Genomic DNA, 143,010 nt, shown 5'->3' on the forward strand with positions numbered 1-143,010 from the left:
GCTGAAAAGTCTCCTTGTGATTAATACGCATGCCCGTATATTTTGTCAAATTCCGGCCAGTCTGAAACATCCCCATCCATGCGTCAACACGTGCCATTCGGCAACTTGTTGCCATGTGTTCATGTTCGCTACGGACATCTCAGAAAGATGAACACAGCGAACGTACATATATGTGTTTATCTTTTTGTCAACTTTTGTTTTAAGGTTGGGTTATAACATATGTTAGCTCCCTCTATGTAGAAGAAGGGGAACTATGAGACCGGGGGATTTCCCAGTAAGCGTCTGCTCCGTACCCAGAGTTCCCATGCGCATTAATCACAAGGAGACTTTTCAGCACGGGGGAGCGCTCAGACCGTCGCACCGGCAACAGGACATTCCTAATTGGATCTTGTTGCAGTTCATGTTAGAGTCGCTCAACTCGGTGTTGACCACACACATAAGGATTTGTGATCGTAAACGGTGAACAGGTTTAACATTTTTTGGCCTGTCCGTTTTTCGATCATATCAGGGAACCCCAAAAATAAGTACCCTAAGTAAATAAATAAATCACTCTTAACACACCTAGACCACAGGTTAATGAGTCAGGATAATCTTCAAACTATCAGGCTATTTCTGACTTTGATAGGAACTTGAGGGAAATACCTAAATTTGGCAAGATTATCAGTATCAGTCTACGCTGCAAAGAAAAAACAAAAAAAAGGAACACAACTGACGTACGACTGAGCAACCGAGTTTACGTTTTTACGCAATACCCACTGCAATTTGTTTTTCTTCCCTTTTCAGCTGTGCTCATTCTGTCTCTTCTCATCCTCTGTATTCTTTCCCCCGGCAGGATCTTGGGGTTCAGGCGGGTACCTCCGGTGGTTGGGAGGCAAGTGGATGTGGTCAAGGAGATTAAAGACATCACGACAGATCGCAAACTGGCCCGGACATTTTTTAACTCACCCGGTAGTCGTCAATTTTCACTTTAACGCTACATGTATGTAATTGGGTAGTTTTAGACCTTTTTTACAAGCATTATTGTACTTCTAATTCTTCTCCATGTTCTGTGCTCTTCTGGCTCCCCCTAGTGGGCAATGTGTGCTTCTATGGCCGGTGCTCCTACTACTGCTCCACAGAGCACGCAGTGTGCGGCAGGCCCACCAACCTCGAGGCCTCCTTGGCCCTCATGCTCCCCGACCTTTCCCTGGCCACCCGGAGGAGCTGGCGATCGCCATGGAGACGCTCCTACAGCCGGAGCAAGCTGGCAAGGTGAGCAGATATTCGGCAAACAATGTTGTGATCTGTGACTAAAGGGGTGTCAGGTGGCCAAAATGTGGAAGCGTGTTTCAGATGGGAGACGGAGTCGGACTACTGCGCGACCATCAAGAAGACGGCACCCTACGACAAAGGCACAAGGCTGGTGGACTTCGTTGACATGGTCATACTGGATTTCCTGATGAGTACGTTGATGCACATCATACACATCTAGAGCTCGTGCACCTACGTCATCAAATCACGTCACTGGCCGGAAGTGTCGGTCAGACAAAGCATTCTTCAATGCTAACTCGACCGGAGATGACGCGAAAATACATCTTATTGCACGACGGCCAGAGTTTTGTCCGATACCGTTAAACATTTAGAAGGTGATAATAAACGAAGGTACGTGGAAAAATGAGAGACACTTGGCACAGAGAACCCATATTTAATGCCCAAGTCGATGTATTCGCCGATAAGAAACTGGACTATTACCCCGCTTCCGCTTGTCTTGGGCAACTGCATCTACACATGGCTCTGGTGAGTAAGTCGTCGAGATTTACACGGAAGAGTTCGAAAACGTAGAAAAGTCTGGACGCGTACAAATACTTCCTTGCTGGATCTGTTCTCAATCAGGAATAAATCCCACGTAGCCATGGAGCCACTCAGATTTCTTTTCAATACAAATACCAATATTTAAATAAATGACCCCTGGTTTTACACAAACTCCCATTCATTAACTATGATTGGCTCCTCTGTACATGAAGCGCGTTTTTTTTTTTTTTTTTAATATGCATTGTTCTCATTTGAGTCCAATGCGTATTTAAAGAAACAAAAATAAACCGCTGGGATAGTACGAAGCATGTTGCGGCCACATGTTAACCTTCGTAAACCTCTGTGTGACCCGCGGTTTATTTTATTTTTTTTTAGATACACATTGGACTCATTTGAGAACAACGCATATTAGAAAAAAAAAAAAAGTCTGTCGGGGAGAGGTTTACCGCAGATTAACGTGTGGCCGCAACACGCTTCGTGTATGTTGGAGACGTTTTTTTTTTTTTTTTCTTTTTCTTAAACACATTGTTCTCAAGTGAGCCAACTTGGCATTATAAATACTTCTTGGGAATTTGAGATTGAGATGAACAATTCCTACCTGAAGTGAAGGTATCGCTACACAGTCATGTATATTTTTGTCGGGCACCATCCATCACATTTAATGGCCGAAATCCATCGATCTTCTCTGGTCTTTTCAGATGGTATTCCATAGAATGATCTCTTTGAATATCTGTCTCGTCTGTTGTGACAACCAACAGCACAACAAGTCTCCGGCATTGTTTATATTCTGCACCGGTTCAATTTCCCCCACACCGTCGAGCAGCTCTTTTTGACCGGCAATATGGCGCCGTGAAAATGGTGACGTCACGTGCACGAGCTCTATACAATAAACAAGGACAGGTAAAGCAGGGAACACGCATGCTGAAAATGGGAACAAATTGCATTTTTACAAATCGCGGTCAGAGTAAATTTGGGGTTTAGTTTTTCTCCACTTACTTTCTGATTTCCTACACTTTGATTCAGAGTGCTTGACCATCATCGCGCTCTTCCACAGTGTCCCAGGTCGCCTCAAGATGGTCTTAGTTTTAACAGGAGCGACCGCATTCATGACATTTGAGATTTTCCAGGTGAAATTGTCCAAACGCTTATCAACTTTCTCAGGATTCACAGTTTGTGGCACAGCTACCGTCTCCATAAACTTCGTGGCAGAGTTGTCTGAACTTTTGGATGACTCTGAAATTAAAAAAATGCACCAAAATGGTCAGAAATAGCCATATCTTTCACGTCAATTTATAGAATTTCAACAACCTTAAAGATGACCAGGTCTAAGATGTGACCTTGACTGTGAGTTGGATTTTTGATATGAGAGAAGACAAATGTTCCTTAGATTTTTTTTTTTTTTTTTTTTTGTGTCCATGATATCAATATGAATGTTAAAGTCTCCCATTATGACAAAATAGTTGTAGTCGGTACAAATAACAGACAGGATTTCTGGAAAACCCTCCATAAATTTTCTATTGTATCTTAGAGGTCTATAAATGATCAAAACAATAACCATAGGGTTATGAAAAAAAAACCACAGCTATTCAAAAAGAGCTAAAATCACACAGTATAATTTCTTTACACTGAAATAATGACTTAAAAATAACAGCAATATTTCCCCCTCTATTCGACACTTGTTCATAAAATTAATATTTGCCGCTGTTGCCTCATTTAGTATTCCAGCAACTTTCTGTTAACCAACAAGTCCAGATCATAGGTTGTAATGATGTCATTTATGAACATGAATTTATTACTTAGTGACCTGATATTGAAAACTGCTCGTCTCTCAGAGATAACTGGAGACAATGGTTGATGTTTTCTCCTCACTAGGTTTGTAGTTCTATTTTATTTTTTTTTTGGGGGGGGGGGTGCCATATTTCTTATAATTTCAGGGATGAAAAATATCTGATCTCCATATGCGTCTCACTGATTCTAGAAAAGACCCTCAGATATCAGTTTTTAGGGAATGATGTCGAATTAATATAATGACTTACTTTGATTTTTGTCTCACTGACGGTCTTTTCATCGGAACAAAGAAGAAATTCCAGTTATTAAGTTGACTAGCAAAGCTAAACGTCGTCACGCGTCACCGCGCGGTGACGTTCAAAGTTGTGAGAAAAAGTTCCGGGATTCAGTCTTGTGCGTGTTGCCATGGCAACCCCCGGAGCAGGTGAAAAGGAAGCTTCACGTTGCACTGTGCGGCGGACCAAAATCGCGACGTTATCAAACGCAGAAACAAACGAATTTGTTCCATGACGCGCCCAACGTGGTTGTCACCGGCATAAAAGAACGGCAATTTTTTTGTTTTTTAAAGGGTGGCGAAAGTGTAAGTTCTGCTTTTAATTTACGACAATAACTAGTTTCATCAGGTAAATGACGTCAGAGGTTTTGCTAGCTTGTCGAGCTAGCGAACAAATTTCAGCTAGTTTTATTTTAACTTTAAGCCTTTAAAAGTAATGATTTATAAACAATTTCATTCTATCCATTTCCTTTGTCACTTATACAACTTATAAATCACTCGGTGTAAGTGAACTATTGCCTTATACATTAGTTTAAAATGTTACAGTTGGCAACCTTTACAAGTTTACAATTAAGTGAATTAAGTCATACATTCCCTCAAAGGTAGGTATCAGCGACCAAAAATTGTACTCAAGTAAGAGTATGCCACCGTTACTTTAGAATATGATTTGAAGTATTTTGTGAAAAAAAAAAGACAAAAAATACAAAAATACTCTTCACTGGTGAACAAGCTCTCGTTTATTATTTTTTAAATGACCATGATTGCCAAAAAGCCCCCCACCCCGCCCTAAAAAAACAAACAGATATTGCATATACCTTACTTAAATTAAAACAATTATACATGTAAAGTAACATCACAATTTCACCCACAAGAAATCAGAATCAGTGTTCATGGCCGAGTATGTAACAACACACCAGGTGCCACCCTCTTATGACATTCATGTTGTATTTGGAAAAAGATGACACGCTGTGGCGACCCCTAACAGGATAAGCCGAAAGAAGAAGTTGTATTTGGGCCCTTATTACTTAGAATTATAAAGTGTTATAAAGAGCCATTGTTTTAATATTGGAGTTCATTATTAAAGAAATAATATTATAGTTGAATGTTATCTCTATTTTTAATGTTTTTATTGTTAGTAGCTAGTAGTAAGTAGCTGCTAAGGTGGTTAAACAAGATATCGAAAAATTTCTTTTTTAGTGCTTTCTAAATTCTCGCAAAATAATCTTTCGTATATTGTGTTGCAATGATGATAAATGAGACTCATACTACTCATTAATCACTGTTTTTTCTTCACAAGATGTGGAATAAAAATGTACAAAGACAGTTTGTGAGCTTTGCTGACAATATCGGCGCAGCATGTTAGCTGCGACTTCACAGGGAAGGGTCCCACCATGAAACCTCTCAGGCGGTCAACACACTCCGGAAAGATGAACTCCAAACCAAAGAAAAAAGAGCCCTCTGAAGTCGTCGACAGTCAAGCAACTTTGCCCTCATTATGGCCCGTGCCATATTCTCCGTCAGCATCCTCGCTGCGCAAGAACCTTTTTGATCCCTCCGCCATTGTTGCTGTTACAGTCTCCTCTGTCACTCCCAGTCCTGCGGCACCAGCCGGGTCAGTAAAAATCCTTACAGAGTCAAAATGGACAGAAAGACTGCTATCAGGGGGATCATCAATGTTACACACTGACACTTCTGGTCACGCATCAAAGAGGTACTATATCATGTGGCAATTGAAATAATATCAATTCCCAAGTAATTTTCATCATTCATTCAGTTTGACAGATAAAGATGAGTTCAAAGTCACTATAAGGGATTTATTCAGTCTTCCTGCCATCGTTCCGAGCGTCACCCCAGAAAGTCCTTGTTCTGCGCTTCGACTGCCATCACCAGAGTCAAAATGGACAGAAAAAACTCCACTGAAGGCCTCTGCATCCCTTACTGTGACCCCTGTGAAGACCGCTGATGAAGCAGCACAGAGGTACGTTATAATAACTTATATGAATTCATGGTCTTTATCTCCAAACATTGTCCAGATTTATTTGATGAGATACCATCAGGAAATTGTTTAATTTCACGTAATTGTTCCAAACATTTGTACATGTTTCCCAAAATAATTTGTAAAAAATGTAATTTGTTCATCTGGACTGCTGTGGAAAAAGTATTGGACCCCTTCTCAAATGCTTATATTTTTGCATAGTTTAAGATCAAAAAAATAATCCCGAGTGAACTTTGTGACGCTTTTGTTCGGTGTTGTGCTTTAAGATTTTTGTAATGCCAATTGTGTGCTCAGGCCTGATAAAAGTTATGAAATATTGCTTCACATTGTCATAATAAGTATTGTTTCAGTTTGACAGAGAAAGTGTCATCAAAGGTTACAAGAAGGGACTTGTTCAATCTCCCCGCTATTGGTCCGAGCGTTTCCTCCACAAGTCCCCATCTTGCAGGATCACGGAAAGCTACCGCAGAGATAAAATGGACAGAAAAACCTAGACAGAAGGCTGTGGTGTCCTCCACTGACATCCCGACCACCAAGACTGATGAAGCAGCAGCACAGAGGTACTTTACCCAGGTGATTTGATTAGACTATTAGCCATGTCTTATCCTTCCCCATATACAGCTTGGCCAAGGGGAAATCCTATTTCTGTTGCCATGTTGACCAGGAGCAGAGCCCAAATGTTCCTAGCATAGAAATAGTACACAGATGCCGCATTGATTGCTTTATTATATGTTCCAGTTTCTGCCATTTTAAGGTAGTCATTAGTCTAGACCCCCCCATTACGGTCCTGCTTTGGCTCACTCAAACGCTCAAACAATCAATAACAGTTTGCGTAGCGCAACAGATGTTGACAGATAATATAACTGTACTCACAGCCGTGTATTCTTTATCCTCTACAAAAACTGATCAATATTGCATGATCGCACTGAGTCACTTTCAGTAGCATTAGAAGCGGTACTATTCTTTGTTTGCATGACTGTATTTTACCGCCTCCAGCAGCCAAGGTGGGCACACCAGAACGAGCATCAGATTTAATTGATTTGCAGCATTAAACAATGATACACAAACAATTTAATTCTTGACATTGTGTTTAACTGTTATGAACCCATGTTTTATAAAGTACAATATAGTGCTATTTATCTTTTATTTAAAAAAAATTTTGGTCAGAGCCTGGAACGGATTATTGGTATTCCTATTCATTTCAATGGGGAAATATAATTTGAGATTTGAACTCATATCTTAAGACGCCATTGTATTTGTATGAAAGTAATGGAAAAAGTCATTTTTTAATATCTCCTTTTATGCAGCCTTTAATAAAGTATATACGCCGTGTGTACTGTATGTAAAATTCACAATTCTTATTCACACTTGATGATCTAAGAATAATTGCTTCAGTTTTACACAGATAGATGAATCAATAACCACATGCAGGATGAAAAGGCCAAACCCGGTTGAAAAGATTCCCACCACTGGCATGGAGATAGTTCAGTTGTTCGTCAAGAACAAAGACGTGGGAGAACTTAAGGTGTTTTTCTTAAAGGAACAGGAGAGTGGCTTGTACAGGTACGGATTGGTTTCGCTGTACAAACGAGTCGTGTATAAACATGCAGCGTTCAATGTGTATGTTGTCTTTTCCACTCAAGACCCTATGACCTGCGAGTGGTCCCAGACAGCGAGGCTGGTTCCGAGCACTATGTCTTCACTCCCAGTACAGTTTTGCACGTCACACAAAAGGGTTATGGAGGGTTGGTCACTTTGGAAGAGTGGCACAGGGAGTCGGTGCTGTGGACGGCTTTGCAGGGGATCCCCTTTTTTAGGGAATTCATTCTGCGAAACGCTGTCGCCCTGTAAGTGCACGGATATACTTTAAAACAACACATTACTATTTATTAGGTACACCTGCATTCTCTATCCATCCATTTAGATTTGGATCATGGGCAAGCTGGACTCTATTCCAGTTGAGCTTTTTAGACATGTGGTATACAACCTCGATTGTTTCCCAATCTTTTACAGACAACAAGCATTTACGCTCAGATTTACATCGGTGAGCAATACAGTTTTCAGTGAAACCGACATGCATTTGTTTAAAAGTGGGTGGAATCTCGAGTACCTGGGGGAAAAGAAGTACATCCAACAACAACATGCAAAAAGAAAAAAAAGCCTGACATTTGAACTCATAACTTCTTGACTGCACCTCTTCTGTTTTTCTTTTTTGTGCTAGGTGGTATAAAAATGTACGTGCGACCATTTACAAGCGAAGGTTTGAGGAAGTTCAGGCCCTGCTGCTTCCGAACATCCCGCAGTACAGAAGTGGCCTCCTTCTATTATCCAGGTCAGTCTGTCTTTTTTTCCAGGTAACTTTAAGTCTTAAAGCATTCCTTCTTTGGATTTACAATGGAACACTTCAAATTCATACGATTTGACCATCAACCACAATGCTCCGGGGTCTTAAATGTAATGTAGCTGAAATCATTGTCAAGTGATATCATGCAAGATGTCAGGAAATCTCATATGGGACTTCAGCTGTGCATCTGAACTTGAGTTACTCCGTGTTTTTTCTCATTTTGTGTGCATATGTGTTTGTGATGTCACCACAGAGGGTGCAAGTGATGGAAAAATGTGCTGATAGCTGTTCACCTATCCATTTTCTATCACGCGTTGTGTGTTTAAAGTGGCACTTTTTTGGTTGTGTCGTTCTTCATGAATGCTCTTGAAATCAAATGAACTACCAATATTAGTAATGATAATGATATACTTTTCTACAGACTCATAGAAGACCTGAAAGTGGCACACTTGCTGCCATTAGACGAGTCAAAAACGTACACATTGTTGGAATTTCAGAAAGTTCTGGCAACTTGTGGGCAAAATGTTCTGAACAGTCTAAGGCAACTATCACAACTTCGCATCTGCATCCTTAGTAAGGTAGTGTGTGTGTGTGGTGTGTGTGTGTGTGTGTGTGTGTGTGTGTGTGTGTGTGTGTGTGTGTGTGTGTGTGTGTATCTATGTACTATGATTTCTGGCCAACAAAGCGCACCTGATTATAAGCCTCAGCAAGTACATTTCTAAAGGAAATACCGTTTGGTAAATACATAAGCCGGACCTGTGTAAAAGCCACAAGTGCCCACATCGACACACGAGATATTTACAAAGAAAGACTGTACACAGAGAGTTTTAAACATTTTAACACCTTAGGTTAGCTTAACATAGCAACAACATGGTAGCACAAACAGGGTTGGTAAAACAAACAAACAAAAAAAACTTACCAATTAAAAAAAAAAAAAAAAAAAAAGCCCAGCACTAAGAAGGCTAATTGAAAAAAAAAAAAAAACACAGCCCTAAATCAATGAGACGCAGCAGTACCACAGCAGCAACAAGGCCAGTAAAAACAAACATACCGGTAAAAGTCACTTCCTTGGCACATATATTCCACCGGTCTTACCTTTTCTGCTCCAGTGCCCCCTTGCGGATGTTAGGAAAAAATGCACAAATTAGCCGCATCACCCCATAAGCCACAGGGTTGAAAGCGTGTGAAAAAAGTCGCAGTTTATAGGCCGGGAATTACGGTATGTATGCATGTATTGTTTTAAAAGCTAATTTTAAGCATGCATAAAGTGTATTGGAAATGTAAAATTAGCTTTTTGTAAATCCTCCCCTCCAGGCCAAAGAAGAGAGTTACAAGGTCCTCAAAGAGCTTCAGGAGCACCTCGACTATGCCGACATGCCAAATCATTGTTGCAAGCCCATCCACCTGCACCAGGGCCACCTGAGCGATCTGCAGAGGGACTTTGCGCACGCCGAGAGTGTCCTGCAGAAGCTGGGCAACTTTGCCTCCCTCGTCAATCAGATCATCATGCACAATCTTGTGACCGTTGTCCAGAGAAATGTCACTTTGTTCTTCAACAATGTTGTGAAGGTGACGTTAATTTTTCAAATCAAAATTAAATCATCCTAAAACAAGATAGATAACCATTTTCAAACCGGTCAAGTTCAATGGTATAATTTCTCGCAGCACAGCTGTTGGTTTCTCAGACTGGATGGGAATCACAATCTAAAGTTTTTTTTCTTCGTTTTTCAGAGAGAAAATTCTCACAGCGGCTGCCTCTTCCAAACTGACCTGTGTCTCGGTGCTGGTCAGCTGACTCTCGAACCGCCTTTGCATCTCTTCCGAGAAACACTCACTCGGGCACTTCTGACTGTCGGTGATTCCATAAGCCAGGTGACCTCTGCTTCCAAAAATGTGATACGACTCTAACTTCAAGTTCAAAATCATCTTTTGTGACCTCTCTCTGGTAGATGTGTGACACTTGTGGATTTTTCCTGGAGGTCAGCAGCGCCCTTGATCTTCAGGACGAAATATCTGATGTCAGCTGTATTCCCGTTACTGCAGACACTCAAGGTACTTTTTTTTTTCTGTCCTCCATAATATGCTGCTTGTGTGCTGAGAGTCACTCAGGCAATTAATGTCATTATGCAACAAAAATATTATATTTCCCAGTGGATTTAGATCCTGTGAAAAGGCTACCTTATTGTATCAGACTTAAAAATTAAATATAACTGAACTTCACTAAAAAAATGCCCCGTACTTGAAAAGCAAAAAATGTACTGTATATGAAAAATTACATTGAAAAATTTACTTTATTGGATGAAAAAAAATAAACACAGAGTATGTATTGCTGCAAGCTTAGATCTAGTATACTTGATTCCATGTCATGTTTTACATTTTTTTTTTTCTTATTTTATTCAATGATTCTTCTGTGTACCACCTCATAGAGCCTGTGTATCACTAGTGGTACCTGCACCCCATTTCCAGAATCACTATACTATAAAATATTGCCAAAATTCCATATCTAATGGTGGGACTTAGTCACAGTACTCTATTTATAGTTCATAGTTTGTAATACATGGGGGGCCCTGCTCTGTGACAGAGTTCCATTCAGAAGGCGGCAACATAACCTGAATTTGTTGATGGCTCGTTTGTTAAACTGATATATATATATATATTCGGTATACTCAGTGATTAATATCATTTTAAATGGATCACTTGAATAATTGAAACGAAATGATAAATATAATGGAGTCAGGCAAATTTAATATTTATAAGCTCATTGTCTAATTTCAGCCCTTGCTGTAGGAACACTAAAGAAGTTATCTGCATTTCTCAGGCTGTATCTTGTGTCTCGGTATTGTTTTAAGTATTGACTGCTTGGCGAATCCAAGTTTCTTCAGTTTCCGACTGCATCTCACGCTCTAAGGTCAGCTAAAGGACGACGATGGAATGCCTAGTCTCACACATTATAGCTGCTGTCAGTGGATCAGAGAACAGCGCCCCGGTTGGAAGTTGATGATGACTGTTCAGGGTCACAGAATGCCTGGCTCATACTATCCTCTATCCAAAGAACAACTTGTGTGGTATATCACCATCAATGATGTGTCAACCGCGATAAACAAAGAGCAGTCGATGCTGATCCAGGCAAGCATTCTATTCTGAAAAAATACTGCCTCAATTTCAATATCAAACACTTTATTTTATTTTAAAGTAATTTATTTTCCTTTATACTGTTTGGACAGACAGCAGAGTTTGAGATCCATCAGCTGTTGGAGAGATACGCGTGGTTGCTAGACGTGCGTATATTCATCAACCAGTGGGGTCCAGCCTCTTTGGAAAGCTTCAAGGGTCAACCTGCTTTACTTTATCATGAACTAATTAAGATGCTGCGCCAGTGGATTGAACAAATCCATGCCATCCCGTCGTTTATCTGCTCCTCCAATCACCTATTTATTATCCACTGCACCCACATGAAGGAGTATGTAGGTATGCAGAATGACTTCAATATATTCAGTTACATTGGTATAAGCGTGTGCTCCAAATGTACTACATGTACCCAAACAGAATGATCACTTGGCTTTCCATATCGTTAACCAAATGATAGGTCATATTTGAACGTTTTCATAAAACAAGAAATAAAATATGTGATCATTTATTTAGTAATAGTAAGTTATAATGACTTGGGCAATTCTGTTATTAGGCTAACAATGTAATTCTTTTCAACAGACCCAACAGGGTCAAACTAGACCGAACGTCGGCCACCCTGTTGGCACCTGCCAATTCTCTGTTTTGGCTCACATTTTCTTTTTTTTACTAAGGAGGCATGAGACACCAATGAAAAAAGTTTACATTTCTATTCACCACACCTTACCGTTGGAAAGGGGGAAAAAGTTACCACATTTTGATCCGAAGTTTGTGTGCTGTGGTTAAGACATCAACACTAATTCTTCAATAGTTGTACCAGTTAAATTAAAGGTAGTTACAGCGACCTACTGTAATTGAAGCTGTTACTCGAGGTATCTACGTCAAAGGCGATGTTTATTTGTTTAAGTCGGCACACTTTAACAGATGCCGTGCTTCAGCTAATCCCCACAAGCATATCTGGTGATTAGTTGTGACACAGCAGCTATTAAAGCTGAAGTCTCAATTTGAGGAAATGTGATTACTTGTGTTTTTATTCCATTTTTTTACTGTCTGTTCTCCAGGGCAAGAGTTAAATTCAGTTGAAAATGAAGTGCTCGAGGAGTTGATGAAGCAAATGACAGTGCTTTCTGAAAGCTTTTTGCTTGATTTGGATAAACCTCTTTCTGATCTCCGGATTCAACCCAAAGACTTGCATGACTTGCCAAAATACATCGATGTGGTGCGTACACATTATTTTCTTCCTTTTTCTTATACCTAAATTACCTTTCATTTCTGGGGTGATAGCAATTCCATAATTCACATTGTCAGGCTCACCAAAATAAATGAAACATACTGTAGTTCCGTTTTATATTTGTTTTGTTGAAAAATGAAAGGTAATTAATAGTCAAATGTGTCCTCAGGTATGGAAGTCTGTGAACATGTTGTCAGATATGCAGAAACGCTTGGAATACATTCACACTCTCCAGGACAGTATTTGTACTTATTACAGAGAGATGACCATCCAGGAGTTGAGTTTGGAGAAAAAGGTCCCCTCGGAAAAAACAAAACAACATATAATAATCTTTTTATATGTTTATCATCTGAGTTGTTTACACACTGTGATTTGTTGACATGTGTTATTTTACATTTAGATTTTGGACATGTGGGATTGCTATTATTTCCACTTGAAACAAGCAGCTTCCACCCTGCGTTACCGTCTTCCCACAGTGGCTACCGCTCTGTACACAATGTCCCCAATGATGGCTTCTGACTTAAGAAGTATGGTCTCTAATGCTACCTGTGGGCCATTCCTTGATCCGAGGCAAAATGCTGAACAGTTGGCCTCCGAATTAAATTATAGGCATCTCCGTGTGGAGACCGCCACATCTAATCTCGAAAAGCTTTTCAGGACTGGTGAAATGTTCCGAGGTCAGATAAAATGAATCATTATTTTCAGTATGATTGCCTAACATTCTAAAATTATATGTCAAATAAAAGTAATTGCATGCTAATAATTGTGTAATTTCCCATTAGAAAATCCAGTGGACTTGACCGATCTGACTGACATTCCTAAGCTCACTGCCCGTAAGGAGCTTTGGGAGCTCACAGCTCGTTACAGGCAATGTTTACAGAAATGGAACAAGTTCCTATTCACCGAGGTAAATTTTGAAACCAAATCACAATTTGTAGAAGCTGTAATTGAGCCCGACTGGTAAAAGATAACTTGAAATGTTATCCTTCTTCCAGCTAGCATTTTCACAAGCTCATGAGCAAATCGCCCACTGGCAACAACAAGTTGCAAACCTATCAAGCATCATACCAGCCGACGATGCAGTGCTACACGAGACTTCAGAAAACATTAATGATTTAAGCTATCGTCTTAAAATCTTGGCCAGGTTTCGGAACCATACAATCAAACCGAAGCACAGAAGAATTTTTTTCAAAGGCCAGTATCTGAATTGCGTTGTTGATTGCACTGTGACACATGATCTATATACTGTACTGTTAAAAGCTAATAATATATATTCCATGTGATAGGTATTGGATTGTGGCGGGCCTCTGATAAGAATGCAACGCTTGCGCAACTTATTTGTCAGCCGTTTGACCTTCACCAGGAACTCATCAACAAGGTGGGAGAACGGCTGTTGAAGATACAGTGCATAAATAAATACATTGCGAGTGAAAGCATATAAAATCAAACAGCAGACTTGCTATGAATTCATCTGACATTTGTTCTCACTTTAATTCGTCGACAGATCTCAAACTTACACTCAGTCAATTCTGTCTTTCAGATATGTAGTGATGCGCAAAAAGACAATTCCATGGAACAGAGATTCAAAAAAATTCAACAGAGATGGACGGATCGTATTTTTCAGCTGCATACCCGTCCATGTTGTCATCTTGCTGAACCACACATAGTGACAAAGAATTCCACTTCCGATGCCTCAAATGATACCAAAATTATCATTGGTAAGACTATACATTTAATAATGCAGCGTGTAACTATCAACAAAACGGGCTTACGTCTTCATGTTGTTCAATTGTTTTTCTTTCCCACATTGAGGCCTGGAATTCCTTTTCGCTGAAATAGAAAATGATTTGATGAATATGACAAACATGCATAGGTCACGGCACAGCGTAGATTTTAGGTTGGAAGTTGAAGAATGGATGCACCTCCTACAGGAGCTTGGTAAACATGCCATTCTGTAGCTTTAGCTATAGCAATACATCATCATAACTAAAAATGCTTTCCATTCTATCCATATAGATAAATTGTTGCATTTCGTGGAAATCTATCAACAAAAATTGATCTTCCTGAACAAAATGTTTCAAGAAACAACCTTGGTTGTTCTTAGATGGGATTTGGTATGTGGCAACATGATTACGAGATGGTCTTTTATTCATGTTTCTCTCTGAATCCAAATATTTTCAGTTCAATTTAAACATTTCTGTTTTTTTCATAGCTGCCACAATTTCAATCAGTTGATGAGAGATTCAAGACCATGATGCATTCTAACTTGACAAATGCCAGTGTATTGGATCTTGTTCATCCCTTAACAGGGAACGAAAATTCTCATGGGGCAAAGCTCTGCCAAACTCTCCTTAACGACCTGTCAACGTTGAACACCATTACTGACCAGATGTCCAATCGTCTAAATTCACTCTGCAAGTCGTTTCCAAGACTCTACTTCTTAAGTGAGACGGAAATAATAGAACTGGTCTCTTTGCAACCGACGCCTACCTCTCTGTTACCCTTTGTACGAAAATTCTTTAAAGGGGTACAGTTACTGGAAGTGGAAGACACATCTGTAACAGTGGATCTACAGAATTCATGCGACACACAGAATAGGGTACTTGGGGTTTTTGGCAACCTCCATGAGCACATTACCTTTCTTTCTCCATTGGAACCGCATCACAACCCTTTGATTTGGCTGAGTAGGTTCCAGGAACAACTCAAGTCAACCGTGAAACAGATCATGAGGAAATGTGCTGATGAACGAAAACAACAGGCACCATCAAATCAAGGCTCTGCACATTATCGCACCCGTGCACATGTATTAAATGTGCTAGATATGACTTCTAAGTATCCTCTTCAGTGTCTTCTCGTAGCAGAGGAAACAATCTGGTGCAGTGATCTTCATCAAGCTTTGGAGGACTCAAGCAGAGTTAGGATGAGTAGGATTCACAGATTAAATAGCGCACAACTGGAAAACCTTTGCCAGTACTTAAGGGATGCCGTTGTAAGGTCTAAAGGAGATGAACAACTCTCAAAATACGCAATGACATGTTTACGTACTTTGGTGCTCCTTAGAATGAAACATGCAGAGCAACTAACTAAACTTATGCAAGTGCAAAGTCAGCCAGCGTTGTCTTTCGAGTGGCTGAGTTCTTTCAAGTATTGTATAACCTCAGAAGGTCAGGATCTGAAAGAAGCTGATGGTGGTACATGTTATGTGGACATATTGGGCCATAGACTCCCATACAGTTACGAGTATTTTGGTCCAGAAGATTGGGGAATGGTGCATTCACCCTGCACAGATCAAATGAGAATGGGGATTATTCTTGCTGTGACAACTTTTCGGTGTGGATTTGTAAATGGACCTTGTTCTTCAGGAAAGACAAATACTGTGGTCTGTTTGGGAAAAGCATTGGGGAGACATGTTGTGCTGCTACACTGCTGTCCGAACATGTCTTCTGATATTTTTCAAAAGATGCTACTTGGTGCTCTTTTGACAGGCGCATGGTTTGTGATAGACTCTGTGGATTCGCTGCCTCGAGGTGTCCAAACATCACTGGCACAACATCTTGAGGACATTTACCAATCTTTCTCTGGGTTGTCAAGAAAGAAGGAAGCCCAGGAAAAACCTGCATCAGGTTGCCAAAGCGTGTTTGATCCAGAATACTTTATGGTATTTTCAGGGTTAACCATTCCTGCTAGTCCTAGCTATGGATGTGTTCTCATATCATCAAAGGGATGCACCGGCAACATTTCTCAAAGTCTGCGATTTTCAACCAGACCTGTGTCATTAACTCAACCGGATTACAGGATTATCGTGGAGATAATGCTGACTTCTTTTGGTTTTAAAGAGGCAAATTGTTTAGGTCAACGCCTGGTGTCCCTCGTCAGTCTCACCAAGGACTCTCTCTGTCTGCCAGTCTTCACTGCACAAAACCAGAGTAGCTACCTTATCATTTTACAAAATATTACACTTGCATCTAAAAAAATATTCAAACAAATTGTCCAGGATGAGAAATTTATTGGTAAGGCAAGACAATCTTTTGTAATTCAAACTATTCTTAAATCACCAGAAAATGAAAAGGCAGATATTAATGAGGATCAAGAACAAGCAATTTTCCCAGGATTATTGGAGGAAATAGCTGTTGTCAAAGCAATTCATTTAGTATTGTCACCAATGATTTATGTGCCTCAGAAGGTCTCAGTGTTTAGCTCTATTTTCAAAGACATGTTTCCTATTGCTTGCCAGCTTCCCTTTATTCAACAATATTCTCAGGATGAACCAAACTTCATACTTCAAGAAGCAGTATCAGAAGAATTAGATCAACTCCTGTTGCACTCTGACAACGAAATTGTTTGCCAAGCTCTTACACTGTACCAGACCATGAGTTTCTCTCATGCAGTTATACTTCTTGGACCCACCGGGAGTGGAAAAACAACTTGTTATAATGCTCTGGCAGGGGCCCTCAGTCGACTTGCAAACAAATCAAGTGAAACTATATCTGATGAAAAAATGTTGCAAGTGGATACTCCTCAGGCAAAACTGCCAAACTCTCCTTCAAATTGGAGCTCTGTCAACACTGTGGTCATATTTCCAAATGCCATGTCCCGTGAGGAGTTATTTGGTGGATTCTGTGATGAAATTGGGTGGCAAGACGGAGCTGTGACCAAGGCATTAAGAGATTCAAAAAGACACACGACTGGAAAATTAGAAAAGTGCAAGAAAAAGAAGCCTTGTCATGGGATCAATGAGGTGAAATGGCTGATAATGGATGGAGAGCCACTGGGGAAACCTGGGTGGCTAGATCACTTAAGCACACTGTGTCATCTTGAGGATCCATTTTTAAGCGTATCATCAGGTGAAACGCTCATGTCACCCCGATCACACTTCAAGTTACTTGTGGAGACCACCGACTTAAGCGACGCAAGCCCCTCTGCGGTGACTCGCTGCAGCCATATTTATTTTAACGGCACTGATGTGTGGAACTTTGTGTGGAAGAGTGAAATCGATTCTCTCCGCCGTGGTTTCACTCTGGATAAAGAGACCCTGGACATGTGGACTCAGCTCTCAGAAGACCTTTTCTCCAGCACTCTCAGTTTGCTGAAGAAGAATGAGATTTATAATAGAGGTCAAAACTCAACGTACGGCCTGACAGAAATCATGTCGTTCATTCGAATTCTGCGTGCCCTCCTGCAACATTTTGCCAGGATTCTCAAATGCAACGAAGCCACAGGACAGAGAGATGACACAGGTATAATTACTTGCAAGCTTATAATCATGAACAGTTGTTTTTTTACACTTTTTTTTTCATCATTGACGCTGATATGCCTCCAGGCAGAGATTCCAATATAAGAGAAGACGTTTTTCTGTTGGCTTATGTTTGGGGATTTGGCGGACATCTCCATCCTCGGTAGATAACGATTTTATGTTCTTTATTGACTCACATTTTTCAACTATGTGAATGCTCTTGACATAGATCAGAATATTTTCTAAGGAATATAAGTAACTCGTTTGATTTTACAGTACATATTTTGTCCGTCTTGTTTCAACAGACTTTGGCCACAGTTTGACATTGTTGCCCGCCAAGTACTGTATGACAGTCGTTCTAAAATTGTGGTTCCGCACGAAGGGACAGTGTTTGAGTTCTTCTTTGATATTGACAACAAGATATACTCAGAGAACACATTGTTGACAAAGTCCATCACACCCAAGGTTCGTTCTCATTTTTGTTGTAGGAAAAACAAATGTTTTTTTGAACTAAAATAACATTGTTTTTACACAGTATTGGAAGTACACCTGTCTGCTCTCCGTCATGTTGGAGGCGATCCAACCTGTGTTGCTTACAGGAGAGCCAGGTTCAGGAAAATCTACCGTGTGTAACGCCCTGCTGTGTTTTGACAAGCCCCACATTAAAATACCCGCTAGTTCTATACGGGGTCCCGCAGACCTGCGGCATTTACTGTGTGGAATTAGCTACCAGAAGAGCTGTCTAAAAACCAAGGGTGTTTTGACAAAACAGCCAGGCCTAATGCTTTGTGTGGATGACTTGCATGAGACACCATGTGGTAAGAAACAGTTCCGTTCAAAATGGTTTTAACGGTACAATATTATTCATTGTAATCCTCCTTTTCCAATTTTTATTTTAATAGATGGGACTGGGAAGACTTCAAAAATCTTAGAGACACTGCGACAAAGTATTTCAAAAGGGGGGGTTCTTGCATTGGATTCTGACCATTTCAAGGTGCTCAGTCCCGGAATCATCGCCTACCTTGCTACCTGTTGTGTCTTTGAACTTGACAATCCCCACTTTAGCATAATATCTTCCAGGCTATCTCGTCTGTTCTCCATTTTTGCACTTCCAAGCTTAACTACAGAGTTAATATTTTCTATTCATTCGCCTCCGCTTAAGCTCTGGCTCAGGGATGTGCCATTTATCCCGAAGGCGGTGGACATGGTACATTGTATTATCAACGCGACAAAGAATTTGTATGAAGATGTTTGCAATAATTTCCAGCCTACTAAACAAAGGCCCCGTTTTTTATTCTGCCATCAAGACATGAGGAAGGTGTTTCAGGGGATGTGCATATGGCAGCCTGTCCTTCCAAAAACAGAGGTGCTAGACCCAAAGTTAAAATCCAAATCTTCCCCGCTTTCTCAAGAGCCGTTAGCCATGGAGCTCAACATTGTGCATCTCTGGATACATGAGTGCATGCGTACCTTTGGTGATCGGATGACCTCAGAGGATGAAATTACTGAACTGCAATTACTCATTGCCAGGGCAGGAAAAGTACATTTTAGATCGCAATTGCGAGATGACTCCAACCTTGATGCCCTTTTTGCTCCCGGCTCCATCAGTTTCATTGCACAGTTCGGCCCAACAGACACCTGCACGCCCAGGAGTCAACAACAAGAACCAAAATCACCTGCATCAACAGAGCAATTCGATGTCCCAAGACGACCAGTACAAGAAAAGTTTCTTGACCACTTGCAAGAAGTTGTGACCAAGCTTACGTATGGTCCTGAGCTCCTTGGGAATCATTTTCCCAAAATCAAATGTAGCTCTTATCAGCCACAAGATCTCGATTTACTCATACAGAACCTCAATGCACACATTGACATGAAAGACAATGAGAAACAAGACATTGATAGCCACTTCGCATTCAAATACATTTTGCACAGACAAAGGATGTGCCAGATGTTGCATATTTTCAGGGCTTTGTTAATACCTGGAGGCCATGCATTGCTAATGGCCTCAGGTAGCGGGACAGGACGTAAAACCACCGTACGTTTAGCAGCCCATGTCTCGGGCTCCCACCTGATGGAGGTACACTCTGGTAACGAATGTGAGTTGCTTAAAATTTTAGAAGAAGCCGGGAATCACACTCGGGTTTATGAAACGAATACCATCATACTGGTTCATGATAATATAAGCTCCTCTGTCAGAGAAGAGCTGTTGGTGGCCCTGAAGTCCTACCCAGGGCTCTACACAGACCAGGAGCTGGCCAAACTTGTTTCTAGGGTGACTGCTGTGTATAAAACAAAAAGATTCCTCTTGGACAGCTGGATTTTTGACAAGTAAGGAAAAAGTATTGCATCACTCTGTTAAATTATATTTACTTCTACACTACCCAAAAAATGGTTGTATTGTCAGCACTGTGACAATGAAGGCTTTTTTTTTTTTAACATAGGTACTTGTGCCAAAACCTCAGAGACGTGCACGTATTTTTGTTGATGCCTGCAGTTGTGTCAACCAACAGTGGAAACTATCACGACAAGGTTTTTGGATTGCTTCAACGTGTCATCGTATCATTTCACGTCACATACATGTTTTATGAAAATACGTATCGTAGGCACAGATATGTATACAATTCGCTGCTTTCCTGTATTTTGCTTGCACTATTAAGATATTGCAAGTTTTAATTAATGCTGCCTAACGGTATAGACATCACTTTGTCTCGTAGGAACAAATAAACAAGGCTCTTGGCCTCTGCTGTGTGGAAATGTACCAACCTTGGTCCAGTCACTCTTTGACAGAAATTGCTACTCGCTACCTGAAAAATATTTTTCAAAACTGTAAGTCACATTACTTTTAATCTGTTCTGTTCACTGCCGATGACCGTAAGATAACTGTAGTTTTCCCCCATTAATTCAGTGAAAATCCAAGGCTCACAAGTTGGCCTGGCTGTAGCAATGGCAGGAATCCACCGGTCTGCGTATCAATACGCTTCTGTCCTTCTAATGGCACAGCCTTTCAGTCCTTACACATACATGGCATTTATTTCTCACTTTAGTTACCTCTACAAAATTATGATCAAAGAATTGGAGTATCAATCCAACAGGTATTTGTTTTCCTCATTTTACCTTTACAAATACAGTATTCAGCATTTCTGTGTGATCTAATATTGATTCTATATGAACTTTGATAAGTCCTTAGCATGGTTCACTCAGATTTTTTTCATCTTTTCTGCTCTCTAGAATATTATCTGATCTTTGATAACTATTTCATTTGTGTAGACTTAACAGTTGTCTGTCTCATTTGGATGCCCTGGACAACACAGCCATGAAGTACAAACAAGATTTAATTAGAATGCAGGGAATTGTTGCTGAAATACAGCAGGTGAAGTATACAAAGTCCAACCTTAACTGGGTACAATTTATCAAGTCCATTGCAAAGGTTAAATATTTTGCATGACTGTGTTCAACCCATGCATTATCTCTAATATTTTTTTATATATTAAATTACAGTTAGTCTTGATTATTTGTGCCATAGTACATGATAAATACTGTATTGATCTTCACTGTTCACTTCTGCTCTTCTACTTCCCTCTTCCATTTTTTTTAGCGTGTGGATGAGCTCCTCGGGGCCATAGACGACCAGAAAAGTTTGCTTCAGAAAGCTGAAAAACAATGTGCTAAACAGAATAGAAAGATACAAATCCTGGAGGATCGGATCGCTGAATCTGAGAATGAGGTGAACACATGAAATATCTCTTTATGAGCACTCACTGATGACATATTGGCAGTTCAGAAACTGGTTTGGAAATAGTTTTAATATTCACTCTTTCTTCTTAGCTTAGACCGTTTTTTCAAGCAGCACTCGATGTGCTCCATAGTCTGGATCCATTAGACCTTGAGGAGGTGCGCCACTACAGAGATCCACCTGATGGGGTGGTGCTTGTCATGGATGCTGTTCTTTTGCTTTTTGACCGGCCTCCTGGATGGGACAGTACAAAAAGACTGTTCGGACAATGTAATGTGTACAAGGTAACTTTTGAAAGCATTCAGAACTGATAGATTCTATGAATTTGCCAGATTTGACAGGTGATGAATAAAATACATTTTAATGATGCTACAGTGGTACCTCAAAAGTTGAACACATAGATATGGACATTATCCCACAGAAAAAAAATTAAATATTCAATAAATAAATTGAATTATCTATGAATTCAATGAATCAGTTCCAGGGTCAGAATAATCCATCACAAAACATGGCGATATTTTGACATCCCAGTGTATAAATAGTGATAAAATTCAAATATTCTCAGCTGCTATGGCGTTTGTTCTCATTATGGTCGCAGTCAAACGGGAGCCTATCCCACCACTTTGGAGGAGGGTACAAGAGGCACGCTACACCTTTAGATTGGTTGCCAGTCAATCACTGGGCACCCATAGACAAATATCTTTTACACTCATATACATGCCTATGGGCAATTTAGAGTCTTCAGTGAACCTGCCATGCATGTTTTTGGAATGTGAGAAGAACCTGAGAAACTCAACACAGGAAGGCCAGAGGGTAGATTTGAACCCTTCTCTCAAAACTATGAGGCAGACGTAGTAATCAATACACCGGTTTGGTTGTGGTAAAGAAAGAGTGAAGTCCGAAGGTAAAGTTCTCAATTGACCCTTAACTATGGTCACGAGCTGTGGGTCATGACCGACAGAACAAGATCCTGGATACAAGCAGCCGAAATGAGTTTCCTCCACAGAGCGGAACTGTTCCTTAGAGATAGGGCGAGAATCTTGGTCATTGGAGGGTGGGGGGCTCAGAGAAGAGCTGCTGCTCCTCCACATTGAGAAGAGCTGGATGACGTGGCTTGGAGCATCTGATTCGGATCCCTCCTGGACACCTACGTGGTGAGGTGTCCCGGGTTTGTCTCACCCAAAGGAGACCTCATATATGACCCAGGACACGCTGGAGAGATTACATCTTTCGGCTGCCTTGGGAACGCCTCAGGATCCCCTGGAAGAGCTGGATGAAGTGGCTGGGGAAAGCGAAGTCTGAGTATCCCTGCTAAAGCTACTTCCCCTGCGACCCGACCTCTGATAAGCGGTAGACGGTGGATGGATTGATGACATTTCCTATAGCAGCTAGCCAGATAAAAGTACGCTAGTAGATAGCAGGTAATATCTTTGGCTTGCATGATACATGACATATCCAGTAACACTGCTGCTGCTCTGGATTTGACTCTCCTCATTTCATGTAACCTCTGGTATATAGAGTATATTCTTAGTACATTTTCAGAAGGGTCACCAAAAATCTTTAAAAAAAAACGTGCCTTTGACGGCTGTTAAACTGAGGTCTAATGAGAAATGTTGACATGCATGCATTGACAGCATTTGAAACCGAAGAAGACTCGAAGCCTCAAAGTTGTGGTCTTAACTAACAATTGTACAAACTTATTCGCAGTTGACTTTAGAGGTGCCACTGAATTTTAATTGCAAATGATCTTTCTTTTGCTCCACACTTGCCAGTGTTTTTGTTCTTTTTTTTTTTTTTTTTTAATCCCAGTGCCTGGAATTATTTGACTTCTACAGCCTCACGGATATTCAGATGCTCCAACTTGGCGAGTTAATTAAAAACCCCATGTTTGTGCCAGAGTGTATCCGCGAGGTAAGCAAGGCCTGTGAGACTCTGTGCCGCTGGATCCTGGCTGTCAACAATTGCAGTTGTAAACGATATCAGCTGATGGTCAGAAAACAGCTGGACTTAATGCTTATAAGGGCTCAAGAGCAACTCGAGCAGATCAAAGATTACATGGAGGAAATAAATCGTTGCCTCGCGGAGCTCGATGTCCAGCTGCACCCTGTGCAGACGTTGCTGGATGAGCAACTGCTACTACTACATAAAGCTGAGTGCCTGGAGAGAAATGCTGCTAATGCTGTGGAATTGTTGTTGAAACACACACGAGTGTGGAGGGCTGAAGCTCAGGTAACAACCAACATACACAAACATATTTCATTGGAAGAGCGTTCTCGCTCATAAGGCCATTCAGGCCAATGCTCAGAGCACGCATTCAAAATAAATGTACATTAAAAAAAAAAAAAGCTTTTTTTTTAAGCACATCTAAATCACCTTTGTGGGGTGCCCCATTTAAAGTCTCATCAAGGCACCGCATTGGCTGTGTATTTGCCATAATAATTACAGTAATCTCCGGGAGCTAGCCTGACCTTAAAAATTGAAAAACTAATTGACGCACCACCACAAATACTTAGATTTTCTTATATCAAATAGTTGAAACCATAAAAACCACAAAGTATGATCCTAAAACATTTTAATGTCATTTGTTTGGATTTATTTTTTTTAAAACGCAGCTCCAGTGCATGTGTACATGCACGAGTTGAAGACTTGTCATCACATACCCACAACACAGAACAAACTCCTCCCTGACATTTAAAGCTTGTCTCTCAGTCACAATGTATCACTTCAACAAAGACTACTTCCATGACATCATTTGCCATTTTGACATTGCGTTAGTGGCGTCTTTGGATGTTTTAGAAAGAGCCAAAAAGGTGAATAATTGAATTTTTTAGCCTATAATGGGAGAGAGGTTCCACAGAAAAAAAATTACTGTGAAAAGTTGACCATACGTATGAGGGGATTACTGTAATCGGTTGACAATTGACCAGCAGAGGCACACCATAATACCACAATTGCAGTTAAAAACAACACCCAACTTGTGCAATGATGGTTAGATAATATTGCACATTTTCAAGATGCCAAACCTTTTAGAATCGAAATCAGCCTGAAGTTGGCTTGAAGCAGTTCCCTCCAAATTTTATATGCAGGAAAAACCCTGCAACTATTTTTCTGGCTACAGAAGTCAGCACATAGTCAGCTTTGATTAACTGTGCTACATCCTCAAAGACCTCTATTGCTGCACATCACTTCTGGGCTGTATTAATGAATATGATGAAAACGACACTGGGATAAAAGAGAGCAAGTGAATCCCTACAGATAGAGAATTTCATCTTTGATGAGTTGTGTGTTCATTTTTCCGATAACTGATCAAGAAAATGTCAGTGCCAACTGTTTGCTCAGTAAACTGGGTGTTTGTATGTGGGTAGTAATCTTTTTGCTTCCCTTCCTTCAGGTTGCAAATTTGCAGGGACAATGCTTACCAGGAGACGCCATGGTCCTGGCTGCGATCATCTCATATTTAGGCCCCTTTCCAGCTGATATACGCACCAAATTGCTGAGCAAGTGGAGGGCTTTGTGTCGGACAGGAAATATCGACGTAAACCCTGAAGACCACAGAGATTCCCTGTTCGCTTCCACTGACACGGAACCTCCTCAGCCAATTTCGGGTTTTCCAGTCCCTCTCTCCGAGTCACTGCAGCCTCTTCTGTGTCAGGTGTTGGGTGTGACACAGTGGCCGTCACACAAGACGGCACTCACCAGATTAGTCCTGAAACTGCTGCTGTGGGGCTGCAGGAGGAGTTGGGTTAAATACTGGCCTCTACTGGCTGACACTCAGCATCATCTGGAGCTCAACTCTAAAAATGGGGTCATTACAGGTGCCTATTGGTAACAGTGTCGTAGCGGGCTCGTGTTGATTGTCTGTGCTTATTCGAGACAAATTGCAGGTCGGGATGGGATCACAATCTGAAATACTACTGAAGAAACAGCATGTCTATGTTTATTCTACAGGGGAAATAGGAGACGATCTCAGTCTCGGGCAAGAGCTTGAGTGCGACATTGTGGTTTGTGCTGATGATCCAAAGCTAATGTGCCAGTTGGACCTGGCTGCTGAGAAAGGTAACTGCAACTGATAATTGGAATCAAGATACAGTGTGACCTTTACATTTGAAAGACCATGAAGTTGAATTTTTTTCTTAATTGGGAATTCAACTTGATTTCTGAAAGTCCAAATGTCAGAAGTCGAACTGGGGTCATGCATGACATCAGGAATGGAACTTGCGTTGTGTAAAAGTGCCACTACACATCCCTGTCCTGGGTGCTCAGTACAATTTGGCTGCATTGATCTTAGGCAGGGCAAGTTTATACCTATGTTTACATAAAACATATATAAAACAAACATTGGAGTTTGACCAGCATCCTGGAATGGAATGTATTCGACCTCAGACGTTGCACTATATTTAAGATGATTGACTCAATTGATTTGGAGTTGGTATACACAACAAGTGCATCGCAATGAATTTGAATATCAGAGATAGTCCATCTTTTTCCAGTGTGTAAATTTAAAAAATAAAAGTCACGTTTTCATGTTTTTAATTATATAATTATGGTTATATCAAGATAATCTCAAAATTCACCATCTCAAGAAATTTGAATATTACTTACAAAAAACAATTATTTTAAATGTAGAAATTAGTTGGGAATTTATCGTATGAAAAATATTTTCCCATTATGACTGAATGTGTATGATTGTTACTTTTTAATTAAGATACGAATAGTGAATGAAATTAACCTTTGTACGATTCTCAAATTTCTTTTGAAGCACCTGTTTATCATGTTTTTTATTGCAGGCTTGAAAGTCCTGGTGACTCATATCGAACGAGTAACGGTCACTCCAAAGTTTCTCGCTGCTCTGGCCCGTCCTGCCGCGAGCTGCCCCCCGGGGTGTAGACGGACTGCTGACCAGAACCACCCTGACTTCTGCCTCTTGCTTAGCACCCACTATCCTGTCCGACTCCTCAGCACTGGTAGGAAACAACTCCAATTTCCTTCCTGACAAGAAAGCTTGGATTTTCATGCGATGCCTATTTGTGGTTTCTTCCTGCTCAGACATCCATCCCTCCATATTGGCTCAGGTGGACGTGGTTGACCTCTCACCAAGCTCGGCTCAGATCCAGGAGCTCATGCTGACTCAGCTGCTGCATTCGGAGTGCAAAGTCCTGCTTATTCAAGACCTTCAAATACAGAATGACAAACAGCTGCTGCAGAGGAAATTGGTCACAGAGGAGGTGAGCCAGACAAGCATTTACCTTACAACAATATTCTGTCAAAGCTTAAAATCATTGTCAATTGTTAGATTGCCACCAGTTGCCATGTTTGTACGCCTGATAACATTCAGACATTTGGCAGATAAAAGCACAAGGAAATTTGCAGTATTCCCAATTTTCTAGTTAAGACTGGCAGTTATCCCGAAAACACAAAAGAAAACAAATGATTCTACTTTGGGAAACAGAAGACAGTTTTCCCCAACTTTAATTCATCCATCCATTTTCTGCACTGCTTTTCCTCAGTAGAGTATTCTGGAGCTTATCCCAGCTATCTTTGGGCAAGGGACGGGGCGCACCCTGAAGTGGTCGCTAGTCATCCATACCGACGGGGAATTTGAAGTCTTCAAATAATGAATTACCATGTATGTTTTGGAATGTGGAGGAAAGTAGTGTAGCTGGAGAAAACACACACGCATGGGAAGAACATGCAAACTTACACTTAGGGTAGCCCAGATTTGAACCAAGGTCATCAGAACCATGAGGCAGATGTGCTAACCAGTCGACTAGCATTTCACCCACTATAATTGGATCAGTAAATTATATGCAGTTTTAAAAATTCATAGATTTTGTTTTCACCTCTAATCCAAGCAGGCTTCATATCACTTCAGGCAACAAGGCATAGTTAGGGCACACTAGCCAGTGTTTTGTGTGTGTGTGTGTGTGTGTGTGTGTGTGTGTGTGTGTGTGTGTGTGTAAAACTCAACAATTCATGCTTCAACTTTAGGCCACTTTATAATGCAACAGCCGCATGGCTGAACACGCCCACATTGCCCCACGCAACACCTCTACGTAACTTGTGCGTAACGTGCCCCGAACATGTCCAAAAAAAGTTGGTGAACAGGGATAAACTGTGATGCTCATGTGATGATTGGTCTGTTTTAGTCACATGCTGTGATGACATACTCACCGTTGGTCCCGGCTTCACATGCCATGTATGGCACCGCCTTCTCAATCCATTTTGCAGCGTAATAAACGTATCATCTGGTCATTTGCGTCCTTTTGTTCTTGGAGACACTTCTCAACAGTCGCCATAGTTGTTGCTGTGTCCATGTTATGGTAAGGAAAGTAAAAACGGCTACCGGAAATGACCAAATTGCGCTGAGGAAACGCCACAGTGAGATGTCCTTGCCAATAGCAGCTTTAATGACACTTAGATGAGAACTGCAGCACATTTTCAAAATTGCATGCGTGGGTTGTGCTGGAGTTTAAAGGCAAACTACGTGCGGGAGAGTCACAGTGACGTCAGCACAGTCGCCACAAACACGAGGATAAAGAAGCTTTTAAAGGCATGCCTTAAAACGACATATTCTTTTGGAATCCAAAAAGAGAAGACACCCTCATTAATATTTCATTAAGTCACAAAGTGATTGTGGAGTTGCCTAACGGTCTATATAATAAAGATGTTTGTTGGACACTATTTTTGTCAAAGTAGAAGATAACTGCCTCTCCATGTTTATATATATGAATGCTCTTAATAAAAACATGGAGAGACTTGCTCGCGTCCACCAGCCTTGTTTTGTATTTGAACCATTCCCCGTGTGAGTGAAATATACACAGCTCCACACAAGTAATTGCCTAAAATCTATGCCAAACAGATCAAAAATGTACATGTTTAACTGACTGTCCTCAATCTTATTGTAGGACTCTGTGATGGACTTCGTCCTGGAGTCCGACACCACACGAATGCAAGCACCCAAGTTCCTCACCCAAGTGGCTGAGGTCCAAGAATCAATGACTTATGCGCAGACTGAGTTGCAGCTGGTCAATGAGAGGCAGGAGTACCACAAGCCCATGCTGGCTGCCCCCCAGAAGCTTATATATTTGGCTTGGCTCTTCTACCGGGCTCTGCAGGAGGTCTCCCGCCTTTCCCCTACCTATTACTTTTCATTATCTGGCTTCATTGCAGTGATGCAGGAAGCCTTCTCAGAGAAGGTTAGCAGGCTTTTATCATATGCCACTGGGAAGGTGATAGGGGGAGTCATACCAGAGATAAGGAACAAGATGGTGGCAAAATTGATGTTCTACTATAGGCCATGTCTCTTTAGACGCCACAGGGCGGTTTTCAAGCTGTTGGTAACTTTGGCTGTGATGCAGAGTAACCAGCTCTGCTCTCCACCGGAGAGGACGGCTTTCCTCATGGGATTCAAAGATGTTTTTGTTGCTCAAGCTGCACATACCCCAAAGGGTAATTGGATATACCCACAGGTTGACTCTGAACTTACATTTTTAGAGAAGATTCCAGCTTTTAAAGGGCTGACTGACTCACTGACCTCTTCACACAAGGAGTGGCAAGAGTTCCTGGACTCGCCTTCGTCTGTTGTGGCAGGGCCAGTTCCCTGCGGATCTCACTCCCATCTGTCCTTGATGCAGCGGGCTCTCCTTTCGAAGACACTGCACCCGGATTCTACAGTGGAGCTAGCTGAGGCCATGGCAGCCTCCCAGTTTCGCCCACCTCGCCACACGTCACTGCCTCACTGTGGGAATCCGGGGGGTCTGCACAGATTTCTTATGGAACACGAGGGACCTATCATCCTAACATGGCCTTGTCCATCAAAAGATAAGTGGACGAGTATTCAGCCTCTCCACTTAGTGAAGTTCTTGGCCTCCCTGGGTAGTGATACAAAGGAGGTGAGGATAACTGCTTTAATGAAATATATACTTTTTCTTCTCTTCTTAATTGATTAATGTATATTTACTGTACAGGTGAAAGTCATTTCAGTTGGAGGACTTTGTGATAGTAACTTCATCCTCTTAGCTCTGGAAAAAGCACTCAGGGATGGTCACTGGATGGTTTTTAATAACTGTCACCTACTGGAGCATTGGGACGCTAAACTAGTGGCACGTTTGAATCAGCTGTCTTCCCCTTTCAGAGGTACTTCCATATTTTGTGTGGCACATGTTCAAAGAAACTGGAATGATTAAATAAAAAGGTTAAATGGTGACATTTTTATCCTACTTGTTTTAGGTATCATTCAGATAGATGTGACGTGATCAGCATTTGACAGCTAAGGCTTTGCAGTTTTTGTGAAACTTTATGGGAGTCACAAGGTTCCACACATGTAGTACAATATGCTTCAGCTTGTTTGGGATGATAATCTTCTTGAAGCACAAGTACAAGTAAAACTTTATCACTCTCCAAACCATCTGCTGGCTCCAACTTTAGTTGATGCTCGAGTTGTACACCAGCCCTTCAGATGGACTTTCCCTGGTTTTGCGTGAACACCTGCTCTAAGAGTTTGTTGTTGTCCTCAATTGTGGTTGTAGGCAACCTTCTGCTGTGTTTTGTGAACGGGACAGATCCTCTTTTGAGAAAGTTGTCATGGATAACGTAAATGAAAATGCATTGGAGCAGTGTGATGGCTATGAAGCCGAACTGCAGTCGAGGATGGAAAAACTTCTTGCCAGGCAGCAATTCTGCAACGCTATTCATGTCAATAGCTGAGTCATTGACAAATGAATGATACGCTTACAAAACTGAAATGACTAAGTTGCCAAATGCTGGTGATGTACAGTCTATTTGAATTATACGTAAAACAAAATGGAAAAAACAACCTGAGTTTTCGGGTATGCTATATATTCAAATTAACAATGGCTCTGAACTGACCCTCAGCAGAAAGCCACATGAAAATTCTTCACCCAGACTTCCGACTGTGGTTTCTAACTGAAGAATCCGTTCAGTCCTTCCTACCTGGTAGGTTTTTCAATTTTTCACTTCATAATCAGCTTTAATGGCCAGGTATGTAACAACACACTCACCCTTATACTGACCACATCATCTTTTTTGAATATGAGAAATCCCTTACATGACAAAGACAAAATCAACATCAACAGGTGTATTAGCTGTACTCATCTTGTAGTGAGGTGGAATCAAGGTGATTTATAATTTTACTGTCTCATGTTGCATGTAATAATAATGAGGATGTATCATTTCAATCCAGCATCAGTGCGAATGTGGGGGCTGCCTCTGGTTTGTGACTCCTCCTGGAATGTGAATGAAGAGCTGAGCTGCTCCTTACAATATTTATCGTCAGTCGCCCAACGTCAATCAGAGAGCGTGTCTGACAACATCGAGCTGCTTCTGCGCTGTGCAGTCTTCCACTCAGTTTTGCTACAAAGAGAGGCTTACAAATCCATGGGTCAGGCCAGAATCTACAGCTGGTGAGGATTCCAAAGTTGTTGTGACTAAGTAGGATGAGAATTATGTCACGATGTTTTTGAAAATAATAAGGATCTTCAAGGATTCGTTTTTTTTTTCTCTCTTCACTTATTGACTACTTTAAGGAGCCAGTCGGACCTTCTAGCTTTGGTGAATGCACTCTTTTCTTCCGCTAGTCTGTGCCAGGACAAGCCTAAAGCTATACAATACTTAGCAGGTAATGCAACATGAGCAGCCCAAGCGTCTGTATGATGGGGAGGGATTTGGTACGACCTTTGTCACACACAAGTAAAATTTGACAATTTCTAGTCAACCTTGTGCACGGCGGTCATGTTCTGGAGTCGGCTGATTCAGAGGTGGTGAGGGACACCGCAGAAACCTGCTTCAGCACAGTGCCACCTCTGCCCACCGGACCCCACATTCTTGCCAATCTTTTCTGCAACACTGAGCACCGTGGTAACGCAACCCAGTGTGCACTTGTTCTGTTTTTTTAATAAAACAAGTACAAAAATATGTTGCATGATAGCATAAGGAACTGCACTAGTATCCACAGCATGTCTGCGTCAATCAACGGGGGCCTGAAAATAAAATATTCCATTCTTTTTCATAACAATCCAATTACTGTTTTTAATTTGTAGCCCTCTTTTCCCATAGATAAGCAAAAAAACAGAAGAAATACTTTACTCGAAAAAAAATCTTCATTTGAATTATGTTTTTTTTTTTATGCCCCTAGATTTTGCCAAACTCCGACGAATGTGGGATCGACAGCTGCTGTACTCGGTGCAAGTCAGCGAGCCACTTCTCTTGGGTTTCAGCGCTGACATGAAATCTGAAATAGTAAAAATCAACAGTCACAATCTGAACAAGCTGCTCCAGGTCTGCCAGACTATGGACCCTGGATTAGCCTCTGGTTCCAACCTTTCTGTGTTGGTGACGTTGCCAGAATTTAGCCAGGCAAAAGAGCAACTGGATGCGTTGCATGATTACCTCACCCATCAAAACGAAACCCGATTAAGAAACGCCGGAGCTGTTTTCCAAAGTCCCTTGTATGACTTCCTCCTGGCTGAGTGGCATGAGCTGAGCATCTCAGTCTCCGTGCTGCTCTCTCAGCTCCGTCGGCCACTTCAATACATAACTGCGAGCTTCCTGTCACTCCCCACGCTCGTCTCATTGTCGCGTTTGCAGAGACGGGCGGAGCTTCTCAGCTCTTACCTGTGGCGCGACAACACTACAGCGCCTCGCGCTACCTACCGACTGTCCGCTTTCTCCAACGCCAAAGGCTTTCTGGTGGCGCTGATGAGAAAGGCCGCCCACGCGCATCACAAGTACATCAGCGATATCGCTCTGCACCTTGAGGTAATGCTAATTGATGGTGATATAATACTGAAATGTTGATTTCAACATTGCAAGAAAAAAATATGTAAACCCAATTAAGTTACCCGGATTTGTGGAAAAAAATTATCATATAAAATGTGATCTAATCATCTAAGTCATAACAAATGGTCAAACTGTTTTCTTAAAACTAGTAGCACACAAACAATAATGCACTGCAGTACAGGGAGTCCTCGGTCTACGACTGAGATCTGTTCCTACAATAGCAACTTAACTCGGATTTGGACTTCAGTCTGATTCCACCATTAAAGTCAGGATGCACATCAAAATACTCTGTATAACAACAAATACATTGGAAAAAAAACATGATGATGTACTTAGCATTACTACTGAGAGGTGGATGGAGAAGAAGAAGGGGAGGCTGTGCTTTGCTATTGCGAAGGAACCTGGTCCTCAATCTTCTCCATCTCGACAAGTATAAAAGGACCTTGTTTTGTGATAATTGTATCCGGCATAGGAAATGAACTCTTCATATGCGCTAAATACGGGCTTTGACTTTATTGCATTGATGTCTAAAAAGGAGGGAGAAAAATGTGACGATTCTCCCGTCGCACAAACGTGGACAGGCATTAGCCAGACAAAATGGCGGACGGGGGACTGGCGTTGTAAAGTTGGAACGTCTTAGGTCGAGACAGTCTTAACCCGAGGACTCCCTGTACATAGAAATATAATGAGATATTCGGTTGTTGGATGAAATTTCCAGTTTTTTCAGTAGAAGAAATCAGAATATGCTTTAAGAGGAGTTAAAAAGTCGCAAAAAACACAGTTCACCTTGCCCATCTTACCACTCATACGCTTCAAAATCTTAACATTTAGAATTTGTCCCCATATTTAGCATCGCAATGACTTTTCCCAATTGAATAGCTAATCAAAAGTCTTTCCATCCTCCCAGGTTCGTGACGATCCATTATTCACCCCACTTCCAAAGGATATAGTTTACCTGTGTGGACTGGAGTTAAGAGGAGCATCGTGGGATCTGGACAGGGCCGCCTTAGAAAACACATCTTCCCCTCAGCCATGCTCCATGCCACTCATTAGCGTCAGGGCACAAGTGAAAGACACACACGTCCCTCGTTCACACAGCTACGATCAAGTCTATCATTGTCCGATTTATCTGGAGGACTTGGACACCGGAGAGGAAGGGGGGGATGGCTTTAACGTAGTCACAACAGTTCCGCTTGCTAGCGCGTTAGAGCCTTCTTTGTGTAGTTTAAGGAAGGTTCGGCTCGTGAGTCGGCTTTTTGACACGTAGGTTTATTTCCATGTTTTCGCACAGATATCCCCCAAAATCGCTGCGTCTGAGGAGTAACAGTAGAAAGAGCATTTATCCCACAACTCCCTTCACCCTAACAGGGTGAAAGAAGTGGTTAATTTAGCGCCTCCCATAATTCCATCAAAGGAAAACTGCAGGGTAAACTCTAATTCCGTGGTGGCGCATTTTATCCAGAACAAGGTGGAAACCTACCAGCTTTTACAGAAATGTTCATTGAATTGTTTAACTGATATCCTGATTATTTTTGTACAATATTATCTATTCAAACACAAATGTACGGATGTGGTATTGGCATACTAGCTCTTAAGATTACTTTTGTTCATGTTGCTATTTCATTAAAAAGGTTGTCTTGTCATTGTGGTAACTGACGACCATTTGTTTGATTTATCACACAAGTTGCAATGACAGTGAACATCGTACTGGACTGTGACGGATTTAATTCTGAAATCTCATTCTTTAATTGATTTAAAAACTAACCAAACTAAAATCTTGTTCCCTTTGTCTGACCAGTCATCATCTGACTGGTGTACTGGACCTTTGTAACTTCACAGGTTATTGGTATATATGGAACCTTCTGGTAGTTGTGTTTGGACCATATACAGTTCTACCACCTATTTCCCCTCTTTCATATTGCATTTATGTTGAATTCACTAACCATCAGCTGCATTTTTTGTAAATAATGTGGCAGAATTTGGATGCATTGTTCAGCATGATGACTTTTGTTAAGGTCTTCTTGTCCTTCTGACTCCTCCTCTAGGCAACATGGACAGACACCACTATGAAACGTTTGAGAAGTTCGGCAACAACACTTTCCTACTGCACCTTGACAACGGTCGGGCGTGAGTAAAGCACGTTGAACACGTCTGCAGTGTTTTTCCAGGTGACTTTATGCCGGCACTGTCTCGTTGATGCAGGTTTGGCCGTCACTCCAAAGATGAACTGTCAATTTTGGTGCCTTTAGAGCAGTGCTGCAGGTACAAATAATGGATGCAATTTATCTCTTTTGTGCTGTGAAATCTCTGATTATTAATTGCAATCTGTTGAGGGGTGCTGTGGATAGACCTTAATTTGTTCAGCTTTTGTTTTGAAAGATAAGTTCCCCCGGTACACTTGACGGTCTCTTGGGTTTGTGACTCACTGCCCTAGAGCTTCCACTCCAAAGTCCGACACCATTTTCTTCTGGCAATTTTTCTAGAATCCGCCGTTCCACTTGGCTACGCCTGCGCCTGCTTTCCCTGCCTCAGTATCGCCTCAGCGACGTCATGCGGGCCTCGCTTTCCCTTGACCCCCTACACGGGGTAGCCCCGCTGCTAACCGAGCCCCACCTTGCAGCCCTCGATCGGCGCCTAAAAACCGTGCTGGATGCCGTAAGTCGTTGTGTGGAGAAGCAAAGGGAGGGCGCCGGTGACGAAGTCATATACGACGACATTGGCCAAGAAAAGGACACTTAAAACTCCTGTGTCCAGCCATGCGACCGTCATGATCTGATGTAGTTGCGTTCTGACTTTCAATTCTTCAAAAGTTTTCATTTGGAATTTGTCGTACAAAACATAAAACAAAAAAAAAATTCTACTTGTTTTTGAAACAACCACATTTAGCCCAAGTAACATCACTCGCTTACTGCTTTTACACAATGCAAAGCTCCATAGATGAGCTAACAAAATTAGCATTGATGTTATAATTCTGCAAGATATTTGAACACAAATTGTGCAGTCGCATATGAAGATGGATAATATAACGACACTTATTCTTTATCCTCTGCAAAATAAATACAAAATATTACTGGAGCTTACTAAGCAGACTTTTTGTAGAGTCTGTACTGGTGTAGAATTCTTCCCCCTGGTAGCCAAGGCGCTGACACCAACGTGCGCATGCACAGGATGTGGCTGGCACAGATTGTCTTCTATTCTTTTCATTCTTGAAATATGTTTTGAGATACATGTGTTTTTACTTATGAATGTGGTCATGGAACAAATTAAAATACACCAAACCTTTTGTCTGGTTAAGTATTGTTCCTTTACAAATGCTTAAAATGTGGTTTGAAAGCTAAAAGCTAAAGATTTGAAATAGTTCCTCTATAAGCACTGTTACTACCATTTTTGTGTGTACAAGCGTATATTAAAGTCTGTAGTTTTCAAAGCCAAACTTAATGAGTCTGCATTGCAGCTCGTTGCCTTGCTGGCTGTCCTCTGGGTCTTTTCCTTTCAGGAATCTAAATCAATAATTCACCTGGCAGCTCATATTGATGGCACCTGCTCCCTTTTCTCTCGCCCTCGACCGCTTGCCCGCTGTAATCCTGAGGCTGAGCTGAATTTTCATCACACGGGCAGGAAAATGATTTCTTTTTGAGCGCGTGTATAAGACAGGTGTTCTTTGGGCCAGTCAGAAGGGAGTAGAACTGAGCTAATGGTCACTTTTAGCACGTGAGGACACTGACACCTCAATTTTTTATTTTTTTTTATACTTGTTCTGACCCTGCTGTCCTCTGTTGAAGCTCTTACATATTTGAATTTCATATTTGCGCTACCGTCGGGCACCATGTCAGGAACTAATAGTGACCAGATGCACAGATCCACCTTATCTGTCTATTCCGTGAGTATCAACCTTGGATTCTGTCTCTCTAACACATTTTGACTTCAACTTGAGAGTAAAACTCGCATACGTTCATTCTTGTGCGTGTTACTGCAGAACCTGATGGAACATTTCAACCCCGGCCTTCAGAAGCTCGTTGCTTTGGGTAACAGCTATGTCAAAGCTTTTCAAGGTAATTGTAATTGTAATTGTGTGCGAGTGTATGAATGAGTGCAACACAGAAGACGTATAAAAAATGTATTAAAACTGTTCCCAGGTGTCTTTTTAACGGTAATGGTTAGCACATCTGCCGGATAAATATGCAGTTCGCTCTAGCTTTCCTGTGTGCGTGATAATATTCTCTGGTGTTCTCCAGATACAACAACATCTAAAAATCCGCAAGTCTAATGGGAGCAAGTGTTATTAAAAATCCTTTGCAAGAAAATTACTACAATTTTATTGTTACTACTCAAGTTCCAAGTTTGTAGTATTGTTCTGATAGTATGCAACATTAAGTGATATTTTTCTTTGTTTTTACAGCATTTGCTGTTTGTAGTGAGGCCTACTTCAGTGCCGTAGCCAAAATGGGAGACCAGGCGATTCACACGCTATCTTCTCGCTCTCTTGGTAAGTTATTATTATTATTATATAAAACAAAAAAATCCTCGTTTATCCTGTCTTAACTGTGCACTTTCTGTAATGAGTAATGAGCGCCTACAGTATTTTCAACTCGTGTCACTTAAACCATGACTGCTGGGACCTGTCGTTTTGGTCAGTCCTGTCATAGGTTTTGTTAATTAGAGCGCACGTGCTTCTGCAACTTTGGATAACTTGAGAAGGTCAGAGCACCGCAGCTTGACGAGCGGTCCTGTGGGGGTGACACATGCTGAATTATTGATGGGGGCAGTCTTGTTTCAGATGTGCTCACTCTGTCAGTCCCGGTCTGCCCGTGACCTCACCAGCAGCACATTGTTTTTGTTCAATTCACCATTTCGTTAGCGGGCATATTTCTGATTCAATACATTTTTTAATGTTTTTTTCTTTGCAAAGTGTATCATACGTCTTTCTAAAGGTTACTTGTAAACAGCCAAGGGAGTGTTTATTTTTTTACACTTACATTAAAATGAATGGTGAAACATTGTTTAGCATGTCTGCCACACAGTTCTGAGGTTCAGTGTTAAAATCTCATTATTTGGCTTTCCTGTTTGTGAATGCCGTTTTTCCACCCTGTGCCTGTGTGGGATTTATTTATCATTACTACTGTATTCAGTTCCATCATTACAATTTTTTAAAATTATCGTTACTACCATATTTAGTTAGCACTTTTGTCTGACTGAGAGTTCTGTAGTAATACAGTAGTTTTTTATTGAAGACTAACCTGTCCATAGATGTGAACATAAGGGTGAAAGATTGTCAAGTCGTGTCCTGCAATGAGCTGTCAAGGAGTCCAGACTATACCTCACCTCAAGCTTCATGCTCTAGCTCACCTGTGACCATAATGAGGGCAAAACGCAACAGAAAATGGTTTGATTTGATGTCTTCAAAGTAACTGAAGTTAACAATGGTCCTGTTTCAGGTGACGTCCTGATCCAGATATCTGAGACACAACGCAGACTCACTGCTGAGATGGACGGAGTGGTCAGTTGAGATAAAACATTTCACACTTACTTACTTCACACTATAGCATAAAGTGCTGTGAAAAAGATTCCTTGGACCCATTCTCAAATTCATATTTTTGGGCATATTTCAATGTTTAAGAAGATCAAACAAATGTACATATCAAACAAAGATCAAAGGTCATTTGATGATCTCATACATTAAAGAGGGGAAACTAATGCAAAAAAACAAAAAGAATATGAGAAGGAGGCAAATACTTTTTCACAGCACTATATCACTGTACTTCCTTTCAACCGGATGATGTACAAAATGGGCTACAGCGACTCAATCATTCTCCCTGCTGCAGTTTCAGTGGTTCCAGGTGGAGGTATTGCAAACCATGGAGAAGAATGTCAAGTTGGATGAGGAGTACATCGACGTGAGGATCGAAAATAGCTTTGTGTAAAATTGAAAAACTGTTTCGCTGAGGGGGCACAGAGTATTTTGCGTTGCTGCAGGGTAGCCGACGAGTGTATGAACTGGAGGTGAGGAACCAGGCGGAAGCTTTGGAGAAACAGCTAAGACGGGGAGCCTTCAGAGATTCTCTGGTAACATCTATGCATATATTTTTGGGTCAGCTTGAGTATGAGGTGAAGTTCATATTCATGAGGCGAAAAATGAGTTGTGTGTTTGCGTAACCAGGAGAGCAGTGACTACATGCAGTACTTGAAGCAGAGCCAACACGACATCCTGAAGGAGGAGGAGAGGAGATATCGTTTTTTGGCAGAGAAACACTGCGGTCTGACCCAGTCCCTTCTCTTCCTGGTTAACAAGGTATCACACATACAGACACAAGTTGCGACTTTTAAGTAAGCCGAACTTGTAATGTTCTTGGAACCGACGCAAAGGTAATCTAATGCGTGTCAAGAAACCATTTGTCAAAGTCACAAACAAGTGAGGCCATGGCATAAATAAGCAGACTAACTACAGGCCTTTTTTTCCTGCTTATTGCTGTTTGATCAGACCAGGATTTAATGAGGTGATCACCTTTTTAATCTGTATTCAGACGGGCATGTCTCTCCAGCATAAAGCAGAGGGATGGAAGGTGAAGGTCAATGAAACCAGAGGTTCTGGATCTCGAACTCCCACTAATTTGGACCAAGAAGCACAGGTACTTTGGGAGTTATTCTTAGTCCAGTCAAGTGACACTTGTGCAATTGTTGCACCGCTGATGCAGTCTCTTCGCAGATTTTTCTGAAAAAAAAAAAAAAAAAAATCCAATGCAAATTGAAAGTGTAACATACAGTTATTCAGTTTGTGGCATTTTGCAATGTCATTCAACGAGCGAGGGATGCCCCCTGCTCCTAAAGACGTATACTCATAATTACAAATGTGACAGTACTTAAGCAGCCTATCAATATGTTTTATAATGACAGCGTTCACCACCGTTGCTTTAGTTAGCAACAGAGTCTGGGCAACGTAGAGCAAATACGAGGTAGACATGCTGCTTATGTTTAGTTTCGATATTAATGGAGAAAGTTAAAAAAATAAATGCTGTTGTGTCAAGATGCAATGACTCTCGGAGTATGTGAATAATCAAAGAAAAAATGGTTAAACTGGATGAGATTTTCTCTTTTCCGAGTGGGAAAGGTCTGGTCTGAAGCCAAAGTAGAACGTGCAGGATGAGATGGTGCGTCATTTTAAAATTCCACCTTGGCTCAGCCTGATCCAGGACGAAAGCACAGACAATACAGTGCACAAAAAGCTAATTCTGTATTTTAAATATATGAGGCAACATAAAATTAACCTTAAAACGGTTTGGGAGCATCATCTTCATCCTTCCCCGTCAGTAGCTCATGAGAGGCTGGCTGCTTGAAAAGTAGATCTTGGGGTAAAAAAAAGTCTAGGCACCCCTGGTCTAGTTAATTTTAGCTTTTCTTGTGGAGGAGCCTTTCAATCGTTTGATAATATTTCTGGAAAAGATGAACATGAGTACATAATTTTCTGGCTTTAAGTGAAATTGGATAATTTCCCCATTTAGTGTAGACCTCAAATATTCTACAAAAGGGTGTACTACCTGATAATAACTTGAAAAAGACACACACAAGGTGGCTGATATACGTCATGGTAACGGTAAAATCATAACCTAACTATTGAGGTGCGAACTGTGTGGCTAACCCTTGTCATGTCTGCAGTTGCGAGGCTCTGTGAGCTCCCTGCTGCAAACTGTAGCGAGAGATGACGACATGTCCTGGGCCAGGCGGGAGCAGCAGGCGCTGGGCAAGGTGCCGTCACGAGGTGGGCCTCCAGCTCTTATTGCAGCCATTGGCACACACTGCGATCGTGTTCAGTATTATCATATTGTGAAATATTAATGATGTGGGTTACTAGTGCCCCAAGTATTTGGATTCCCAAGTCTGTGAAAATGTCGATTCTCTGAGCAATGATTCCAATATTTTTTCCCAACACTTTGAATTGGACATTTTCTTGACTATGGTGAATGTTAACAATCATCAATCAATTATTGTTTTACAGTGCATAGAGACTACACTGCGAATAAATAAAAGATTGATTGAAAAAACCTCATTTTAATGATTTCTTCTATGGTACAATGTAGCCAACTCTCATAACCCTCAGCCCCACTACCCTGGCATTGAACCATTTTCAGTCATGTTAATTACCTGGTAATTTACAAGAATGTTTTTTTGCAAATTTTAGCACACTGACTCCCTCTATTGGCATAGAAATGCAATGCATTAAACAGTCCTGAAACACATTCACTGCCATTGACGGCTTTTGAGGTCAAATATCCATGTTTACTTAAAAGGCTGGCTATGAAATTCATCCATCCATCCATTTTCCAAGTGAGGGGAACCAAACTCTACTCTAGGAAATGCACTGGTGTAGAGGGCGGCACGCTGGATCACTTGGTAAAGGGTTGGCCTCACAGTTCTCAGAACCCGGGTTCGATCCCGGTCCTGCCTGTGTGGAAGTTTGCACGTTCTCCCCATGTGTGGGTTTTCTCCGGGCACTCCGATTTCCTCCCACGTCCCACAAACATGCAACATAAATTGGGCACTCTCAATTGCCCCTAGGTCTGATTGTGAGTGTGGCTGTTTGTCTCCATGTGGCCTGCGATTGGCTGGCAACCAGTTCAGGGTGTACCCTGCCTCCTGTCCGTTGACAGCTGGGATAGGCTCCAGCACTCCCCGTGACCCTCGTGAGGATAAGCGGCAAAGAAAATGGATGGATGGATGGAAGGAATGAATAAACTTGGTCTGTTTGGCATGGAGACACAATCAGCGCACTGCTTCCCCCTGCTGGTGGAAAACAGAACTGCAAAGGGGAAAAGTTACTGTTCCTGTGTAATAATGTCTCTGTCGTCTCCCTAAAACTTAGCACCATCCCCCATCCCCACCCACTCTCGCTCCAGCTCGATGGGAGAATCTTTGGGTGTGGGTGGAGGGCATCCCATGAAGGCCCTGGTGTCTCATCCCGCCTCATCCAACCCCAAGCTGCTGCCTTTCAACAGAGGGGAGATGGTCACCGTACTGGTTCTGGAACCGCGCAACGGCTGGTTGTACGGTCGCACAGACTGTAATTTAAGGTGCTTCCCTGGCTGGAATGTAACAGTTTTGAAACACTGGTCGTGTTTGTCTGATTTTGCATTCCTTTGACCCTTTCCAGGCAGGGTTGGTTCCCTGCTGCCTATGTGGGCCCCATTGACGATTTTGACAGGTGACATCATTTGTGCACGTTTCACTCCATTTTTACAGCCCCCTCATCTGATATTCTTCGAACTTCTCAGTGGCCATTCTCACCAAAATAGCAGTGTTAACAACCTGCTAGACCCCGGTGAGACCCAAAACCAGCAATCGGAAAACAAGAGCTACGGCAATGTCCCTCCGCCAGCCACGCCTAACCGCAGAGCATCCGCAGAATTCCGGCCCATCTCTCCGCTCCCTGAGAAGAAAGCGGACCACGTGATGGAGATGAAACCCATTCAAACAAAGACCCTGCCTGAAGTACCTCCTCCACCGCCCCCTCCCCAAAAGAGCCTGAATCCTCTGCAGGGCTTTGTGGCTCTACAACCCGCTTCTCCCACCCCTGACGCACAGGTGCTGGAGGACAGTAAAATCATCGTTTTTTAATATCATCTTCCAATAAAAATCCATCCTTTTCCTAGGCTTTATCAGCCAACGGGCCACCTGAGAACCCTCTTTTTCCAAGGTACTCCCTGACAATGGATTATTTTCTCTTGAGTTCTCCGAGCTCGCTATCATTTTAAGTGGGACGCATACAGATTTTGAACAGCTCAGATAGAAATGCTGAGGTGGGAGAAAGTCACATCGAAAGTTAATCCTGGCGTTTTAAGCAAGTCCCAAGTTCCTCGCTCGATATCAAGCAAGTCAAGTCATTACTTGGGTTAAGCAACTTATGAGACACTCAAGACATACGCATATTATAGCTACTATGTGCATCGTGTTATATTTGCAACCCGGTGTATATAAATAGACAATGCTCAACGTTGCGTGTGATGGTGTGACATTTCCCATCATCCTCTCATTTCAGAGGCACAAACCCATTCGCCACCGTGAAGCTTCGCCCCACCGAGACCGATGACCGATCCGCCCCTCGCATCCATTGAGTGGACTCGGCCGGCCTTGTGTTTGCACGTGAGGCGGCAGTGATGAAACAAGACTATGGCATATTTAGTTGCATATTTTGTTCTGGGCAGATTTCTCGATGTCAGCAAGGTAATTGAATTTCCAACAACTTTACGGTGCTTTCACAGTGAACGCCTTGCTATTCTAGCCCGAATAGCACATTTTCATGAATTATGGCAAAGATTTTCATGATTGCCGATCTCGCACCTCTGGACATGCCTGCGGCCACCATGTTGGGGGTCGGTGGCTTTTTTTTTTTTTTCAGTGCTCTGTGAGTGTTTGAATAGATCAATTTAATAACATCAAACAATTGTGAATTACTGTGCAGTGTTTGGTTGGAGCAATAAATATGAGACGGGCAAAAGAAGGAGATTGTGGCTTTCACGAATCACTCCAACCAGATACCGACTCCATATACGTATCGTTGTTTGTTCTGTACACTTCTGTGAAGGTAAGCTAATCCTTAGCATTGTTAGAAAATGGTACTCAGATACTGTATGTACTGATCTTTACTTTCATTTTACATTTTACTTCATTAAGCTAACATAACACAGATTCATTAAAAAAAATTGCATTGGATATTTGTCGATTGTCGCCGTGGTATTATATTAAACATCAAACAATGTGGGAGACTTTGATGACCGGCAGCTGATTATCACATTGCTAATCGCTAGCTAGCCTTGAGCTTGTTAGGCAAAGTCAAAGCTGTTAGAGCTAACGTAAGCTAAGGTGTCAACGGTTCCGAGTCATTAATTGAAACAGTCTCAGTTCCACTTGTTTCCAGACACAGTTTTGCAATGAGAGATGTTTAGGACAGCCATTTTCGGAATGTTACGTGTCTTGCCACTGCAGCCAAAGTTTCCCAATAGCTTACTTTGGTTTCTTGATCGCTTATCTTGATAGACATACCTATAAGTAGTTTTCAATCAAGTCATATTTAACCCTAAAAATACACTAATACTGTATATCATATATATATATATATATTTTCATGTACATCTTACAATGTGTCGTACCCTTCCTGGAAAAGCATTTTGCAACCCATAAAACTACCAATTACTACTTTACTATTCGTCATGCACTTTAAGGTTTTTTTTTTTTTTTTTTTTTTTTTTGAAGTGATAAGCTAACTGCTAACATATTAAAAACAAAGTGTTTTGTCAGAACGTGACCAAACAAACTGCTCAAAAGTTGGAACACAAATTTAAATTTGAAATTAAAGTGGACCATACTGAAAACTCCCTGGTTAAACACGTCATATTTTATTATTAAGACTCCAAATGACTCAAATATTTTCTCACTATATTTGTATTTCATTAACATTTATTTTCTATTCTGTAGGACATGAAATTTGATTAATTCAACGGTGAGTCTTTACACCTTGGGCAATGTTTATACTCCTTTCTTATTTCAATGTTGATCATGTATTTTAGTATCCAACAGGTTTGCTTTGAATGTAACAAGTAAAAGAAATATCCATTCCTCAATTCTCTTTTATTATCCGTCTTCTCTCTTCTTTATTGTGTTTTGTGTCATCTAGAGGTGGATGAGTGGGGGTCCGCGGTGAAGAGGAGGATGGAGGTGCATTGGCACGTGAACAAACCGTAAAATTAACAGACATGAAAAATAATCATTTGGAATACAACAGCACTAGCACCAAGCTATCTTTATGAGCTCATCAAGAACGATTGTGACCTGATACAGAAGTAGATTTTGATACGGAAAAAGAACACAGAACCCAAATTTGGTTAACACCTCCCGTAGGACGCTGCCTGTTGTCGTGGGTGAGCGGTCAGGCTGGTCTGACTCCATGCGTGGGTTTCCCCGGGGAGGGGAAAGGAGTTTGATGGTGGCAGGTTTAAACTATGAATGCAGGAAGGAGGAGGAGGATATCCCGCTGGCTCCTACTCATGCACCATCGCTTCAAATTCTGGTGAGGAAGAAAATGAATGACGCAAAATCAGAATCATGCAAAAAAAAAAAAAAAGCAATAATAATAATACAGAGGGACCTCTAAAGTTGAACCCAGGGTCGACTAGCTCCATTTTTGTTATTTTGCAGGTGACTGATTTAATGGCTGCCACTATGCGTTTGGTGCAATAGTGGTCTCAGTCCAAACAAGCGTGAAATTTATCAAAGATGATACACAACATTAATTATCGGTAAAACTAGCATGCAGATACACTAGCACCCAAGCTGTAATAATGAACAGTTCCCAATATATTAAAATTGGAATGGAACTGAACCTAGATTTTAACCAATATTATTTTGAATGATAATCATGTTCTCAACTCACCTCTGTACTAAATGTCAAAAAGACAAAAAAATGATTCTAGTTTTCACTGACTCTGTTAACTTCCAGTTTGATTTCCCTGAGGAAATCATGTAAAGTGAATCAGTTCAAACGGTCACCACCATAAACTATTTGCTCAACAAGCAATTTATTAATATTTTTAATATTCTAAAGAATTTAACCTGTGTCAAAACTAAAATAACTTTTAAATGTACTTGCAGCTCATGGTTTAAACTCTGAGGTGTCATTACTTGAACTCCAAAGAATAACACTTAAGGAGATCAGTGTCTTTTGGGACACCCTAGCCAAATAGTTGATTTAAAAAAAGTAATAATTATTATTTGCTAGTTTGTTACTCCCTGGTTCATGGAAGATGAGGAAATGGGTGGTGCCATTATTTTTCTTGTAGGTGTGGGCCAATCCACCGATGCTATAGGGACTTAAGAAAAAAAAATCAAATTCATGTCTGCACTCTTACGCAGATTCTCACCAAAAAATGTTTTCTTTTTTGTCCTGAATTTATTTGAGTAATCTCGCCAACTGTTCTTACATTCTTACATTCATATTCATATTAAAAAAAAAAGATTAAAACAGGCTTTCGCACAGTACATTACATTAATAGTCTTCCCTGATTCATATTTCATTGCAGCATGCATTTGAATTACATACTGTGTGAAAGGAACCTTTATAGCTTTAAAACTTACGTTTATCTTTTCTATAGTGCTTATAAGGTCACAGGTGATCTGGAACCTTTTTAACTGAATTATTTTCCTCAAAATAATTTAATTAAAATGTTTTTTTTTTCAAGTGACTAATTGAACATATGGTTAATTGATTTATGATAATAAAATTAGTTTGACTTTTTAAAATGTCAAATATTTTATAAAAAAAATGGCTTAGAGTCTTCAGTTAAGCGAACATGCATGCACTGATGGTTTCTCTTGTTATGGGCCATCGTCAGGGCAGCATCCTGAGTGGGGTGGTTCTGCCTCCCCTCCTCCCACCCGCTTTGACGATCCGCCAGATCAGCGCAATAGGGCGACCTATCCACCTACACAAGATACAGCTATCTCGAAAATAAACCGCAGACAATCAAAAAAACTTTGCCAGTTCACCGCTATGCACATCTCCCCTTTCTACATTCTCATTTTGACAGTGTAGGTGTCCGACAAAGCTTCTGCTCTTCTTTCACCGTCAATGCCGATCTTGCCATCGCCGTCTTTGTCCGCGGCTTTGAGGAACACGCTTGTCTCATCATCTGTCAAGTCTCTGCCGTCCTTGGAAAAGCCCTTCAGTACAAACCTACGGAAGATTATTTATTTTTTTTTTTTTTCATTTCTTTTATGCAGCTTATGTAAAAAGAGACTTGGCAGAAATGTTCTCGTCCTCTCACTTTAGTTCCTCTTCTTCTATGAAGCCGCTTCCGTCCACGTCCAGAACCCGGAAGACCTGCTTGACGCTCTCGGCCGACATGGCCGTCATTCCAACCAGATCGAAGAACTTTTTAGGGTCGAACGTCTCTGCTGCTCCGCAAAACAAAGAAGTAGGCCTAAGAACCCAAGCCATCAATATATAGCATAAAGTTGGTTACGCATACTGGTAATTGGACCGGAATTGAACATATTCCTCTCTGATAAAAATCAAGAAAGGCCCAATTTCTGCACGTCGAGAAAAAAAAAAAACAAAAAAAAAAGCCAGGGGTCTCAAACTGTGAGCCTCGGCCCATTTGCAGCCCGTGAGATGGTATTTTGTGGCCCCCACCTTAATAAGAAAGTTTGTTTGTGCGGCCCTCGAGTTTTATATGAAGGGCACTTTTACAGTGATGTATGTGGAGGGGCTTGATGCAAGCAGAGAAACATTTTCTATGAGTAAAAATTATAGAAGCGTTGCCATGAAGCATTTTCTTAGTTTTGCACACAACTTGTTTACATTAGCATCCTGGTTTATCTTATTTCATTTCCCAAAAAAAAAATAATAATGACGTTTGAGAAGACTTGAATTTTGAAATTGGCCACGCGTGCATGTGCGCCCCAGCCTCATACTGACGCTGCCTCCGGCGGCCCCAAAGTAAATTGAGTTTGAGACCCCTGCTCTTAAAGATTGTCCTGGCTAAATTGTTAAACAGTCAGGCTAACTCGTGAATGTAAATCCTATTCAATTTTACGATTGTAAAGCCTTGTGTATGGGCAACACTGGGTAGCCTCTTTTATTCTACTAGTTCTGCATATTCCTGATTGGTAATGTACTTTTCTTTTAACCTTTTTAACTTTTTGATGTTTTTGTTTTTTGGTCCACCATCTTTTTGGCGTCTTGGTGCCAAGGAATTATGTTTAAGAGAATTGATTCATGTTTATCTCAAACAGTACTGTGTTTTATATTAGAGCACAACTTGACCATTAACACTGTACTCAAATCTAGACAAAAAAAATTATGATTCAGTTAAAATGTATCGTATTTTCCGCACGATAAGGCCCACCTAATTTTCTCAAAAGCTGACAAGTGCGCCTTATAATCAGGTGCGCCTTATATGTGGATCAATATTGAGCCTTTAGCGCAGCCCATCTAATGGATACATAATCTAACCCGAGCCTCTACTGTAGCGTCTATTCTATGCGCCTTTTAATGTGGTGCGCCTTGTATATGAATTTTTTTTTTTTAAATGGGCCAATCATTGAAGGTGCCCCTTATAATGCGGAAAATACAGTTTTCCACATTGAGGTTAAATATAAATTATACCTAAATAAATATTTAAAATGCTTTTTTCATTTACTACGAGAGGAATCCTACATATAACTATTGGTGTGTCACACTTTTATAATCATTGATTTATATCATCAAAACAAGCAGAGTAAGCCTAGAATGGGTTTCTAAATGTGCATTTATCAAGGGAAAAAAACGGGCCAGATTCAAATCTACTTCAAATGCTGTGGTATGAGTTCAAAACTCTCTATTACCGAGCTAAAAGCAAATCTGAAAAGAAGAGTGGGCCAAAATTCCTCCGTTGCGATGCAAAAAAGTTATGATCAATGATCACAGATGTTTGATATCAAGCTGCCAAGGGGGAAACAACCAGTTATTAGCTTCAGGGGTCACACACCCACACACTCTGTTAGTTATCGAGAAGTACAGTAGGGCACTGTACACCAGTCCAACCTGCAAAGGCATCAAGAGCTTTCTTGATCTCCTCTGCTTTCAACAGGTCCGTCATCACCATCCTGTCAGCTGGAAGAACGGACACAGGAAAAAACGCAATGTACAAGGTCAGTTGTGAGAGAAGCGCAAAATGCCATGGCAACAAATACAAGGTACAGCATTAACTCGGTCTTATGTTTTCATCACCGTTTCTTGCTTGCTTAGTGAATTATTTTGTACCTAACGTTGTGCCATTCAATGTTCAAATCTGGATGAATGTGCCAATGTAAACCTCGTTTTCTACGTATGGTCTGGTTCAGTTTTGTTGAGTATGAATTCTAATGTTTTGGTTTTAAATAGTCCTAAAATGGTCCAAACTCTCCCACTTTTACTTCATTGAGCTGTCATGCGCAGAGGCTTCGGTCTGCTTGACGCGCCGCCTGTTCGTTGATTGGTTGTCTGCTTTCTTCTGTTACAAAGGAATTTGACAGTGGACTGAAACATTTTGCGGTTTAGGTCTTTATTTTTTAAATCCAGTGATTGTCACTCCAAGTACTACAATAATGGCCAACATTGAAATACAGTAGTGTAGCAGACCTTAGAGTTTTAGGCCGAACTTACAATGTACATTTGATATTTTTCCCCACTGTAATGTCTTTACTGTTTAGGTCTTTATTTTTTAAATCCAGTGATTGTCACTCCAAGTACTACAATAATGGCCAACATTGAAATACAGTAGTGTAGCAGACCTTAGTGTTTTAGGCCGAACTTACAATGTACATTTAATATTTTTCCCCACTGTAATGTCTTTACTGTAGACTAATAATACTACTACAGTGGTACCTCAGTTTACGAAATTAATCCGTTCCGGAAGTCGTTTCATAACCTGAATATTTTGTAAGTAGAAGCACATTATAGACACACACACACACACACACACATATATATATATATATATATATATATATATATATATATATATATGTGTGTGTGTATATATATATATATACACATTATAATAAAATGGACAACATTACAAATGGGCGAGATATACCAGTGCATCGTAATTATATATTATTATTCTATGATTACACCAAAAACAATCTAGGCAAAACAAGCACATGAAAATAATTACATAAAAATAAATAATAAAGGAAGTTTAATTAGGTAGGTTATTTTTGAACTAACAAAATGTTTGTAGGTCACTGATGGTGTCTCTTACGACCCTTATGAGGATAAGCGGCTTGGAAACTGGATGGAAAATATTGATGACATTTTATTGCCTATCTGGACACAGTGACCACAGTTTGGAATTATTGCATGAAGTTCACAATTAACATGTATGAACATGCGCCAAAATTTGGATCACAAATGTTAGAAATTTTGTCGGCAATGTTATTTGTTAATTTTCCGGGTGAACGAAATGTTCAAAATGTAATTTCTCGATTTTTTTTTTTTTTTTTTTTTTTTTTGGGGCAATGTTTCTGGACTTTATGGACACCCTGGGTAATAGCTTGTAGCATTTAAAAATGTAATTAAAGACAAGTAATTATTCAAATATCATGTTGTTATATTTTTTAATGGCACAATTACTGTGTATACCACGAAACCAATCCATGAGGCAATTCCATTTTCCATCTTTTTTTATTTTTATTATGTCAATGCTGTTATTCCAACAGAAGCAAAGAAACAAAGAGAAAAGCATTTGCTGTAATTGACTCATTAGCAGCCGAAGCTAAGTAAGCACCTTGAGCGGGAGACGGAAGGCCCCCACTGTTTGCCAAATATGCACGAGCGCTAACGTGGGTATATTTAGCATGCACGCTAAGGCTTTTGCATGTGAGGGCGGCTGTGGGCGCATTTTTTAAAAAGGAATCCACCAAGTTGTTGGCTGTTTGGCCTGTTACGCTGCCAGCCTTTTATTATGTAATGACACAGCAAATCAGACATGCCAGTATGATTCAATGATAGGTGACAAACTTCCAAATATACAGATTCCCCCGGGTGGCGTTGGCCTCACAGTTCTGTGGACCCGGGTTGAATCCCTGCCCTCCCTGTGTGGAGTTTGCATGTTCTCTCCGTGCCAGCATGGGTTTTCTCTGGGCACTGCGGTTTCCCCGCGCATCCCCAAAACGTGCAACATTAATTGGACACTAAATTGCCCCTAGGTGTGATTGTGAATCCTGTTTGTTTCTACGTGCCCTGCAATTGGTTGGCAACCAATCCAGGGTTTACCCTACCTCCTGCCCATTGACAGCTGGGATAGACTTCAGCACTCCCATGACCCTTGTGAGGATAAGCGGCTAAGAAAATGGATGGATGGATGGATGGATGGATGGATGGACATAATCCCCCTTGAGTACATTGGATAAAGACATTCAAATACATGAATCTGTGACACTGAGAGACCATTTGAAAAAACATTTTGAAGAAAAAAAATTGCCCCTCTGACACATTTTAAACACATTCAAACGTATTAAAATGTACTTTTTTCAACTGTTTGCGATGGTGCCCCTATTGCATTAATCTATTTCTGCATTATGCAGATTCCATTCTCTGATTAGAAACATATTTGAACACTCACAAAAATAAAGCTTTGGTATGTACTGTCGTGTTGGCGTATTCGATACAAGCGTGCCACTTTAAGAGGCGGGGCCCGGGTGGGTGGCGTGCGATGTCGTCAACGGACCACCTGTGCTCATTGGGTTTCCGTGAGTTTTACTTATTTTTATTTCACTTGGACAAACAAGCTGCAGCTAGGCCTTCCGTCCTTGACAATGAATAGACACTTGAAAACTCATTAGTTTCCCCACAGATAGCGAGCGGCGTGTGCCAGCTGCTAGAAGATGAACTTGTTGTGCGTGTTCGCCTCTCTCCATCTGATTAAATGCCAAAAAAGTATTTGTGAGTCACAAAATTGTCGCATTTTTCCCACATTTCAAGCGCGGTGCAAACACTCCAATAATCAGGCTGATTTTTCACATTAGTATGTGCTACGATGTTATTGAGGCTAATATTCTAGATGATTCTAGAAGATGAGCTTCATGCAAAGCTGGATTGTTTGTTTGGAATTAGTTACACTACATATTAAATGTTCGTCCAACTATTTTCTTAGCCGCTTATACTCACAAGGGTCACAGGGAGTGCTGGAGCCTATCCCAGCTGTCAACGGGCAGGAGGCGAGGTACACCTGGTTGCCAGCCAATCGCAGGGCACAAGGAGGCAGACAACAGGCGCACTCACAATCACACCTAGGGGCAATTTAGACTCTCCAATTAATGTTGCATGTTTTTGGGATGTGGGAGGAAACCCACGCAGACACGGGAAGAACATGCAAACTCCACACAGGCGGGCCCGGGATTGAACCTAGGACCTTAAAACTCTGAGGCCAACACTTTACCAGCTAAGGCACCGTGCCGCCATATATTAAATACAATTAATATAATAAAAATTCCTGATTTCGTACATGCGAGCTGAATGGGGTTGAAGTGGTTTCCGGCCATCTTGCATCACCGTGACTGTGTCAGTTCAGTTTTAAGGGCCGCGTACAGGTATTTGCATTTCATCCCATTTAAAAACATTCATTCAGGTCAGATTTTGATGTAACTTGTCTGGACTACATTTTAATTGAATTATTTCAAGCATTCACTTTCAGTTAAATGTGTTTTTTTTATGGGCTTCTTACCGTAAACCTGTGCATCGTTGTGAATGAACACTTGGGCTGATGATGCTATTTTAATGTTTGTGATTGTTTTGGTACTTGGAGAATTTTAAGTATTTTTTTGAAACGGTACACTGTGGCGACCCCTAACGGGACAAGCCGAAAGAAATACATCCATGTAAAAAGTTTGGGAACTACTGGCTTACGGTATACTACACAAAAACTATTTTTAGGCGGTTCTTAGGATAGATTAGCTCACTTTTATCTTTATAATAGTGCAATTATAGCAAATTGGAAAAAGTAGTGACTTTTGTTGGGATATTACATGTTAGCACTTTACTTAAAATGGACTACTTAAACTAAATGTTTGTACATTTTTAGTCTGTATACAGGCCCATATTATGCATAATTTAGTATGTTCCTGATCAATGTATAAACCCTCCAAGCACTTTCATGTTTTATTGGTGTGCTAAAAGTTCCTCTTTTTTTTCTAGATTTGGAATAGCACCGCCACTTAAGACTTCCTGGTCGTCATCCTTTCTCTGTTCTGCCCCTCGTCATGCGTGCGGAACATTATTATCGGGAACTCCCACTTCCCGATTCTTCTTTCGACTGCACAATTCTTCACGCACTGCGTTTTGAAACCATTTCGTGTGCTTGGTCGCCGTCTGATGCCTTCAGCCATGTCGCTACCACAGCAGCTGCGTTCTGAGAGGTGAGCGAGGTTGCCAGTGTGTTGCTTTTACTGGTTGGGGTGCAGCAGCACACTTGCGTTCCATTTTATTTATTTATTTATTTATTTATTTATTTTACAGAGAAATGGGGAACTACAACTAATTAAAATAACCAAATATTATTTCAAATAATTCATTGAGTTTAATTTATATTGGAATGTGAAAACTGGAAGTAACAGTTCTCAGAAACAATGTAGAAATTGCTCCTGAAATCCCCCTAAAAAAAGTTAGCATTTCTCACATATTAATTGTTAAATTTAATATAAAATTACTTTAAATAATTTGCCTTTTCACCAAACAAAAAATAAAAAATAGATGCAAAATGCTTAAATAAATGCATATAATATTATAACAATTACATTGTAAACAATTTTATAGAATTTAAGGATTTTATTGAATTTGTAGTGTAGTCCAAAAATATATATATTTTTTTCATTATGAAATACAGCATCATTAAAAATACAAATATTTGAGCACTGAAAACTGCTTAATAATTTATTAAAAATAAATGGGTCCACGTTGGGAATGACTCGTCAAATTGTGACGTATTACATTGACCACTTTTGACAACATTATTTTATGGATTGGATGTTATATTTTGTAGTTTTACTTAAATTTAATTTTTTTCATCTGATTTCCATTTTAGTTATTCAAATTTCCTGTCAAGGATACAAATGAGAATAATTATAACAATAATATGAATATATAATTACTGTATATGTTTGTCTCATATTTGCATAGTGTTTATTGGAATGGTTTAGTGGGCTATCATTGCATTCTAACATGAAGTGTTTCCCGTTACTTAGTGACTTTGAGCAGCTGCCCAATAACGTCCCCATCAGTGCCACCATTGCGGACATCGAGGAAAAGAAAGGCTTCATTGACTATTTTGTAAGTTTGAAAACTAAAACAATAAAAAGCAGGTTTTGAACGTTTCACCGTGACCAAGAAAATGTCTTTGGTTTCTTTCCATCCACTGTGGCAGAGATTCGTCATTGAGGTGAAAACCAAAGGATCGAGCAAGTATCTGATCTACAGGCGCTACCGTGAGTTTTTCAGCCTGCACCAGATCCTGGAGTCCAGATATTCTCCGGAGGACCCGGGCAAACCTGGCCCCAACACTTGCATCTTGCCGTCACTTCCAGGTACCTTTTCAGAGTCTCTCTCAGTCAAGGTTGTCGCTAAATCTAGCGCTAGACAACTTATTCATTCCAGGAGCTGGAAAGTCGATTTGGTTTTTGTGCCTGCTGTGTACACAAAGTTAGCTCACAAAACAATCTGACCTCTGATTGCGGGCTGCTGGAGATGCAGCTCACCTGCTCGCGAGTATCGGTGCGGCGCTTGATTGCGCCACAGGACGCCGTTAAACGGTGTGCACCGAGAGTAGAAAGGCGGAAATGAAAGCGCTCGGGATGGAGCCAAACACCAGAGTGTTGGTGTGTCAAACATTTTGTATTTCATCAGCAGTTGTGGTTACTAAAGTCAATCGCTGTTCTGTTTTTGCAATAACTGACTTATTAGCGCATAACCTTACTGTGAAGTCTTATTGTAAAGTAGGCAGAGTCAGTGGTGGGAAGTAAAAAAAAAAAAGTACTACATTAGCTACTGTATTTAAGTTTTTTTTTTTTTTTACTTGATTTACTTTTTGATGACTTATTATTTTTACTCCTTTCGTTTGAGAACAGACATCAGAACTTTGCTTGCTAGTAGCATTCAAAAATTCTTCAGCTAACACATAAAAATATGGTGAATTTTGTTAGAATTGTTATCAGCAAAGCTATGGAAACATGCTTCGGGACCATGAAAGTCAAGCCAAGGCTAGCTTGCTCTAAAACAAAATGATGCAATATTTCATCCGTCCATTTTCTCACCTGCTTATCCTCACAAGGGTCTATGCCAGCTGTCATCAGGCAGAAGGCAGAGTACACCCTGAACTGGTTGCCAGCCAATCGCGGGGCACATAGAGACAGACAACAGTCTGCACAAACTCCACACAGGTGGGGGCTGGGATTCGAACTCAGAACTGTGAGGGCAACGCTCTAACCAACTGCTTCACCGTGCTGCCAAATATTTTATAGTTATTAGGGTTTTTTTGTTTCCTTCTCAGTCCGGGCACTATACAAGTTAATAAAAAAGGCAAATTTGGGCAGAGAAGTTCTTCTGTTATACAAGCCAGCGTTATATAAAATTGACTGTAAAAATGTATTATTACTTATGCACTTAAGTACATTCCAGTCTCTACTTTTTTACTTTAGGTGCACGAGTTAAATCTTTAGTTCTACTTTTACCCGTATCTATACTTCTACTTAAGTACATCGTTTGAGTGTTTTTTGGCACCAATGGTCGCAGTCAGGTGGTGTCGTTTATTTATTTTATTCAGACACAGAGCTTTCTATATGAAGTATAAGCATAAATATACAGTTAGGTCCATAAGTATTGGGGCGTGAACTCAATTGTGATCTTTTCGGCTCTAAGCATTACCACAGTGGGCAGTCTTTAAGCTTTAATTTAATTAAATTTATTTAGTGTACATCCAAATCAGGTGAAGGTTGGAATTGCAACAATTTGTATAATTGTGCCTCCTACATTTAAGAAACCAAAAGCAACCATAAATCAAACTTTCCCTTTTAAATACTTGGTTGCAAAGCCTTTGCTGTCAATTATACGCTGAAGAGTGGAACGCATAAACATCACCAGACGCTGGATTTCATCCCTAGTGATGTTCTCCCAGGCCAGGCAGGTGATTGACTGGGTCACTGCAAAACATGCCACTTCTTTGCCTCATAAAACTGTTTGGGTCCTTTCTCAGTATGCTTCAGGTAATTGCATCTGCGCTGTGAAACGCCGTCCAACATGCCCGAACATGAGCAGCTAATTTTGCTCAAAACACTTGAGATTGCCTCCCGCTGCTTCTGTCAGCAGTCACAACATCGACAAATATCAGGAAACCACTTTCTTTGCCCGGCATACACGCCCACGTCCTGGCGCTACCACCAAGGACCATAAACTGCCCATTTCTGACTTCCTGACCTTGAACTGAATTGACGTAGCCAAAATGCATAGAACAGTGGTTCAACGTGTTCAACTAAATAGCAAACACCCAAGAAACGTCCAGTCAAGTTATTAAGATGCTGACTTGTTGTTAAACGAGATTAAGTGCAATTGAGACGTTGTGATCGCAGTCGGAACGAGACAGCGTCTGTACATTGACAAGTCAGAAGTTAGTTTATAGATGCTGCTAATGTTGAAAGGAAATACTTTTTGGGGGTCAGATAAAAGGGTGGTTGGTGTTCAGCATGTGTACCTCACAATCAGGAGATCTAGGTATGAATCTCCACTTTGTGAAGCTCCATGTTCTCTTGCTCTAATCCCCCCTTAGAGTTGCTGTCCAATGAAAAAAATCTCAAAATTTAGCATTTTAAATGGATCTGAAATACAAACCAAACATTTTTTTCAGATAGATTTTGAAAGACAGTGTGTCCTTTTCAATGCGCGACAACTTTAATGTGAGAAAACAGTTTTGCTGTTGACTATTCTAAGCTACAAGTCCCATTTATTTATGGAAGTAAATATGTGCCACCAGGATTTGAATTTGAAATGCCACAGAAAACAGGATTTGAAATTGAAATGTAAAGTGATTACTTTTTCAGTAGTTGTATTTCAGTGTAACTTTTCTATGTTAACACTTCAACTGGCTACAATTCGCTGTCTAAAATTCACCGTCTGTGCCACCAGGCAGGGTTACTTCAGGTCAGAACTGAACACCCAGCCAATCGCAGTTACATAATGTTACATCCTAAGAAAGCGTAACTGGATTGGCTGACTGTTTGGTTCTGACCTGAAGTAACCCTGCCTGGTGGCACAGACGGTGAATTTTAGACAACGAATTGTAGCCAGTTGAATTTCAGACAGCGAATTGTACCCGGTTCAAGTTGTTAACATTGAAAAGTTACACTGAAATACAACTATTGAAAATGTGATCACTTTACATTTCAAATTCAAATCTTGTTTTCTGTTGCATTTCCAATTCAAATCCTCGTGGGACATATTACCGTAATTTCCGGGTTATAAGCAGCTACATGCTTTCAACCTGGAGTTTATGCGGCTATTTTGTGCATTTTTTCTAACTGTCGCAAGGGAGCACTCGAGCGGAAAATGTAAGAGTGAGACCGAATATATGTGCCAAGGAAATGACTTTTACCAGTCCGGCCCTGTTAGTGCTGCGCTAGCGCGTTACTGCCGTGTCTCAGGTTTTTACCAGTATGTTTTTTTTTTTTTTTTTAACCGGGCCTGTTAGCATGGCGGTGCTAGCGTTAAACTCTCTGTGTACCGTCTTTCTTTGTAAATATCTTGTTTCAACGTCGGTTTCAATGTGGGCACTTGCGGCTCTTACACAGCTGCGGCCTATGTATGTACCAAATGGTATTTCCTTTACAAATGTACTGGGTGAGGCATATAACCAGGTGCACTGTGTAGGCCGGGAATTACGGTACTTCTATATTTATTTAATCATATACAATTTTTGCCTTAAGGTCTTCGAAGTGGATTAAAACGCTAAATTAAACTATGGCGATTTATTCAGTATTGTTAGTTTGAATCAAACATGACTCATTCATCATTTCAGCCCACTATTGATTTTTTTTTTTTTTTTTTCCCCCATTCGGGGTGTGATTGCACCTTTGGTTCTCTGAATGTATTCGACTCAATCATCATTTATCTTTTGCGGCAATGGAATACATTATGATTTCAATCAGTCTCACTGAATTGGGGGAGCATGGGGTTCAACTTTTCTACAAACTTTGGCATCTGCCACGATGGAATCTGCTGGATAATATTAAAGTGGGATGTGTTTAATTGCACAGCTCATCAAGAAGCGGAGGGGAAACGGAGGGAGAGACATGTCAGGCGGTAGCATAAAAGACAAAAAAGGACTTCTTGGGCGTTCTGAAACAAGTCGTAGACTCTCTTCTGTGGAGTCATTTTGATGGAATCCAAAGTTTTCCAGCGATTTTGTGAAACAAATCACTGCCATTACAAAGATCAAGGTCAGAGAAGACAATTTGATACGATTGAAACGAACTCGTGTCACAGAGTGGCTGAGTCATTTATTGCTCTGGCGGGACCGAGAGGAGGAGGAGGAGGAGGAATTGATTGAGTGTGAGCTGAACATTAAGGCCAAGGGTCATTAGGAGTGGGCTTGATGTGATTTAATAACAGCATTAGGCGGCCCCGGGAATGATGTAGTCGGCGCCGCCTCATCTTTCCAGAATTTAAGAGGGTTGTACGGTCTTTACATTTTTCACTTTCATTTATTCTGGGCCTCATTTGAGAAACTGGTGAATACTGTACATTGTTTGGCATAACATATTAGCTTGGTAATTATTTATGATTCTGTCCATTGGGTGGACTTAATATACGGCGAACCCCGTGAATCCCAAAAGATTCATTAATTGACGGTCATTGCAATTGCTTTGAGGAGTCACTGTTGCCAAAGTGACACACACACATATGCAAACTTTGGTGTTGGCAGTGTGGGATCGATACCCGCTCAGTTATGGTGTTAATAATGTCCCCTGTGACTGACTGTTCATGGTGTAGTCTACCTTTTGCCCGAAGTTAGCTGGGATAGGCTCCAGCATTCCCGTGACCCTTGTGAGGGTAAGCGGCTTGGAAAATGGCTGCATGGATATAATTGCTTTGTGCACCCTCAAAAATTCCCAGTTCCCCACCCGTAAAAGACAAAAAAAATATTTTCAAAACTGTGGGAACATTTTGAAAAAGAAATGGAAATAAATCCATGAATGGGTGAATCCTCGGGTGCTGAACATCGAGTGTTTGGGGATCCACTCGATAGGGCAGGGGTGGCAAACTCATTTTTGTCATGGCCCACATTGTACTTGCGGTTTCCCTCAAAGGGCCGTGATGGCTGTGAAACGATAAAAATCTTTAACCGCCTCATCATATTTACACGGGAAATTTATGAACTAATTCTGGAATCAGAAATCAAGGGTAAGCGGTTTTCTACCAGCTATTGTTGTTTGGTAACACAAAAATTCTTGTAATATCTCAATGTTATCAATTTGACATTTTAGTATAGATTTGAACAAAAAAAAATCATGGAAGTTGATACACATGATATGCCTCGGCGGGCCACATAAAATCACGCGGCAGGCCGGATCTGGCCCCCGGGCCTTCAGTTTGACACCTGTTTTACAGGGTGTCCAAAATTACACAAAAGCAATGTTTGCTATTTTGCTATGTATAGTGCGTATGACAGTTTTGAATCACATTGCGTGTGTGTCATTCGGGTTCCCTGTCGATGAAGAAGATTCAGGTAAACATCTCACAGACCGAGCAACACGACAGATTAAGTATACAAGACATCCATGCTGAGTCTGCGTAATGAATGTAATGTACTTCATCAATACAGTACTTGAAAAACACAAATGCAATGTGATTAAAAACTTTGATAACCATAATTCTCAAGTGTGGTACGGATACCACCAAGTTCTATCCTCACCATCCATACAATCTGATGGAATATTACTGCGCTAATAGAGACTTATTTCAATTTAGAGGTTGCAATTTTTTATGGTACGAGCTGTCAGGTGATTTAAAAAAAAATATATATTTTTTTTTGGTCTTGATTTCAGAATTTTGAGTAACAAGCATTAGATTGTGGTTGTGAATTTCCCAGCATGCAGCAGTTGGACTGACAGTGAACGCCTGCTAGCGTCATGCTAACAAACAATACACCATAGACAAAGTAAAGAACACAAACGATTTAGCAAGAAATGTCGACAGACAATATATATACTTTTTATCCTCTACTAAAAAAATGGCTATTACTGCGGCTTATTCTTCATGTAATGTGTGTGTTGACGTTCTATTGAATGTTTTTTATGTACAATGCATGTTTATGAGTTGAGTTTTCCCATCTAAAGTGCCGGCCGTGCGTCTTCAGGTAAAGTGTTCATCGGCAACAAGCGGGAGATCGCGGAGAGCCGAATTCCCGAGCTCAACACGTACATGAAGGTAATCGTGGCGAAGTCTCATTGCGCTCGGCCTAACTCGGTGCGCCTTCACCTATCAGTGGGCTGAGTGATGCTGTAGGTGGTTGCCGCGCTGACTTTGGACGTTTAGTGGAGCATCGGTTTGCTGATGAAGCTGCGCACGTAGGCGTCGCCTCTCTTTTTTTCTCCTCTTTCTCTTCTCTTCTCTTCTCTTCTCTTCTCTTCTCTTCTCTTCTCTTCTCTCTTCTCTTCTCTTCTCTTCTCTTCTCTTCTCTTCTCTTCTCTTCTCTTCTCTTCTCTTCTCTTCTCTTCTCTTCTCTTCTCCTGCCTGCCCCGTGCCCACATTACACCTGACTGACAGCAGTTGTGAGACTTTTGACCCGTTGCGTGCAGCCCAGGAAAAGAAAAAAAACAAAACCAAAACACACACGCCACGTCGTCCTCTCCCACTCGCCTCGCTTGTTTAGCCACAACCTACGTTTTTATTTTTCCTCCCCTCCATCTTTTGCTGCTTCACGCCTCGTTCAGTTCTCCCAGCCCTCCTTTTCCCCCCCTACAGTTGCATCAGATTCCTCATCTCCTTCTCTCCCGCAGAGGCTTTTGAGTCTACCGACATGGTTGCTTCTGGACGAGGATCTCAGAATGTTCTTCTACCAGACGGAGCAGGACAGCCAACACCAGCCTCGAGCTCTCAGACGTCTGCGACCGCCTACCAGGAGAGTGTAAGCCCTTCGGTTCACGTATATCCTTTAACACCACTGCTGGAATTGGTAGTCCCAAAAAAAAATAAAAAATCTCTGGATGACAACAGCAACATTATATCGTCCTTATGAGCCCCCTTTAAAATGTCTTCATGGTGCCAATTAATAGCAAGATTCCAAAAACTGGTAAAGGTGTTGGCCTCACAGTTCTGAGGTCTCTGGTTCAATCCCAGCCCTCCCTGTGTGGAGTTTGCATGTTCTCCCCGTGCCTGCGTGGATTTTCTCCGGGCAGTCTGATTTCCTCCACCAACATTAATTGGACAATCTAAATTGCCCATAGGTGTGATTGTGAGTGCGACTTTTAGTCTCGATGTGCCCTGCGATTGGCTGGCAACCAGTTCAGGGTGTACTCCGCCTCCTGCCCGTTGACAGCAGGGACAGGCTCCAGCACTCCCCACAGCCCGCGTGAGGATAAGCGGCTAACGAAGTGGATGGATGGAGCCCAAAAACTTTAGGAATCTAGTTTACAGTGGAACCTCTAAACCAGGTGCCATCAATGCAGTGCCCCCGGGTGCATGGTTGCCCGCAAGGACCACTTAAAGTTCTACCGTATGGCGTGATTTTTTTTTTTAGTATGCTTTTAATAAAAACAAAAGGCACCCGGAATGGACCCATCTGTTTTTTTCACCACACGTCATGATGTTGTCGTATATGGATTTTTGTATCTAAAAGTTATTTTCGGCTTGTCCCATTAGGGATCGCCACAGCGTGACATCTCAGATGAACGCTTATATTTGTTTGGCACAGTTTTTACGCGGGATGCTCTTCCTGACGCAGCCCCTCTTGAGGAGTAAAGGCCCCAGTGAGATATGAGCTCACGACCCCTGGTTTACCAAACCAACCCTCTAACCACTGAGCGATGGCGCCTCTTGGATTTTTGTAACTCCTGCCATGAAAATCTTCTCGAGGCATTCGTTATGGAGCACAAGCAGGAAGTGAGGTTTTTTCTAGATGCCCAGACTGGCAGTTTCGTGTCTTTATACCAGTTTTACCATCAGGGAAGTGGCTGTTTTTTCCTGCGTTTTACCCAAAATGTCGTCTCGTTGTATTGCTGGATATTGCTTGAACACTCGGGAGTATGGATTTACTCTTCACGCGTTTCCAAAACACCCGGTTCGTCGTGAAAAATGGATTGCACAGGTGCAAAGGTCGAGAGGTTTGTGGGTTCCAAATTACATCTAGGTGTGTGTAGAGTGATTAAAAAAAAAAAAAAAAAAATAGTTGGGGGGTGGGGGGGCGGACGTAATTCTCTTAGAAGTAACAAAAGACCCACGTCATAATAACTTCATAAAGTACGTAAGTCAGGGGTGTTAAATGTGTCAATGTGCGCCGCCACGGCGTTAGTATAAGGAGTTTTGTTATTTTGGAAGTTTGCCACAAACAGGTCATGTTGCCCCTCATACGACGGGTGGTCACAAGTAGCCCACAGGCTGCAAAAGGTTGGCGACCCCTGCTCTAAACTAAACAACCTCCATTTATATTTGCGTGAAACTAAAACATTGTAATGTTACATATTATTGTTACTATGCCCACTTTTAAAAATGGCAGATGATCGCAGTTATTTGACTTCTGTTATCAACATATACTTTGCATTTTCAGTCAACGTAAACTCGCAACTTCATCGACAATGTGATCATCATCGAGTTTACTCCTTAAAAGTTATGAAACTAACGTGGGCGCCATGAGTCAAGTCAACAACTGTTCATTTTTAGAGCCACAGGATTGTGTCAGGATTTGCGCTTCGTTATTTTCGATGACCATTCAGCCGTCTGATGATTAGCACATGGCGTGTTTCACCAGGAGAACATGTGGTAAGGGGGGACTCTCTCAAGAGGAAATGATGCAAAATCTGACTCTCATTACTTCCTCTTCTCACGCATGCCCCCCCCCTATCCCCTGCAACAGTGTTGATATCACTTGAAACAGTTTGTTCCACTTTTGAAATTGCACTCCATTTTCGACCAAATGTATAATATATTCATTCCTGACTTCATTGTAAGAATATTTGCATCTTTATTTTATTATTTAGGAAGACAGTCAAACCCAAGACGGACCTCTTCTCCTCCCCCAGGGCTGAGGTAAGTGCTTATTTTAATTGTAGGTGTTTACTTTTGCTGCCGCGGTTACCATCCCGGTGGCCACCCACAAAGTGACCACCACGCTAAAAACAAAACTTTGCCACGGCAACCCATGACAGCCACGTGCACCGCATCATGTGTGACCATGCGGGGGTCGTAGATGCACATATTCAAATGGAAAATCAATATGTAGAATTATATGTAAACAATCAATAGTAAGCTTGTTTCTGAAGTTGAAAAGTTTCTTTCATGTTACACAATCGGCTGCACTATTTGATTGACTGCATCAACATGCAACTCGTCAAACTTGGAAGGGAAACAGTTGCTGTTTGTTGTGATTTTAATTTAATTTTTTTTTTACTGTATTGGCATATAGTAAAGTTGCAAAGTTTACAAAACATACAAGAATTAATTTAACAATGTTTATTTTTGGCTACCTAAATTTGCTACACTAAATCCTAAAATAATTCAAACTGCTTCACGTAGTTCACATTTTATTACATTACAGCTGAATTCCAAAGTGGAATAAATTCATTTTTTGCTTAAAAATTCATCGCAATACTCCATTATCTCAAACTAACAATCAAATTTAAAAAAAAAATCAGTGTATTAAAAATTACAAAAATGATATATCAATTCCATGCATTCACCTCCAGAGCAATTTCAATTCAGATAATGTATCCATTTTCTTAGTTGCTTATCCTCACAAGGGTCGCAGTAGTCCTGCTGGAGATGTTTGTAAAGTTTTGAGCGATGTTGCGCAACTTTACGGAAGTGTATTCCTGCCAGACCAGCAAAATAAAAAAGGTGGACATCATGTTATAACGTGATATGTTTCACATTATAATGTGGCTGTATTATGTTATAATATATGTTTCAAGTTATAATGTGGTTAATTACATGTTATAATGTGAATCATTTCATGTTATAACATAATTCATTTCATAATATAACATGGAACGTTTCATGTTATAACGTTAAATGAACCATGTAATTTATCACATTATAACATGAAACATATCATGGTAAAACCTGATAAGTTCTACGTTATAATGTGAAAATTTGGCACTTTTGTTGTTTTGTTGCCACCCTGTGGTCACACCCATCCTTCCAAGGTGGCATACAGGAAGACACTGCTAGAAGTGGACACTCATTGAGTGTTGCACAAAACATGGATTTGGTGAGCTTTTTATGGAGTCGTGCTGTACCCAAAGATTGCCTCTCACGCATGGAGCAAGAACATGTAGTACTGTAGTAGAACCAGAAGTAATTGCCTTTTGGAGGGGGCGGGGTGAACAGGGGTGAAATTTATTTTCTATGTTATAACGTGAAAAGAATCTACGTTATAACATGAAACAAATCACGTTATAACGTAGGGTAACATGTTATAACATGAAAGTTTCATACTATAACATGAAATGTATTATGTCATAACGTGAAATTTTTCACGTTATAACATGAAATGATTCACATTATTATAATGTGTAGATTAACCGCATTATAACGTGAAACTGATCTCATTTTAACGTGATAGAGACCTTTTTTTGGGTGTGGCAGTAATATGCTTCTGTACAACTTTTATTGACCTGCGGCATATATTTTAAATGTGAAAGATCTCATGACAGTCCACTGAACAAAAATGTCACTCAAATATTAACATCTCAATTTGCTCACAAGTTGACTTAGTCTGAGAGCTGGGTCGTCTTAAATACACAAAAGATGTTTGTTTGTCATAAATAATTTGTACTGTGTGTAATCTTTAGCAGCACAGTGGTTATGAATCACGGATTTAGTGTGTGACTACTTTCTGTATTCTCTGTAAATGAATGTTAAGATAATAAAAGCAGCTCTCGATATGATGCAGTGCACTTCTCAACCGCTGCAAATTACTGAATATTTTTCATGAATCCCTGTCGCTGAAAATGTTGCATTATGTTTGTGAAGGCAGAATTTTCAGGACCGCTATAGTTTGATAACAATAAGTTTATGCAGGTGGACCGAATACCATGACCCATGAGGTTTTTTCTTTTGGGGGGGTTGTACAAAAGTGTGACACGCCGCACATTCTGACATAACGTGTTTCTGCAGCTTTTTTTTTTTTTCCTTTGTGCAGAATCACTTCTCTGAAACTGCTGCCACGCAGAAATTAATGCATTTTATACAAACGCAAACACGAGTACTGCGCAGCGTCCGCACACTACAGCGATGTTTTATGAGCAAACTGAGCTCAGCCTCTCTAGTTTACTTGGCTTTTCTCTCTCTCCCTCACTCTCTCTCCCACACAGCAGTGAAAGACTGGTGTAATCTACCCACAATGCTGCCAGCCTACTCAACATTTTATTTTAGCACATTCTCGCTCAGAGAACCGAGTGCCCCTCGGTGTGCTTCTCGGTGCTCGCGCTCATCCTGCGTCGTGTTCTCTCAATTATGAAAAACAGTCACTAAGTGACAATCCTCATGGGAGAACTGGGTTATTTCCACCCTACTGTAATCTACCAATGGAGTACTTATACTGTAACCGGTCCTCGGAAAGAACTTTTTGGAACCGTATAGAAATGCCCCTGAATGAAAGCAAAAGCGCCTTTTGAAATGTACCTGAACAAGAGCTCAAGAGACGGTGTAAGGACAAAAATATACCAAGTTCATAATTACCCTGCTTAGAAATCCTAATGTCACACTGCTTAAAATAATACAAATCTGACCCTAGGCAGCTTGGGAGGGTTTATGGACTCTGGGTCTTGAAGACGTTTTAGGGGTGGGTGGGGATGCTGGACCAGTGGCCCAAAAAAATTCTTCAAAGTGGGAAGATGCTTCCAGTTGGAAGTTTACTGTCAAATGTAGGAGAATTGCACGTGTATTTAAAATCAAGCACAGAGCTTAGCTTTTAGTCCGCTAGCTTAATGCTAACACTAACGCATCACGTACAGTATATACAACACTTTAAGCACATATTTGAAGCAAAGCAAAACAAATTTATTTGTATAGCGCATTTCATACACGAGTAACTCAATGTGCTTTACATGATTAAAGGCAAACAAAGAGATAAAACATTTGAAATGGGATAAAAACAATAAAAATGACAAACACAATATTAAAAAAAAAACACAATTAAATCCGCATACAGTGCAAGTAATATGATCACAAAGTGGATATATTCTAAAAAGCATGAGGGGAAAAAAGAGTTTTCAACCTGGATTTAAAAACATTCACACTTTGAACACAAACGATGCAGCAACACATTTAGACATTCCATGTAGCCATATTCAAAGTCACGTATTCTTTATCTACTGCAAGGAGCTGAGCCATCGATACTGTACAGACGTCCATGTGCAGTCTGTTGGTCTTATATATGATGGTGGTTATGCCGGACAGCAGCAAAATGGCCGGTCAGTTGAGACATAGTGTGACAAAAATTCTTTTAAAATCCATTTATGGGATGTAATTATTAATGTTTCTTTCCGTAGTTCTCGTCAAAACAATGAAATGCTTTCAATCTTTCTACCATTAACACCACTTGTGTACGCTTGCATTTCATTTTTTAATCATGATAAGGATTTATTTTTCAAGAATTTAGTTGAAACCAATTACATAATTTGAGATTTTTGGATGTTGCGCTTTGATAGAGTTGCAGCTCGCTGTCAAATATGTTTAAAAAGATTAAAGCGAGAACGCTAAACTTTTCAACTCTCATGGTTTTTATAATTGATATTCTGGTCTTGGTCTTGACTCCCAAACGTTTTGGTTTCGGTGAGTCCTGGTCTCGGGCAATTCATGGTCTCGGATAGTGTGGTCCAGAGGTCAGTACTAGTACCGTAGTCCGTTGTCCTGCCTCATTAGCGATAGTCTTCCTCATCTTCTGCCGTTTATTGTCAGCAGCTCCGTTGCTTCTCTCAAAAACTTTAAGCGTGCTCATTCTTCACATCGCTTTCAGCGTGCCAGAAATGGTGAGGATTCTTTTCACTTGACACAGCGCAGCTGTAACCATGGAAACATGGCTGGCAGTTCCGAAATGGCCCGCAGGTACTTAGACCCGACAGTATTCCGAGTCAAATCTCCCTCCGCGAGATTACCTACTGTGCAGGCTTCATAAAGTACAGTGTTCCTCTTACGGCCTTTCGCCCGCGGAGCGCCAGCTTCCTCCTGGCTGCTGCTAATCAAGGAGGGAAGGCTTTTTACAAGCTTGTTAAGGCGGGCGTGCGCGCGTCTTAATTGCGCGGCGTGATTGCTCCTGTGCCGACTCAACCCAGGCGTCATTTCGAATTGTTCCCCGTGCAAACCAGCCGCATGGCACATACCAAGTGCTCCGTTCTATTTCGACATCTTGTTCCACGGTCCCTGGCTAGTTTTTGTTCGCGCATCCATTATCGAAATCTGAGGTGATCATAACAATCCCGCTGTACTATTGTCCGTCATTCCCGCGACTCGATTGCTGAGGTTTCTCTCGGTCCTACAATCTGTAGTAAGAAATCTTGTGTGGAGTTTGCGTGTTCTTCCCTGTGCCTGCGTGGGTTTTCTCTGGGTGCTCTGGTTTCCTCCCACATCCCATAAACATGCCTGATAGGTTAAGTGCAGACTCTAAATTGCCCATAAGTGTGAATGTGTGTCCAACTGCTGGTCTGTTCATATGTGACTGTTCAGGGTGTCATCCAGCACACCCGCAACCTTAGATGAGGATAAGCAACACGGAAAATGAATGAAAAAAATAAATGCAACATACACTATATATGGCGGCACGGTGGGGCAGCTGGTAAAGCGTTGGCCTCACAGTTCTGAGGACCATGGTTCAATCCCGGCCCTCCCTGTGTGGAGTTTGCATGATCTTTCCATGCTTGCGTGGGTTTTCTCCGGGCACTCCGGTTTCCTCCCACATCTCAAAAACGTGCAACATTAATTGGACACTCGAAATTGCCGCTAGGTATGATTGTGAGTGCAGCTGTTTGTCTCTATGTGCCCTGCGACTGGCTGGCAACCCATTCAGGGTGTACCCCGCCTCCTGCCTGTTGACAGCTGGGATAGGCTCCAGCACCCCCCGTGACCCTCATGAGGATAAGTGGCAAAAAAATGGATGGATGGGTACACTATATATCTTCATCAAAAATACAAAAAATGACTATTTTAATTTATTTTAAATTTGTTTTTATTTGCTCATATGGCAGTGTTTCTATGTTAAAATTATATTAATGAATGTAAATACGATTTGGATGTCATGTGTAAATTTTGGATTTTAGTAGCACCATTAACATACAAAAATGAAATAAATTATTTGCAATCATTCCTCTACCCCCCCATAACGTAAAATACTTTTTATTTGCTCGTGCAGGAGCATTTACATACTAAATTATGAAGTCGTACACTAGCATCCAAAGCAAATGAAACGATAGACTCAGAGAATAAAATGGCAATTAAATTCGCTTGCGTCGTCTATGGTACTTTACATCCAGTAACAAATCGACATTCCAACAAAAAAGTTCTGTGCAAAGTCATAGATTCCCAATTCAAAGACTATTGAGTGTCTTTTACTTATTTTGTGTACCCTGGAAGTGTTGGTGTCACCGTGGTCAAATTCATCTGTGAACAGAAAATGAATCCATAGTTTTCATCCTCAAAGAGACGCACGCACACACCCACTCATGTTTTACTGACCCCGTCCTAGAGCATATTTTATCCCCCATTTTTTCACCTTTTCAAATGAGTATAAATATGGTGAATACGTGAGAATATTGCTATACTTTAATTGAATAATATTCACTATTTATTTAGGTGTGTTTAGGTGTTGACCCATCGAGGCAAAACGATTGCTACTCTTTTGCTACAAAATCCCCATTATGTCAACTTTATAACTTAATACCGCTGATATTTTCACCAAAATGTTACCTACAGGTACAGATCAACATGAAGTATTCACAGGTTACCAGGTGTTGAATTAAATTTATTTATTTAGCTCTTTTTTTGCACCACTTTTGAGATTTAAAATTATGCTGCGTTTAATCTGAAATTTCTTTGTTTCCTCTGAGAGGTAGCAAGATGGAACATAAACCAAATAATAAGTGTGTGCCAGTAAGAGATGCTGACAAACACAAACACACACACACAATGACATTTAATAATAGTTCTATAGTTTGGATTAATTAAGACAAAGTTGCTCACCGCACATCGTCCCGTAAAGTTGATCCCGATCTTCCTCACTCGCTGCGAGCCAAGCGGTCACCAAGGCAGCAGTGATCTGTCAGCCACGCACCTCTGTTTAAATTTCACTATTGCTACCTCCTCCTCCTCCTCCTCCTCCTCCTCTTCTTCTTGTTCTTCACCTCCCTCCTACTGCTCTTGCCGCTCCGCGTTCTTTTTTTGGCCAGCCGAGCTCTGGCGCCGCCGCCGCTGCTGCTGTTGGTGATGATGCTGATGCCGCCGCCTCGCCGCCCAGCTCGTTGTCTCACGCGTCCTGATGTGCCCCCCAATCTCATCGTGGGCTCCCTCTGTGCTCGCCGCTCATCTTTTAATGGGTGGCCCGACGGTGGGAGAAGCCGCTCACGTGTACTAAATGTGCTCGGCGAATCGCTAAAAAGTTGAAAAGATGGGGGTCATTTTTGTTTCAAGATGCAGGAAACTACTTTTGTCAATGTAAATCATGTGGGGCACAAGTTCAAAAGAAAATATGTGATATAAAGAGGTCACAATTAAACAAATATATATAATTTACCCCTCCTAATTTAAACATTCATCCATCCATCCATTTTCTTGGCCGCTTATCCTCACGAGGAGTGCTGGAGCCTGGGCAGTAGGCGGGGTACACCCTAAAATGGTTGCCAGCCAAGCGCAAGGCACATTGAGACAAAAAGCCGCACTCACGATCACACCTCGGGGCAATTTAGAGTGTTCTATAATGTTGCATGTTTTTGGGATGTGGGAGGAAACCGGAGTGCCTGGAGAAAACCCATGCAGGCATGGAGAGAACATGCAAACGCCACACAGGCGAGGCCTGGATTCAACCCGGGATCCTCAGAACTGTGAGGCCAACGCTTTACCAGCTGCTCCACTGTGCCGCCCTTTAAACACTCAAACTTATTAAAACACTTTTTAAAGTGTTCCTCAGTTCTTGTGCTCGCTCTCATTCTCAAGAAATGGGAAACTATCAGAACTTATTTTGAGAAAATAAAATGAAGACCCATGCTCGCGCAGTTCCCCAAACAAGAGGCCACGAGTGCTTACTTCAAGCTGTTTATTTGTCACTCCTAGTAAAACTGATACAGTAAAACAAGATAGAATTAAAAGTTGTGTATAGGCGGCACGATGTCTCAGCTGGAAAGCGTTGGCCTCACAGTTCTGAGGTACCAGGTTTCATCCTGGACCCGCCTATGTAGACCCCGTGGGTTTCCTCTGGGCACTCCGGTTTCCTCCCACATCCCAAAAACATGCAACATTAATTGGACACTCTAAATTCCCCCCAGGTGCGATTGTGAGTGCGGCCGTTTGTCTCTATGTGCCCTACGATTGGCTGGCGACCAGTTCAAGGCGTGCCCGTGCTCCTGCCCGTTGGCGGCTGGGATGGGCTCCAGCGCTCCCCGAGACCCTCGTGAGGATACGCGGCAAAGAAAATGGATGGATGGATGGATGGATGCTGTGTATATGAACACCAACATGTACAAACCAAAGCCATATAATTTCTTCTAATGCCAGAAGGTTATCATGTTCTTATAAACCTTCCAACACCTGCTACTTTACACATGGAGCAGCAACACATACAAACTTGGCATAAAACAATACAATACTTCAACCCACTGGGTACTGCTTGCATACATTCTCTCTGCTCTGTCACAAGGACGGTTTTGGGAGTTTAATTAGGGTCATTCTCTCCCTCTTCTTCTTGCTATTTAATTCCACCGCATTCTTTCGAGTTGACCTTAGTGCTTCTTGATTGGCTGACGACCAGTTCAAATTGTCTGACTGCTTTGAACGGGAGTTTGCTGGCTTCACGTAGCAGTTTATGGTTTTTGACGATAGCGGAATCTCCAGGTTTTTACTGAATGGTGTCGCAATGAGTTCTACTTTTTTTTTTCCCTATGCGTCATTGGTGTCCTTGAAATGAGTAGATAAAGCAACAATAAAATGTAGTAATTATGTGAGGAAATTCAACTAAAACTTTTTTTCTCTTTTGCGTCAGGCCATGTTTGACTTTTGTGGCAGCAGCAAGGCGGAGTTGAACTTGAAGAAAGGGGACTTGATCTTCCTCCTGCATCGAGTCAACGTCGACTGGCTGGAGGTAAGGCTGTTTGGAGGAGGTGCTGAAATTAATTGGTGGTGGTGGTGGTGGTGGTGTGGGGGAGATCTTCCCAACCCATCAGTGCCACTTTAAAAAGTGTGCCCTAAACTGTGTTCAGTTACTCTAACTGCACGTGTTCATGGTAGCAGGTGTAAAAGTGGTGGAGAGAGGTGTATCTAAAATAAGGTTTTATGGTTTTGGTAGCCCTGAAGGTTTTTCCACCATGGAACATTTGGGAGAGCACTGCAAGGCCAAAACAAAGTTGAAAGTGATGGAATTGGAAGTGTAAGTGGAAGACAAAGAAACCATATGTTTGAGTTACATTAAAAAATACAAATGTATATATATTACTCCTATAATTTGGGGGAATCTACCAACTGCATGAAAGCCATGTTTTTTTTAATTTAATTTGCGACGTCCATGTGGCATTCGGATGCCCCCGCCCATGCTTGGAAGAGGACTCCACCAATTGTCAATTTGGTCCTAAATATCTCAGACTCAAGGAAATGAAGAGTTAAAAATAGTTTTGTTATTGGTAACGTACCAAAGCTCCTCCTGGTGACTGGCCCTTAAATTCATGATTCTCATAATTTTTACACCATGTACCATATAAAAAAAATACCTAGCTGTCCTTTAACACAAATATTAAACTGCATTAGCGTTTTATGCAATATTTATTGAAAAGTTTGGAACAAAAGTACATTTAATAATGTTGTAATTTACTTTAACATTACACATTGTTTCAACATTAACGCTGTCATTGAATATAAGAATATAAAAAATCACATAAAAGTCAAATTATTTTTTTCCCGAAATACATGTTTTGAGACAGTCGGTTGTAAAAGTAAATTTCAGCCAAATTCGTCCGATTATATGCCAGATTTTTTATATTTTTATGTGTGGGGGTTTTACCATCTAAAAATTTTTAAGATTGAAGATTGTAAACGGTTTTAGAGAAAATACATGCTCATGTTAAATTAGTCACTAGTAACCTCTGGAAAATATTTAGTGGACAAAATCAACGATAAACCGTTGTTATTATGTCAGTGTTATAAGTGAACCAAAGAAGTAGTGCATAGTGTGTACATACTGGTAACAGATGAAGTAACAGGAGGTGGGTGCACTAGAGAGACCGCGGTGAGGGGGATTTTTTTTTTTTTTTTTTTTTTTTAATCATTGTCTTATTTTTAACTTCTGGCTGCTCTGTGCTCAGATCCAATAATGCAAATGGGGAAGTGCAATAATCTCTTTATTGTCATGCAGTGCTGCTGAAATGCCATCTAAAAATATATTTTGAAAAAACAGCATGCAGCTGTTGTGTGCAGACAAGCGTGTGGTGGGCTTAAATATTAAATGGAAGAGTTTGGAGTAATAATAAAATATACTCGAGGGCTGTGAATTTAGAAATGATCATTTCTTGAGTAAGCTTAAACTTTCAGTGGAACACATACTCAAGTACTGGGTGTGCGTATCTCACAACAACTCAAATGTGCTGGCATCGTAGGATTAGCTTTTACGTTTTCTTTGGCTTTTTCCCCAAAATATCTGGGAAAAAATGTTAACTATTATGAGAATCATCTTTGTTGTCATGAACACGCATGCATGCAAAATTCGTTTTATATACCGTAATTTCCGGCCGATAAGCCGCGACTTTTTTCACACGTTTTCAAACCGGTGATACGGCTAATTTGTGCATTTTTTTCTAACGGCCGCAAGGGGGCACTCGGGCGGAAAATGTGAGACCAGTGGAATGTTTTTTTTAACTGCCCCTGTTAGCACTGTGCTAGCATTTTGCTGCTGTGTTACTGCCGTGTCTCAGTGATTTTTACCAGTATGTTTTTTTTATATATCGGCCCTGTTAGCGCCACGCTAGCATGTTGCTGCAGTGTTACTGCTGCGCCTCAGTGATTTAGTAATTTTTTTTTTTTTTTTTTTTTACCAGTCTGTTTTTTTTTTTTAACCAGTGTGACGGTCTGAGCGCTCCCGGTGCTGAAAAGTCTCCTTGTGATTATTGTGCATGTGCGTATATTTTGTAAACTTCCGGCCAGTCTTAAACATCCCCATTCATGCTTCAACATGTGCCATTTGACAACTTGTTGCCATGTGTTCATGTTCGCTGTGGACGTCTCAGAAAGACAAAAACAGCGAACGTACATTATATGTGTATAGCTTTTTATCAACTTTTGTTTTAAGGTTAGATTAGGGTTAGGTTATAACGTATGTTAGCTCCCTCTGTGTAGAATAAGGGGAACTATGAGACTGGGCGATTTCCCAGTAGGCGTCTGCTACGTACCCAGAGTTCCCCTGTTAGTAACGTATGTGCATTAATCATAAGGAGACTTTTCAGCACGGGGGAGCGCTCAGACCGTCAGACCGGCCCGGTTCGTGCTACCGTGTTGTTGCTATGTTAAGATTAGCAAAGGTATTAAAACTTTGAAAACTCTTTCTGTGTAACGTCTTTCTTTGTAAATATCTCGTGTTTCAATGTGGGTACTTGCGGCTTTTACACAGGTGCGGCTTATGTATGTACCAAATGTTATTTCCTTTACAAATGTACTGAGGGAGGTTTATAATCAGGTGCGGTCTGTAGCCCGGAAATTACGGTATTTTAGCCGTCACAGCGAACACACAGAAGAATTGAAGTTTTAGCTTTTCCTGCCTTTTTCATTTCAACTCTCCGCTTGGTTGTTTTTACATTTTCATACTATCCACAAATGTTTTACAATTTTTAAAAATGTTTAAATGTCACTTAAAACAATGCTACTTTAGCTAAGAGAGGTTTTATGATGGAAGTATTTTCTATTTCTATTTGCACGATTTCCGAAGGGAAATTTGGTTCCATTTCCGTTCCATCCACTATCTTTAAAAGTGATAATTAGCTTATTTACTTTTATTTAATTATTTACCGCTACATTAGGCTTTCAAGTCATGTCACATGTCCACAAAACACTTGGGTACAGTAACAACGTTTACATGTTTATTGCGCAGGAGCTAATTAGTCAGACTGACGCGTCTCTGGGTGCGAATTCCTGGCACTTTCGTCATTATTAATATGATTTCCCACAGGGCATGGTCAACAACCAGACGGGCATTTTCCCCGAATCCTTTGTGAAGATCATCAAGCCCCTACCGGAGAGTGAGTCGGAGGGCGAAGGAGAAGTCCGCACCTACAGCTGCCTACGATGCTACCTGCTCACCCCGTCTGGAATCCAAACCAGGTGGATTGAGAGACACATCCTTTGGTTTCTTAGTTAATATTAATAGTTATATTAGTTTTAAGCTGCCACACAGCAAGTGGCATGACTCGCCCCAACTGAACCGTTTGGCAAATGTTTTCACGAGCGGCCGATCAGTCTGCCACTGGTGTATAAAATATGCTTTATGTACAGCATTAAACGCATATGCAGGGTCGATTAATGTGGCGGGGTGATCCGGTATAATCTGCTCGGGTGTGGCAGGGCTTAGAATATGTTTGACCTCTCATCCGTGCAGGCGTCATCAGTGGCATATCTGAGTGCTCACAGAAGTGATGTTTTGTGTTCATAGAAAAACAACCAGATCTTGAAATTCACTTCATGTAAAATGAGATTAAAAGCAATTACATTACACACACAAAAAATTTTATTACACAAAATTGCAATTGCATTTTCATTCCGTAAATACTTAATTATCTTTGAAAAAGCTGAACTCCTGCATTGGATCTTATACTGTAGAAGTGTACCTATTATGTCCTCTGGATGTACTGTAACTGTAATGTGTGTATGTGTGTGTGCGTGTGTGTGTTCTCGCACGGTTGCAGAGACGTGTGCGTTCAAGAGGACCTCAACATCCAGCCAACACACAAGGAACTGGTATTGCGCATGAGGTAGTCGTCACTCTCTGCATTCATCTTCCTTTTTGAAGGACATTTAAGAGAATAAAGTGTGAGTGTCCATTTTCTTTGCCACTTGTCCTCACGAGGGTCGCAGGGAGTGCTGGAGACTATCCCAGCTGTCAACGTGCAGGAGGCCGGGTACACCCTGAACTGGTTGCCAGCCAATCGCAGGGCACATCGAAACAAACAGACGCACTCACAATCACACCTACGGGCAATTTAGAGTGTCCAATTAATGTTGCATGTTTTTTTGGGATGTGGGGGGGGAACCGGCGTGCCCAGTGAAAACCCACGCAGGCACGGGGGAGAACATGCAAACTCCTCACAGGCGGGTCAAACCCGGGTCTTCAGAACTGTGAGGCCAACGCCTTGCCAGCTGATCCATCGTGCCGCCCAAGGCGCATATCATTGTGGAGGGAAATTAACAGAAATGCCATGATTACATTTTGGAGTGGGCTGTAAAGAGCAAAATGATGAATAAGGGAGGATAGGATATGGTGACTGAGCTGCAATATGTCATTATACCGACATCCAGATGGGCTGACTGTTGCCCTGCGATTGGCTGGCAACCAGTTCAGGGTGTACCCCGCCTCCTGCCCATTAAACAGTTGGGATAGTCTCCAGCACTCCCTGCGACCCTCGTGAGGATAAGTGGCAAAGAAAATGGATGGATATAAAAATATTGAGTTGTTCATTTTTGTTGTATTTCATTACAGTTTTTTAATTATCCCTTTGCTCAGTGATTGGCTGGGATTACTCACATGACTCACATGATGGTGAGTTTAAATTACCAAACACGGCTACCACAGCCTTAACCAATATTAATAATAATAATGAGATATATTCCCAAATACAGTTCCCAGATTATGCTACGTTAATTCATTAATAATCGTTAATAAATGTCAAACAATCGTTTCAATCATTTTTAAATCACTTTAAAATAACAAATATCCTTCCCATATCAAATCTACTGGACTGTCATAAGGTAAAATTATCATCTTCATCACATTTTAAAAAAGTTCCCAAATGTGGACGTTAAATCAAACCGACTTTTGACGAGTTTCAATTCCATATGTTCCAGTATTAAAGCTTCTTTCATGAGGTAAAAATAACCATTTCAATCCATTTTTAAATGACTTATGGGACCAAATTAGCTGTTTCACACTCAAAAACATTGATTTTACACTTTCAAATGACCAAATATGATTCCGATATTGAAGCTACATTCATGAAATAGAGTCATATCCTTAAAGTATGTACACGATTTGAAATGTACATTAAAAGTGTTTTGGGAGGCTGGGAAAACAGAAGGAGCGCTTTCATTCTTCACAGTGCCCCCACCCTCTGCCCCCCCCACAACCTTGAGCTTGTAAATTGGTGCCTGCCAATCACCGGCGCTCATCAAATGAGCTCCCGAGGGACCTTCTGCACCCTCAACCCCCTCCGTGCCCCCCTCATCATCGCACACAGCACCGCAGCAACATGCCCGCGCGCAATATGCTTATTGCAGCGCTGTATCTGCTCATTAGCTGCTGGGCCGCACTAACGTGATTAGCTCGGCCTGTTCTGTAATCATTTCGGTTCTGCGCTGCACTAGTGTGTGTGTGTGTGTGTGTGTGCGCATGCACATTTCAGTTTAGAGTAATACTGCAATGCTTTCGAGATTTAAAATGCAAAATTGATGTTTTTCCAGATGAAGAAATGGAATTCGTGTCGGTTTAAAAAAAAAAAAGGAACAGAATAAGTAAAGAAAGGTGGACGTACTTTGATTAAATTCCAGAATGGTGCATTTATTTTTGAAGATCTCCATAATGAAAGTTAATAGTCTATTTATTATTATTTAAAATCATTCATGGTGCTGTATGAAGCCGTAGTCGTTGATTAAAAAAAAAAAAACTTAACCGTCATCAGTTTGCTGAGCGACAGTTTGATTAAAACTCCACCATAAAATACAATCACAGTATCAAGCCATATAATATTAATTCACTTATTAATAATTAACTTGTTTCTTCCATAAAAAAATAGTAAAGACATTTGAATTAAGTTAAATGTAGACAACAGTTTTTTATTGTATAACACAGCTGTCATTGAAATCCTTTGAAAATTATTAATATTACCTTTGATGGAACAAGCTGAAATTCACAACTAATTAATATTTTTAATTATTTTTTTCTAGCTTGTCAGTCAGTGAACTTAATGACAAATGTTGTGCTCAAGACCAAACTATCCGAGACCTAGACTTGCCCGAGACCAGGACTCATTCGGTCAAGATCAAAACTCAAGACGAGTTGAACAATAATAGTTCAGGGATTATCTTGATCGGTCTCGATGGGAAAATTCCGAGTCCGCCCAGAGTGAGGCAAGACCAAGACTTTTGCGCGTGGTGCCCGAGACAAGACCAAGACCTTCCAAATGTGGTCTCGAGACCGGCCTTGAGAGTTGCAACACGACTTCTTCCTGATTGGCTGTGACCAAATATTGTTGCTACATCAAAGCTACTTTCATAAAATTTACCAAACCCCCCCCAAAAAAAAAAAAGTATCTTTTTTTTTTTTTCAATGATTTAAAAATATATTTTAATAAATAAATGATACCAATTCATTTAATTCCTTCGTTATTTTTAAATATATTGTGTGTAATTGTTTTATTTGCAAATTTTCACTTAACGTTTTAATTAATATAATTAATATTGGCTGGGATTAATCTCAAGGTTTTAGCGAATTTAAATGACAAAATCCAAGATCCTTCCATGAAGTAGATGTATTTTAATAACTGTTTTTTTTTAAAATATAATTCGTATATCGGAGTTACTGCCAAAACTAAAATGATCACCATTATCGCCACTTAAATTTGAGAGATGTTGAATATATGTTTTATCCATTTGCAAATTTGTTAAAGGAAAAAGATGTTCATAAAAAATGTATCTCCAGACTAAAAATAAAAAGAACGAGGAAAGTAATGTGCTACCGAGCATCATTAATCCGACTCGAGAGCAGTTCATTGTTTTCATCTCCATGGCAACCACCGCATTGAAGCCCGCGTGTGTGCGTCTTGCCAGGGACGTGTTCAAGGTGGACGACATCGCGCTGAACTACCGGGATCACGAGGGCGACCTGATCCGCGTGCTGGACGACGAGGACGTGCTGCTGATGCTCAAGGAGAGCCGAGGTCAGGCGGGGGGGGCGGTCCGGAGGCCCGTCAATCAGTTCGCGTGGGAGCTGCTCGTGACCGTGGGCTCTGACCTCTCGGTTTACAACGTGGACGGGTGACACGGCGGATTTTGTGCCACCACGCTCATCTAAAGCCCAAAATTCGATCGTTTCATTTCCCAAAAACGTTCATTCTGTTTTACGTCAAACTATTTATCAATAATATTCAGAATCGGTTGGAATTTGTCCCCGGCAGTCGGTGCCGCCCTGGTCAGTCACAACAAAGAACTGTTAATCCTTGACTATTCGATTATTTGTGAACACACCGATACTTGGCACACGCACTAAAGGTACTGCAAATTAGGGGTTGAGGGTTCCACTCTGTTTTATTTAAGAGATAGCGAATGTGTTTCAAAAACTAAAAATCCTTCTGAAATAAATACTGAATGATACTGGACTGATGGAAAACTTCCGTGCTGCATGTCATACAAATGTGGAAGTAAATATGTTCCACCAAGATTCGAATTTTGAAATGTAAAGTCATCACATTTTCAATAGTTGTATTTCAGTGTAACTTTTCAATGTTAATAATTCAACCGGCTGCAATTCGCTGTCAAAAATTCACCGGCTGTGGCACCAGGCAGGGTTACTTCGGGTCAGAACCGAACAGCCGGCCACTCGCGCTTAGGCTTTCTGCGGATGTGACGTCACGTGACTAAGAAAGCACAACTGCGATTGGCTGGCTGTTGGGTTCTGACCTGAAGTAACCCTGCCTGGTGGCACAGACGGGGAATTTTAGACAGCGAATTGGAGCAACTATTGAAAATGTGATCACTTGACATTTCATATTCAAATCCTGTTTTCTCTGGCATTTCAAATTCAAATCCTGGTGGCACATATTTGCTTCCATATACAAACCAACGTTTGAAGAACACGCAACTTTTATATTCAGACTGCTTTCGAATAGCTGTCATTGTGTCACTATCAGAATGTTGAAATATGTGAATCTGTTTAAAAATATTGTTTTGTTTAAAGCCAAATGCATGTTTCCTAGTTGATAGTTTTCATTCTGAGAGTTGCTAAAAAGAAAATGTGGGAGGTTGCAAAGTTAATAATCTTGGCTTATGTTGCATTGCCTTATTGCACTTTCCTGTATTACAGTACTATACACACGCATTAATATTTCAAAGTCAGTACCCAAAGCAAAATCCATTTTGCATTGCATTAATCCAATGTTAGTATATCAAAAACAAACAAAAAAAGTTTTTATTTGTCAATTTGTGCATTTGAATGTAACAGTGTGTACTTCTGAGCCTTGGGCTGTGCTCATTTTTGGTAGTTTGATGAAGTTCTCACAATAAAGACTCAATTGTCAAAAATGGAGGAAAAAAAACGCTCATATTTTCATCTACCAGAAATATTAGTCGTTCTGCTCATTATGTCTGTCTTTATTTTGAGTGTTGCCTGCTTGTGAGGCAAAGTTTAACTTGATCACAAATTCAGGATTGACCCAAAAGAAATGTTTGTGTCCGTTTACCGTATACGGCATTGGTGTCAAACCCATTTTTGTCACGTTCCACAATGTAGTTACGCTTTCCCTCACAGGGCCGTTATGCCTGTGAAACCATAAAAATATTTAATCACCTCATCATAGTTATACATGAAATTTTGGTACAGAATCGTGGAAGTTAACGCACGTGACTTGACTTTGCGGCCCACATCAAATGATGTGGCGGGCCGGATTTGACCCCCGGGCCTTGAGTTTGACACCTGTGATATGCAGAATAGCCCCCCAAAAAATTTGGAGAATGGGTTTCATTTTGTTGCCTATTTCTGTCGTTTAATAGTGCAACAAATCTCTCTCTCTCTCTCTCTCTATCTATATATATATATATATATATATATATATATATATTTCTTTATTCGGTCTCCGTAATATTCCTAAAAAATTGCGACCCTGGAGCAAGGCATAAAAATGCTCTGGAATGTGAAATGGAATTGGATTGGTTTGAAACTGTCACGAAATACGGAAGGAGAAGATAAATATAGATAAAAATTAAAATTATATTGTGAATATTTGGCAATACTGGGAATGGTAATTGGTTCCCAAGAAATCAGTTCAATATTTTTAATTTTGAATGGTTTTAATTGGACAAGAAAAGTGGAAGGGGATGGTAAATATAGAAAAAAAATCATTTGGGAATTTGATGATTAAATTTGGGTAATATTAGTTCCCAACATGTGAGTTCAATATTTTCTCAGTAGAAAAGTTTGATTTGGATGAAAAATGTGGAATACAAATACATACAGTACAGTATTGTGAACATTTGGGAACTTGGAAATGTGATAAATACTTCATGAGCTTGAGCGTTTTGACAAATGCGGAAAGAATATTTGAATATGCTCAATATTTTTTGAATTTTGAAGTTTTACTGTGAAAAGTGTGGAATTTGGGATTTGTAGTTATGCTGACCCAGTTCCCAAATTAGTCAGAACGAGCTAAATAGTTTCAATTTTTTTAGCAACATTATTATTTTAATTTTATATTTTGGTTGAAAAATATAGTAATAGAATGTGCATAATCAGAATAAGAGTCATCTTTATTGGTCAAGTAAATTCACGCAAGGAATTTGTCTGCTATAGTGGGTGTAATGATAATAAAATACATTTTGCGTAACACAGTCATTATTTTACCAATCATCATGAAAATCTCCTTTATGTTGTTTGCGATTCAGGCTCATTTTTTTCCCCCCGTTGCATTTATCGCTATTATACAACAGCGGATTCCAAAATAGTTATTTTGAGCACCAAAACGGTTGACATTCCGCAACAAGGCGCACGGAGGTGCAAATGGAACGATTTATCACGTGCTAATGGTTGTCATCTTTTGCGTGTGCGTGCGCAGTACACGTGCATTTGCCCTTGTTTACCGTCGCTAAGATGAGCGTGAAAAGGAGCGAAAATTGCGTCCGCGGGTCGGAAGCGTGAACACATTGGCAAGCCGCGCACAATGAAGAAGGAGCCGTTTGCACGACTCCGGCTTGTCTTCACAAATTTGAATTACATGGAGGGGCACGTAGATAAAAGCAGCCATAAAAACCGTGGTGGCGTATTGTCATTACGAGAGGTTAAAAAAAAACTATAACCATTATACATAATGACTTATTTATTTTAATAATGGTTATAGTTTGTAGTGGTGAGCAATTGCACTGCTGCCATGGTATACCCCAGGGTTCAATGCTGGGGCCTCTCTTCTTCGCTCTTTGTAACAGCATCTGCTGACACGGTCTAAATTTTCACTGGTAAGATAACGCCGGTGTGACACAGTGGATCATCTGGAAAGCGTTGGCCTCACGGTTCTGAGGTGCCGGGTTCGATCCCGGACCTGCCTATGTGGAGTTTGCATGTACTCCCTGTGCCTGTGTGGCTTTTCTCTGTAAATTCCGGTTTTCTCGCAAATACTAAGAACATGCAACATTAATTGGACACTCTAAATTGCCCCTAGGTGTGATTGTGAGTGCAGCTGTCTGTCTCTATGTGCCCTGCGACTGGCTGGCAACCAGTTCAGGGTGTACCCGGCCTCCTGCACGTTGACAGCTGGAATCGGCTCCCATTGCCCATATTAATCGTTTAAAATCCTAAATATACCCCTAACAGTCATCCGATAACGCTTAGCTTTAAACTGATTTTACAACCTGAAAATAAACTTTCTCCCCACAAGCCGTAAAAAAAACATTTCCATCGTTTGTCAGCCAATGTCACTTCCCCGCCCGCGTCCGTCATCCCCCCCTCCCGAGCGACCGCGGCGTCTCCGCCTTTCCGCCGCTCGCTTGTTTGGTTTAATGAAGCCGCTAATGAATGTCGTTAGGGCCAAAGTTACGCGGGCTCGCGACCTGCGGTGTGCCTTTTTTTTTTTTTTTTTTTTTTTGCCACCGTGCGCCAGGGAAACATAATTAGCTTAGTGGCGCAATAATTAGCATATCCTATCAAATCCAAATGATGGTTTCCATTTTCTTTGCTCTTCTAAGATGCTACATTATGATGTCATTAGCGTGTCTAAATAGCAAAGTCCATTACTCGCCAAGTTCGGGTTTACTGTACTGCATGTTGTAGCTATGTGAGGACACCAGCAGGGGCGCTGTTGAGTTACCCCCACCGCCCACCCCACAGAAACGAGCACAACTCAACTCAACTCAACACATGCCTGGATGGATTTCTCCCGTCTTCACATCCTCCTCTTTTCCGCCCTGACCCTTCTTTAACCCCGCCGCCTTCTCCCTCCCACTTTACTCTCGCTCTTTTGGCAGCGCTCGCCGAGTACAATTCCGCCCTCGCTCGCCGAGGAGCAGCCGAAACGCGCGCTCGCAGCACGCCTTTAAGTGGCGCCGCTGCCGATTTGCGTTTTCTCCTCAGATCGCATCACGGCCTCGTTTCGGGGCGCCTTCTGGATGCAGAAGAGATTACCGGGAAAGGTCGGGCCGGCCGTAAACTCAAAGGAAATGGCGTTCAACCTTTAAGCGCAATAAACATTTGCAGCCTCATGAAAACAATATTAGCTTATGAGAAATATTTATTGGCTACTATTTACATAATTTGGACCAAGACGTTCAGTCTACTTCAGCAGGTGTCTGCAAAAAAAAAAAAAAATCCAACGTTTAGGTAAATTATGCTCAAATTGGAAATGAAAATGAATAAATTACAAACATGAAATATTAAGTCAAAGCATATTTTCAAAACTCGACTCATATTGTCAGAAAGCACCTTTTTAATGAAGTCAAATGTCAAATTTTATCCACCAGATTTTTTTTCTAAACATTAAATCCCCATTTTAGGCTTGCCAAGGGGATTGTGACCAAATTGAGAATTAAAATTAAATGGAAAAATATGAAATACAAATTTAATGTAAAGTTGAAAAGTAAAAATGTCAAAGTTAAAAAAAAAAAGAATTTGATAATCCAATCAAATGCATATTTTAAATGCAAAAAATAATAAATAATGAAATAATAAATACTATAGACTAGAAAATAAAACAAATTTCAGAGTAAAAATAAAAATGTTTTAGCATCAAGAATACAACCATCTTTATTTTAAAGAATGCCTATTTTCCTGCAAATATATGTTGACCTTGCGTTGGTAGCTTTAAAAAAAAAGTGCAAAAATTACAACAAAATAATTGGTAAGTTAAAATAAATTACATATCTAAAATACATAGCGTACAAAGGTCAAAATTCATACACTCATTTTATATATTTACTATACTGTAATAATTTTCTGTGACTAAATGCCGCTGTAGTCTTGCGTTGTACTTTTGCGTAATGAACAAAGGGGGGCGCAGTTGAACCACTTTTCAAATGCCCTCAGTTGTTTGACTGTCCACTTTACATTTTGGAGAACATAACTATTTTCCCGCGACCCGTGTGAGGATAAGCGGCTAAGAAAATGAATGAATGAATGAATATTACTGTATTTTTAGGGTGAGTAATTAACTCAGTTGGTTTTAAAGTAATAGGTTAAATATGAAATGCCGTGACGTCATTTGCAAAATGATCGCGGTATAGGACTCCCCCCCCCCTTTTATATATATTTATATATCACCACTAACATGTTCATTAATAAATTAGCTCGAGATGACACAGATGACGACATGGCAAAATTATTCAACCGACTATATTTACAACCTAAATCACAAAATTATTTGGCTCATGAAATTGTGTTCAATTAGTCTATATTTGTCTCATTTCATAGCATTTTTATATGTAGGAAACTCCAAAATATACCTTTCAGTGTATTTTGATGAAAATTTCAGTATTTGTGTTGCGTTACTAGCTGAACATCGACCACAGCCTGCTTCAGATGATGCGCGCGGCCCAGTCAGGCGCTATCATGTTGCGTTTTTGAAAAAAGTAATAGGTTAAATATGAAATGCCGTGACGTCATTTGCAAAATGATCGCGGTATAGGACTCCCCCCCCCTTTTATATATATTTATATATCACCACTAACATGTTCATTAATAAATTAGCTCGAGATGACACAGATGACGACATGGCAAAATTATTCAACCGACTATATTACAACCTAAATCACAAAATTATTTGGCTCATGAAATTGTGTTCAATTAGTCTATATTTGTCTCATTTCATAGCATTTTTATATGTAGGAAACTCCAAAATATACCTTTCAGTGTATTTTGATGAAAATTTCAGTATTTGTGTTGCGTTACTAGCTGAACATCGACCACAGCCTGCTTCAGATGATGCGCGCGGCCCAGTCAGGCGCTATCATGTTGCGTTTTTGAACTATCGACGCTTTCTCTAATTGGAAGGTAGCAGTGGTGGCGTTTGAGAGGCGGACTGAGTCGTTTGCCGAGTCAAGTCCCAAACGGACCAAAACCGCTTCGGTGTGTGACGCCCGCGAGGCCTCTTGCTGAGACGTCAACACCGCGCGCACAAAGACAGCCGGCGGTCCGTCGAATCCGTCTGTGCGAGGATTCTTTTCGGGTGTGTTTGTGTGCGACTGGTTCTTGGAGTCCGAATCGGCAGAACTAAAAGGAGATTCCAAATCCTAAAAATCACTTTGCGGGGATTACTGTCAAGTGGACAAAATACTTTTCGTGTTTTTGTGCGCATGCCGAGATTAGAGCGACCCGGTCGTGTTGTGTGGACGGGAGGATTTACGTGAAAAGAGCTTAGAGATGAAAGACGCGTACGGTACTGTCAATGATTGACGCGCTTCACGCAGTGTTTTTCCTTTGCTCGAGCGATCCCCTCGATCGTTACATTGTATATATATCGTTATATGATATGAATATACAGTATATGAATGAAAATTCTTCCGTAGGCTTTACACCGAGCTAATCAGCCTGATCGGTAACGGCCAATAATTAGCATTTTATGCCGATCGCCTTTATGGCTTTCACGTCATCGTTCACCCGTCCGATCAATGATATCATCCATCATCTTTGCAAAAGGCATTTACTCCAATTAAAAACCTATTTTTAGCCTTGTTCCGTATCTTTTGAGGTAACACTGATAACTATTTGACGCCCAGTAAAAGGAACTATTTTGCGGTGTCTTAGAAAACAAAAATTATTTGCAATTTCCGCACAACCAAAGTACGTCATGGGGAATATCGTCTAAATCAGGGGTGTCAAACTCTTTTTTTTTTTTTTTTTTTCGCGGGCCACATTGTCGTTCCGGTATCCCTCAGAGGGCCGTTATGACTGTGAAAGCATGAAAATCTTTCGCCTCATTATATTTACACGTGAAATTTATGAGCTAGTTTTGAAATTAGAAATCAAGCTTAATGTTTTTAAAGTATTGCCGTCGCTTGGGTGCACAATAATGGTTGCAATATCTCTACATTATCATTTATGGTATGACAATTTGATATTTTTGGGACAGATTTGAACGAAAATCATGGAAAGCTCAAGCTCATAATTTGCCTTTGCGGGCCACATAAGACCATGCGGCGGGCCGGATCTGGCCCCCGGGCCTTGAGTTTGACACCTGTGGTCGAAATGCTTGTTACTCAATTTCGCCAAATTCGCAACTTTGTGGCTCAATACTGCAACTTTTCTAATCCCACTAGCGACAGTTTTTTTTTTTTTTTTTTGTGGTCGTATCGGAAACGTTGAGACTCTCCCGAGCAGGAAGTTTTACTTTGACTTTCCGGACTCTAAATGAACGGCGTGTCTGCGAAGTCACCACTGCCTGATTAAAACATGACTGGTACTCACAGAGTGAATTAAGGTACTGTAATGCTGTATGCTGTCAGGAGCTGCTGTCAACCGCTACGCACATCGAGAAACTCACACACAGACTAACCTAATTCAAGTCTTTTTGGTTTTGTTTCATTTTTCTCCAAATCTTGATGTCATTCACTAGGCCACACCCCTTAAAATCACATAGCCAAGACATGAATATGTACCCTTAATATCCATCCATCCATTTTCTTTGCCGCTTATCCTCACGAGTGTCGCGGGGAGTGCTGGAGCCTATCCCAGCTGTCAACGGTACACCCTTAACTGGTTGCCAGCCAATCGCAGGGCACATAGAGACAAACAGCCGCACTCACAATCACACTTGGGGGCAATTTAGAGTGTCCAATTTATGTTGCATGTTTTTGGGATGTGATATAGGAAACCAGAGTACCCGGAGAAAACCCACGCAGGCACGGGGAGAACATGCAAATTCCACACAGGTGGGTACGGGCGAACCTCAGAACTGTGAGCCTTTACCAGTTGATGCACTGTGCTGCCCAAACTACAATATATTTTTAAAAAATTCTAATAATCCACTGAACAAAAAAAAGATCCCAACAAAACCTAATTTTCCATAATTCCCGGCCTTCGGAGCGCACCCGGTTACAAGCCTCACCCAGTACATTTGTAAAGGAAATACAATTTGGTACAAACATACGCCGCAGCTGTGTGAAAGCTGCAAGTGGCCTGATTGAAATCCACATTGAAACACGAGATATTTACAAAGAAAGACGGTACCCAGAGAGATTAATGCTAGCACTGCCATGATAACACTAGTGCCGCCACACTAACGCTAATGCTAGCGCCACGGTAACGCTAATGCTAGCAGCGCGCTCACACCGGCGCCGCGCTAACAAGGTTAAAGAAAAACGAAAAAAACCTACCGGTAAAAATCACTGAGACACAGCAATAACACGCTAGCGCAGCGCGAACAGGGCCGGACCGGTAAAAGTCACTTCCTTGGCACATATATTCCACCGGTCTCACTCTTACCTTTTACGCTCGGCCGGTAGTAAAAATGCACAAATTAGCCGCATCACCACATAAACCGCAGGGTTGAAAGCGAATGTGAAAAATGTGGCGTCTTATAGGCCGGAAATTACGGTAATTGCTTTCCAAGTCCATTTCTTATGAGCTCGGTCACCGAAGGAGTTCAACCCGTAAACCGCAAACTGTTTTGTATATCGTTCTTTGATGAATGTGCCTTTGTTCAATAAAGGTTGGGAACGACTGGCGGGGTGGTGAGTGGTCGGACGAGGGCGTGGCGTGTATGTTTTGGAGCAAAGAATAGACTCTTGTTATCCAGAGGTGACATCGCAGAAAGGAAAACTGCTAGGAAAAGTCCCTCTTCGAACACACACATACACACGCTCGGTATTGATAAAAGATCCAAATGTAGAAAGTGGGATGCGGCACTCATGAGATGTTGAAATTATCTCCCTGTCATTGTTCCCATCTGCCCAGCGTCTTCGGTCCCCGCCCTCGCGCGACCTTGACGCCCGTCCCGTCCCGTCCTCGAGCGAGCGAGCGAGCGCGCGCCGCGTCTCCTCCCGTTCGCGTTCCGCATCCATCATTTTCCTCTTATCGCGCTTCCGTTTTTTGTTCCATCTTTGTCCGTCTTTGTCTCCCGGCGGCCGCTCTCGGCCCCCCCGCCCCCCACCCCCACCCCCGCCAGAGCATTCTTTTGCTCGGAACGCGGCGTCGTGAATGTTATCTCGCCCGCCGCTTCCTCCTCGGAGGCCTTCTGCTGCGTCGGCACGGGGAAGGAACGGACGCCTTTGAACCGCGGCCACTTTGTTTCTCGTTGGGACTGTAATCGGGGCTTTGACTGCGCGCGCTTCTGCCGCACTTGACTTCATTTGCTGTTGAGTCGTACCATATTTTTGGGAAACTAGCTTCTGTTGAATGATTAAATAAAAGCAGATAAATACCGTAAATACCATATTTTCTTGTGTATAGTGTGCATTTTCTCTCAGACAGCAGTAGTGCACATTATACAATGGTAAGGGAAAATTTAAAAGAAATCTTTCATATTTTCCAAAAGTATGGCGCCACCGAGTGCTTCCGAAGACGCTGCACACTTTAATTCTAATATGCCATCGCCACTTAGAGGCTACGAAAAAGCTGTGGCCTGCGCTTTCATTCCAATATGAGAGGCGTACGTATGACTGCATATATGTACAGTTGTGCCCATAAGTTTACATACCCTGACAGGATTTGTGAAACATTTTTTAAATATAAATGAACAAAAACTATCAGTGACTTATTTATGTTTCTCTTGCATGATAATCATTTTCTGAAATGCTTGACAATTATATTTGGAGCCCATTAAAATAAAATTACTGATGAATTTGTTTTCTTTAAAGAACTGTCCTGATCTTACAAATTCTGCTTGGGGAATCAAATATATGAGCACAACTGTGTGTTTTGTCAATCACTAAATAAAAGTAGGGTGGTGAATTTCAAAATAAAATCAAGTCAATAAAAAAAGTATGAAAAATAGTAGCAGTTAATAGTAGAAGTAGTAGTTAATTTCAGAATAATTTGGAAAAAAAGTGACAAAATACAGTTAATGCTTAATGATTTTAATATTTGGGTAGAAGCAAAATCACGTTTTGTAAAAATGCATTGTACATAGGTAGAAGGGTTTTCAAGTATTTTGAGGTGAACTTTGGGGGTGCGTATTATACATGGGTGTGCATTAGACATGAGAAATGACAGTGCAAACAACAAACTGTACAATGTGGTATAGTTACATGTTTACAAAATGCATTGTATTCAAGCGTAGCATATGATGAATAAAAGGTTCATAACAGACTATAATAAATCGGCAGCAATCATGTACACTCACTAATAATTCTGGAATAAATTAGATGAATTTTATTAGTGTTCCCGTTTCTGACATAAAATTGTAAAGAAGATGAGCCGAAAGTATTGTGGATTTCGGGAACGAAGAGGTAAACAAAACTGCTGGAACGGAGAATGCGGGTGGTGGTATGCACGGTTAGCAGAGAGGGAAAATAATAAATACATTTTTCCGTGAGTGGGAGAGTTTTGAACTAAAACCCACCGTGAATAGCAAAAAAAAAAAAAAAAAATGATGGGCACCTTAACAAAATCTCAAAAGAAATTATAAAAATACATAAGGAACAATCTCAATTATTTTTAAAAGACAAATTAGGAAGGAATTGACCTGAAATATATTTTCCCATGTATTTAATAAATTCACACGATAAATGCGACTTTCACTTTTTGAATCGAATCATAGAAATTAATGACCTTTTCTTCAATATTCTAGTATATCGTCATGTATACTGTATTATTTCAGAATATTTTCCTTTCACCAAATATTATTGGACTTTTTTTTTTTTTCTTTTTTTTTTTTTTGTGGTAGGCAAGCGCATAAAAGTTAAAGGTGCTTGCTGCTGTCAAATCCAAGTCAGCTCCGGGGATGAAAACCACGTCACAGTGCATTTTTCTGCCATCCCATAATGCCCTCAGCATAGTCATCCCGCCGAGAAGATCCTCTCGTAGCGCCCTGCGCAACTTACGTTACTCCAAAACATTTCACGCGAGCGATATCAAGTTATGTGAATTTGGCTCAGGCGTCAGCAATACGGGAAGCTGTACTGTCCGTGTGCGTATTCGTGTGTGTACGCCGGCGACGCGTTTGGGTTCGGTCCAACAACATTTTGTCAAGTGAGCAGCAGCTGGAGAAACATTTCAGAAGCTGGCGTGATGACAAGATCAAAGACCTGAAGAAGATTAATAGCGATGAGTGTTGAAGTGGGGGGGGGGGGAATCTACCAACGTAGCTAGCTGTTCAAATACCACGTTACGTGATATATTTTAAAAAATGAGACCAAGATAGATCCATTCAAATTATTTACGTGACCCTTTACAACTCTGGCTGGATTGCACAAGTCTGCACACCCTCTTGTAACTGGGGGTGTGGCTGTGTTCAAAATCAACCAATCACATTCTACCTCGTGTGCCGCCATTTATCTCAATAACGGCAAATGAAATTCGGCCGTTCTCGTAGGGTTGCTTTGAAGTTTTGAGGTGATTGAAGGTGACGGTGCGATTTCCTCCTTAAAGATGCGTCGGGATGCCGGTGTGACGGTCTGAGCGCTCCCCCGTGCTGAAAAGTCTCCTTGCGATGAATGCGCATGCGTTACTAACTAATGCGCGTTAATCACAAGAAGACTTTTCAGCGCCGGGAGCGCTCAGACCGTCACACCGGCTGGCGTGTCGGTGCAAACACAAGGAAGGCTTTCACTTTTCAAACATCCTGAGGAGGGAAATGGATCCAGTCCTCGTCCCCGGCTATGCCCTCACCTCTCGTGTGTCACGGAACTGGAACGAGAAGTTAGCCAAAGTTCACGCCGCCCCCATCGACACCTTGACGGAAAGATGACGGATGTCTCCCGAGCCTTTCAGAGCGCAAAGCGGGAATCGTACTCGTTATGGACTCCGGGGTAGCTCCATCCCAAGGTCAAAGGAGACCTTGGGATGAATCCTTCGAACTGTTCAAATGGAAGGTTTTTGTGATCGAAAACGACGACGCAAAGGAAAATCATTTCAAACCTTTTCACTCGGAAATTAATTTTTATAAGTCCCGGGTTCAATGCCAGCCCTCCCTGTGTGGAGGTTGCATGTCATCCCCGTGCCTGTGTCGCTTTTCTCCTGTTTCCTCCCACATCCCAAAAACATGCCACATTAATTAGACACTAAATTGCCCGTAGGTGTGATTGTGAGTGCGACTGTTTGTCTCCATTTGCCCTGCGATTGGCCGGCAACCAGTTCAGGGTGTACCCCGCCTGCTGCCCGCTGACAGCCGGAATAGGCTCCGGCCGTCCTGCAACCCTTGTGAGGATAAGCGACTCAGAAAATGGATGGATGGGTGGCTTTTTGAGAAGGGTTAAGGTCGGTTGCAGTTTGTAGTTTGCTCACCGCTACTTTAGATACTTCTGGCCTGTTTTTTTTTTTTTTTTGCTACTTTTCAGGTTTATTTTCCTTCCAAATCGCGCCGCTTCGGGGGCGTCGGACTTTTAGACGTTCCAACTATCGCAGCCGACCTTCGCCGGTCATTCACTCGTCTATCCAGCCCGTGTTCAAAGTCGCCCGCTGCGTTCAAAGCTTTTCCGGAATTCCTCCCATCTGCAGCGTTAACCGCGTTCCAGAACGCACGGCGTCCGGCGTGTCCCTCTCGCGCCGTCCTCTTTCCCCTTCGCTTTTGACATCTTGACGAGTGGGAAACAGCCGCGTGTGTGCCCCCCCCCCCCCCCACTCGGAATACGCACTTCCTCAGCTTACTCTCATCCCTTATCTTGCCACATTATTCCAAGCCGTCCTCCGCCCTGCAGCTTGTTCAGGGGGAAATGAAAAGATGCATTATTGCACTCTATATGCGGCGTATACACGCAGCGGTCTTGAGTTTGGAACATTCCTCGGCCTGTGATCTTCCTCTGGGCGGCCATTCATAATCGAGATCGTTTTGGGAAGAATGGAAGTCTGTTCGGGGTGGGATGGTTTAGGGTAGACGTCATATTCTTTCATTTCGGTGTCCTTCTTCCTTCCAGCTGCATTGCGAGGTGATGCAATGCGACCGCCACCTGCGTTAAACCCTCTTCCGGAAAGCCCGACAGAAATCCTCTTGCGGGATTCTTAACCGTCGTTATTCCGTATCAAGGTCCGGAAAGTGAGCCACGTCGGCCGGGGTGCTCATTCGAGATGGATCTATGTCCCTGTACCGGCGCCTCTCCGCCCCTGGAGTCGCCCAAAGTCTCGAACCCCCGAATGATCGACCAAAATATATATATTTTTTTGGCCTCCGGGATGGCCCGCGCCAGCCGTGCTGCTCCGCGACATTATTGTTGGGTCACCTGACTGGATAAAATACCGCAGGTTCTTATACTAGTCACTTTCCCTTCAATTTTTATTTCTTGCTTCTCGAGACATTTTTTTTTTGTACGCTCCCAGTCTTGTGGGAACAATTTGAGGGAAGGAAATACCCATACCGAGTTCAGGTGTATTTTATACCGCCGGTAGTATTCAACCTTGTCGAGAACACGTTTTGTTTCTCAAAACTTGCCACGGATAGCGTAATCTCAACAAATACATAGATATTGAAAGATGTCGCTTATTTTGCGTAGTCTTGACCAATGTTCGCTCGAAACTGCGCAATTGCGCACTTGTCGCGCACTCTCAGCGCACATGGAAACCGATCCAGTGCAGTAAACCACAGCCTGATGTCTTTTTTTTTTTTTTTTTTGAAAACAAAGAAGCACATGGTCTCTAACAACCTACTTCTACTTCCTAGTTTACCTGACACCGCCCCCCTCCGCTCTTAAAGGGGTACACTCGTAATTACAAACAACACACACCCGCAACTTTATATCTGCGGGCACGACTGGTTGACCACACACATAACTTTATATCCGCGGGCATGACTGACCATACCCGTACATTTTTCAAAAGTGAGTGACTGACTATATGTTTATTTGGTCAACTGTAATGAGTACACATACGAGTCTTACTGTCAACAGCTTATTTGTCGGGTTGAAAAATGGCCTGACAGGAAAGTGTGTGCCGTACAAAAACAAAAACTCGAAGTTCCCTCCTATATACAGGCGGTGCCTCGGTTCTCGACCGCAATCCGTTCCAGAAGGCCGTTCGAGAACCGATTTGTTCAAAAACCGAATCAACAGCCGCGTGAGTTATGTTAGTTCCGGGTTTATTTAGCAAATTATTTAACAAAGCGCATCGCGGGTGGGTCAGCTGGTCGGGCCGCGCGCGTCCTGTTACTTACGGGTTTTGTTAGGGGCGTTCGAGTACCGATTTCTGTTCGAAAACTGAAGCAAAAAAATTTGTTCGAAAACTTAGGTACCACTGTATATTTGAACCTCAACATGCAAGTCTTTTTTCCCACATTAAAGTGTAATAACCGATTTGTAACTCCTCGGTGCAAAAATCCCGCATGATGCACCGCAGTGCATGCAGCAAGGCGGCGGTGATTAGACATGTCTGCCAGCTGATTAATATTCTCCAGAGACACGCGGCGGGGTGAGGTGAGAGAAAAAGATTATGGGATGGACAGATAATGGGGAGATAATGCCCGCATGGATCACGCTGTCAGAAAAAAAAAAAAAAAGAACAGAGCAGAACCGGAGAGGGGGAAGGAGAGGATGAGGCCGAGGGAGGGACGCAGGTGCTCAGCGGGGCCCCCTGAGGAGACTCCTTTTAATGGACTCTTGCGATAACTACGCATTAATTGTCTGGGGGCGGGGGGGGGGGCTGTACATTAACGTGTTCATAAACGCTCGTATAATTTATGTAGCGGCGACGGCGTGCGAGCTGCAAGGAAAGGAAAGAGAAGTTAACAAGTGAAAGACTTAAATCCAGCTTTAGCGTGATGACCTCATTGCTGAACTGACATCTTGTCAGAGAGAGAGAGAGAGAGAGAGAGAGAGAGAGAGAGAGAGAGAGAGAGAGGTGGAAGCTTGTGGAAGGCCGGAGGAATGCAAGGTGGAGGATGAGACAGCTTGACAATGGAGGAGGAGGGGGAGAGATGAATAAGGATAGGGGGAGGAAGAGGAGTGAGATCGATGGGAGAGGAAGATTGCAGAAGGAGGAAATGTGGATACATTGAGGAGAGGGGGGGGCGGCAGAAGGAGGGGGGGGGACGTTAGGACGAAAAGTACTGATGGATGACAGAAGGAGGGATGAGGGGAGGATGAGAGATGGAGGGTTAGGTTCGGGGAAAGGAATAGAACGGGAGAAGGAATAGCATGAGAGAGAGATTAGATAGATAGATGGACAGATGGATGGGAGGGAGGATAGATAGATAGATGGAGGGAGGTATAGATAGATGGAGGGAGGTATAGATAGATGGAGGGAGGTATAGATAGATGGATGGGAGGGAGGATCGATGGATAGATAGATAGATAGATAGATAGATAGATAGATAGATAGATAGATAGATAGATAGATAGATAGATAGATAGCGTGCACGTTTGTGTGTTTGTATGCGTGCCCCCATTGTACCCAGTCGGGGGGCTCTCCCCTCCGTCGCACGTGTAAAAGTTGGAATTTGAGGCACTTCCTGTGTTTTGGTCACATGGCGAAGGTAGCACTTCCTGTCCGAGAGGCAGGAAGCTACACACAAATGCACGCCAAAGTGTTTGGATTTTTCCCGGCAACTCTCGCACGAACACGCGTCAGGGATTTTGCACTTTCAGCCCACGTCTGGCCTTCTATCGCCCCGCGCCACCATTTGCATCTTCTCTTATCTCCCTCTTCCCCCCCCCCCCCCTTCTTCTTCTTCTTCTTCTTCTTCTTCTTGACAGTCACAGCGAGGTCGTGACATCCGTGTGGCCCCACAAAGGAGCGAGTGAAACACTTTGGAGCTGTCGTCTGCGTGGCTCGGCGGCCCGTGACAGGACGGAGGGACACACGCACAGGCACAGGCACAGGCACAGGCACAGGCACAGGCACAGGCAGTGACATTCTTGGAACGTTCGTCACTTGGTCACAGCGGACGCCTTTGTCGATATGAGGACGGGTGGAGTGATGGCGGGGAAGGAGGAGGGAAAAGGACAAAAAAAAGGTTGACATCTGTCTGTCTATCTATCTATCTATCTATCTATCTATCTATCTATCTATCTATCTATCTATCTATCTATCTATCTATCTATCTATCTATCTATCTTCTATCTATCTATCTTCTATCTATCTATCTATCCATTCATCCATTGAAGAACGTTAAGGGTTGGTATTGGTCTTCCCATTCATCCTTCCTTCTGTCCTTCCTTCCTTCATCCCTCCCTCCCTTAATTCCTTCCTTCCTTTCTCCCCCTCCATTCCTTCCTCTCCTCCCTCCCCCCTCCCTCCCTCTTTTCCTTCCTTCCTCCATCTGTCCTTCCTCCCAACTTCCTTCCTTCCTTCCTTCCTTCCATCTTTCCTTCCTCCCAACTTCCTTCCTTCCTTCCTTCCATCTTTCCTTCCTTCCGACTTCCTTCATTCCTTCCTCTCCCTCATTCACTTCCTTCCTTCCTTCCCCCTCCCTCCCTCCCTCTCTCATTTCCTTCCTTCCTTCCTTCCTTTTCTTCCTCCCTCCCTTCCTCCCTCCCTTCCTTCCTTCCTTCCTTCCTTCCTTCCTCTCTCTCTACCTTCCTCACTCACTTCCTTCCTTCCTCTCTCCCTCACTCCCTCCCTCCCTCCCTCCCTCCCAACTTCCTTCCTTCCTTCCATCTTTCCTTCCTCCCGACTTCCTTCATTCCTTCCTCTCCCTCGTTCACTTCCTTCCTTCCCCCTCCCTCCCTCTCTCATTTCCTTCCTTCTTTCCATCTTTCCTTCCTCCCTCCCTTCCTTCTTCCTTCCTTCTTCCTCTCTCTCTCTACCTTCCTCACTCACTTCCTCCCTCTCTCCCTCCCTCCTCCCTCCCTCTCTCACTTCCTTCCTTCCATCTTTCCTTCCTGCCAACTTCCTTCCTTCCTTCCATCTTTCCTTCCTCCCAACTTCCTTCATTCCTTCCTTCCTTCCTCTCCCTTGTTCACTTCCTTCCTTCCTTTCTTCCTTCCTTCTTTGCATCCTTCCTTCCTTTCTCCTTCCTTCTTTGCATCCTTCCTTCCTCCCAACTTCCTTCCTTCCTTCCTCCCTCTCTTCCTTCCTCCCTCCCTTCCTTCCTTCCTTCCTCTCTCTCTCTACCTTCCTCACTCACTTCCTTCCTTCCTCTCTCCCTCACTCCCTCCCTCCCTCTCTCACTTCCTTCCTTCCTTTCTTCCTTCCTTCCTTCCTTCTTTGCATCCTTCCTTCCCCTCCCACTTCCTTCCTTCCTTCCTCCCTCTCTTCCTTCCTCCTCCCTCTCTTCCTTCCTCCCTCCCTCCCTTCCTTCCTTCCTTCTCTCTCTCTCTACCTTCCTCACTCACTTCCTTCCTTCCTCTCTCCCTCACTCCCTCCCTCCCTCTCTCACTTCCTTCCTTCCTTCCTTCCATCTTACCTTCCTCCCAACTTCCTTCATTCCTTCCTTCCTTCCTTCCTCCCTCTCTTCCTTCCTTCCTCCTTCCTCCCTCCCCCCTCCCTCCCTCACTTCCTTCCTTCCGTCCTTCTTCCCATCTATCCTCCCTCCCTCCCTCCTTCCCTCCCTCACTCACTTCCTTCCTTCCTCTCTCCCTCACTCCCTCTCTCACTTCCTTCCTTCCTTCCTTCCATCTTACCTTCCTCCCAACTTCCTTCCTTCCTTCCCCCCTCCCTCCCTCTCTCACTTCCTTCCTTCCGTCCTTCTTCCCATCTTTCCTCCCTCCCTCCCTCCTTCCCTCCCTCCCTTCTTCCTTCCTTCCTTCCTTCCTTCCATGTGGTACAGTATAGGCAGATATTGGGCAAACTACACACAATACAGATAGGAGATGGCGCACATTTGTGGATTTTAAGTGTGCAAAGATACGAGGGGAGGTAGGAAAGCTGTAATACTCGTGGATATTGGGGTAGTATACAGTAAATGCAGTACAAATATGCAGGAGGTAGGGTCGATGCCACCGTGTCTTTGTCGGAGGTGAAGAAGGAAAAGGTTCCCAACTCTCATCTGGATGCGCTTGGCAGACTGCAGCCTCGTCGTTTTTTGACTTTGTCCACCTGGCTCCTTACATAAGCTCCCGTCTCCGAGGCTGCGACACACCTTCGCTGTCAGACTTTCCACTGCAGTGACCTCACACTCTTGATATGCGGCCACAGGGCTGACAAGCACACATGCACGGATACCTGACATTCCATGCAGCGCGTGGACAACGCGCCAATACCAGCAGCATTTTTAGTATTCTATGTACCGTATGAAGTATCAGTGAATTTGATGGAATATCTACATCACAGGTGTCAAACTCGAGGCCCGGGGGCTAGATCTGGCCCGCCACATGATTTTATGTGGCCCGCAAAGCCAAATCGAGAGTGTCAATTTCCGTGATTCTTCTAAAAATCTGTACCAAAATTTCCACATTGTCATATATCATAAATGATAAAGTTGAGATATTACAAGCATTTTTTTGTGTGTTAGCAAACGTGAAGAGCTGAAATTAGCCTTGATTTCTGATTCCAAAACTAGTCCATAAATTGATGATGTAAAGATGATGAGATGATTAATTTATTTATTTTTTTCCCCCACAGTCATAACGGCCCTTCTTTTTTTTTTTTTTTTTTTTTCAGCAACTTTATCCCGTTGGCCAACGTCACTTGCTAACGTGAGCTCCTGTTGCCCAAATAGCAAAAACGACCGCCCAGATTGCTCACAATATTCAGCTAGCACCATTGCAGTGGAGTCACAGACTTGTTATTCAATTTAAAACTCCAATTTCACCTGATGTAAATCACAACATATCGATAATATCATAACACAATTGCCATCCCCATCTGCTGCTGAGTAAATTACTTCCCACTCTTTGTGTTACTCAGGTCAGTCCTGTCGAATCTTTTTGAATATTTCACTGGTCTTTGGTGGCGTTTTAATTTGTCCCTTTAGTGCTTTTAATCAACCGCGGCCGTGTACGCTTTAATCCAGAAGAACGCACGCGTACGCGCGGATAAAATGGGACGCCGCACACAATGACGGGAAAGAAGTGTGTGATTTGAGCGCGGCGCGGTAAGGATTAGAGATTGACAGATCGGGCTCATGGCAGTGCGATGAGCTCATGCCAAACACTAAAACATGACATCGGCATCTCCCCCCCATAATTAACAAAACACATCACTAGCAACCGCGACGTTGAGCAAGCGCGATACTTTCAGACCCAGCGGGCAGAGGGAAAAGTGCGTTTTGAGGATGTGCGCACAGGCGCGGCGGGTTGCGACACCGCCAACGCATTACGCCACGTTGACATAGACTCGGTGCTATGAAGGGGAAAATGTAACTAGTTCCCCTTTTAAGCGGAGCGGCGTAACGAGAAGAGCGTGACTGCGGAGGGAATGCGAGAAGGCTGCAAGCGACGCAGCTGCAGCTTTTCATGAATAACAGGACGAGAGAAAAAGGAATAGAAAAGGATGTACTTCTTGTTTCGCTTCTGCAAAAGTCCGTGTGGAAATGAGCTCACTCCTGGTTACCACAGTGGACGCAAACAAACCGCGTCTAAGAATACTTTCGGCGGTTGTGTTTGCTTGCGAATAGTCCGTTAGAATTTGCCACCTCGCGTGCATAAATCGAACTCTGGGTGCACTCTGCAGCAATTTGCAATCGAAAATGATCAACTCTGAGTTATTTATGATAACTAATATTAGCAGCGTAACGGTGAAAGGAAAACCCGTGCTTTTATGGGATATAGCCTTTGCGCAGCGAGTATGAGAAAAGCAGCGGCTCCAAAGTTGAACCCTGTGGAACTCCGAAGAGTAGCGGAGCCAACACAAGGCTATACGAATCTGCAATTTATAAATTTGCAAAGAAAATAAACCTCACCGCATGCTCAGGTGGCGGAAGGTGTCCGGTGTTCGATGTGACCGCTAGGATGAAGGGAAAAGTCTATGAAACAGCGGTGAGGCCGGCCATGATGTACGGATTAGAGACGGCGGCACCGAAGACATGACAGGAAGCAGAACTGGAAGTGGCAGAAATGAAGATGTTGAGGATTGGAAATGAGCTCTTTAGAGGGACAGCCAAAGTTGGATGGTTCGAGAGAGCAGACTTCGATGCGTCGGACGTGTTCAGAGGCGAGAGTTGAAGGTGATGAGGATGGAGCAGCCGGGCAAAAGAGCGAGAGAGAGGAAGACCAAAGAAAAGGTTGATGGGTGCTGTGAGGGAGGACATGAAGACTAGAGGAAGATGCACGAGACGGACTTAGATGGAAAAAGATGACACGCTGTGGCGACCCCTAATCGGGACAAGCCGAAAGAAAAAGAAGAAGAAGCATGCAGACAACTTATCATGGTGTCTGCCAACTTGCACAAAAAAACAAGCAGTGCATGTGACCTCGTCGCCAGTTACGATCCCCAACCTCCGCCTTCAAAGCAGATGTCTGCCCGCAGTGCCAAGAATGACCTGTCGGAGGCAGCACGGGGCATCCTGGCCACTGGGCTTCAAACAGGCCGACTGTTAGCTTATCTGGCGACGACATTGCGGTTGCAAACCCTTCTCCTTATGATTTATAACGTGATAATGACTTGACGCACTTTATGTAAACAATCAACACAACTTCCGACGGGAGCTTCAACAACTTCACGTCGCTTCCTAATTGGCTGTCGTTCCATTTCACACCACAATCACAAGAGTTCCTGGATCATACATACTAATATCACAAAGTCCGCTTGTGTATGTTCCATATTTGCCATGGCAATTATTGCATAGGATAATATTTACAGTTAGCGGCACAGTGGGTAAGCTGGTAAAGCGTTGGCCTCACAGTTCTGAGGTCCCGGGTTCAATCCCAGACCCACCTGTGTGGAGTTTGCATGTTGCGCGCGTTTTCTCCGGGCACGCCGGTTTCCCCCCACATCCCAAAAAACATGCAACATTTATTGGACATTCTAAATTGACCCTCGGTGTGATCGTTTGTCTCGATGGCGACCAGTTCAGGGTGTGGCCCCGACTCCTGCCCGTTGACAGCTGGGATAGGCTCCGGCACTCCCTGCGACCCTTGTGAGGATCTGCGGATAAGAAAATGGATGGACGGATATCTGTCTATGTATGTGGCTGCACCATTTGTGTTTGTACGTTGCGTATAGGATTACGACATTGCCAGGTTGATGCTATTCGTTAGCCTGTCTATGGAGTTTTTCATTGTGCGTTAGCTTTAAACTAGTGGATTTCTCCAATGCACTCATGTGGTCCTTTAGAAAACGTATTTTTGTTTGTTTGCTTTATGACGAATTTGAAAAACTTCAACAGGAAGCGGTAATAGACAGCTAGAGGCATCTGTATGTGGGGAGGAGGGGGGGTGAATTGCCTCAAAAATTTCAAAATCAGTTCAGGGTGTGCCCCGCCTCCTGCCCGTTGACAGCTGAGCTCGGCTCCGGCAATCCCCGCGACCCTAGTGAGGATAAGCGGCAAAAAAGAAAATGTTTCATATTTACAGTTGTCGGTCTCAACCGTTTTCAAAGCAGATCGGGAAAGTGGCACACCACACGATAATGACTCAAGATAATATTTTCTAGACGCCTAACATTTGTGATTTTGATGATTTTGATTGCCGGGTGTCAGACTCAGAAATCGGTCTGATTATCAGTGAGGTCGTACCCTGATTTAGTTTCTCCGGTCGGACTGTTTGGACTGTTTTGTCTCTGCCAATTTTGTATATTGTTCTAGCCAACAGACGGCACGTCTCCGTCGTTTGCTAATTTAGTCTAAAACCGAAATAATTGAGAGGGGCGAGGAAATACTTCTTGTAATTTCAGAAAAATGGACCGGGTGTGAGAGGGACCCGAGTGTGATGAAAAGATTATCTTTGCTTTGAGACGAGCTTATACACGGCGTTCGGTAATTATGACTTCAGCCCTCTCGTGTGATAATAACAGGAAATTGTGCAGCGCCATTTGCAGGAAGACCGAGGACTAAACTATTGTGACAAATATGGAGCACGAACTAAAAAAATAAAAAAAAACTGCGCATTGTTTTCGGTGCGTCTCTCGCGTGACCTTTGGGTGCTTGCGGGTCTCGGATTTGCCGTCGAGATACCAAAATTGATTTGGAGCCAGTCCCGCTGAATCGTGGGCCTTTTTTTTTTTTTTTTATTTGCGGAGGGGGGGCGGCGATGGACTTTGAGACGGCCGCCCACGGGTCGGGACCGCGTCGAGGCGGGTTTGCATGTGTGTGTCTGGAGACAGGAGGAGGACAAAGCGCCGAGTCAGAGGTTAGATGAGGCCGTGTGTGGAGTCGCAACCCCCCCCCCCCCCCCCCACCTCTGCAAACAACGCACAGACCAAACTACCGGTACCGACCCGACCCAACACACCCTCGCCGCGTGACAACGCCATTGTGGCGCTGCTGTGCGTGGGCGGCGCGGTCAGCTTCCTTCGAGCGTGTGAAACGAAGGCGAAGAGGCGAGATCCACTTCCTTGTTGAGTTCGACGGATGATAGCGGCGCAGTTTTTAATCACGATCAAAAATGACCGAAATGTCTGCGCCGAGCGGACGTGTGGGCGGGGTTTGCCCAAACTCGTGTTTTCCGTGAAAACCGTCTCTCCAACCTGGTTGTGTCGGAACAGGTACTGGTACTCTCTGGTGGCTGGTGTTCTGGTGTAAGTCGTTATCTGGTTGAGGGATTTTGTGTTACTCTCTGTGGTGTAGCAATTTGAAATGATTTACATATTAATTAACCAATTATAGGGGTGGGGGGGTGGCGGTCCACTCACCTGACTTTGGTGCAGGCAGTCTGCGTTCAGTTCCCACTCGGTGTTAATATGTCCCCTGTGACTGATCGCCGATCAGTTCCAGGGTTTGGTCTGCCTTTGGCCCAAAGTTGGATGTGATAGGCTCCGGCAATCCCGTGACCCTTCTGAGGATAAGCGACTTGGAAAAGAGATGGATGGAAATGCCTCAGTAATGCAACAAATATTACCGGACTCTTGATCAAATAAGGCGCCGCGTTGGACCAGCTGGCAAGCGTTGGCCTCACATTTCTGAGGTCCCGGGTTCAATCCCGGACCCAGCTGTGTGGAGTTTGCATGTTGCGTGGGTTTTCTCCGGGCACTCCGGTTTCCTCCCACATCCCAAAAGCATGCGACATTAATTGGACAACTCTAAATTGCCCCAAGGCGTGATTGTGAGTGCGGCTGTTTGTCTCTACGTGCCCTGCGATTGGCTGGCAACCAGTTCAGGGTGTACCCTGCCTCCTCACTGAGATAGGATCCGGCACTCCCCGCGACCCTCGTGAGGATAAGCGGCAAAGAAAACGGATGGATGGATGTTGATCGAATCAACGCTCGGTGGTCCGGATGAAAGAAGGAAGATGGCCGCGTGTGTCCCAAGGGGTCCTGTTTTTCCCAGCTGTGCACTCGAGGTAAGTGGGGTGAAAGGTCAACCAGGTTCATGGAAGCTGTCAACTCTCCGTGCATCACGCTTTCGAGTGTTTCGCCGCTAAAAAGATTTATTCTCCGTGTGTGTGTGTCTTGCCAGTTGCGTGTCACACGTAGGTGGGCCGACCGCGGCGTTTCCACACGACGCCACCTCGGTGCTCGCCGGCAACATCGAGCGGCCGCCGTGTCGGCAGACGGCACTCGGCCATTTGTTTCACAACACACGGACAGTCGCACATTCGTGTTATTGGCGACCGACCGCATGCGCGCGCGCGCACACACACACACACACACACACACTGGTAGCCCAACCTGCGGCTGCCCTGTGTGAACTTTGGCTCACCTCGGCCTCTTCGTTCCATCAGACAACATCACACCTGGATGCTTCTTGGCTGCAGCGGCATGTGGCGAGGTTGTGACCTTCAGCAAAAGACGGGGACGTAGAGGACGGACGGAATGTGAACTTTAGCAGGGGAGAAGAAGAAGTAAGCATGCTAGGTTGGAATTTTTTTTTTTTTTTTTTGATGACTGTGCTTTTGCGGTGTGAAAAGTTGCTGGGGGAGCAGAGTTGTTAGGACGCTACAACATTTGGGACGTCCATCCATGCATTTCCTTTGCCGCTTATCCTCACGAGGGTCGCGAGAAACGCCGGAGCCTATCCCAGCTGTCAACGGGCAGGAGGCGGGGTACACTCGGAACTGGTCGCCGGCCAATCGCAGGGCACGTAGAGACAAACAGCCGCACTCACAATCACACCTAGGGGCAATTTAGAGTGTCCGATTAATGTCACATGTTTCTTGGGATGTGGGAGGAAACCGGAGTGCCCGGAGAAAACCCACGCAGGCACGACATGCAGACTCCACACGGGCGGATCCGAGATTGAACTCGGGACCTCAGAACTGTGAGGCCAATGCTTTACCAGCTCTGCCACCGTGCCTAAAATCAATCATAATGTGTCCAAAAATTGTGGTGCCTTGATACAAGTTGCCCACCTTGTAAGTTTTTCAAGATTCGATAAGACTCGAGTGCTGTATGGTGGCAGTGAATTCAGTTCAACTCGGTTCACGTTTAGTTTTGGGAAACTTTGAATATCAAAAAACAGGCTTCAAAGCGGTTTGTCACTCCTAGTTGAAGTTTCCGTCAAACGAAACATAGACCAACAAAAAAAAAGTTACACGTTTTTTTTTTTTTTTTCAACCAACCACACAGCTTTGTGCTAAAGATCATGCTGACGTTAGCATCAACAGTTGCAGTTTTACGGATTATTTGAACATTAATGGTGGCGCGACACAAGTACACAGACAATAGAGCAATACTCACAGGCAATATTCGTCATCCTACATGTTTGACGTATACATCGCCGAATTTTGTCTGGACAAAGGCACAGGAAGGAGTCGGTGTCAAAAATAAGATTCTTTAGAACACATTAATCTAAAACAAATGTCTGCTCCAGTTGCACAAAATCCTTGGAACTGCCACAAATGACTTACCTGAGAGGAAATATTTATTAAAACGGCGAGGCAAGCTTGTGCACAGGTGCAATGCGACGTCTTCCTTTTTGTGCACATCCGCGTTACATCACGGACGTGTTTGCTCCACAGTAACAACAACAACGACAAAAAAGTGGATTCTACCAAAAATGCCGCTTCCATTCAATAAGATTTGATTAGACAATAGGTTTTATATTTTATGAATTGAAAAATACTCTAGGATACCTCGAGACTGTTCCAAATCGTGAACATTTTCCAATAGAACGTTTAAAATATATAATTGGACACTCTAAATTGACCATAGGTGTGATTGTGAGTGCAGCTGTTTTCTGTCTCCATGTGCCCTGCGATTGGCTGGCGACCAGTTCACGGTGTACCCCGCCCAGCTGGGATGGGCTCCAGCACTCCCCACGACCCCCGTGAGGATAAGCGGCTAAGAAAATGGATAGATGCATGTTTAAAATATAGTTCTTCTTCTTCTTCTTTTCCTTTCGACTTGTCCCGTTCAGGGTCGCCACAGCGATGTATGTATGCCTATATACATTGTAAAATTGATATTATGAAAATGAAATATAATAATGTCTATATGGGGAAAAAAATGCGAGCGACCACTCATTTAACACCCCTGACTTACGTATTTTATTAAGTTATTATGACGCGGATCTTTTGTTACTTCCGAGAGGATTACGTCACCCCCCCTCCGACTATTAATTTTTTTAATAACTCTATACACACCTACCTGTCATTTGGAACCCAGGACGTTCTCGTCCTTTGCACCTGCACAATCCATTTTTCACAACGAACCGGGTCTTTTGGAAACGTGCGAAGAGTGAATCCATCCTCCCGAGTGTTTGAGCAATATCCAGCAATGCAACGATCTGGCATTTTGGCTAACACGAAGGGAAAAACTGCTACTTTCCCGCCGGTAAAACTGCTATAAAACCACAAAGCCGACACTGTGGACGTCTGTTAAAAACATCACTTCCTGTTTCTTCTCCAAAACAAATGCCTCGGGAGGATTTTCATCACGGGAGATACAAAAATCCATATATGACAACATCATGACATGTGGTGAAAAAACGAAATGGCTGCCTTTATTTTGATTTTAAAAAAATCCTAAAAATCATGCAGCACGTGTCGGTAGAGCTTTAACCACAAAGAAGAAGAAAGGGTGACGTCACGAAAGCTTAGCCAAAAATATGTATCTCCCTGTTTTTCTTTTCACTTCTTTGCAGCCAAGGAACAAAATGGACCAAAAATTTCTTTAAAAAAAAAAAATCAGGGTCATATTTTAATCATCCTCCCTTTCTTCCCATGCTTCCTCTTTCTTGCTTATTGTTGTTGGTCAGTGCCGGTTTAACATACGCAGACCACAATGTCATAGTCATGGCAACCTCAAATAATCCAACCCCCCCCCCCCAAAAAAAAAAAAGTACATTTTAATCTATTTATTGAACAAACATTAAGAAAAGAATCACGGGATGAGCGCATTCACTAAAGCCGTTGGCGCTCAAAGTCACAGATGCGACAGTTGGAACGGGAGAGAGGTGAGCTGCAGTGGACACAAATAACAGCTGCACCCCGCTTACAATTGTTATTCCTGTTTAATAATGCAAAATCTGTTTGTCATCTAATTCAGCACTGATAATTATTAATGGATATATGTAATAATTGATTTTAAAATATCAGCTAGCTGAACCTCTAATATTACCTTATTTAAAATTTGAAATCATAAGTCAAGGAAAATTGTTTGCGCAAGTATTGTTCGATCTCCTTTAGAAAGGGTTTTGGTAACAGTATCAAAATGTGTGCAGTACAGCAATGTAAATGACAATGTGGAGTTTTTAAGCAAGCTACATGAAAAAGATGCAGATGATTTTCTTCATTGGGCCATATCAAATGATGTGGATGGCCAGATGGAGCACTTGAGCCTTGCGCTTGACACCCGTGATCGATGGGTTCACATACAGTAGCTGACTTACACGTAGGGTCGAATTGATCCCCATTCACAAGGCAGAATTCAAATTCTAGAATTATTTCTCTGTTATTTTTTTGAAAGGGGGCAGGGGCACTTCTGGGTCCTCCTTGTGGAAAGTGCTTTTTTTTGCGGGGTGTTTACAACAGTGTAATGACATAGTAATTACTGCTTGGGTGGCATAATTAAGATTGAAAAGACATGCCTTTAGTTGACCTTAAGTGTGTGTGTGTGTGTGTGTGTCTGGGAAAGTACATGCTGCGTCGTGATTCCTGCGAATCCGCTGACCGTGCAATTTTCCAACCGAGGGCCCCCGTCTTCCGCTAATTACTTTGAGCAAACATTGCGTATTTTCAGGCCATTTATCTCGTATGTGATGCTTCATCACATAGCTTTGTCCTCCTTTTCGTCATTCAGAAGTCGCATGCGCGCACACAGACACACACGTAAATATACAAACACTCCCTCGTCTCGCTTTCGCCACATGATATTCCGGCGTTGATATGTCGACTGGCCCGTCGCCACAGCAAGCGGACATTTTTCCCCAGCTCCCACGCAGACTTGCGCGACCGCCCCGGTGCAAGGATTACAAAGTCACACACCAGCGGTGCAAAGTAATGAAGCACTTAAGTTGCTTTTCAAGCCTCAGTACTTGAGTATTTACTTTGTTTTGGATTACTTGTTTCTACTCCCTGGATTTAAGAACTGATCTAAAATAACTCGGCTCATTACTTTTTTTTTTTTTTTTTTTTTTGCTAACGCCGCAGATGATGCCAGAACGTAAAAAAAGGAACTGTGGTTTCGGTCCCATTTGTTGGTGATCTTGGGGTCCTGCATGGACAGCAGAAACATTATTTAAAAAAAATATTTTAGCTAGTTTGCACGTTATCCCCGTCCCTACGTGGGTTTCCTCCGGGTACTCCGGTTTCCTCCCACATCCCAAAAATGTGCAACATTAATTGGACACGAAATTGCCCGTACGTGTGATTGTGAGTGCGACTGTTTGTCTCGATGTGCCCTGCGATTGGCTGGCAACCAGTCCAGGGTGTACCCCGCCTCCTGTCCATTGACAGCTGGGATAGGCTCCAGCACTCCTGCGACCCTTGTGAGGATAAGCAGCTAAGAAAATGGATGGATGGATGATGGAAAAGATCCTCAGTGAAAAGGAGAGGTTTGCACCGTTCACCCTCATAAGGATAAGCTTCAAAGAAAATGTACGGATGGACATTATCATTCATCGGGTTTAGACAAAATATGGGTTGAAAATACCCAGGATGCCTTTTTTCCAAGCTATTCTAGTTGTTCTTTTCCACTTGGCAAAATAAGATTTTACACATTAGACATCATATTTTATACATAAATAAGATTTTTTCCAACTGAATCACTATGCGTATACTCTAAATATGCAAAAATATCTCGGGACACATAAATATCTCTTGAGCCTTTTTTTTTTAATTTTCTATGAAAAATAACATTCATTACAGTTACAGTGTGTACAACCAATGGTTCCTTTGACATGAAACAGCAACAATAATAATTATCATTATCGTCATAATAATTACACTTGAGAACCGAAGGACTTCAGTGTCCTTTTTTTTTTTTCCATTTTGTGTTTTTAAATAAGTTAAGAAATGGAAAGTCGCTAGAGGCGTTTATACATATACAGTGTGGGGCTATGAACTGTTTGACAGCGTCGCTCTCACGTCTTTTAAGACTGCTTTGAATATGATCATGTACAGTATAGTTGTCCGTGTACAGTAGTATTCGGAGCTCCGTGTTAGGCGGCAGTAGTACAACGTTGAGCGGGTTAGGCGTCACCCAAAAGAAGCCGAGGAGCGCGCGCGGCGGTGTCCGGTGAACCACCGAAACGTGGCGCCCCCACTCCATCCAGTGTTTAGTGCGACACGGTCCCCCCAACACCCACCCCCCCCCCCCCTGGAGTTTTTAAGATTGCACTTCTTTTTTTCAATTTTTTTTTTCAACCGTTTAGTCCACATGTCCAATAATGTCCAGCGTGTGTCCAGTGTGAAGCCAAAGTTCATCCAGTGTGTATCCGGTCCCGTCCCGGTGGGGGTCCGGTGTGTCTACGCGCCCTTTTGGTGCTGCTTTTCCGGGCCCCGCAGCCTTTGGTTTGCTTCACAGATCCCTTTGAAAAAAAGAAAAAAAAAAACAACATATTTAAAAAAAAAAAAAAAAAAGAATGCAAATCAAGCGCACTCAAATTGTCGTTCAAATCTTTTGGGTGTATGGTAGTACACATTCTTAAAATGATGTTGCCATTTATATCTGAATGACATAAAAATGATCTAATTAAAAAACGTGACGTCACGAAGGGCATCCGTCGTAAAACTGTGCCACACAAATATGAGCGTTCGTCGAAGATGACGCGCTGTGGCGACCCCTAACGGGACAAGCCGAAAGGAAAAGAAGAAAAAGATTTCTGTCCAATATAACTTCAAAATAAAAGGTGACGCGACTGCCGGGATATGCTCCAGCACCGCCCGCGACCCTGGTGAGGATGAGCGGCAAGAGAAAACGGATGGATGGATAAAAGGCAATGATAAGAACAGAAAGATTATAATCCACTATTAAGTTGAATTGAATAATGAGATGACATTTACGTCAATATGCTGTCAATGCAGTATTCATAATTTAAAAATTGATAAATACTTAATTTGTAAAAATAAGTATATTAAGATTTCTAACTTTAAAATATGAACAATTCTCTGGGTGTAAGAGATGATCGTGTGTGATATGGAAAATGATGTAGTTTCACCCAATTCGTCACAAATCTATCGTCGTCCTTTATCTCCGTCTTCGACAAATAGTGACGGGAAGAAAAATGAACTATTATTCCATAAGACGACAGGAGGTATAATAAATCTATGTATCCACTTGTTGTCATTTATATTTTTCTTTTCGGTAAACGTCGTTGGTGGCATATTGCTATTAATATTGCTGCCCCTAAAGAATTATGCAATGCGGCGATCACTAATTTGCATCATTTTCCTCAAAAGTAGTATAAAGGGCGGCACGGCGGATCAGCTGGAAAGCGTTGGCCCGGGTTCAATCCCGGACCCGCCTGTGTGGCGCTTTTATGTGTTCCCCGTGTCTGCGTGGGTTTTTTTTTTTTTTTTTCGGTTGGGCACTCCGGTTTCCTCCCACATCCCAAAAACATGCAACATTAATTGGACACTCTAAATTGCCCCTAGGTGTGATTGTGAGTGCGACTATTTGTCTCTATGTGCCCTGTGACTGGCTGGCAACCAGTTCAGGGTGTACCCCGCGACCCTTGTGAGGATAAGCGGCTAAGAAAATGGATGGGTGGATGACGGAAAAGCTCCTCGGTGAAAAGGAGAGGCTTGCACCGCTCACCTGCTCCTCGGCGCTACATGATCATGGCTCGCATGGCCTCCTTGCTGATGCGTTTGCGATGTTTCCTCCTACGACGGGGGGACGCCGGCCTGAACGGGGTCTGGCGTCTGGAGGGCGGGGCCGCCGTCGCGAGCGCTGCGGAACGGGGGAAAAAAAGGTCCGGATATTTTACACAGGTGGAAATCCAAAAATACAATCGTGCGGTTTTGTTCATCGCTAATCCTGTTGAGGTTGTAAGGAAAACTACATCCGACCTGCATGGGGAAAACGGGTGCACAGTGAAGGGTCAAAAGGGATCCTCAATGAAATGATTAATAATTGGCATGGAAAGGCCATGTTTCAGCCTGCGGAAAAATCAATCCAACAAGTCGACATAAAAAATGGGTAATAGAGAATTGCTGCTTTGAAGCTCTCCCGAGACCCCCGCCTTCCCCCCCAAAATAAATAAATATTATTGGGGAAAAAAATAAACTGAAAAATGAAAGTTCCATTCGCAAACGTGTTACCACTGATCTAAAAAAAAAAAAAAAAAAAAAAAAACTGAAGTTGCCATCCGCCATCTTGATACTCCCAAAACAACCAACCCGACCTGTGCAGCAACAGTGATTAACTGCGCTAATCGCCAGTTTCGTGGCTGTAAGTTACAAAGATTTACTTTGACACTGGTAAAGTTTGTTTGTAAATTTTTTTTTTTTATTTTCTGATGAGCTTAATTCACTCGAACAACGTTTTTTTTTTACAGTTTTTGTTCACTGTTCACTCTCTGCTTCACCTTCATAGGCCGAAAAAGCGATGTAAATATTTTCCCAAGCTTCATCAGTGGATAAGCAAGAAAACACATTTTCTGTGAAATGTTTGATGAATTTCATAATACTGAACTCTGCAAATGGAATTTGATTTTCAAATGCGAGGAAACAAGTTTCAATTTTCTGTCTGAAATAAGACGTCGCAGAGACAACAAATGAACAATGCGTTTAGCATGTATTTTCCCATCGCAAGTCCTTAGTTCCAAATATACATCTAACTGATTGACGTCAAATTTAATGTTTTTATGACAAAAAAATGCTGAGTTTTTTTGCTATGTTATGATGACAGTGCTTCACAGCGTATTTTGGGAAAAGTTAACATGTCACAGAAATCGTGCCCGAGGTAATATCCGAGGTTTCTTGCTAGTCACGGTGTTATATGTCTTTCCTTTGCACTTATCCTTTTTTGGTTTACCAAGTCGAATTAAAAATGCTTCATGTTACCAGAACTGAAAAAATGTCAAGCTCACACGACCAGTTTTAATGATAAATGCCAAACTTTTGACATAAACCCCGTCATAATCCAAATTGTAAACCTTTTCCCCCCCACACGTTTTGGGAGTACCATGATGGCGGCCAACTGGTTTCAACCAACCGCCCGATGTGTTTGTACCCCCGGAACCAATGTTTCACACGGACATTGTTGCAGACGGACGCAGTTTTGGTCCACCGATAAACTTTGCCTGAAATGACGGCGGGTCGCCTGTAAGTTATATTTAAAAACACTTTTACATGTGTAATGTACACATAACATGTAAGAGTGAGCTGACTGGTTTCGAGTTTTTATTTTTTACTTGACATGGTAATCGCTAGCACGCTAATGCTAATCGCCAATGCTAACATTAAACAAAGGCTCGTCTCAAATCCTGTCGAGTTTATACCATGTTCTCAATAAATAAATGAGAATAAAATGCATGTAACCTGCTTATTATGTGGCAAGAAATACCTTGATAATCGATACTAAAAGCATTTCATTGAGAACTCTATCCATGTCAGACACATATATCCAACCATCTATTTTTCAAGCCACTTATCCTCACGAGGGTTGCGGGAAGGCTGAAACCAAAATCTCCAAAGCCAGATAAAAATGTTATTTTTAAATCATTAGTTCGTATTTATTCTCATATAAAGGGCCCCACCTTAGTCTGTATATTACTGTAATTCTTAGATAACGCAACGATACAACGTTACGTTAGCATGTAAGTGAAGGACCGGATACGCGTTTGTAGCCTCGATTTCATCCCTGCGTCTGTATTAAATCTCCCACCGAGGACAGACACTGGGACTGTGGAATTCTCACAGAGGCTTTACTACTCCCAAAACCACTTGATGACCTTGCAGTTTGAATTTAGTAAAAAAAAAAAAAAAAAGGGCCTGCAGCTTTGAGTCACCGCTGAGTTCTCTGGGGGTGCGGGAAGAATGGCAGGACTTCCTGTTTCTTGTTACCCACCGTGCATTTAATCTGTCCCATTAATGCAGTGGTTTTCAAACTTTTTTGGATGCACCCCCTTTTTGGGGATTAACTTTTTCCTTGGGGGGTCAAGCACTGTAAATTGTAAAAACTGTGGTGGGTGATGGTGCTGAAAATTGGAGGGGAGGGGGGGGGGTGTTGAAAGAAAACAATCCATGCCCCCTCTGTCATGACGTCCCCCAGTTTAGAAAACCGCTGCATTAATGTAAGCACGACCAAGTATTGACCTTGAAAAATATTAGCATTTTTTTTTAACATAAAACTAATAATGGGAAACTAAATTTCCACTCTGCTATGTATAATTCATACCACAGAGAGAAGATAAGATCCCCCAAAAAGATGGCGTACTGTCAGATGAAATTTCCGAATAAACCTAAAACGTACTCTGACCTTTTCAGGTAAACTTACTTTGAAGTTCTCTAAAGTTTTAAATGTACTTTTTGCACAACTTTCTGTTCCGCAACAAGGGACTGAAAAATAAAATTCAATGTTTGACCAATAAACCTCTCACATTTGGACCTTATGAGGCCAGCACGATACCTAACAACTGATCAACAGTCCAGCGAGGGTTCAAAAAGGATGATGGGAAAAGGGAACTGAAGTTAATCAACAAGGTTGGATCGGAGATACCGAGAGACTGGAAGAGTCACAGAAAGCATAAAAGTGGCCATCCTCGAAAGTAAAATATACAACAATGCAGTGAACCTTTCGGGTTTTTGGTTTGACATTTGTCACTGGGAATTTATCTTCCGTTGTCGGCTGAAAACGTTGCCGTTTTTATACTCAGGCCATAGCCATGTCTAATATTAAAAAGGGATTTGTGACCATTTTGTGGCATTGATAGGGAATTACAAACATTTTTAGAGTGGACAAATACTTTGAGGTTTTCACTCCACGCTGCAGGGCTTGATCCATATCAGTTGCGAATACTTTGTAGTGGCTTTCAAATTCGATTTTAGTCTCGGGCCACATTGTCGATGTGACTTCCCTGGGAGGTCTATTGTGACCGTCGATCCGTAAACATGAATTATCGCCTTGTATGATTACATAAATACAAAAAATGGATGGAAACTAGGTTTGAAATCAGAAATCTATAAAAAAAAAAAAATAATCAACTATGCTAAGAATTTATTTTAAAAGTGTAGTTGGTATAAAAAAAAATGCTTGCGATATCTCAGAGACGGTTTGAAATTCCGACATTTTCGCTAGAAATATGAAGGTGACGCACATGACTTGGTTTTGCATAAAATGATGTTGTGGGTCAGATCTGGACCCTTGGCCACATGTTTGAAAACTACGATCTTGTACATATCATATTTCCTGAAACTGTGGCCACAAATATTTTCTACTCCTCTGAAAAATATTCCTTATTTGAGGGACTTGCTACTGGTACAGTTGCTAAAACTAGTTCTAGCTACCTGTGACCGATTCTGGCTTTGCACGCCTCATTAAAATAAAACAAAAAAATTACCTAGTTTAGGTCTTAGCTGAGGTTGAAGATGAGCGGCTCGGTCTAGCTCCCCTTGAACCACTTCCAGAACCTTCTGCCTCCTCTCCTCTTCTGTGAGCAGACCTCCACGATTGGCCAGCGTCAAGTCCTTTGCCCCGCCCTGATCGGCCGGCTCGCCGTCCCGCCTCCCGTTCCCCGTTTGGCGCTCCGCTTGCGTCCTCTGGCGCGTCGGCGTCACCTCAACGTTGGTCCGGCTGGTCACCGAGTCTCTGTGGTTGGTGGAAATGCGCGAAACAGCGGTGGGGCTTTGTTGCGACGGGGTCGGATCGGGAAGGGGTGCGTTGTCCGACTGGGGGGCATTGAGTCGATGTTGCGTCCTGAGATTGCGATTCTCAGACTCTCCGTGGTCGTAGCTTCGGGAAGGGAACTGCTGACGACGCACTTCGCCTCCTTCCTCGCGACCGCCCCCGTGTCCGCTCCCCGGGACAACCTGCGGCGGGTTTCCCGTTACGCCGCGGTTCGCCCCCGCGTCCGACGGCCAGCCGTCGGCCGACTGGTGTTGCCTCTGGTGCGTCCAGCGCACCAGCTGCGTGTACCCCCCCTGCGGCCACCGCCTCGCCGCCGGCTCCTGCTCCTCGCTGTCGTAGACCCGCTGGTTGCGTTTCAGGTCGTCGTTGCGGTGGAGGTCGGCCTTGGAGCCGAGGGGCTTCGGCGGAGCCGGGTGAGCCGCCCGGGGGAGAGACGGGTGAGGGTGGGACGGCGGGGTGAACGGCGCCGGGTCGGGCGAGGGCTCCTGACACCTGCACGCCAAGTGGTCCTCCACCGAGATGATGGCTTTCTCGTAGAAGGCCTTCCCGTTGCTGTACTGGATCTTTGTCACCTGCGCGGACGCACAAAAACACACCGGTGAGAAAGTGTTGTGCAAGTCAGTTCACAATGGCATGAAGACGTTTCCAGACAAGCTAATAACGCTTGGGAAATGTGGTGGCTCCCTGCCAAGACCTGATTTTTTTTTTCAGGTGTCATTTCACAACATGTTTTGAAGTCGACGCCATCCTTTGCGGACACTTTTCGTTCATCCGTGGCGGCGGACACTTTTTTCGTCGTGTCGCGCACCACCGGACTAATTGTTAGGAGCGTACGTCTACCTGATACCGGTTGTCTACGGTCACGCCCGATGTGAAGCTTAGCGTCAGGAAAAAAAAAAAAAACTAACCGGCCTGGAGCTAACAAAAATGTTCCCATATCATCCGTTCACTTGCCCTATCTTGTTTGTATAATCTAAGCAAAAATGAGAGTGTAAAAATATCAAGTGGGCCGTTGGGGAGTTTATTGCACCCGTTCGCGTTTACACTAACCCTTCGTCCACAGTATTATTATTATTTTTTTTATATATATATAAAAACTAAAGTCTTGACAACCACAACAAGAAAGGAAAAAAAAAAATAGCCAAGTAATCTGAATAAGTTAAAAGTTCACACAGCAGTGTATAATGGCCAATTTTGATATATATATATATATATATATATATATATTTTTTTTTTGGGGTGAATTCCAGTCTTTTTATATAATCGTTCACATTACAAAATAAATACAAAACATAGCTGAACCTCTTGAAAAAAAAAAGTGATGTTGGCTCCCAGTACAGTATTTCTTTTCCTTGTTTTCCAAAACCTTGTCACTTTTCTCCCTCTTGCAGTGTCCTTGGTTGGAGGTTAAAATGTAATTAAATCTTAAATTAAATTAAAACACACACACACACACCTGCTCTCCTGTCTACACAAACGAAGTGAAAGAAGTTCTTCACCTTGGAGAATTAACTTTTCAATATCACAGGTTTAAAAAAAAATTATAGAAGTTTATTGGAGTGAGATTTTTTTCCCCATTTTAGAATGGATGGAAATACATCTTTGAATTTAAATGTTTACTAGCCAACCCGAATCATTAGGCAAACACAGTACAGTGAGCTAGAAAAAAAAGCTAGTTTTTGATAATAATTTGATAAATAGGCAACACACACACACACAAAAGCCAAATAAAAAATACGTTAACAAGCTTTAAAAACTATTAGTCGCAGCCATCTGACAGTGGCTAACGGGGGGGGGGGGGGTTTACCTGCAGGTATCTGCTGGAGGTGACGGTAGGTAGACACTGCATCACCCGAGAGTTGCAGCACCCCGAACATCGCTGTACCTCCACGCAGCGCGGCCACAGCAGGAAGTTAGCGTTGCGACGGTCCACCATGGACCTGGTCACCTCCATCACCTCGGTCCGAACTCTGCACGCCGCCTGCTGGGCCTGCTCGACCTCCACTGAGGACGGAGACCAGAGGCCTTTAGTGTCAAGATGTGATCGGAGAATTCGGCGAGGTAAAATGGGACGATTGGAGCCTACCGATGCTTCTGATGTGTCGTCCGTGTGTTTGGTTTGTGAGAGCGCCGTCATGATGATCGTCTTCTAAGACAGAGGGAGAGAAAAATATTTAACTTTTGTCAGGAAACATGACCCCTTTTGGTGTCCAAGGCAGGAAGGCACCTGTATAAAAAGTCTGGTACACATACAAGAACACAAACGCCAGATTATTATGTCTTATCCATCCATTCATCCATTTTCTACCGCTTTTCCGGGTCAGGTCGCAGGGGGAAGTAGCTTCAGCAGGGATACCCAGACTTCCCTTTTCCCAGCCACTTCTTCCATTTCTTCCGGAGGGATCCCGATGCATTCCCAAGCTGGCCGAGAGACATAGTCTCCCCAGCGTGTCCTGGGTCGTCCCCAGGGTCTCTTTCCGGTGGGACATACCCTGAACACCTCACCTGGATCCGAATCAGCTGCCCCAGCCACCTCATCTGGCTCCTCTCAATGCGGAGGAGCAGCGGCTCGACACTGAGCCCCTCCCTGATGACCGAGTTTCTCACCCGTACTCTATGGGAAAGCCCGGACACCATGCGGAGGGAACTCATTTCAGTTGCTCATTCGGTTCCCTTCCCATGGATTCACCACCTGTGGGAGGAGCCATAGGGGTCGGGTGCGATGTGAACTGGAACCTTGCCGATCTGATCCCCGGCTACAGAAAGGAGGGAACCCGAGGCGTTCCCAAGCCAGCCAAGAGACATAGTCTCTCCAGCGTGTCCTGGGTCATCATCAAGGTCTTTTTCCGGTGGGACATGCCCGGAACACCTCACCAGGGAGTTGTCCAGGCGGCATCCGAATCAGCTGCTCCAGCCACCTCATCTGGCTCCTCTCAATGCGGAGGAGCAGGGGCTCGACACTGAGCCCCTCCCCGATGACCGAGTTTCTCACCCTATCTCTATGGGAATGCCCGGACACCCTGCGGAGGAAATTCATTTCGGTCGTTCATTCGGCCCCCGTCCCACGGACTCTCCACCTGTGAGAGGGGCCATAGGGGTCGGGTGCGTCGTGAACTGCGACCTTCGCGATCCGATCCCCGGCTACAGAAACTAGCTATTATATCTTATAAGATTCCCTAATTCTGTTATCCTTACGTGCGTAACGACTCGAGTTGTCCTGATGAGAAGTTCCGAAATGCGTCGGGTCTGAGGATCTTAAATATTAAACGTGTTCAATCACGCAATTGTAGCAATATACCGTTTTTGCTGAGTCGTGACGATTCTGTTATGCCTCTGATGTGGCGATTATGCAAGATCTGTTACATTAGCGGGTATACCCAAGAGTTTTTTTCCCCGCTTGTAGAGATCCGTACCGAAGGCAGGACAGGGATGAGCTTCAGAAGTAGTACCGGAGCCTTAATGAAGGCAGGAAAGACGGGACAGTCTTTCAGTCTTCTTGGCCGGGTTATTTTAAGTGATTCAAATTTCGCAACAGTGCCGAATGTCCCTCATCGACTGCCTTCTGAAGAAAACCCCAACGCGACGAAATAGCGCTGACGCGGTTCTCTGTGTGAAAGCAGCTCACAAGTGGGACACACAACTTTTACGAGCATGTTTTTTCGGCAGGAATCATTGTTCGCCGCACAAAGGAAGCCATTTTTTTTTTTTGTTCTCTCTCTTCCTATTTCGACAATTAGGGTATTTTCTGCTGCAATTTGTCTCGGAGCTGTCAAGAAACTGTCGAGGCGAGATACGAGCGGTTAAATATAGCGCACGTCTGTGTGTGAGCGCTCATGCAATATGTCTCCATGTCATATTTTTGCCCTTCGGCTTTAATTATAACCCCGAGTGAGCGTAAGCGAGGGGGTTATTTCGGGATTTTTTTTTTTTTTTTTTGCGTAGGGTTGGGTGGGAGATTCTTCTTAATGAACAACCTGATGCGCGATAAAAGAGCGGCGTCCAATTATCCTCGGCGGTTGTGTTCATCCGCGCCGCCATTATCTTAGCTTTGCATGACTGATTCTTTTCTTCGCCTTTTCATTTCATTTGCTTAATTGCGTTAAAGTTTGAGGCGTGTCGGCGTCCTCGCGCGCGAGCTCGGTCGGGTTCGGATACTTTGTAGCTCGTCGTCTGTGACGGCGGCGGGACCAAAGAGCTTTTCATTTTTCCTTTCCTTTTTGTTATGACGCATAAGGAAAACGGGACTCTTCGGGAGCCTTGACAGAGATCGGAACTGTCTGTCATATTTGAAAGAAGAAAACAGCTCAGCTAGAAAGCGTTTGGCTCACAGTTCTGAGGTCCCGGGTTCAATCCCGGACCCGTCTGTGTGGAATTTGCATGTTCTCCCCGTGCCGGCGTGGGTTTTCTCCGGGCACTCGGGTTTTCTCCCACATCCCAAAAACATGCTTCATTAATTAGACACTAAATTGCCCGTAGGTGTGATTGTGACTGTAGCTGTTTGTCTTGATGTGCCCTGCGATTGGCTGGCAACCAGTCCAGGGTGTGCCCCCCTCCTCCCCGTTGACACCTGGGGTAGTCTCCAGCACTCCCCGCGACCCTTGTGAGGATAAGTGGTGAAGAAAATGGTGGATGCATTAATTGAACACTCTAAATTGCCCATAGGTGTGATTGTGACTGCGTCTGTCTCTACGTGCCCTGCGATAGATTGACAACCAACCCAGGGTGTACCCCGCCTCCTGCCCCTTGAGGTGGCACGGTGGGTTAGCTGGAAAGCATTGGCCTCACAGTTCTGAGGTCCCAGGTTCAATCCCAGACCCGCTTGTGTGGAGTTTGCATGTTGTCAGCGTGTCTGCGTGGGTTTTCTCCAGGTACTCCGGTTTCCTCCCACATCCCAAAAACATGCAAGGTTAATTGGGCACTTTAAATTGCCCGTAGGTGTGATTGTGAGTGCGACTGTTTGTCTCGATGTGCCCTGTGATTGGCTGCCAACCAGTCCAGGGTGTACCCCGCCTCCTGCCCGTTGACAGCTGGGATAGGCTGCAGTACTCCCCGTGACCCTCGTGAGGATAAGCGGCTAAGAAAATGAATGGATGGATCTTCTAGTTGGTGCTAATAGGTTATTCATACGATGACTGCAATAAATAAATACTCTTAAGAGAGAAAATTTTCCACCTGAACGGGCCGAATAAAAATACAAGTTGATACAAAGCACCAGGATGAATTATGTTTCAGGGGAAAGTATAAAAAAAAATGTGACGCAATTCGGGGTTGGCAAATACTGCGGCCTAAATAGACAACAGAGAAGATTAAAAAAAATAAAAAAGATGAGGAACATAATAAATAATTTAGATGGTTCATATCCAGACTCGTTATGACGGCAAATGGGAACAACGTGAAGCGACTCATCATATCATCGTTTGACCGTGTGTATGTTCGTCCGCTTGCTCGCTGTTATGTCAGCGCTTTATTTATGTATCAAGCCATTCCGCTTTTTGAATAAATGCATGCGTGACTTCGTTCCTACGGCTAATTGCGCTCTGTCGTTATTACCTACTGCGCCCGCCTCTCGCCGCAGCAGCAGCTTCAGCTCGTCCACGGAGGAGATCGCCGAGTTCCTCACCAGGTCGACCAGCGACGCGGGGAGCGGCTCGCCCTGCGAAGACACAAACACTTCCGTCAACCGCTTTTTGTTTACACTCACGGGCGCTGATAACGGCGCTTTCGGGATCGTTGCGCTGCAAAGACGGGAAGGTAAAAACGAGATCTAGTTGTCTGAATTTGTCCAAGGGAGCTTAATTGGACGGCCTCCAGCGTTTCACCTCGGGAAGGAGGGCGGAACGTTCTAATTAAGCGTTGGAAAATGCAGCGTGAGCTGGTGAGAATCTGCTGCTGGAACATAATTTAAAAAAACAAAAAAAAAAAAAAGCTTTAAAAACGGTGCATGATTTTTTTAACTACCTGACAAAAAAAAATTTAACTGCTTTATCCTTATTAAAAATGAGGAATATATTTTATTCTGTCATGCCATTATCCAAGCCGCTGATCCTCGCAAGGGTTGCGGAAAAGCCGGAGCCTATCCCAGCTAGCTAACTGTACACCTCGAACTGGTCGCCAGTCAGTCGCAGGGCAGATATCGACACCGTCACTGAGCGGGAATCGATCCCACGCTCCCAGCGCCATAGGCAGGTGTGTGTACCAGTACATTAGCTGTGACTCATTTATTTTATTCTTTTAATTTAATTTTTTGGTACTCTTTTTATTTTTTTATTCTTTCAATTTATTATGAATCATAAAAAGTTGCTTTTATTCAGTTAGTCTTGTTTATATTTATTGCATTGATTTCTTAATATTTTTATGCATTTATTTTATTTTCATTTAATTATTCATGTATCTCTCTATATATTTTCTATATACTTTTCTATTAATCATTTTTATTTGGGAAAAAAGTCCATATATATTGTATTTCATATTTATCTTATTTCTTTTTGTAGTAGATGGCTATATATTTATTTCATTTTCTGTCTCATAAATAATAGAGTATATTTGCCATGTTGCCGCAAAGTAGGGCCTTCGACTCTTAATATAGTATATTGCAGAATACCGTACACCCCCCATCCTCACTAAATGCTCCCCCCCAACAATGACCTCAAGCGTCATATCCCACACATATTCTACGTGTATAATTATGAACCATAAAAGTTATGTTACGTAGTTCCTATGAGGTGGTTCAAATTGGGAAAAAAAAATGAATGGGATGATTCAAGACGACCGCAGTGAAGCGAGAATGAAGAGAGAGCGGCCACGAGTCAAATATAATGAGCATAAATATGTATAACACGCGCATATAAGTTCTTGCTGTCACCACGTCAACACATGATCTCGTTTCCGCACAGGAAACAGTGGCGGTGATTGATGTGCGCTGACGCCGCCGTCACTCTCTCCTCGTCTGTTTAGCCGCAAACGCGCGCACTCTTTACTTCCGATGTACTCGGAGTGCCAGCACACCCTGATACCGTATGCACACTTCAGCTTCAATGTATCAGAAAACTTGCAAAACTACTTTATTTCTAGATGTACTGAGGCTACTGCGGATGGAGAATACCCACGTTTTTAAAGTTAAAGTTTTTGCTATTATTTTGCGCGACTTCCATTTGGAAATCCTTCCGTACTTGTTGTACTCGCTGACGGATAAACTATGGTGGTGTTTGAAAATTGCAGTTGTTTGTTTACATTCAACCGCCAGCGACGTCACGCAGGTTTCAATTTCGGCGTCCGCTGCGCCTTTGTACCGCGCACTGACGACTGCAATATTGCGTCTCTTGCCAACTAACGGCTTCATACAACATTTGCAACACCACGGAAATTGAAATCTCCACCTTCTGAATGCTGACATAACGCGGGATCGTTCATATTTTAATTAGAAATTTATTCATTCGTGATCCAAGCCACTTATCCTCACAAGGGTCACGGGAGAGCCAGAGCCGAGCTTAGCTAGCTTCGGGTGAAAGGCAGATTACACCCTGAACTGGTCGCCAAGTCGGTCGCGGGGCAGATATCGACACCATCACTGAGCGGGAATCGATCCCACGCTGCCCGCACTAAAAAGATTTGAGGGCGGCACGGTGGCACAGCTGGGAATCAATCCCAGCCCCCCCCGTGTGGAGTTTGCGTGTTCTCCCCGTGCCTGCGTGGGGTTTCCTCCCACATCCCAAAAACATGCAACATTATTTGGATTGCCCATAGGTGTGATTGTGAGTGCGGCCGTTTGTCTCGATGTTCCCTGCGATTGGCTGGCAACCAGCTTAGGGTGGAGCCCGCCTCCCGCCCGTTGACAGCTGGGATAGGCTTCAGCACTCCCCGTGGCCCTTGTGAGGATAAGCGGCAAAGAAAATGGATGGACGGGTACACTACATATCTTCACCAGACATACAAAGATAAAAAAAATAAGTGACTCCCGGGACCCTTGTGAGGATAAGCAGCTAAGAAAATGGATGGATGGAGAAAAGATTTAAAATGTACTGTTCTTAAAGATGAAATATACAGTGAAGAAAATAAGTATTTGAACACCCTTAAGTTTGCCAATGACCATTAGGATGATACAGAGGAGTCATGGGAGAAAGTTTTGTGGTCAGATGAGACCAAAATGGAACTTTTTGGTCATATTTCCACTCACTGTGTTTGGAGGAAGACGAATGATGCGTTCCATCCTAAGAACACCTTCCCTACTGTGAAGCATGGGCATAGTAGCATCACGCTTTAGGGCTGTTTTTCCTGCATATGGGACAGGACGACGGCAATGTCTTAAGGAGAGTTGGTGACCGCGGCCATGTACTGTGAGATTTTTGGGGAACAACCTCTTTCCCTCAGTCAGAGCATTGGAGATGGGTCGTGGCTGGGTCTTTCGACATGACATTGACCCGAAGCACACAGCCGGGAAAACCAAGGAGTGGCTCCGTAAGAAGCATTTCAAGGTTCTGGTGTAGCCTAGCCAGTCTCCAGACCTAAAGCCAATGGAAAATCTTTGGAGGGAGCTGAAACTCCACGTTTCTCAGTGACAGCCTAGAAACCTGTCTGATCTAGAGAAAATCTCTGTGGAGGAGTGGGCCAAAATCCCCCCTGCAGTGTGTGCAAACCTGGTGAAAAACTACAGGAAACCTTTGACCTCTGTAACTGCAAACAAAGATTACTTTACCAAATATTAACATTGGTTTTCTCAGGTGTTCAAATACTTATTTGCAGCTGTATCACACAAATAAATCATAAAAAAAAAATCATAAATTGTGATTTCTGGATTTTCCTTTTTTGATTATATCTCTCACAGTGGCGCTGCACCTAGGACGAAAATTTCCGACCCCTCCATGATTTCCAAGTGTGACAACTTGCAATATAGCAGGGTGTTCAAATACTTATTTTCTTCACTGTACATGTACAATGAACCTCGTGTTATGGGGATAAAAACCAAGCGTAACCATGAACTCATTATAGTCGCGATGAAATATATTATTGTAATATTATTTTTCCTGCTGCCCCTAAGTGGGCGATTGGGTGAAAAAAAAAAACCCCAACACACAAATATGTATTGGATCCATGACGTAACCCGCCTACCACGTACACGCGAGTAAGGAAATGTTTGCGCAGCTGCCGGGAGGAATTCTTCAATCCAGAAATGATAAGTGGCTTGTTTGTCGTGTCTTTTGCGGAAAGGCGATAAGAGCCGTGTTCGGGGGGGGGCTTACCGGGCGGACTTTTAGGAAGCTCGCGAGGCCGACTGACTTTGCGGCTAAAGTGAATTTTTGAAAGGAAGGAAGGGAAGCGTTCGCAAATGCTAACGACGTTTATGCAAATCGACTCAATTGATTCAAACCAATGAAACTCTTTGTGTATGTCCCGCTGTCAAATTGATAGTTAAAATTTGTGTTCATTTGTTAGTCATGTATCTCATAAAATAACTGGTTTGATGATTTATTGTCAATCATAAATTGGAGAAAATTAGAAAGAAAATCAGAATTTTATGTATGAATTTAACATTGTATTTATGGAATTAAAAAGTGTTTAATAACACGAAGAATTGTATGCATACATTTAGTTTTGTATTTATTTTATTAAATCATGGTTTAGTTACAATTTAATGTTAATTAAATGAAAATATAAAGAAATCAACAATTTAACATACATTTAACATTTCATTTTTTAGTAAGTACTTGGTTTGTTAATTATATCTATAGTAATGAATAATTAATAAGTAATGGTATTGTTACAACAAACCATTTTATGTATTTCAATATTTACATTTTTTATTTTGTCCAATCATTTCATTACATCATTTCTTAGTTGATTATTATGAATCACAATAAATTTAGGAGTCAAAAACATTTACATCATTTTATTAAACCATCATTAAATCATTAAAATAAAACCTACAAATGAAACAATTTAATGCAAAAGATTATTAAAAATATTGAATGAAAGAATGGTTGTGTTCATTACATTTAAATGAATTGAAAAATTAGAGTTATGAAATGTGTGTATCATTACAGTTTGTATTGTGACAAACTATTTTACACATACTCCATATTTTTTATCACCCCAATGTATAGCCTCATCCATCAACACTGGTTAATAATATATTTATTTTTGATAATAGTTTATCTCGTTAAATAATTACACACATCCGGACTGACGCTTTGAATGTGTCACGCAGACTAGGAGAAGATCATCAATGCTTTTATGTCAAGACTTGGCTATTGTAATGGTCTTCTGCCTGCCCAACCAAAAAAGAGGATTAAAAACTCATTTTTTCCTCGTTTTTTAGAGCATTTATTTTTAAATGTTTCTTGCACTCTGTACCGTTTTAATTGTACTTTCATTTGTTTTTCTTTTTAATTATATAAAGCACAGTAGTGTACACTGTGGCATACACAACATACCTTACGTATAAAATGCGCCGTATAAAATATATATATTTTTTGTGCTTTTCTTAGCTTCCGCAGCGACGGTCAACTCATATCCGTAAGCCAATCGGAACAAAGTCCTCCCCGGGTGGTCTGATCCCGCGGCTTCTTCACGTGTTTAAGACGCGACGTTACAAAACAAAAGTCCACATTGTGCGTGTCAAAGCCCTTCGGTACCGCCGCGCCGTGGAAGGAAGTTGTTGTCTTGTCGGTCCGACTGGCCGCCCCGTCGCCAACTTCTTTCGCGTTAGCGGACACAAGCCTCCATTGTTACGCGGCGATACCGGCCGCACATCAAGCCATCCGTTTTTCTACGCGGCTCTTCCTGTTCGGGGGGGCGAGGGGAAGCCGGAGTCTGGCCCTGCTGACTTGTAGTACCGCGGCTACATAACAGGAAAATTACATTACAGTACTCTAGCGGTCTGTGTGGCGTACTTTTAACCTCTGCCAAAATCAATTACATTGAATCCCTTTTTTTTTTTTTTTTTTTTTCAAGTTAGAGGCGGAGCAAAACTGTTCAACACGTCCATTCTTTCCGGTGTGTATGCCTTCACCACCAGGGGGCAGTAGAATAGGCACCCACAAAGACCAGTTTCACAACTAGAGTAAGGGACTCAGTAAGCTGCAGTAATATTAATTGGTTTTTAGAATAAAATACATAATATGTCTGTGCATATTGTCTGTCTATGGGGGCGGCACGGTGGTTCAGCTGGTAAAGCGTCGGCCTCACAGTTCTGCGGTCCCGGGGTTCAATCCCGGACCCGCCTGTGTGGAGTTTGCATGTTCCCCCCGTGCCTGCGTGGGTTTTCTCCGGGCGCTCCGGTTTCCTCACACATCCCAAAAAACATGCAACATTAATTGGACACTCTAAATTGCCCCTCGGTGTGATTGTGAGTGCGGCTGTTTGTCTCCTGCCCGTAGAGAGCTGGGATAGGCTGCAGGACTCCCCGCGACCCTTGTGAAGATAAGCGGCTAAGAAAATGGATGGATGCATGTCTGTCTATGTGTGTGGCTGCACCTTTTGTGTTTGTACGTTGCATATAGGATAATCACAGTGCCAGGTTGACGCTATTTGTTAGCCTGTCTATGGAGTTCTTCATTGTGCGTTAGCATTAAGCTAGTGGATTTCTCCAATGCACTTATGTGGTCCTTTAGAAAACTTTTTTTTTTTTTTTATGACGAATTTGAAAAACCTCAACTGGAAGTGGAAATATGCCGCTAGATGCATCTTTATGTGGCGAGGAGGGGGGGTGAATTGCCTCAAAATATGCATAAATATTTTTGTAAAGCTACTCCAGAACGCTACATGAAAATTGTACACTTCCAAAGGTGCGATTTAGTGACTTAAAATCCATTTTCTTTTTTGTCCTCTCAAGTGCTGTTTCTGCGCCCCCACCCCCCATCTTTCTGCTCCAGCTAAATTTTGTCCTTCTCATCCTGCGTTTGTCTGCTGGAGGGTGGCCAGCAGACTCGGAAACTCCCAAAGATGACTTTCACAAGCCACCGGCTGACCTAGTTTAAGCAGAACTACGCACACAAACGACTTTACTTGACGCTCAAGTTGTCCAGAAATCCTCTCACAGGCATAACAAGTCGCATGCAGCTGCACGATGCTTGAACAGGCGCGGTGTAGACATAAAATAGTCGCTCCAAAACGAAGGCAAGGCCGCGATTTAACGGCCACGGAGCTAATAATACACTTCGGGGACAGCCGAATGAGCCTGTTCGGATGTCGGGGGAAGTTACTTATTTGCTCGCTACAACTCAAATATTGTCTTTATCCCTTTCTGGGAGGCTTTCCTCTCTGTTGTTTTGACTATTTCAGCGTTGTGCGGTGTCCCCTGGTGAAATCGCGCGCGCACACACGCCGTGCAGCGGGCCTCGCGGAACAGGAAGCCCGGAAGGCAGAGAGATCTTATGGAATGTTTGTGGAGAAAGGTGAGGTGTAATGGAATGTAATTATGGGGCCAGTTGGCTGCGTTTGAACACAAACACACACACAGTCATGCTTCCTTAATGGAGACAACATCACTAAATATCATTGATTTATGATTGAGGGCCAAATCAATGTACAGGATTAGTTTTGGGTTTTTTTTTTTTTTGGGGGGGGGGGGCTAAACAGAAAACAGTTGGGCGTCCGGCATGAATAGCATCACCACAATTATCCAAAAACTTCAGTTGCCTAGTGATGTAGTTCACCGATTAGCATGAGGCTGGCATTTCTCCACCATATAAGTATGATTTCGCGTCATTAGTGAGCTAAGACTTTATCTTCTGTGAGTACAACAATTGACAAACCTACTCTGCGATGTTATTTAAATTCTCGAACGAAGAGATGACACCGCGAACAAGCCCGCCACCCGTCCGCCGACCGAGAGGAGCCCTGGGAGCGCGTTAGCTTTCGAGTTAGCCGGCGGTTAGCGCCCTTGTCATGGCGTGGAACCTGATGGGATGTACGCTAGCTACTATATGGTATTTATTTTCACTTTACAGGTACATTAAGCCTAAAAAAAATATATGGTATTTTCTTTTTATTAACCCATCCGGATCACCATCGTCAATAACTTAGCATACTAGCCTAGTAGGTTAAAGGCCGTTGTTGCCGACCCAAGATTTGCGCTGTTGTTAAGTTTTTAGTTTTACACAGGCTAGCTGGCATCTCCATTTTAATCCCCCACCCCCACCCCCAAAAAAGTAAGAAAGAAATGGTTTTTATTTCTCTTTGCTAGCATTTTGGACAGGCATGCTACATTCATTCATATCCTTAGCATCTCCGTGCAGACTAAGCCCCCATAAAACTCAGTGACCGCATATTTGCTTTTTCCTGATATATATATTTTTTGCATGTACAAAAAGTTGTATTTTTATTTGATATAACCACTTAATCAGGCTAAAATATTTTTAATTTTCACGTGGCAGCTACATCGATTGCAGTGTTTGAACGACCACTCGATAGAAACGACTCCAGGATACAACAGTATTATAACCAATACTGGATTTGCTTATGAAACCTATTTTAAAATTGATTCCCTGCTCTGTATTCAATACAAAACGCACATTTTGAAGTTTGTTTCGCATCATACAGTAACCAAGCAACAGCTGCAACCTGCCACATGTTTTGCTCTCCAAAGTCCTTGCACCAAAGTGGGCTTAAAAATCAAATACTCTTATGAGCCTTTGCGCTTTTTTTTTTTTTTCTGACACGCACCACATCCACGGGGCGCATATGTCCCGGGCGACGCGCGCTCGGCCGGACAGGCGCACAGATGCGCACACGCGCACAAAGTCTGTGAAATCCCTGGCAGATTAGTTTTTGTTCTTATGTAAAATGGATCAGTGGACGCCAATCGCTGGGACTAAACTTCAGGGGGGGGCACAGTGGTCGGACGGGGCAACCTGGTCAAAAGTGCGGATGGGTGATGGAAATAAACTCATGTGCTGCATGTTATTATCTTAAATATCTTTGTTGTGGTTTGATAAATTAACTTAATAAACTGCGGTAATATTTAGTTTTTTTTCCCCCCTCATATATGACTGAGTATTGTGATATTGTTGGTCTAGTTGTGTTGCTTCACCATTTGTGTGACTATAACTGTTGGTTGAAGAGTTAGAACACCGCAACTATAAATGCTAATGTGCACGGATGGTGTATTGCAGCAATTTCCAATTTTTATCGAGCCAAGGCACATATTTTACAATTGAAAAATCCTACGGCACACCAACAACAGTAAATGTCACCAAAAATGGATCAATTAATTACTCTATGTATTTCCTGCCATCTAATAGAAGAGGATTTTTTCGTTCTGTCATTGTGCCTCACTGGCATAAATAGATGAATAAAGATACATTATTTCGCGGAAATAAAAGTGTTTTTTTTTTTTTTTTTTTTAGCAATTACATAAAATTGGATAACTTCCCACGGCAAACCTGAAGAGCGCTCATGGCACACTAATGTACCCCGGCACGCAGTTTGGGAATCACTGATAAAAATTGGCCGAATCTGGAAAAACTGGATCACTCGTATATCAAGGCGCAATTATTGTATTGCCTCGGGGCGGCACATGACAGGACAGCCTCGTGGTTAACGTGTCTGCCTCGCAGTCCTGAGCTTTTGGGTTTGAATCTCAGCCTTCCCGTGTGGAGTTCGCACGGCCATCCATCATCCGTCCAGCAAACTACGCACGTATTCATGATCCTGCGTCTCCGCCCTCACGCACCTAAATCCACAAGGCTCTAAATGAGGCATCATCCTTGTTTGTTTAGATGTGCCCTGCGATCGGTTGCAAAAAGTGCAGGACGAACGCCCAAAGCAGCTCCTGCTCACCCGTTTTAGAAAATGCATCCTCTTCCTTCTTTGTCCCATCACAGGCTCCAAACAAGTAGTTTCAGTTTTAGCTTGAAGCAGTTTTTTTTCTGACAAATTTGCACTTTTACTCTTTCAATTAACAATCAACAGATTACGTACGTTCTACTCCATGCTTTTTTTCTGAACCCCCCCCCCCCCCCCCACAGAACACACAACATTAAAAAAAAAAAAAAAAAAAAAAAAAAATCAAAATACTACCACACCTGCGATCTTGATTGCAATCTCAGGAACAAAATTGAACTCAGGGGCATGAACAACAGAAGAGAAGCAAGATATTCCCCTCCATGGCTTTTTCATTTCTTTTATATTGTTTGTTTAATTGACTTTAGCGACTGAGACCACTATGAATGTGAACACGAAGGAACATAATATATTATTGTGCAGCGAAAAAACATTTTTACTTTTTTATAGGCTACATAAATACACAACATTTTTTTTACGTCAAGTAAAGCAATTAACTCAGTACTTTAACAATTCTTATTTTCATGTTTTTTTTTTTTTTTTGTTTTTTTCTTAGGTCATCTCGACTTACCTCAGCGCCGCCGAGCCTCGGGAAGAGCAGCAGCAACAGCAGCAGCAGCAAAAGCCACCACGACCTCATGTCGCCGCCCAGCCAGAAGAGCCGCCAGCGACCGGCTGGGCATTGAGCACCTCGGCGTCCACTCTCACCGCCGAGCCTCGGTCGGGTTGACGTGAAGGGAGCCCGAAGGTGAGTTTGCGACCTCGCTGCACTAATGATGACTCACGCTCAGGCGAGACTTGTGGCTCGAGGCATGGTGGGGCAGGTGCCTGGCGGTTCCTGGTCCACGGATGAGGATGACGATGGGGTTGGGGGGTGGGGCTGCAAGATGTTTCCCCCCCCCCCCTCCAAAATGCGAATCCCAATGTGTCCAGTTGAATCAATTCCACGTTAAATGCCACACAAAAATATATTTATAACAATAATAATACAAAAATCTGAGCTGCGGTCCAGAGGAATCTTAAATCAAGTGCGGCGTGTCAGAATATCCCGTGCGTAAAAGTTGCGCGCGTTGTGCGTAAATCTGGGGAAAGGCAGCGGTCTCCTTGCTTCTGCTCCTCTTCTTGAAGCGCCTCATCTACAAAAAAAAAAAAAAAAATGTAACTCCACGAGCGTGAAGGCGTATGCGTGCAATCAGTGCGTAGACGTCTTTTCTCTTCCCCCACGTCACGTCACGCTCACGTCGTGATCTCGCCCCTGCGCGCTTCTCCTCGCTGACTGCGTCTGAAACAGCTCAGAGCGTCTTTTAAACGGTTCGCGTGCACGACTTACAGGAAGTCAAGCAGTTTTGTTTCCAAAATAAAACACACCTTGCCAAGGTTGTGTATTCACCTAGGGCATTGGCTTTGTTAGGCTTTATTTTGAAAAGTGCTCTCTGAAATCTTCTATTTCCACATTGCAAGTTCAACGTTACTCGTATTTTCCTCAAGGGTCTTTTTTTGAGGGCAGGGCCTATCGCCTGTTAGCACCAAGGAGGAGTCATATTTATATTTAACATTAAAATCACGCACCTTTCAAAATAAGCTGCCTACGTAAGTTTGAATATAAATAGTACAAATGAGTTAATGGGCCCTTATTGAAAAGAAAAAAATTATAAAGGCGTAATAAAATATCTTCATTGTGATAATAGTCCTAATTTTATAGTTTATATTATGAGCAACACTGTGTATAAAGTCATAATTTTATAATAGTCCAGTAGTACTACCCGGGGGAAAGCAGTCATTCTGTGACACTGCTGTGGTAATATTACAAAAAGGAAAAAAGAAATAATTGTATGAAAAAAGAGCTGATTTTTGACAACAGTCAAGTCACAATATAATGAGGGAAATTTTTCAGATTTCATGGCAAAAACTGGTAATAATATTTTTTTAAAAGTCATTTATGTGGAGGATTTTGTAATTGTGGGTTAAAAAATGAATACAAAAAGTCATAATACCACAAGAAATGGTCGTCATTTTTATTGTAAAATTGTGAGGGGGGGGGAGTTGTGAGTCAAATATTATTTCCAGGACTAAGGTCGTAATATTATACAAAAAGTGATCATTTAATGATAAAAAGTTGTGGTTTTTATGAGGAGGGAAAAAAGTCTTACTTTTCCCCTATTTTTTATACATTCCCAGGATTATATTTTGATATGAGGGGAGTGAGGGGGTGTGCTCTTTAGTGCAAATTTTGATTGAGTTTGATTTTCATTTTTTACATTTTATTATATATTTCTTCTATATTTTTTTTATTTAAAAGGAAACAGCAGCAATCTAAAAAAAGTTTTTACTACGAGAAGAAAGTCATATTAAAGTTGTAACACGATGATGCGAATGTTATTTCATATGAGTAAAATCATCATAAAAATGTTCCACAAGAAAATGGCACAATTTTACAAAAAAAAAAAGTTGTACTTCAGGTGAAAAAAGTACTGTAATCACCACAAAATATCAGCCCTTTTATTTTGTAAACAAACGTGCAAAAGCGTGACGGGTTTAACGCATACGAGTTCTACACACACTCTCAAGTATGATGCAATGCAATTTTTCATTTTCCGCACCGACACAAGACGCATAACAGCCCCCCCCCCAGCGCAAATGTCTGAAAACGATCTGCTCGGACGCCAGGCCCCGTCCACATTGGATGGCAAACCAATCGGCCTTGGACACTAACAGGCTAAAACCGGTTTTCCACGGGACCGGAGGCAAAGCGTTTGCGCGTGCGGCTGACTGAAGTTCAAGTAAGTCCAGACGGTCGATTGGGAAGTCATGAAAGGTCTCAGACGGGTTCCATTTAGTTTCAAGAGGCTCATATTGGGTTTGCTTATCGGGCCTTTTGAAGGCCACGTCAGGCACGCCACTCATTTTCCTTTATTTGATTAACTGTTCTCTCTCTCTTTTCTCACTCTCTTCCTTTTCACATCTTCTCATCTCTCTTCCTGTTCTTTCTTTCTATCTTTCTTTCTTTCGGCCAGCGAGTGTTAATTAACTTCCCGTCCGTTAGCCTGATCTAATTAGCAATTAGAGCGCATGTCTTTCCTGCTGGCCCCGTCGCGGTCTTGTCTGCCGGCAGTCCCGGCCCGAGTTCAAACTCGGGTCACAGACTTAACACACCTCCGCGTCTTCTCCCGCACTGTGTCGGGAAACGTCGCTCGGCGCTCGGACACGAACGAGCGCGGGTACGTTCGACGGCGGCGGTGGTTCCCGGCAAAAGTTTGGATTTCCGCAAAAGGGAAATGGTTGACCCCTAAGTCGGCAAACAATCCAACTGACTTGAATGGAATACGTAAATAACTGTACCAACTGGTTAGAGCGTTGGCCTAACAGTTCTGAGGAACGGGGTTCAAATCCGGCGCTGCTTGTGTGGAGTTTCCGTGTTCTCCCGTGCCTGCGTGGGTTTTTTCCGGATACTCTGGTTTCTTCCCACGTCCCGAAAACATGCATTCATTGGAGACTCTAAATTGCCCGTAGGTGTGAGTAGGACGGTAGGTCTCGATTTGCCCTGCGATTGGCTGGCAACCAGTTCAGGGTGTACCCCGCCTCCAGCCCGCTGACAGCTGGAATAGGCTCCGGCACTCCCCGCGACCCTTGTGAGGATAAGCGTCTCAGAAAATGGATGATCGATGGATGTTTTTTTTTATTTATTACAGAAATTATATATAAAAAAAGATGGATAGGAAAAATTGAAAAACGTAAAAGTGACAGTTCTGAAAGTTTGTGTTTGCTGATCATGTTTTTCAGATTTCACAATCTGTCTCTGGTACCCAAATTGTGACGTGAACTCATTTAATTTCAATGATAGAATTTGATTTATTTATTGAAGCAGTACTTCAGCTTGGCAGCACGGTGGAGCAGCTGGAAAGCGTTGGCCTCACAGTTCAGAGGACCCGGGTTCGATCCCGGCCGTCCCTGTGTGGAGTTTGCATGCTCTCTCCGTGCCTGTGTGGGTTTCCTCCGGGCACTCCGGTTTTCTCCCACATCCTAAAAACATGCAACATGAATTGGACACTCTCAATTGCCCCTAGGTGTGATTGTGAGTGGGACTGTTGTCTGTCTCCAAGTGCCCTGCAATTGGCTGGCAACCGATTCAGGGTGTACCTCGCCTCCTGGCCGCTGACAGCCGGCATAGGCTCCAGGACTCCCGTGACCCTGGTGAGGATAAGCAGCTCAGAAAATGGATGGATGGAGTACTTCAACTTGCATCTGATTTTAACATTTTACATTGACGGAATGGACGATTTGAACTGCTGTAAACAGTCATCAGTTTTCTGCCGTTTCCGATGACCTTTGGGACAGTAATTAGATAGTGATCGGTCCCAGGTCAATTTGCCAAAGCAATGCTAAAAAATTGTCAACGACAAAGTTTTGAAAATGCACCATTCTACCACGCCGTCATTTAGACACTACGGGCCACGGTCGATGTACAGTACAGTATTCGTGCCGCGTGTGAACCAGTCCAAAACAATGACAGCAGCGGGAACGAGGGTTCATCCGAGGCGTATGGAAAGAAGCTGGAAGCGGGCACAGATGATGTCGGGGGCAGAAGGAATGAGAGGAAGGTCTGAATCACGACGTATTGTTGTGGGTTTTCCCAGCACCAACGGCAGAGGAAGTGGAAGGTTGTAGCTAAATATACGATGAGCACAATGAGGTAGCAAATGTGTGACAGCTGTGGAACATGAATGTCAGAACAAGTGTGACCTGCTGAAAGGTTGTGAGATTGATACACGAGTGAGGTCATAATTGGCCGTTGGCGAAGGTGGCAATAACACGCAACAGCCTACGGGGTGCCCAGATTTGAGTTGCAGACATCCATCCATCCGTTTTCTGAGCCGTTTATCCTCACAAGGGTCCCGGGAGTCCTGGAGCCAATCCCAGCTATCATTGGGTAGGAGCCGGGGTACACCCTGAACTAGTTGCCAGGCAAATCGCAGGGCACATGTCGACAGACAACAGTCGCACTCACTATCAGACCTAAGAGCAATTTAGAGTCCCCAATTCATGTTGCATGTTTTTTGGTATGTGGGAGGAAATCAGAGTGCCCAGAGAAAACCCACGCAGGAACGGGGAGAAGATGCAAACTCCACACAGTTGCGACTGGGATTTGAACCCATAGCCTCAGAACTGTGAAGTCAACGCTCTTTACAAGTTGCTCCACTGTTCCACCTGAATTACAGACATTTTCTGTGAAATTCAGTCTTCGTTGGCAAATTTGGATAGTCACACTAAAAGATTGGGAACTAGACTACCGGAGACATCTGGGAAATTTGAACTAAGAACTGCCTGATCTGCAGTCAAATGGTCTGACACCGGGCTAGTCCCCCTTTTGACAGAACACATTTTTCTCATTGACTTTCATGTTTACTTATCCAAAACGACCAAATTCACGGAGTAACAATGTCATCTAGCGGTCCTAGATGGGTTTTGCGATGTTCTGCTGAACTGTTATCTTCCAGATGAGCCTCTCATGGTGACGGCCAATTGCAAATCAGGTTTCTGTTAGATTTAGCGGATGAGCGATGTGTCGGTAGTACTTCCGATACTAACGAAGGGAGTCTCGACTCACCAAAAAAAGGACCTGGGCCCAAGATTAAAAACAGAGTCAATAGCTCAATGACCAAGTTGTGACCCCTTCGCTGATGTGTGGTTTGTCCTGACCAAGGTATAAAAGATAGAAGTCCCAAGGAGACGTTCGAAATGAGACTAGTGAAAACCGGACAGGGGACACGGTCAAATGCTCTAGAGCTTAAAGACACTCCTTTCACGGATCATTATTTATACCAAACACACCAAAAAAAGGTTGGATTTGGATGTTCCCAGAAAAGATTTGAGACTATAGACAACTGGGAAAAATACAAACCAAACTTTGATGTGAGGAGTTCTTGGTCTGCAGTCAAATATTCTATCACTGAGCCATAATCCCTTCGCCATCGAATAAGGAAGTCTGATCTCATCAAATTCAGTCACTTTCTGCTTGATTTCTCGCAAAAAAACTTGGGTCTCCTCAAAAACCGAAAAGTGTTGGGACCTCGTTATCTGTCGTCGATCCCTCTAAAATTGAGCTAAACTCTGTTCTTACATTTCTCAGTTAAATTTATTGGAAAAAAGAACGTCATTTGGTCTTAAAGTCACCTCCTATGGGGCTCAAAAGATTGAGGATTACGAGGAACTGAGAAGAGACGTGCTGTTTAAGAGCCCAAGATTTTTCCAGACAAGCTAGTTTCCCCCTACCAAAAAACAAATGCCAAACGGGCTAAAAATATGAAAGCCCTCCAGTTCTTGTTGGTGTGAGTGATGAACACACTTTTACACAAACAGCAACACTCAAGGTAACGCAAATAGAGATCACACGAGCGCTGAGAGGAAATACACTTGCCCGATCTGGCCATCTGGGGGAAGTTTTGCCTGTTTGTGTGCATGCACAATTGCGGTTTAGGAAAGTCTATACAAGGATGTCGAAATACGTCAGGAGCAGCGCAATAAAAAAACACCTAAAACCAACGCAGTTACGTGTGTGTGTAAGTGTCTGCGCTTGTGTGTTTTTGTCAACTTGTTGACTTCCATTCCCTCCGTAAGCTGTCACTTCAACTGTCTCCAGCAGCTTCCTGTTTGTGTGAGATCACTTCCTCTCAAAAATCACTGAGGCAGACCGTCCAGATCAGTCCATCAACAATCACAAGCGTACAGTCGATAATGAACCGAACGTCTCTTTTCGTTCCTGTGAAGTCAGCGATCGGTGACGAAAGGAACTCGGAAGCTTCGAAATGCCCGCCTAGGATGTCCGCCTTTTCTTTCATCCCTCGTCGACGCTCTTTTAAGTGCACAAAGCAGGCGCTCACGCCTCTTTAATATCCCGCCACGCAGGTGTGTGTTAATCTCCTAAATCCGATAATAATGGCAATCGAGATCTTCAACGCAGCAGCTGTACACACAATCTGTCTGCAGAACTGATTGTTCTTCAAACTTGCCAAAATGTCTGCGCCACGCTAGTCGAGTTCAAAAGTGAGAAACAACGTAATGCCGATGTAACTTTAGCCAGTGAATTGATGACATTCACCCCAAACGTCTCGGCGTTAGCACGTTAGCGTTGAGGATGCCGTCCTCTATTTTCACCAACCTGCCCTTGTTGTGCACTTTGCCATTAGCCGCTAACTGTGGCCTGCCATCTTAACCATATACATACAGTAATCTTTACTATCTTCAGTTAACAGATTTTTTTTTTTAATATGGGAGCAAGGGAGAGTAAGATGAGAAAATCCATGCCAGCATGCTAACTTGATACAGCAAGGCTGTAGCTGAGATTCAATTGTGAGGCAGTTGCACTGCACTCGACTCCGCGTTACTGTACTCGCAACTCATTGCACTCATACTTCTTCTTGTCCTTTCGGCTTGTCCCGTTAGGGGTCGCCACATTGGGTCGTCATCTTTTTCCATCTAAGCTTATCTCGTGCATCTTCCTCAAGTCTTCATGTCCTTCCTCACAACATCCATCAACCTTTTCTTTGGTTCTCCTCTCGCTCTTTTGCCTGGCAGCTCCATCTTCAGCACCTTTCTACCAACATACTCACTCTCTCGCCTCTGAACACGTCCAAACCGTCAAAGTCTGCTCTCTCGATCGAACCTTGTCTTCAAAACATCCAACTTTGGCTGTCCCTCCAATGAGCTCATTTTTAATCCTGCTCACTCCGAGCTAGAACCTCAACATTTTCATTTCTGCCACCTCCAGTTCTGCTTCCTGTTGTCTCTTCAGTACCACCGTCTCTAATCCGTACTGTTTTATAGACTTTTCCCTTCATCCTAACGGAGACTCTTCTGTCACATAGAACACCAGACACCTTCCGCCAACTGTTCCACCCCGCCTGCACCCGTTTCTTCATACTTAATATTCTGAATCGTAACAGAAGTTTGAAACGAAAGCGCCCGGCATAAAATGGATAAACCCTCCCTTAACTGTGATGACAAGGGAATCCCGGGATGTTTGACTTGAGGCTTCCGAGATGTGATTGTGACGTTAAAAGAAATGTTTGTGAATTACGTAAGCAACCTGAGTGTTGCACTGTTTTGTCGGATGGAAAATATTGTAAAGGTGCAACCGTTTGTGTTGCGTGTTTGTACAACGTCGCTCGGGCCGATTACCACGAAGAAAGTGACAGAAGACTTTGCAACCGCAATGTAGTTACGAGATAAGCCAAACTTTTTTAGATTTTACCACAGTGTGGATAAGTCGCTCATCTCATGTAGAGTAGACAGTTCGAGAGCAGTAAGCGTGCCTATATTTTTCACTTTCCAGGGGTGTGGTCGCATTTGGAAAAAAAAACACAAACCAAAACACTGATGACGGAATGGAAACTCCTTGCTTAAGCGAAGAACAATCTGAATGCAGTACATTGAAAATACTACTTTGAGGTGACTACTACTATTTCATACTAGAACTTATTTGTTTTGTTTTATATGTGTGTGAATGAGAAGGGTGGAGGGGGAAGAGTGAGGCTCCAGGGAGAAGCGATAGAGAGGGTCGACAACTTCAAATACGTGGGGTCAACAATACAGAGCAGGTGAGTGTGGTAAGGAAGAGAAGATACTGATCCAAGTGGGTTGGAACACTTGCCTGAAGGTGTCTGGTGTTCTATGCAATAGAGGAGTCTAGGGCAAAGTCTATAAAACAGTGGTGAGGCCGGCCATGATGTACGGATTAGAGACGGTAGCACTCAAGAGATAACAGGAAGCAGTGCTGGAGGTGACAGAAATGAAGATGTTGAGGTTCTCGCTCGGAGTCAACAGGTTGGATTGGATTAGAAATGAGTTCATTCGAGGGACAGCCAAAGTTGGATGTTTTGGAGACAAGGTGAGAGAGAGCAGACTTCGATGGTTCGGACATGTCCAGAGGCGAGAGAGTGAGTATATTGGTAGAAGGGTGCTGAGGATGGAGCTGCCAGGCAAAAGAGCGAGAGAGAGTAAGACCAAAGAACAGGTTGATGGATTGAATGTGGGTGTTAGAGAGGAAAATGCACGAGATCGGCTTAGATGGAAAAAGATGACATGCTGTGGCGACCCCGAACGGGACAAGCCGAAAGGAAAAGGAGAAGAAGAACTTATTTGTTTTTCCAGTTGTGTTTTCTATGAGCGAAATTGCTACAAAATCGGGGGTCGGCCGCAATTGTAGAACATGTCCGATTTCCGAGGTTCTTCCGGGTTCAGGACTTCATTGTACTGTAACATCCGTGACTTGGACTGAGTGCCTCTCGGGGCGCGGCCCGGTGAGCGGCGTGTGCGACATCGGCCTACGTAATAACCCGGTTGAGGACGACGATTCAGGTTAGGTGGTCTGCGTGTGAAGTGACTAGGTTTGGGTTTTAACCAATAGTAACACGTGTATGAACTCGTTTCCTGTCGGCGCTCGTTTGATAATGCGAGCGTATCAGTGAGCGTGTCCTCAATCACATGCAAGGGCATTGCAATACTTTGGGGTGTGTGTGTGTGTGTGTGTGTGAGACACATCTGATGTGACGAGCCATCAGAGTGGGTGACTAATTGTGCCGTCTGTTCACCACAACACTCACTCACACTGACATTACGCAATCCCTACCAGGATAATCTTCTTGGCCGTGTATGTTTTTTCTTTTTTTTCACCCCGAATATCAACACGTCTAGATTACGTTCACGTCTGCAAAACCTTTCACTTACCTAACGCGCAACCTCGACTTAACTCCACCCTCACGTTCATCGCTACGTTTCCCCGTGCTCACTCAGCGCAGAATCAAAAAATCATAATCTGACACTTCTTGGAAAAATTCCCATTGGGGTTATCATCCCTTATCTGACATTAAAAAGAAAAAAAAAAGTGTCCTCCGTGACCCAACTATTTATGGCGTCGAACCTCGACAAGCTATCTAAATATATGTTAACTTCCTCTTGTCCCCATTACTTTAACATATCCCCAGACAATTCAGCTCCAAACGATTCCTTCCACCAGCTTTTTTTTTTTTTTTGAGTTTTCGCCAGCACAGATCTCGTAAAAACCTGATAATTAAAATACCGGAAGTGGAACTTATTGTGGCGTGAATCCATCCTAGCTACTCAACACAAAGATAGGCAAAGTGATAAGGTCAGAATCACTCAAGTTGAGGTTGTCACGAACCTCCGATACGGGGGTGGACCCAAATGCAGGACTTCGAGGCAGAGGCATAACGTTCAATGTAGTTTATTCCGGAAACTGGGTGGTGTAGCAGTCCGACAAGGCAGAGGCACAGAAACGCTAGACTAGGCGGGATCCAAAACACATACAAGCAAGGGTTCGATGACTGTGAAGCAAACTAACGAACTCAGCGGGACAGGATTAAACTAAAAGGCACAGAATCACTCTGACTAGGGTCACTCTAACTTACGCGTAGATGCAGAGAGTCCGACAGGTAGTGAATGCAACTCACTAATGCAAGGCAGCGAACTGGCAAATGCCGGTGACAAAAACTCCAATTTAAATGCCCGTCTAAGAGCAGTGCCGTCGCCACGCCCCTCTCTGCAGTGGCCAAGTCTTGGTCGTGACAGAGGTTGAAAAGGTGTGTGGGACACATAATTGAAATCAAGATGAAATGATTGAGAGTCTTAATCATTGTACTTTGGGGCTCTTTTTCTTCAGCTGGAACTGAGTTCTTCACGTAGAGGGAATTATGACCAGTTTCAAATGCTCGTCGGTGTGAGGTGTAAAGCTTCAGCTTTCGACTCAAAAGGGGAAAAAGCTTACTAGCTTTATTTTAGGGTTCATCAGACGTAATTTAAATGACAGCAGGTACAGTATGCGCTAGCTCTCATTTAACATGAACTTGAATGTGATTGGTTCAGTTAGAGGTGTGTACACTTTTGCAACTGCATTATCTAAATTGCTCCAAAAATATTTTTCTTTTTTCAATCGAGATGTACAAGTTACAGGTTACATTAATGGTGGAAAAATATGACTATATTTAAATTTAAAGCAACGTGATGACATCAAAAATATGCAAAAGTGTAATGTAAAAGAAGTGTATAACTCCACTCGCAGCTGAGTATGTTGAATTTTGGCGTGAGCGCCGGATGTTTCCCAACACGTCAGTCAACAGTCTAATTCACTTGCAAAGATTGTTTTGATGTGTCATTGTGTGCGAGTGCGCTTGTGTGTCCAAGTGTATTAAAGGCTGCTGTTAGCCTCCCCGTCGAAATACAACGTAACGAGGGAAAATCAAAACGGGCAGCTGGCTGGGCGAACAGGCACAGACAATAAGTGAAAGATGTAACATGTACACTGTATACTGTACACTTACTCTATGTGTGAATTGTGGCAAACCGCTTGCTTCCTTGACTTCTCTCTCTGTGAGAGACCACCACCGCCATGTCGCAAGATGGGAAGAAAAATACACGCAGAATGCTTTTTGACGGCACAGAATTATTTGTCCATCTATTTTTTTTTATCGCACATGTCCTCATTAGGGTCATACGGAAGCGTATTGTTGCCACAACCCAAAAAAACCAAAACAGTTGGTATCACGTTATAATGTGATATGTTTCACATTATAATGTGGTTAATTACACGTTATAACATAATTCATTTCACATTATAACGTGAAATGTTTTCATGTTATAATGCGGTTCATTTCACATAATTTATTACATTAAAACATGAAACATATCACGGTAAAACCTAATAAGTTCTACGTTTTAACCAGAAAAGTTGGCGTCAACTTGTTGCGACCCTGTGGTCACTCCCATCCTTTCTATGTGGCATACAGGAAGACACCTAGGAGTGGACTCTCATTCAGTGTTGTGCAAAACATTGGATTTTTACAGAGTCGTGGTGTACCCGAAGATTGCCCGTTACGTATGGAGCAAGAACATGTTGTAATGTAGTAGAATATGTAGTAGAACCGGAAGTCATTGGCTTTTGTGGGGCTGGGGCGAAGAGGGGTGAAATTTATCTATTTTCTACCTTGTAACGTGAAACGGATCTACGTTATACTGTAACATGAAACGAATCACATTATAACGTAGCGCATATCATGTTACAACATGAAAGTTTCACATTATAACATGAAATGAAGTGAAACCTTTCACGTTATCACATGAAATGATTCGCATTATAACATGTAATTGACCACATTATAACGTGAAACATATGTTATAACATGAAACATCCACATTATAAAGTAAAACATATCACGGTAAAACCTAATAAGTTCTACGTTAAAACCTGAAAAGTTGGCGTCACGACAGCGTGTTGACAAAAAAACAAACAAAAAAAAAGATGTCAGCCGTATTTTCCTTACCTTTAGCTCACTGCGCATGTACAAACAACGACAGTGAGTACAGCAAAACACGCTAGTCAGCAAGTTCCCCCCTATTTTAAGCCATCCCTTTTTTCTTAAAGTAAAGAAATGTTATCAAACATGAGTATGGATGCTGCAGCAAAGAAGAAGACAAAAATGTATCACTTTCATACAGAATGAGAGATGATGTCATTTTCGGAGTGCGTTGACCTCGTCTGCCGGTGTAGTGAAATGTGCAGTGGCTATGTTTGTTTACTGTTTATGGGAAATATGACCCCCCCCCCTTTTTGTTTACTTTTCACGTTATAATGTAATTCATTTCATGTTATAATGTGAAACTTTCATATTCATGAAACTTTTCATGTTATAACATGAATTATTTGGATTATAACGTAATTAACCACATTATAACGTGAAACACATCATATCACATGAAACATCCACATCATAACATGAAACATATCACGTTATAACGTGATAGTGACCTATTTTCGTGTGTGTGTGTGTGGTAGCAATACGCTTCCGTAGGGTCAAGACCAGTGGCGTCACTAGGCTTAAAACCGATGTCCCATCCCCCTCCCCCCCAAAAAAAACTTCTTAAAGTTGATATACAGAAATGAAAATGCTGACATTCTCGCTAGGAGTGAGCAGGTTGGATAGGATTAAAAATAAACTCAGCAGAAGGACTGCCAAAGTTGGATGTTTTTGGAGACCAGGTTCGAGACACGTCGATGTCCGTACGCCATGTCGCCATAATCATTTTGTATCAGTATTTCCAGACAGGATGTGTCGTCAGGGCTCCAGACATGAGCTCACGGTAAAACAGCAGAAGTTCGATGGCCCATTAAAAAAAAAAAAAAAAAAAAAAATTGGAGTGTCTGCAAATGGGTGTGAATAGAAACGTGTACGGGTGTCCGCCGTCTACTGCAGCGTGCACTTCACCTAGTTTTGAGAATTTAACAACATCACGAGCGACGCGTTTTCAAGGTCGCGTTCGACTGATATGAACACCTCATCGTGGGCGCGTCCATCCCGGCGTAAACAGCTGCAAAGTGGTCTCATTACGGCAATCCGTGACTCACGTGGCTGCCGACGGAGACAAAACAACGGCAAACACACTGCGACGCGGAGGGAGGGGGGAAAAAAAATGATTAGACGAATCCTCCCGCATATTTGCGGTTCACTTTTCACAAGTATCTGCATTTTTGCGGCGGGACCTCGCCTCGGTGATTCGCCGACAAAAAAAAAAAAAAAAAAATGAACTAGCTCAGGAAATGCGTGAAGGAGCCACAAGGTGGCGGCAAAACCTTGTCTTTATTGGAAAATAGTACACTTGGTGCAAGTTTTGCTATCATAATTTATGGAATATTTATTTTTTAACCGTGAATATGGGCAAGTTTAACATGCCCATAATGGGTATGTTAACACGGCCAACTCATCCCCGAGACAATCTCAGGAAGCCTACCGGCAGGAAAACGGCGCTCTCCTTTTAAGGACTCTTTCGAGCCGACTTTGAGTGAAACTTTGAGTGCTTCTCGCAACTGTGACGTCACGGGCAAAGAATTCCCCCCTCGGCGGGACCGCGGGGAGGTTCCGGTCAATTATTGACAACCTGCGACAAGGAATTTGTAACTCACACACTCGCAGTCCTCGTGCGGCAATGGTGTCATTTTACAACGTCTGGATTTTTCTTTTCGGTAACTCTTTGTCACACGGACGCGACGTCGCGTTTGTACGGGATGGCGACCTTTAGCCGGGGAAGCCAGTCAGTCGTTTCCTGGATGAAGCAAAAGTGAATGATCTCTTCTGCGTCATGAAGTTACATATTTTCTTGTTTTTCTCCTGCGGTCAACAGTTGTTTGGTAGTTTGTTCATGAGGTGATTTGTTGGCTACTTTTGTTAGTTAATGAGGTTTATTTGTTCGTCTAGCAGTTTGCTAGCTTGTTAGCGGCTAGTCCATTAGTTTGTTTACTTTGCTTGTCGATTGGTTGCTTAGGTTGTTAGCATTCACTCATTATTTAGTTGTATTTTCCGTTATTTGTTTGTTGATTTATTACACTATCTGCTTGGTTATTTCTTTAGTTGCTTAACTAATTCAGATGGTTTATTTGTTCATATTTGGGTTTTTTTGTTTGATCATTCGTTAGTGTGTTGATCAGTTAGTCGGCCCGTCCATCTGTAATTTTGTGAATGTGTTAGTCATTTGCTTTACTTGATTTGTTTGAATGTTTTTAGTTTCATTGGTTAGTAAGTTTTCGTTTTGTTCGTTTGTTCAATTATTTATCCAGTAATTTGATTTGTTTGTTACATAAATAGTTCATTAGTCTTTTTTTTTTTTTATTAGTTTGTCCGTTTGCACTCATACTGGACGTAACTCTGAAAAGTAACAGCAGTACTGATATTAGCTCTGGCATAACATGGGAGGGCCGGCACGGTGAATCAGCGGTTCTGAGGACCGGGGTTCGAATCCCCACCTCGCCTGTGGGAAGTCTGCATGTTCTCCCCCGTGCCTGCGTGGGTTTTCTCCGGGCACTCCAATTTCCTCCCTACATCCCAAAAACATGCAACATTAATTGGACACTCTAAATTGCCCCAAGGTGTGATTGCGAAGTGGCTGTTTGTTTCAATGTGACCTGCGATTGGCTGGCAACCAGTTCAGGGTGTACCCCGCCTGTTGAGAGCTAGGATAGGCTCCAGCACTCTTTGTGAGCCTTGTGAGGATAAGCAGCTTAGAAAATGGATGGACGGATGGATATCTATGTATGTGGCTGCACCTTTTGTGTTTGTACGTTGCGTATAGGATTATCACAGTGCCAGGTTGATGCTATTCGTTAGCCTGTCTATGGAGTTTTTCATTGTGCATTAGCATTAAGCTAGTGGATTTCTCCAATGCACTCATGTGGTCCTTTAGAAAACGCATATTTGTTTGTTTGCTATATGACGAATTTGAAAAACTTCAACAGGAAGCGGTAATAGACAGCTCGAGGCATCTTAATGTGGGGAGGGGTGGGGGTGAGTGAATTTCCTCAAAATTTGTATGTTTTTGTAAAGCTACTCCAGAACGCTATATGAAAATTGTACACTTCCAAAGGTGCGATTTAGTGACTAAAAATACATTTTCTTTTTTTGTCCTTTTTTGTCTGCCTCCTTCCCGTTGGCGGCTGGGATAGGCTCCAGCACTCCCCGCGACCCTCATGACGATAAGCGGAAAAGAAAATGGATGGATGGATGGATAAATTGCCCCTAGGTGTGAATGTGAGTGTGACTGTTTGTCTCGATGTGCCCTGCGATTGGCTGGCGACCAGTTCAGGGTGTACCCCGCCTCCTGCCCGTTGATGGCTGGGATAGGCTCCAGCACTTCCCCCGACCCTTGTGAGGATAAGCGGTTAAGAAAATGGATAACATGGGATGCGTCCCATCCGGCCCACTCATATTACAGATGACTGATGTGAGAGATTCAGGGTCACTATGACAACGACAGAGATGCTCTAGCGTAACATTTTGAAGCTGTTTTCGTCAACTCAAATCATGATTTTTTAAAACGCGCGGCGAGCACGATGACACTCAGTGCGAGCTCTTCGTGGCGATCGTGACCCGGCGCACGTCCCGTCCCGTCCCGTAACTCTCCCCCCGTCGCTCGCTCCGACAGTGACTCACCGGCATGACGTCACGGCGGTGAGCTCATCGGTCTCGCTGGATGGAGACGGGATTAAATCTGACGCTACTGCTGCCGCGCCGGCTTCTGCCGCTGCTGCCGCTGTCACATGGGTCAGCGGAGAGTTTAGGATTGACCACGAGGGGCTCAACAGATTAAGACGCGGGTCATGCTGTTGCTGCCAGTCGGTTGAACTCGGCTCGTGACCCAGATTGTGTGAGTCAGTCAGTCCAAC

The 143,010-nt window shown here is 42.6% G+C and overlaps 6 protein-coding genes across 10 annotated transcripts; 4 read left to right on the forward strand and 2 right to left on the reverse strand.

The window, feature by feature from the left end:
* The first annotated feature begins 841 nt into the window (after positions 1-841).
* On the forward strand, positions 842-1,471 carry LOC133505882 (extracellular serine/threonine protein kinase FAM20C-like). Its single transcript, XM_061829404.1, has 3 exons — positions 842-979; positions 1,071-1,251; positions 1,333-1,471. Exons 1-3 carry the CDS (start codon positions 880-882, stop codon positions 1,469-1,471), a joined length of 420 nt encoding a protein of 139 aa, XP_061685388.1. The 5' UTR covers positions 842-879.
* Positions 1,472-3,839: 2,368 nt separating this feature from the next.
* On the forward strand, positions 3,840-34,575 carry LOC133505883 (dynein heavy chain domain-containing protein 1). Its single transcript, XM_061829405.1, has 47 exons — positions 3,840-4,159; positions 5,151-5,564; positions 5,628-5,831; positions 6,200-6,409; positions 7,245-7,412; positions 7,493-7,696; positions 8,071-8,181; positions 8,615-8,771; positions 9,508-9,762; positions 9,925-10,065; positions 10,143-10,245; positions 11,102-11,319; positions 11,418-11,661; positions 12,381-12,538; positions 12,720-12,845; positions 12,951-13,227; positions 13,333-13,457; positions 13,546-13,744; positions 13,837-13,928; positions 14,091-14,268; positions 14,363-14,488; positions 14,567-14,664; positions 14,763-17,787; positions 17,871-17,946; positions 18,089-18,248; positions 18,319-18,601; positions 18,686-20,111; positions 20,225-20,312; positions 20,498-20,609; positions 20,689-20,875; positions 21,051-21,153; positions 21,379-21,507; positions 21,609-21,800; positions 23,326-23,745; positions 24,908-25,331; positions 25,465-25,572; positions 26,304-26,480; positions 26,563-26,741; positions 28,422-29,408; positions 29,484-29,652; positions 30,391-30,471; positions 30,719-30,938; positions 31,062-31,153; positions 31,246-31,392; positions 31,670-32,292; positions 33,221-34,440; positions 34,516-34,575. The coding sequence occupies exons 2-46, from the start codon at positions 5,245-5,247 to the stop codon at positions 33,578-33,580; spliced, it is 13,482 nt and encodes a 4,493-aa protein (XP_061685389.1). The 5' UTR covers positions 3,840-4,159; positions 5,151-5,244; the 3' UTR covers positions 33,581-34,440; positions 34,516-34,575.
* A 478-nt stretch (positions 34,576-35,053) lies between these two features.
* On the forward strand, positions 35,054-42,468 carry baiap2l2b (BAR/IMD domain containing adaptor protein 2 like 2b). Of its 2 annotated transcripts, none has more exons than XM_061829226.1 (14): positions 35,054-36,193; positions 36,290-36,365; positions 36,713-36,799; positions 37,749-37,810; positions 38,136-38,207; positions 38,287-38,376; positions 38,471-38,602; positions 38,835-38,939; positions 39,964-40,066; positions 41,168-41,375; positions 41,456-41,506; positions 41,577-41,886; positions 41,955-41,998; positions 42,341-42,468. In XM_061829226.1, exons 1-14 carry the CDS (start codon positions 36,140-36,142, stop codon positions 42,414-42,416), a joined length of 1,470 nt encoding a protein of 489 aa, XP_061685210.1. In that variant the 5' UTR covers positions 35,054-36,139; the 3' UTR covers positions 42,417-42,468. The 2 variants fall into 2 exon arrangements, with proteins under 2 accessions (XP_061685210.1, XP_061685211.1); XM_061829227.1 differs by having other exon boundaries at positions 38,853-38,939.
* A 1,765-nt stretch (positions 42,469-44,233) lies between these two features.
* Positions 44,234-86,268, reverse strand: pvalb7 (parvalbumin 7). Of its 3 annotated transcripts, XM_061829234.1 has the most exons (6): positions 86,142-86,268; positions 68,255-68,662; positions 47,882-47,950; positions 46,122-46,251; positions 45,921-46,030; positions 44,234-44,365 (listed from the first exon to the last, which is right to left on the reverse strand). In XM_061829234.1, exons 2-6 carry the CDS (start codon positions 68,259-68,261, stop codon positions 44,340-44,342), a joined length of 342 nt encoding a protein of 113 aa, XP_061685218.1. In that variant the 5' UTR covers positions 68,262-68,662; positions 86,142-86,268; the 3' UTR covers positions 44,234-44,339. The 3 variants fall into 3 exon arrangements, with proteins under 3 accessions (XP_061685218.1, XP_061685215.1, XP_061685216.1); XM_061829231.1 differs by lacking the exon at positions 44,234-44,365 and having other exon boundaries at positions 45,652-46,030; XM_061829232.1 differs by lacking the exons at positions 44,234-44,365; positions 86,142-86,268 and having other exon boundaries at positions 45,652-46,030; positions 68,255-68,803.
* ncf4 (neutrophil cytosolic factor 4) lies at positions 46,149-78,787 on the forward strand. Its single transcript, XM_061829228.1, has 12 exons — positions 46,149-46,271; positions 47,928-47,988; positions 52,016-52,236; positions 53,062-53,146; positions 53,241-53,400; positions 59,220-59,290; positions 59,863-59,990; positions 62,059-62,107; positions 70,266-70,364; positions 73,431-73,582; positions 74,164-74,229; positions 77,297-78,787. The coding sequence occupies exons 3-12, from the start codon at positions 52,193-52,195 to the stop codon at positions 77,505-77,507; spliced, it is 1,065 nt and encodes a 354-aa protein (XP_061685212.1). The 5' UTR covers positions 46,149-46,271; positions 47,928-47,988; positions 52,016-52,192; the 3' UTR covers positions 77,508-78,787.
* Positions 86,269-106,038: 19,770 nt separating the features above from the next.
* On the reverse strand, positions 106,039-127,493 carry pdgfba (platelet-derived growth factor beta polypeptide a). Of its 2 annotated transcripts, none has more exons than XM_061830568.1 (7): positions 127,360-127,493; positions 117,561-117,663; positions 114,097-114,156; positions 113,818-114,014; positions 111,724-112,582; positions 107,976-108,110; positions 106,039-106,746 (listed from the first exon to the last, which is right to left on the reverse strand). In XM_061830568.1, the coding sequence occupies exons 1-6, from the start codon at positions 127,426-127,428 to the stop codon at positions 107,989-107,991; spliced, it is 1,410 nt and encodes a 469-aa protein (XP_061686552.1). In that variant the 5' UTR covers positions 127,429-127,493; the 3' UTR covers positions 106,039-106,746; positions 107,976-107,988. The 2 variants fall into 2 exon arrangements, with proteins under 2 accessions (XP_061686552.1, XP_061686551.1); XM_061830567.1 differs by having other exon boundaries at positions 114,097-114,159.
* Positions 127,494-143,010: the final 15,517 nt, after the last annotated feature.

Source organism: Syngnathoides biaculeatus, chromosome 9 (genome assembly GCF_019802595.1).
Source record: "Syngnathoides biaculeatus isolate LvHL_M chromosome 9, ASM1980259v1, whole genome shotgun sequence".
In the NCBI taxonomy this organism is placed as follows: Eukaryota; Metazoa; Chordata; class Actinopteri; order Syngnathiformes; family Syngnathidae; genus Syngnathoides; species Syngnathoides biaculeatus.

What these genes read in the sequence shown, in the direction of transcription:
- LOC133505882 (XM_061829404.1), top strand. Translation starts at nt 880, where the DNA reads ATGTGGTCAAGGAGATTAAAGACATCACGACAGATCGCAAACTGGCCC. An exon ending in TTTTCACTTTAACGCTACAT is followed by an intron (nt 980 to 1,070) that starts GTATGTAATTGG and finishes GGCTCCCCCTAG; the next exon opens with TGGGCAATGTGTGCTTCTAT. An exon ending in AGCCGGAGCAAGCTGGCAAG is followed by an intron (nt 1,252 to 1,332) that starts GTGAGCAGATAT and finishes AGCGTGTTTCAG; the next exon opens with ATGGGAGACGGAGTCGGACT.
- pdgfba (XM_061830567.1), bottom strand. Translation starts at nt 127,428, where the DNA reads ATGAGGTCGTGGTGGCTTTTGCTGCTGCTGCTGTTGCTGCTGCTCTTC. An exon ending in CGAGGCTCGGCGGCGCTGAG is followed by an intron (nt 117,664 to 127,359) that starts GTAAGTCGAGAT and finishes GTGTCTTCGCAG; the next exon opens with GGCGAGCCGCTCCCCGCGTC. An exon ending in GCGAGAGGCGGGCGCAGTAG is followed by an intron (nt 114,160 to 117,560) that starts GTAATAACGACA and finishes CCTCTGTCTTAG; the next exon opens with AAGACGATCATCATGACGGC.
- baiap2l2b (XM_061829226.1), top strand. Translation starts at nt 36,140, where the DNA reads ATGTCAGGAACTAATAGTGACCAGATGCACAGATCCACCTTATCTGTC. An exon ending in CTGCTGAGATGGACGGAGTG is followed by an intron (nt 37,811 to 38,135) that starts GTCAGTTGAGAT and finishes TCCCTGCTGCAG; the next exon opens with TTTCAGTGGTTCCAGGTGGA. An exon ending in CTCCCACCCCTGACGCACAG is followed by an intron (nt 41,887 to 41,954) that starts GTGCTGGAGGAC and finishes TCCTTTTCCTAG; the next exon opens with GCTTTATCAGCCAACGGGCC.
- pvalb7 (XM_061829231.1), bottom strand. An exon ending in AGCTCTTGATGCCTTTGCAG is followed by an intron (nt 46,252 to 47,881) that starts GTTGGACTGGTG and finishes TTTGCGGAGCAG; the next exon opens with CAGAGACGTTCGACCCTAAA. An exon ending in ATAGAAGAAGAGGAACTAAA is followed by an intron (nt 46,031 to 46,121) that starts GTGAGAGGACGA and finishes AATCTTCCGTAG; the next exon opens with GTTTGTACTGAAGGGCTTTT.
- ncf4 (XM_061829228.1), top strand. Translation starts at nt 52,193, where the DNA reads ATGCCTTCAGCCATGTCGCTACCACAGCAGCTGCGTTCTGAGAG. An exon ending in AGCTCAACACGTACATGAAG is followed by an intron (nt 59,291 to 59,862) that starts GTAATCGTGGCG and finishes TCTCTCCCGCAG; the next exon opens with AGGCTTTTGAGTCTACCGAC. An exon ending in CCGTCTGGAATCCAAACCAG is followed by an intron (nt 73,583 to 74,163) that starts GTGGATTGAGAG and finishes GCACGGTTGCAG; the next exon opens with AGACGTGTGCGTTCAAGAGG.
- LOC133505883 (XM_061829405.1), top strand. Translation starts at nt 5,245, where the DNA reads ATGAAACCTCTCAGGCGGTCAACACACTCCGGAAAGATGAACTCCAAA. An exon ending in CTGCGAAACGCTGTCGCCCT is followed by an intron (nt 7,697 to 8,070) that starts GTAAGTGCACGG and finishes TTTTTGTGCTAG; the next exon opens with GTGGTATAAAAATGTACGTG. An exon ending in GCTGTCTTCCCCTTTCAGAG is followed by an intron (nt 29,653 to 30,390) that starts GTACTTCCATAT and finishes ACTGACCCTCAG; the next exon opens with CAGAAAGCCACATGAAAATT.